The sequence below is a fragment of the Strix uralensis genome, chromosome 5 (genome assembly GCF_047716275.1).
Source record: "Strix uralensis isolate ZFMK-TIS-50842 chromosome 5, bStrUra1, whole genome shotgun sequence".
In the NCBI taxonomy this organism is placed as follows: domain Eukaryota; kingdom Metazoa; phylum Chordata; class Aves; order Strigiformes; family Strigidae; genus Strix; species Strix uralensis.
In genome coordinates this window covers 27702797-27846975 of record NC_133976.1, presented here as the reverse complement: position 1 = coordinate 27846975, position 144179 = coordinate 27702797, and the positions used below count along the sequence as shown (strand labels likewise).

The 144179-nt window shown below is 42.0% G+C and overlaps 2 protein-coding genes and 1 long non-coding RNA gene across 15 annotated transcripts; 1 reads left to right on the top strand and 2 right to left on the bottom strand.

Annotated features, from left to right (window-relative positions):
- Positions 1-20836: 20836 nt before the first annotated feature.
- LOC141944109 (uncharacterized) lies at positions 20837-30355 on the bottom strand. The gene is made up of 3 exons (XR_012629163.1): positions 30315-30355; positions 23852-23933; positions 20837-21821 (listed from the first exon to the last, which is right to left on the bottom strand). It is a non-coding gene; the product is annotated as an uncharacterized LOC141944109 (long non-coding RNA).
- Positions 30356-39269: 8914 nt separating this feature from the next.
- Positions 39270-45227, top strand: LSM8 (LSM8 homolog, U6 small nuclear RNA associated). Its single transcript, XM_074870207.1, has 4 exons — positions 39270-39403; positions 40520-40560; positions 41922-42049; positions 44973-45227. Exons 1-4 carry the CDS (start codon positions 39373-39375, stop codon positions 45061-45063), a joined length of 291 nt encoding a protein of 96 aa, XP_074726308.1. The 5' UTR covers positions 39270-39372; the 3' UTR covers positions 45064-45227.
- A 12883-nt stretch (positions 45228-58110) lies between these two features.
- On the bottom strand, positions 58111-120890 carry ANKRD26 (ankyrin repeat domain containing 26). 13 transcript variants are annotated; one of them, XR_012629161.1, is made up of 41 exons: positions 120501-120890; positions 116356-116470; positions 115940-116113; positions 115722-115828; positions 115060-115197; positions 114135-114283; positions 110117-110167; positions 107273-107306; positions 107121-107193; positions 105789-105849; positions 104404-105434; positions 103539-103680; positions 101311-101372; positions 100097-100208; positions 98508-98536; positions 98340-98406; positions 98204-98248; positions 92909-92994; positions 90501-91496; positions 89419-89657; positions 88426-88575; positions 87462-87495; positions 87093-87231; positions 85458-85671; positions 83170-83353; positions 82547-82693; positions 80358-81311; positions 78454-78606; positions 77345-77520; positions 77051-77144; positions 75894-75968; positions 74635-74760; positions 73466-73578; positions 72911-73052; positions 70885-71166; positions 69935-70170; positions 68925-69171; positions 64029-64082; positions 61208-61253; positions 59300-59720; positions 58111-58965 (listed from the first exon to the last, which is right to left on the bottom strand). XR_012629161.1 is itself a non-coding variant. In XM_074870195.1 (40 exons), exons 1-40 carry the CDS (start codon positions 120701-120703, stop codon positions 59572-59574), a joined length of 7629 nt encoding a protein of 2542 aa, XP_074726296.1. In that variant the 5' UTR covers positions 120704-120890; the 3' UTR covers positions 58111-59571. The 13 variants fall into 13 exon arrangements, 11 of the variants coding, with proteins under 11 accessions (XP_074726296.1, XP_074726297.1, XP_074726299.1 ...); XM_074870195.1 differs by having other exon boundaries at positions 58111-59720; XM_074870196.1 differs by having other exon boundaries at positions 58111-59720; positions 107121-107190.
- Positions 120891-144179: the final 23289 nt, after the last annotated feature.

The window sequence follows — 144179 nt, the reverse complement described above, 5'->3', positions numbered from 1 at the left end:
AGGAAGGCAATGAAGAGTTTACTAACATTTGTGAATCAGAGCAAATCTGCAGAGGTTTTGGTAGTAGAACACATAGCTTTCAGGTGCCCTATCATAGTATAGGTTCCACAACTCCGAATTAGTAGTCTGCAAGACATCAAAAGGTTTTGCATAAAACTGGTGCAAAAACTGAACCCTTTCTCCCACCACATGGATGTATAGAACTTTATACACACAAGCAAACAGACAAGGAGAGTTGAGGAAAGCAAGAGGAATAAACAAATATTTCAGGCTAAACTCCTTGTAGGTATTTGTAAATGAAAACATTTGTGGTAACACTGAAAGACAGACCTCTTTCCAAAAAGTTGGGTGTTTAAAATGCTTGTGAAGCTCTGCCTTCCACACAACATGAGGAAAGAGAGGCATTGCCCAGAGTATCCAGCATGTCAGGTTACCTAACACCAGCATCCAGAACATGCAAATGGTGACTGCTTTCACATTTCTGGGTCTGAGTATGCATCTGTATCCTACTTGGGCAAGGCTGGGTGCTTAGCATTGTACTCAGTTCTGCGCACCCTAGTTTCCACTGAAAGGAAGCCCTAATAATTTTTCATAAATGACCAATATTATTTAAGAGTTCAACTGTTACATGTAGACACAAGCTAACCCAACCAGAAAGATTCAGCAGGGAACAAGCTTGTATCATAAAAACCTACCTATCCCAGCAAGACTGTGGGATGCTTGGGTTAAATTCCTCTTGCCGCCTGAGGGAATCTGACCTGACATCTCCCACCTCGAGGTGAATATGTTGATCACAAAAGGTCAGTTATTTTAAGGCACAAGGATGAGGCGTCCCATTATTTCTGTTCAAACTGTTCCACTTTGCATAGAATGAATATTCATTGGGCTCCTGAGAAAATGAAAGTGCAAAAATGTATCTATAACTGGGTTGTTAGGGTGCTCAGCGGGGAAGGTGGGTGAGAGGAACATACTCTTTTGGAATATGAGAGCATACCTGGCTAAGCAGTAGCAGAGCAAAGGTGTTATTGATCTGTGTTTGGGACTGAGGCACTGGCAATAAAGAATTTTAATGCTTAAATCTGATTGTAGCAGCAGCCCTCAGACACAGTACTGAACAGACTACCTGGAAATTAATAGTTGTCTATTTAGTGCTGGATAATGTGAAGAAAATATAGTGTGAAACCACTCACAGAATGATGAGAATGACTCTCCTACAGCTGTAAGAATAAAATTTCTCCCTCTAAACTACCTTATACATAGATCTAGGAGTAAAAAAGTTCTTGGCAGAGAAGTATTTAAGTAGAATGACTGCAAATAATAGATTGTCCTAAATTCAGCAAAAAGCCCTTCATCTAGATATACTAAAAAGCAGATTAAATAACTATTCACATGAACTCTTCCATGAAAGTATTTTTCCCTTTGGACTGTTGCTTTAATGACTGTGTAATTATTGGAATGAATTGGGTTTGAAGGAACACTAGCATTTTTAATATAGGTTTTGTCAGTCAGTGACAGTATCTTTTGTCTTATCGTAACTTTTTATTTTCACTTTCTGATGCTTTACTATTGGATTAAACTTTTCAGCTGTGAAGTGGGTGATCAATTAATCTCTGCTGAAAGTCTGCTTATACTGGCCTCAGGAATTAACCTGTTCCACAAAGTTTACTGTGAAATTATTTAGAGAGATGTTGATAAAGCTAGACGGTACAGGTAAAGAAATAAATTTCTGTACATTGTCCTGCTACGGAGAAGGGTATTTCGGCATGGCTTCTTTTATGGACAAAATCTATAGGATTTAACAAGAGGCAGCAACACTTAAGATTCAGCAACAAAAATGTTTTATGTGATCTGTATGCATTATCTATTAGATCATTTGGAATTATATTTTTAAAAAATAGAAAAAATTGTATTTCTAGATTATTTTAGTTCTAGTGGGGAACCACACAGCATCCACAAGAATGAGTGGCCGGTTCACACTGACTGAGATCAGTGACAACTCCACTAAGGAGAAGGATCTGCTCACTCTGAGTGCAGCCCTTTCAATTTGAAAGAGAGAGAGATTTTAACTAAGGAACACCAGGGGTGTCTGTGCCTTTTCAGTTTAGCCAAAGTTCATTTCACATTTACTGGCTGCCAAAACCCACCAGTTTTGCTTCTGTTTGCATGTATGTAGCTGGTTTGGCACTGCAACTTCATTTTATGTGGAAGAGCAGCAGCAGCCACTGCCTTCACATGAGTTTTGCTGTATAATTAAGTTTTACTAATAAAGAGTGGATGCACCAGATTAATAACCTCTTCTTACATTGCAGACTGGTAAACTAGAGTTGGGTTTCTGTCTCTCTAAGAAATGTTGCTAGATTCAGACCACTGCTTTGGTACCTTTAATTTACCTACAGAACTTTTATGCCATTCATCTTCCATGAAATGTACCTTGTAGCTGATGGTGATGTGCTGATTTATGCCAGCTGATGATCTGGGGACTGTGTAGGAAGAATTTAGGTTATATTTTTTTCAGGACACTTGAGAAAAAATATTTGGGGCTTGGCATGTTCTCATATTCCATAAGAAAGATTTTTGAGCGCCCAGGGAGAAAACACCTCTAGCAAAAATTATTTAAGAAGAGGCAGAGAGAGAGGATTACATCAGAGGAGGAGATCATCCCAAGCTTTTGGTTTGCTGGCAGAAATCTAGTCTATCCAAGGAGCCCTCTAGGACTGCCTTCAGCACAGCATTGGTTGATTTCATAAACTGCAATTATACACTAGGAAATATTTCTTTTGTTCCTGCTTATAGATCCTTATTCCATCTAGAGACTGCTAAACGTGAACCTTTCCCTCTCCAAGGACACCCCTGTGTTCTGTATAGGAACCAGAATTTACATTTACATACGCTATGAAAAAGGATGCACTTAATTTTCTTTGAGACTTATTGTCCTAAAACCAGACATAGATCTGGGGAGGACAACAGGAGGCTGCCTTGTCCCTCCCCTGTGCTGTCCCCAATAGGTGTTGGTATGAACTGTCCTTAAACACATCCACTAAAAGACATTCAGACATATCCTTGAGAGCTACTTCAGTACTTCAATGGCCAAAGTATTCCTTCTTAAAAGGTTGCACTAATAGTACAATTTAGAGCAGAAAATATTTAGTTGTAATAATTTCTTCTTGTCCTTCCTCACTGGTCTTAAAAAATAGCTAATCATTATTTTTATATAATGATCTTTTTTGCATACTAGAAGACTTATCCTGTCCCCTTTTAATATTCCCTTTTGTAGCCTAAAGGAATGGAGTTACCTTTCTTCACAGAATCACAGAATCATCTAGGTTGGAAAGGACCTTGAAGATCATCTAGTCCAACTGTTAACCTAGCACTGACAGTTCCCAACTACACCATATCCCTCAGCGCTATGTCAACCTGACTCTTGAACACCTCCAGGGATGGGGACTCCACCACTGCCCTGGGCAATCCATTCCACTGCCTAATAACCCGTTCTGTAAAGAAATGCTTCCTAATATCCAGTCTAAACCTTCCCTGGCACAACTTGAAGCCATTACTTCTTGTCCTATGGCTTATTACTTGGTTAAAGAGGCTCATCCCCAGTTCTCTGCAACCTCCTTTCAGGTAGTTGTAGAGGGCGATGAGGTCTCCCCTCAGCCTCCTCTTCTCCAGACTAAACAACCCCAGTTCCCTCAGCCGCTCCTCATAAGACCTGTGCTGCAGACCCTTCACCAGCTTCGTTGCCCTTCTCTGGACATGCTTGAGTAATTCAATGTCCTTTTTGTAGTGAGGGGCCCTTTATAGATTGTGTTTTCTAAACCCTTTAGCATTCTTTGCACTCTCCTCTGGATTTTCTCCAAGTCATCATTTTTTAAAATGTGGTGTCTAAAAGTGGACACAAGTGGTCTGAGATCCAGTTAGCTCCCAAGTAGAGCAGAATAATTACTTCCCCAGGATTGTGTACAATATTCGTATGAATGTATCTTTGACCATGACTTTTTTTTTGTAAAAATATCGTGTTGTTACTCATAGCCATTTGTGAATCACTAAAACCCCCAGATCCTTTTCTGTGTAAAGTCACTCCTGTTACATTTGTCTATTTGCATGTGTCTTTGTTGAATTTCATCTGCTTTTAAGATGATGTCTGATTTTTCAGACTCATTTCCAGTTCTGATCCTGTCACCAAAGTAGGAGAAACTTCACTCTTCATATTGTCTGTAGATTTTCTAAATGTATTAATTGAATTTCATCATTCAAGCATTAATAAAAATACTTAGAAGAAATAGGACTCCATGTGAGGTGCCTCTCCAGCTTCATGTGTTTCACTGAAAATTATTCTTGGCAGTCACTCAATAACAATGACATGCAGAGGAGGGGGGTCAGCACTTACTTTACTTGGGTGTGGGTAAACCACCCCAGTGGCTATGGTAGTGCCTAGCTCTTATCCAGGGAAATGAGATTTTTCTTAGCATTATAGTCTATGACCCCTTCTCCCAACATCCACCTTTCCAGAAAAGTTATGCAATGGAAGGGAGTAAAGAATATGGAGCCAGACTCTTCTCAGTGGTATCCAGTGACAGGCTGAGGAGGCAATGGTCACAAGCTGAAATATAGGAAATTACATTTAAATACAAGAGAAAACATTTTTCTTTTTCCTGTGAGGGTGGCCAAACACCATAACAAGTTTTCCAGAAAGGTTGTGGAGTCTCCGTCTTGGCAACACTCAAATCCTGAATGAGCAACCTACTGTAGTTTACCCTGCTCGAGCAGAGGGCTTGAGCTAGAGACCTTCTGGAGTCTCTTCCAGCCTCAACCATTCTGCAATTCAATTAATTTATGAGACACTTTTATTTATTTCAAACATCCTTGCTTGAATTCAGACAGTGTTTTGCAAGCAGTTTTAACTTTTTAGAATAATAATTTTAAATAGCCTGAAGTCATGGTCTGATCGGCAGTCATTCCATTGAAAAAACCTGAAGGTCAGTCTGGGGATTAGATTAGACATTTTGCCAGTCTCTGCAATACTGTGAATGACACATAACATTTCAAACAGCATTTGAAACTGTAACTGACTCCTCTGGAGACTGAGTGCACATCTTTTTAACCCTAGATCAAAGTCTTTCTCCCAGAGTTTGAGCACTGGTATCAAACAGTTTCCCTGTTACAGACTCCCTCTTCTCACCATTCCACCTTTAAAAAACAGCATGTTATTTTTAAGGAAGCTGAAGCCCAATGCCAGCACTATTAGTAAAGATCTACATTCATATTCATGACTCATATGACCCAGGGTAGGCCTCTGCAGTCAAATGGGAGTATTGGCAAGCATCACTTGTGACCTGGACTCCGTCCCCTGTGTTCCCAGAACCTCACAGTCACTTCATTAGTGCCCACATGGATGAGTAACATGAATAGCATGAGTCACAGTCAGGGACTGGATATGCCTCAACAGTCTTTCCACTGTGCCTAAGGTTTTGGATTAGTCAAGAAGCCCATGTCCCAGTAGGGCGGTCAGACTGGCAGATGGACGTCTCTGGCCCCATTACAAGAGAGTCTCTAATCACAGCCATCCACTGACAAGTTTGTCACTGGAGCAGCACAGCAAATAACAGCATTGTACCTTACTGAAGTGTTGGACCAAAATGTGTTTGTCTTGATGCTGGAAATTTTCAACATTTATCCCTCTTAAAAGAGGTTTACCTTTCTTCCCTGCTGAAGTCAGTGGGGAGCCTCTGGCTTCTGACTTTACTAGGCATAGGACCTGACTCTTAAATGAACCCACAGCTTTTATAGATTACTGACTTGGAAACTGATGAACTGGCCAAAATTCTTTCAGCTAGTCTTGTAACCTGATTTTGATACTTGGCAGAAATTTTAAAAGTATTCATGCTTCTTTTCACTCTCTTATTTACCAAATTGTTTTTCAGCATTTTTCTGCTTTCATACCAGTTTCTGGTTGTGAAATTCTGTAAAACCCATTTAACTATAATGGAGAGTTTTAAATTATCTGTTCAGAGAGGTTACTAAAATGTAATACAAGCACATGTTCCTGAACAGCAGTGCAATAGCAGGGTGTGGAAAAAACAGCATTTAACACAACTCCCTCTATACATTTCTCTTAGTTATACAATTGAAATCCACACTGTCAGCTATGATATAATTCTGTAATAGTGCCTCTTCTTTTTTCTCTCGTATGTTATGAACACCATTGTTTTCTCACTTATTGGTAAACCTGCCTAATAATTTCCTTAAAAATCTAAATCGGGCTTTTCTGTTAAATCTGCCCTTGAAAATTAGATATCTGTGAATGTGTTTCTTCTATTGACAGATCTTTACATTTCCTTGTCCCAAATGAGTGAGTCTCCCCTGAAGATCATTTTATATAAAGACATCAGCACTCCTATCCTACAGGTGAGATACAGATGGGAAGGCCTCGTATGCAAGTCTTGCCAGAGCGTAGGTATGAGACAGACACCAGACGGTTGAGTATCAATTGTTTCTGCAATAAAATAAGAACCTGGGGCATGTTACCACTGGAAACTGAGGTACCAAGGGGTTGTAGCACCTAAAGTAGCTCAGGAGGGTTTTGTGAAACCCTTAATGATATATGATTTAGGCACCCTGAAAGGTAGTTAGGTAACAAGTCCTCCAGTGAATCTGGCCTCTTGTCCTAGGTATTTTATCATACTAGTTAATCTTAAGCTAAATGGGGAAATGGTGAAGCATTAGCCTGACCACTGAGGGGAGGTAGTAACCACACAGTATTTAAACCTACCACTGTTTCTTCTAGAAACAAAGATAATTTTGATTTTATGATCTAACTCAAGTAGACCTCCTATGTTTCCTTACCAAAGGTTATTGAAATGTTGGTTTTAGCAAAAATTGGCTGTCTAGAGCTTTTTTTACTAGCAGTGTGACCCTCTAGTGAGGGTAATTCACATGACTTCTATCTATCTGACTTGAGGTCATATAGATTCACACTTTTAACTAATATCATCCACATAGATAGTTTACCAGGAGCTGGAAAACTCAAACCTGTAAGACAAACAGAAAAGCATATGTGTTTTTCTTCCTTTTCCTGACAAAGCTCATGGTAATTGTGCAGATAGAAGAGTGTGTGTGGGCTAGCAAGAGTAACAGTAATTCCCGGAAATATTTTCCTGCAAAGATGCTTCTGTCTTACTGCAGTAAGCTCTACAGATAGCTCTCCTCCCAGTTCCAAAAAGAGCAAGCAATCTTGCACATTTATAACAGCAAGTCATGATTTCCATGAGGCATGTCAGTTTGAATGCTCATACACTATTGGTTTCTTAGTTAGAAGTTATATTGGGCCAAAGTGTTTGCACATTTCTAAGACAAATCTACTGCTATAGCACTGAAGGCACATCCCCGTTACCATATACCATTTAGCTATTTCAGGAATGAAGAGTTTTAAGAGCTCCCCAAGGTTAAATACAGCATCCTGTGTGCAAGCCGAGTTGCTATGGTGACATTGCTTCATACTTGCATCACTTATTTAATATAGGCCTATGGCCTTCTGTTTTCTAATTGCTGATGAACTATCAGACTGTATTAGATTAACTCTACAAAGGTGATGTGAATCATATTTCAAAACACCAAACGAAATGTGGTACAATTAAACCTGAGGCAAACACATCACCACAAACAAAAACTCTGTTAGGACAGATTTTAGGTTAAAGCAGCACCTTTTAATTTGAAGCAATATTGTTGCAACCTAGTAGACACAAAATATGTTCCAGGAGGTAAAGCTGGAAGTAGGAGTCACAGTTACAAAACAAGCCATTAAATGTCAGGAAACTATATTGTTGTCATTAAAAAACATTAGCACAAGGAACTCTGGATATTTCTAAGGTTCTAGTCTCAGTTCTTTGTGTTGTCTTGGTCTGCACTCACTGGGAGTTAAACCTCACTACCTACTACTTGGAAATGAAAGATTATGTTCCATCAGATCTGTAAATTAATGACATTTTTTATTTATTTTATTATTTATTTTATTTTTATTATATTTTTAATATGTTCAATTTATTTGCATATTGTTTATTTACAATTAGAAAAGTATGATATTGTGTCAGAAAGCTTTCCAAGAAAGCGATGTATGATATCTTGTCTACGGTTCTGATAACGGTCTTGTGAGATAGCAATTGGCTTTAGGCATTAAATAAGTACACAACTTCCTGTTAGGGATCTTAACAGAGATCATAGCTCTTTCTACAGATGTGGGTTTGGTTTTTTTCACCTCTAGCTAGAAATAATCAAAAGATATGTGAGAAGTTAATATTTTCTAAAACTGTTAGGCCTTTTGTTTTAGGGAGAGCACTGTGATATTCATGTTGTGCTGGGGAGGCAGAATGTTCCTAAGGCAGCTGGTGCAATTAAGTAGTCCTGGTGCATCGTTAAGAGGCAAAATATAACCAGAGTAGACATTGCTCAAAGATCTTTTTATCCACAGCAAAAAAAGGCTCTGATTGCATTTTTTACAAGCTCAAGAACATGCTGGAAGTGAAGGCTTCTCTGCTTCCTCTTCTCAGCATTTGGGCTTTTCCCTTACTATTCTGTGTCACTCAGCATCTTTTGCTACCCAGTGACTTCTGGTCAAACACAGCCCAAAAGAGAAAATCTGAGACACATACTTTATTCCCCATCATTTGATGAAAATTATTCTGGGTCAACACTATTTTTTTTTCTTTCGTTTGACATTCAACAGGTTACAGCTCCCTCAGCATGGAAAATCATTTTGTGTATAACTGCATGTTTCACCTGATTAGGTGTATTCAGGCATGTTTTTCATTTGTAGCAACAAGGAAAATGTGCTAAATACTTTCCAAACACTTTATATTTACCTTTCTTCTGAGGAAGTCAGAATTTAGGTCCAGAACAGTAAGTGCTAATCCTTGGAAGAGGAACAAAAATAGATAATTTATACAAAAAAACCCCTTGACTGTTCTGCCAAGCTGATTGAGGTGAAAAGGGGCCTTAAATGTGGATGAGGTCAATATAGTCTTATCTCCAGGATGCTGTTCATTACCTTTGCTGGGAATATTAAACTGAAGGTCACTTTTTTTCTTAATTTCAAAGTTTCTGTATCTAATGCTTATAAAAGAATAACTTAATACTGTCTACTCTGTTGTGCTGTTGAAGAAGTCTCTAATACATTTGCAATGTATTTTTTATTTTTATTTTATTCTTATTTTTTCTTAGTGCAGTAAGTGGGGGGTGGATAGACTGAGATATCTCATTTACAATAGATCAAAAGGCTTATTTTTAGGAAAGGAAATCTTTAAAATACTGAAGATTTCAGCTTTCACAAGAACATCTAGTTTCATCCTTTAATGTATGTTCCTCTGGAGACCTGAGGAGTTTGCAGTTCAAAGACTAACAAAATATTTTCTGTGAAATATGTAGGTATATATCTTAAACAGAAATTAAAAATTATTATTTGAGAAAGGAACAGTAATTATGACTGTTACGACTTCAAGCTCCTCTCTTTAGTGTCTGATGCTTATATGTCACATGCTGCAATCTAATAGCCAGACATCTGAAAGCTTGATTCATACCCTTGGTTGCATGTATCTTGTAGTAGTAAATTGAAAGGGGTTCTTAAGAAAGTTGAGGCTAATTATCAAAGTTTGGCAGGCAGTGAATGGGCTATTTGCAGGGGAGGGAATGAGAACGTGTATGCAAATGTGGTAGTATCTAAGGAGAAGGTTTGAGAATTAGTCATCCCAAACTGATTATCAGACCCTCTAGTCCCAAGAGGGAGCTAGTAATGAGATGCAGCTGTAGTCCCATGGCAGTACACGTCTGCAGTAAATATAAAGTGCCCTGTATAGAAAGGCTTCAGGATGAATTCTGCAAATTGCCAGGGTAGAAAGAGCATTTTACCTCTCACTAAAGATTTGTTAGTAGTTTAGACAAGCCATGATAAACAAGCCATGTTTACCACTCAGAGTGGAGATGACTATAAAAGGGGCATTAACATTTCCATACAAGGGAAAGCAGCATATGAGGATCAACCTCCATCTTGAATAAACTTGGGATCAGTAGTCACAAAGGAGGTAGAAATCTCAATGAAAACCCCAGTCCCTGTCCCTTCCTGCTCCCTTCCAGGGGACTTCAAGGAAGGGATTCAACAGAAATGCATTCACTCTTCCCCAGTCCATAATTACTATTCCATCTGCCATGAATGCAATCTGTTTGCAGATATTGTCCCTGATCATATGGACTAGGTAAATGTGTCTATGGCTTGTTCGCTAAAAGACTTTCAGATAAAAGCTTAGGAACAATTGATGGTTTTCTTTAAATTTTTGTTGGCAGGTTGTTATTAAATATTTACAATAGTTTTTATTGAGCATTTTTTAAATGAGTACTTTTGTTTGCTTTAAATTTGATCTCTTATATTACATATTCAGAATAGCTGGGTAAAATTAAAATATGCCAATTCTATAAGGATGTAAGTATCAGTGTCCTGAGCAACACTCAGAGAAATGCAAATACTTTGCTCTAGAATATTAAAAAATTACCAAGGTGTTCCTCTGCTGAGGTGTTTTGGGAGCTGGAAATGGAAAAATGTATTCTCAAGACCAGCATTATCCATATAACTTTTCTCTTGTACAGATGTTTCCTGGGGAAGAGGACTGCAGCCTTGTGGGCTTAGAATCATAGAATCATTTAGTTTGGAAAAGACCTTTAAGTTCATCAAGTCCAACCTAGCATTGCCAAGTCCCACTAAACCATGTCCTTAAGCATCACTTCTACACATCTTTTAAATACCTCCAGGGATGGGGACTCAACCACTTCCCTGGACAGCCTGTTCCAATGCTTGACAACTCTTTCAGTGAAGAAATTTTTCCTAATATCCAATCTAAACCTCTCCTGGTGCAGCTTGAGGCCGTTTCCTGTCATCCTATTGCTTGTTTCTTGGGAGAAGAGACTGACACCCACCTTGCTACAACCTCCTTTCAGGTAGTTGTAGACAATGCCAAAAAGTAATGCACTGCCAGTACTTGTAGGGAGACTGGTGGGATGAGCTGCAAATCTGCTGTAGGGATACTCAACCTCTGGCAATTTGATGTGGACTGGGGAGTGATACAAGAGATTTGCAGCACCTACCATTAGAGTCCTGCTAGAGTTAATAAGGCAATTATTGGATGCTAGATAAAGATGTAGTTAAAGGATAAGTCATGGGATGGATGTGTACCTGTTCTACATTTTCTGTTTCACAACAATTTTTTAAAATTACATGGACTTAATTGATATCAATGTAAGTTCCTTCTCACTTTCATGAATTATACAGACACATCTTAAAACAAACAAAACCACTATTTAAATCTACAATTAAATAGTAACTAATATATTGCATTAAGATTTTATAGTGGGGGCTGTATTATCATGGAGTCTGAAAGATTCTTCCATGTTTTCTACCTTCTTACTTGCAAGAGCTTAAGTAACAGTGGACCCTTCCAATCTGGTTATGTTGGGGAAAACTCTGAAGACCTGTTACTGGCTCAAAGGCAACAAGAAGCATCTTTGAAGAATACTGTCAGGACAGCAGCACTTTGAAGTCATTTCCATGTAGCCCAGTGATAGTCCTTGCTCAAAATATTTCTGTAGATAAACCAGACACAGGAAAAGAGAATAACAGTATTTACACAGAGATTTGCTAAGGTCCCTGAGGAAGGCTGGTAAAGACCTTGGAACAAGATTTCATTAGTTATTACAGCATCCTTTCTCTCTGATTATAAGTTTCTGCTGATAAATGCTTCTCTAAATTGAATTATGAGTTAATTAGCTTTCAGAATGCTGACTCAGATGGTTCAGAAGCTGCAGCCCACCAATTTGAAATAGAGCTCTTAGACATAGCATATTAATTGTAATAGAAAGAAAGAAAGAAAGAAAGAAAGAAAGAAAGAAAGAAAGAAAGAAAGAAAGAAAGAAAGAAAGAAAGAAAGAAAGAAAGAAAGAAAGAAAGACCCCAGATTATTTTAACTCTCTTTCAAAAAAGAATAGTAATTTAGAAATCAAGGCATGTAACTAGTTTCCAAAGCAACAGTAACTAAGAGAAACCAGTCATGGGTTTTGTTCGCTGTTTGACAACGGGGTTAATAAATGGAGACATGAAATACTCTACCCAAACCCATATCAGGATTGTCATGATTGATATTTAACTATTTTATATTACGAAGGGAATTGCAAGAATATCATTAGCATAAGAAAATGTAAAGAACATCATGCAAACCACTTCTCAATTGAAGTAAGTGTTACAAAAAGATAATGTACACTTTGCAGCATATGTAAATGGTGAATTTGAGGATCAGTGATATTTTAATATTGACAGTACTATCTTGGTAATGTAGCGTAAATAGCTTCTGATTAACTAACAGAGAAATTAGCCAAAAGGAAAATTAAGAGCTGGAAGCAGATCTACCAGGCATTGCCTGGGAGGAAGAACTTTCAGTGAAGTTCAAGGGACTGACATCTTGCATAAAGACAAACTTCTGCTGGAACCTGACTTGTATCTTTAGTATATATGCAAATATCTAAGAATTTATAGTAGTTTTTACAATTCACAGCAAAGCACTATATTCAACCAGTAAGGGGTATTACGCTTTTAACAGCTTGATGAAATTATTCCTACTGAAGCAGTCTTTTTGCAGAAAAACAGGGCCTTGGTTATTTTTCCAAGGTCTGCTTTTCATGCTCCATTTGATTTTTGTATGAAATATGAAGACCTGAAACACAAAACATTTTATTTGGATCTCAAAATTTTATGTTTGAAAATGCAAGCAGGTGTCCTGTGAGTTTCATGATCTCCCTGTCTCCATCATCTCCTTGGGTTGTTCTCCTGAGCACATCTCCCCTGGTGCACTGTTGTCAGGAACTCCAGTGATGATCCTATTTAGCAACAGGTAGATCATCAGATACAGAATAAATAGAGAAACTGGACCAAAAAGAGAATTAACTATTACTTGCAAAATAAAATAGTCACTGAAAACTTTCACAGAATATGTGTGTGCATGTGTCTGTGTATAGGTATTGCTTTTCAACTTTTTTTGAAAAATGCGATTAACTTTACCCAACTAGCTGTAATGCTCATCATTAGTAGCCACCTAATGTACTGGGCACAAATATGCATGACTAACAGTGGTGATGGAAACTTTTATAAAGAATACTTCAAAATCACAGGAACTAAAGAAACACTGTTCCCCAAATCACTTGGAAAATTTCACCCGCTACAGAGCCAAGCCATATAACTGTGCTGCACACTGCCCATTACAGATCTAGCTCCTTAGAAAAATATTAGCGGTGCAACTATCCATCAAATAAATGACTCAGTCCTGCAGAAGCCTCCTGAAAACAATGGGCTCATCTGTGGTGCGTGCTAGCTTATTAAGAGCTGTCTTGTCTCGAATGCCAGTATTACCCCACAATCATCACATGCAGGATTTCATCAGTAACTGAGGGTCTCTCAGGATTTCACAAACAGGAGACTCTTGAGTGGGATCCCCCTTCCCCTTCTTGGATCACAGGCATGATGCTCCCCTCTGCATCCCTTACCTGTACCTCTGATGGCTGCACTGTTACCAGCAGTCAGATTAGCTCAGGGACCAACAGCAAGAGAAAAGACAAACAGAAGAAATAGTATCTCCACAGCCCACCTTGTCCTAAATGAAAGTGTCTGACTTTTCTCCCTCACTTAAACAGCCCATCATTATGTTTTCCGAAGCCCCAGGGATGTCACTTCCATACAAACGGGGCTTCATGAAACCTTCCTGGAAGGTGGTGTCGCTAAATCTGTGCTGTGCGGGAGCTGGCTGGCCCTGAAGGCTCAGTCCTGGAGCTCCTCTGAGACCTGAGTCATGCAGAGGAGGGACAGTCTGCTCAGCTGGGTTTGTGGCCAACAGAATCTGCCCCCAAGGACCTATCAGACACAGAACTCTATGATTTTGGGTCTGACACACCAGATTGGGGATTTAAAGGGTGTTGGTGTAGGGACAGGCTACAGGCCTGCCCTGCCATGCAAGAGCTCAAAGCTTTAGGATGTTCCATCATGATGAAGTCTCCAAATCTTGTGCTGAAAATCAGATTTCGTCTCTATGGACATCTTTAGTAATATGTGTAAGATTGATCTGATACGGGGAAGTACACCAGGACCTAGTCACTCTTGGAAAGTGCATGCTTGAACTTGCTCCGAGGTGCAAGTTGAGCTGAGATTTTCCGCCAAACCCAAGAGTTGGCTCCCCCTCATCATGGTTCCTCGGTCAACCCTGAGGCACAGTCATGTGAAGACATGGCAACTTTGGACTCTCAACAGGCTAGAGAAGTTCAAATTTATTTCAACAGCCAACATACTGTGGCCTTTTCCCTTTGCTCTGTTAACAGAGTCTTATTTTTCCAAGGCTTAATGCCCATTTCTTGCAGGAGGGAACCCTTTTAATGTATCAACATGCTGTATGCCTGATGAAGTGTGTTTAGGGACTTGTAAAACAAAGAATACTGTATAAATGTAACAAAAAGTGCTATCACAGCTATGTGCACTTGTGGGACAAAATTAAAGGGAAACAGTTCCAGGTTGAGGCCACGGTAACTTGGTAATTGAAATGTTATCCACAGCATCCTTTAAACAATGAGCCAAATGCTAAAGACCCTATTTCAAACACTGCTTATTATTTCCTTTGAAGCCGTATGCAAGTAATGTTTAGAATAAAAAATGAGCTGGTAATTTAGGATTTTTCCCACTGTTTGTATACAATTTTCTTTTTAAAATATAAGGAGAAAAGGAAACAAAGGTTTCACAACGAGAACAAACTGAAATACAAGAACTTCTGTGGGAGACTGAAATAGCAGCAGGATTAAAAGCAGAAAATACATGCATCCCACAGACTCCTTTCTTGCCTCTGAGGCCTCTCATTCAAGTACTGACCAGGACCACTGTGGCTTTGTTTATGGCATCTGACAAGCTAAAAGCCTCTGGCTGTAGGACTGCATTAGGTATTTTTTAAAGTGTCTTTTGAAGCTCTAGAGAACAATAAAACAATATTAGAAATCAAATTCAGCTCTTCCACATTTGCTCAGCACTCCATCTATACTGTTAATGTAGAGGTAAATTTTTGTGTATGAGTAGGCATGGACATATGTGTGCGTATATATATATATAAAAGTTGAAATGTTTTATTTAACTATCACAGAATTGGTAAGATCTGCTGTTTATAATGGGGAACTTCAGAAGGACATGTGATGTGGTACTTGTATCTTCTTGTTTTATAAAACTGATTGACTATATATAATTTTTGTTAATTACATTTAACAGTTATTCATAGCATGTTAGCTTAAATTAAATAGCTTCTATTTCATATTTAAGGATTTGGGACAAAATTTTAAGTATTTGTGAAGAGAATGGATTTTTAAGGCATGTTTCAGCACCACTGGAGTCAATAATTTCTCATCAACCTCAACATCTTCAGGAATGAAGTCCCAAAATTCAAATGGCTTACAGCTGTCATCTTGCCCTCTAGTGGTATTTCTTTAAAGCCACCACTGAATAAAAATCATGAACTATTTTAAATTTATGAGAAATATAAATTGACTTATGTTACAGCTGGAGAAACAAATAGGGATAAAAAATGCCTAACTACTACTCTAATTTCCCCTAGGACAGCAAGATAAGGCTATTATAAAAGTTCTGAAAACTTCACAGGAAGGTTTGCAATTGAAGGTCAGACAACTCAGGTAGCTTGATATATTTTGTTTGTAAACAATACCCCCATTTTTTTTCAACTTCTTCCCAGTGTTTCAATGTCCTTCATCCCTGATAAGAATATAGTAACGTTTTGACATTTTATTTCCCATACAGGGGCTATTATGTCAGACTTGTTGGATGTCACCCCGTTTTGCAAGGACTGGGAGCAAATGTTAAAAACCCATCATGACTGCAGAAATTGTTGCCTGTGGTTGTCTGCAGGTGTCTCTGGTTTGTTTATAGGATGCAGAGAGACAATGCTGAGATTCAAAACTTCCAGTAGATTGAAGAAGACAGAGGTCTTCTCATGCTCATAGGGGAAAGAAGTCCAGATACTGTCAAAACACTTCCAGGCAGGCTGTACTGAAGCTGATTCATAGCAGAGAAAAGGGATGCTGCATTGACCTCATCTATTTCATATGATGCTTTTGCAGTATGTTACTGTACTGGGTCTGGCTGAGCTGGAATTGGTTTTCCCCTGTAGCAGCCCTCATGGTGCTGTGTTTTATGTTGGGAGCTGGCAGGGTGTTGATAGCACACTGGTGTTGTGGCTACTGCTGAGTGGTGCTTACACAGCACCAAGGCTCTTTCCGACATTTCCCCCCCCCACAGTGGGACGGGGTGGGCAAGATCTTGGGAGGGGACACAACCAGGACAGCTGACCCAAACTGACCAAAGGGATATTCCATACCATATGACGTCTGCTCAGTATAAAGCTGGGAGAAAGGAGGAAGGGGGTGGGGTCACCCTTGGTCCTCCGAGGCAACCACTACGGGTATCGGAGCCCTGCTTCCTGAGAAGGCCCAACATCGCCTGTTCATGGGAAGTAGAGAATAAATCTGTTTTCTTTTTTTTTGCTTCCATGTGTGGACCCTTGCTTCGCTTTGCTTATATTAAAACTGCTTTTGTTTTACCCACAAGGGTTGGTGTTTTTTTTTTTTTCCCTATCTTATTTTCTTTCCCTTCCTTGCCCTGTTGAGAAAAAAAGGGGAAGGGGGGGAAGTGATAGAGTGACTTGGTGGGTACCTGGCATTTAGCCAAGGTCAAACCACCTCAGTTACATACTTCTTATCTTGCAAAATATTTTGGTATCTACTTGCACTGTCCTGCAGTAAAAACAAAAGAGGCTAGGGGCAAGAGAAAAGCAAGTTGTTCTTCTCAGGCAGAAAAGACACTAAAAACTAGGGGTAACATCCTATAACAACCTAGGATGTAAATCTCTTAAGCCTTGTCACATGTTTCTACCTGTTTTTACACTGGACTAGCACCATCAGGCAGAGGTTTGGGGAGCTGATCTAGCTGTAACCCAACCCAGCACAAGAGGAGATGATGTCTTCTCAGCTAGATCAGCTCTTCTATCCAGTTCACCAGGTAAATCCTAAGACTGGTTCAGGAGAGAGAAGAGCTTCCCAAGAAACCTGGACTTTGATGAGCTTCAGCTGCCAAGGTGCTACCTGAGAAATCTGGCAGATATTTGGGGCAGAAACATGGAGAGAGCACAAGAGCACTGCTGTATAGGACCTCCATGTGGGAGATCCAAGCCTTTTACGTATCCTAGGGATTCATGGAGAAGAATTGCCTAATCTCTCAGAGTCAAAAACAGCTTTCTCCATGGCATGATTTTTGGACAATTCTGTTCAGGAGACAATTCAAGATGTAACCTCCACCAGTTTTCCCCCCATTTTTATTTCCACAGGAAGGAAATCTGAGGGTCTGGCTTTTATGTTTCAGCATTTGTAGTAGTTCATGGAAGAAGACTATGTCAGAGGTACCTCACTGAAAACGTATGATGGGGAACAGACACTGCTTACCTGGCAAGGTAAAAGATATCAGACTTGGGGACACATTTGCCCCAAAGCTTTTCCCTTCTAAATAGCACAATCAGGACTGCAATATTCATACATAAGAAAATTCATAAAGACAATTCATGCTATCACTATTATGCCCTGGAAGAAAGTTACATTGGCTCTCATCTTAAGGGTCACGGCCACTGGAAAAGCCTGTTTGCAAACATTTGTAAAAGCAATAAAAAGAAGTACCTTCTCAATAAGGCTTTCCTTTGTATTGTTGCAAAAGTGTTTCTATTTCACTCTGGAGAAATTACCAGTTAATGATAAATACCCTTCTAAATTTTCCTCTGGGCCTAATCCTGAAGTCCTTAGTTGGTATTTAATCACTCTTTATTCTGGCAAGCACCCTTTTGATTTGAGGGCACAAGTGCAAAGTTTCGTACCAGTAAGGACATTTATCACTTCACTGGGAATTTTGCTGTGCCATGCTTTCTTTGATCATTCAAAACAAAGCAAAACAGCTTACTAGAGATGATTGTGAACCACAAAATTTTGATCTATAAGTAAAATTGGTTTTAAATACATGTTTTGGCTCATTCTGCCATGGAGATGGTCTGGCTAAGAGTTCATAACCTGAAGAAATGCAAGGCAGCTTTAAAGTATACTGATCCCTACACAGAGGTTTCGGTTCAGGCTCCCCTCCAATTCTTCACGGTGAGATCATAATTTACCTGAGTCAACTGTTTACTTTCTTCTTAGTGACTCCATTGCTGATGTCAGCAGTGTCTTGCATACTAAAATTCACATGCTCTTTTTCTGAAAGCAGACTGTTACTTTCGTTTCCTATAAAATAAAAATAATTCTAAATGCAAGTTTTCAGAGAAATGTTGAAAATGTTAAAACTTTAAGCACCTAGATTAAACAGCTAGTCTTCTTTATTTCCCTTTACAGTCCATTAACATTGGTTATATATTCTGAAGGTTTCTTGGATCAAATAATACCTTTGACTCTCACCTGGACTCAACCTTTGGGAAAGTCTATTGCTTTATAGGCTAAGGTTGGAGCTCAGAGACATAGGCCTTCTCATAAAGTACCTCAATCAGATGCTTTTCTACCGAGCAGTAGCTCTAAAGGTAGAGATATTGAATACAAAAACCTACAATGCTTTGGTCAGTACTTTAACTTCCCTAACTGTCTTTAAAAGCCAAGTGAAATAAATCAGTGACCACATTTTAAGCCTGAATTTTTATTGTGATTATTGTCATAAAGATAGTGTATGAATCTAGAGAGATGAATGCAGACAATTCCAGTATTGGAACATCCTACTAAAAAAACTCCCACCAATTCTGGACATTTACATGAAGTGCAGACTGGAGAGAAAAATTTTCCTTTAAGTGAGAAGGAAGTTATTTGGTTAGTTAAGTTGTTCAAAGATTAATAAAAGCAGTTTACCCCAGAAGATGGGAATCAGTCAAGCTACTAAACTGGTAGATGATTTATTGAATGTGAAACTTAACCACTGTATTTCTGTCCCTGACTCAGGAAATAAAAGCTTTGATATAATATTTGATCAAACAGATAATATTCTTAAAATTTTCAATGAACTTTCTATGTCCTACCTCACAAATGTTCACTTCAGAATACAAGTTTAAATAGCTTATTTTTTCAGAATTAAAATCTATGAGACCAAAACTTGCAAAAGTGTCTACTGATGTAGGATATTTCCATTTTTACAGACTGAACTCAAACAGTCTGATTTTTACAGTGTACTAAGCATGCATGCATAAAATGTCTCAAGGCTGGCAACTTAAATCATGAACCACTCCTTAAAATCTTTTAAAAATTTTGTCTGGACAGCAGCTGAAGTACATTTCTGTTGGAGGCAATGCCAGTGTATGCAGTTTATATGTGTATATATACTTATTTTATATATAAGGTATATATGTACATATTATATATGATCTTTTTTATACTCCAGGTGCAAGACAAATGAATCGTGAGAAGGTTTGCGTCCACCTTTCGCTTCCAAGCAATGGTAGGATAGTCAGAACATTTTCATAGACCTGTCCAAATATCACTTCTGCAGTGAAGTTGGGACTAGTAGAATAAATCAAAAAAGATAGTCCCCAGCATAAGCATTTGACCCCTAGCACTGTAGCCATTGACTTGATCACAAAGTTTCTCACTCATACTCTGATATATGCAGCACTAGTACTAATTATGCTAAGAGACCCGAAGCTATCATGCAGTTATCCACAGGTTCTGAATAATATTCTTGGGCAAACAAGTGTGGACATAATTTTATATTAACAAAGAGAGAAAAGAAAGGAATGGTAGTGCTATGTCTAACATGGGAGAGGCAAAAAGGAGATCTGTGAAAGGCTGTGGTTATGCATAACTGACCTCAAGAGGCGCCCTACTGATGGTTGTGTCTTCTAAAGGCTCTGCAATGAGCTGAATCTCACTGAAAGCATTTAACATGTTTGCTTTCACCTGGACTGGTTCTGTAGGCTACCTCAGTTCCAGTATGACCCTGGCAAAGTCGCTGTGGTCAAGTGGAGCTCAAAGCTCCATGGTGAGTTCTGTGGCTCTAAAGGTGAAAGCCTACACAAAAAGAAAGTAATGGTCTTGCATGGTCTGAGCTGTAGGACAGAAAGGGCAGCAGACTGTCTTGCTTACCACCTAGCCTTTGGCTTTGTTTAAAGCTGAGAAGACACCACCAGTCAGTCTCTCATGTTCTGACCTGAGAGGAGGAGACAAATGTAGTCTTTGGCAAACTGAAGCCTTTAAGGACCTTTGTTTCAGTTCTGTGGGCTGTGCTTCTATGAGCAGAGGAAGCCACTATATAGCACAGAAATATAGGACAAGTGATTATCGTGAGCCAGATCTGTGGAGTGCGGGTGGGAAGTGTTAATCTGCATATGCTGTAACAGTTCATTAAATGCAGTAAACTGCCTGCAAAATTGCATAGTGGAAAGAGGGTGTTTCATTTTTCCCTCTCTGTTTGAGAGTGACAAAAACCACTGAATACATCTCAGCAGTCATCATCTTAAGAGGATTCTGTTCACTACAGGGGAAGTACTTGGTAACACTTTAGTGGGGCTAGGCTTTTGCCTTGTGCTCATCAGCTGCCCTTGGGCTCTTAATTACAGAGATCAAGAAAATATATTCCTAGACTAGAAGAAAATTTCCTTCAAGATTTTGTGTAGCAAACCTTCAATGCTACATTGGCTCTACATAATTTAAACATTTGTAGAGTCATGTAAGTACAAGAGAAAATATCAGAACAGAGACCTTCAATGTGGCTGTGAAAGAAATGTTTTAATTGTCAAGATGCAGGATTTCATTGTCAGACAGCATCATAGAATAAAACTTTGCCATCTCATTTGGGTGATCCTAGGTTATCTGTCATTTAACATTTAAACTATGTCAGGAAACTGACAGACATTCATATTTCCACTAAGATACTTCTTCCAAGAGAGTCCTTAAGTGATTTGCCTTCTCTTGCATGTATTTGCAGTATATAATTATTTTAAAGCAGAAAGAACGCTATGCCTTTGTACATCTCCTTTGACAGTAGTCATCTTGGATTTCAGTAGAAATTACTCAGATTGAAAGGGATGTGTTATTGTAATTGACTATTTATATGCCCCAAAATATCATTTGCTGTGGGTGGCGGGGGAATCTCCACCAACACACTGACTCGTTCTGTTACTACATGTTCTTTGAGATTATCAACAGCCTGAAAAAATGAATCTGCCATATGTCTATACTCAGCCATTCTCCATTTGGTTGAATGTACAATTCCTATTTTATAGAGCTCTCGATTTTACTCTCTTGAATCATGCTGAATGGAGAGACTTAGTACCTAAGTAAATCCAAAGATCTAAAGCCAAGCAGGACAATTACAATCATCCATCTGACCTTCTGCACCACATATAATTCAGTCTAGTCAAAGCCCAATCAATTTGTGGTTGAAGCAGGCTATCTATTTTAGAAAGATACCCACAATTTTAGTCAGCTGCAGAGAGCCTGAAAGTATGGGGCAGAGCATCAAACATTTTTCTAAAGAAAATGGAATCAAGCTGCAGACATAGCTAAGCAATCTCACCCATAGAAAATTACACTTTTGAGAATGCTGAGATAAATCAGTTTCTGCAGTGGTGCACCGGGTTTGGAGTGTATCCTTAGATACTGTGCAATGTTGCTGGAGAATTTCAAGTCCTCTCTGTATCCTCTTCTTTTCTCTCTCCTGCAGTCACACGAAGATATAACATTTTCTATAAAGTAAAGGAAATGATGAGTACAAGGAAAGTGTGGCATGTCAACTGAGGGCAGTCAGATCAGCTGCCTGCAGGAATATTTATGGTCCATTCACTAATTTATTGGGGAGGTGAATCCCTATAGTCAGGGCAAATACCTTTTCTGGTTTGACATATTACTTCAAAGCACAAATACAAATTTGACTTCGTTATCAACAACTACAGGATACATCACATTAACTCTATTTCCCACCAGATAAGAAAAGCTATAGCCGAGTAAGATTTGACCAGATTTTAAACACCACCATGGTGGGAAGTCCAGCTTCTGGCACTATTTCTTCAGTTCTAGTTCTGTTCTTTGATAACATAAGGAGGGAATTTCCTTTTCCATTGTTTTTTCTCTCTTTTCTTGTACTCCAGCCTTCATCACATGCTATGCAGAATTAGCTGCTTCTATCAAATCAGGACTTTATCAGTCTTCCACAGATAACTGTTGTTGCTTTGCAATCCCTGCTGCTCACTGTGGTATTCAGAACTGCCTCACTCCAGTCTATATGATCACTAGACCATTTTCAAGGTAAGTAATACTCTTTGTTACAACATCAGCTTCTCTTTGGTTCCACACTCACGAACTTCCCTAGCCTTCAATATTACCTGAACAACAACGCCTGCCCTTGATCCTATAAAGTGCTTTTGTAAGTCACTATGTGCTGCAAAACCTTTCATGAATCTCCACCTACAGTAACAGACACAAAGACCATAGGCTGCACCTTGGTATGGGCCATGGTCTATGAAAACAGTGTCTGCTGTTTAATGGTGCAAAGTTTACCTTCAATTTTCTCCCTGCTCACTGTACAAGAGTGAGCCAACTAGAAGATACAAAGCAGCTTACACCAGCTCCACCACAGAGCTTCCCTCCGGCTGCTGGGAGGATCCAGGAGCAGGGGAAGAGAGAGGTGGTTCTACCGGGCGATGCCAATGCACACACCAAGCCCAGAAGCAGGGCCCCCCCAGGGCAGGCAATGGCACCTGAAGGACAGGGAACTTGTGGGAGGCAGACTGCGGGTGCAAAGAGTCAGTCAGGCAGTGACAGGCATAAGCAAGTGAAAGCCAGGTACACGATTTTGGAGGGAAAAAGTTAGACCTTCCACACCTGAATTGACTGGAGTGTAAGTAATCTGTGGGGGGAAGAGGGAGAGGAAGCATCTTCAAAGGCAAAGAGGTGGAAGACAGAGAATGAAGGCTTGGTGCAGGCCAAGGCATATGTCTGTTTAAACCATCACAGCAAGGTAGGAGTGAGCCCAATCTAAGGAAACTTGGGAACTGCTAGTTTAGTGAAATGATCACAGAGTAAGACCGAGCTCTAATCTTGGCTTAAATATTGATTCAGTGTATTGCCTTGGGCAAGGAATCAGTTAGATGGGATTAATTATGTCTATCTACCTATTTCAAAGGGCTGCAGCAAGGATTAATTAGTTAGTCATTGTTTGCAGATTTCTTTGAAGATGAAAATGTTGAACTGTATAATTAAACAAAATCATTAGACGTAAGGTTATATGACTTTAATGTTTTCCAAAAATGCATAAATTAATACCATAACATCTACTTCCATTTTATTCTTAGGCATATGTGTAATCCTGGATAAGGAATTAATGGTGTCTGTAAATCATTCCCATACAGTGGTTACATGAATGAATGAAATCCATTTTATAAATAAGGCTATATTAAAATTACAAAGGTTAAAGTAATAAAACTTACGTTTATGTATCAAGCTTTCTGTTGATATTCAAAGACTTAGTGAATCTGAGATAGACCACTGCTGTTTTAAAATATTGTTTTATCTATAGAAACCAAATCTCTGGCTGCTTTCCAACACTTAGGAATTGTAGCTGATGCTCCTCAAGGCAGTAGTGAAACTCCACTACTCCACCAGAAAGAAAGGAATGATCAATGCACATGTGATAAGGATTACAGTCTAGCACTGGAGCTGTGCCTGCCAGGGTGACATGGCTTGGGCCACAATACATGGGAAGGGTGATGGATCTTACCTGTCTCCTGCTTAAACAAACTGAAAGATGGTGATATTCTGGTTGGCACACAGCTTCAGAAGCATAAACCGTCAAAGACATACTAAATGAAAAGACATTACACAATTTTATGTCATAATCTCAAGCCAAATGGGTTAATATCTATGACAGAATCATGTCTTTCAAGTTCAGTGTTTTTTTGGTTCTGCACACCTACTCACATGAGTGTAACAGAGGTTCCTGTGTGGTTTTTCACCATGATACAACACTGAGTAACTTTATACCTATGGAAGGAATGGTTTCTGGTGATAATAAATAATTTGTCATCATAAATGACTGAAACCATCATGGAAGGCTGCTGTGGAAAGTTTCTAGACCAGACTTGTTATCATAAACTTTTTTTTTTTTCTTTTTAAAATGAGACTATTAAATGTTTCTGACAGGACACAACAGCTCCACCACCACACAGTTTGCTGCTTTGCAGGTGCTGCTTAGCATTCATAGAATTACACAATAACACAAATGAAGTTTTGGTTTGAATTGGTTGTTTTTCAAACAGCTTTTGTACACTGATTTATTGAACTTGATGGGGAGAGGGGAGAAAGAGTGTTAGATTCCTTCAGGGTCCAATCACCCCACCTAACTTTTCAGAGCTCCTAAGATCCATACCCTGGTAGGACCCATCTGCTGGTAGGAAATGGTGCCTAGGGCACTGTATTTCTCACTTAAAGTTCCTGAATAGAAACAGAAGGTAGCAAAATGGCTGAACAGACATAAAAGATGACTACGTATTTATCTACCTTTAGATCACATGCAGAAAGCTTCCTATACTCTGTCAAACCAGTGCCTTAACCATGGAGGTCAGAACACTGTCCTTATGGAAGTCCATCATATGCTGTAAAAGCAAACCTGAAGAAGACCTCAACCAGGGAATGCATGCTTCCTCCCTCTGTTAGCATCTGTTTGGATTAATTCTTACCTCTACAGCCTCTTTTGCTTTGTCCTTTTCACGTCCACCCTGACTGCTGCTCCCCATCAAGAGACTTATTGGTTCTTAATTTATTCAGGAGACAATATCAATATTCACTCCCCCAAAATCTTCACTGCTTTCAGCTCCTCAAACAGCCCGTACACCTGTTGAGGCCAGGTGCATGCATCCCTCTCCTTCCTGCAAGCAGCGCCTGTTAATGAGGGCCACTCCCCAGACCTCACTATAAATGTTAGCCACACTAGGGCAAAACATTCTCTCTCACTTGGTAAGGGCCTGTTCAGCTCTCATCATGAAGCCTTACCATATATTGAAACTTGTATTACATACAAGCATATACATCTGCCTATATGCTTTGCCACACCTTACACAAATAGATCCATGCATTACTGGGTCTTGCTTGAGGCTGGACTTGGCAGTATAAATTATGTAAAAGTCGTGAGGCTTGGTGTCAAAAGAACCCTGAAGCAATCTTTGAGGGACACTGTGACTGACTTATTATTTGTGAAACATGTAAACAGGAAGCACATATTTCATACAACTCTTTATGAAGCGGATTTTCTTCAGGAGCATGGGGAAGAAACCAGTCAGTACTTCCTCTCCTCATCTGGACTGCTTAGTTACAATTCACACGCCTGTCTGCCTAACGCAGGGCATAACAGACACTCTCAGTCCAGAGATTTCCTGGGTAAACAACTACAGCAAATGAACTGGCTGCAGAACTGAGGTCTATTTTATAAAAAATCTATTGGGTGCTAAGCATTCCAGACACAAAGGGTCTGGTTTTCTACTACTCTGTACCTGTGTAGAGTGAAAACAAATGGCTGCAGGAAGATCAAAATTGTCTACTTATACATCATGTGCAATGTCTGCATCTTGCTCTCTACACCATCAATACAAATACAGAGCACAGAAACTCGCCTCTACAGAGGCAGAGAAGAAAGAAGGGGTGAATTGAAATGCTCTGATTTTATAGAATCAGAATGAGGGCTACCCTGCCAAGAAAAATGTGAATTGGCTTTAGCCATCTCCAGTACCTGGGCTTAGACACTCAGTCCTCCAGTAGCTGGTCCTCAATTGCCTCATGCACAGAGAGAGAGGCACACACACACATCTAATCTCTCAGTCAATCCCAGACCCTACAGTCTCTCTGCCACATGGCTGGGACCCCCACTTCCTCCCACAGCCAGCTCCTCCAGTTGTCTCACTCCCAGAGACACATGCACACACCTGGCTCCCAAGTCACTTCAATTACTTTGCAAGCCCAGGCTGATATTCAGGAGCGATCACACACTGACTTACATACCCTCACCCACTCCAATTGCTAACACCACAGATGGGAGTCCCTGTGATCCCATGGTCCCACTCCAGTTGCTGGCCTCTCAGACCTCCATACACACAGAAGAGAGCTCTGCACACAGGAAAATGGAGTTAAACAAACTGTTCTGATCAAGTGCAGGGCATGGCCAGACAAGCCTACTGACCAGCCACCTGGTTACGTGCAGCTGTGCCCTTTTAGCCCCTTATTCCTCTGTTCTCCCAAGATTTTTCCTCCCCAAACCACCTCTATCCCTCCCTTTCCCTGCTTGTGGTTCCTCCCCTAAACATCCTATGATAAGTTTTGCACAATCCCAAAGTGCTCTTCCCCTGCAACCCGTAATGTGCCCTGTAAAAAGTCTGCAGATGACACCAAGTTAAGCAGGAGTGCCGATCTGCATGAAGATAGGGAGTCTCTACAGAGAGACTTGGATAGATTGTATCGGTGGGCAAACGTTAACGGGATGAGCTTCAACAAGGCCAAGTGCCAGGTCCTGCACTTGGGCCACAAAAACGCCATGCATCACTACAGGCTTGGGGAGGTGTGGCTGGAGAACTGTGTGGAAGAAAGAGATCTGGGTGTTCTAACTGACAAGCAGCTGAACATGAGCCAGCAGTGTGCCCAGGTGGCCAAGAAAGCCAACAGCATCCTGGCTTGTATTGGAAATAGTGTGACCAGCAGAAGTAGGGAGGTGATAGTCCCCCTGTACTCTGCACTGGTGAGGCCACACCTGGAGTATTGTGTCCAGTTTTTGGCACCTCAATACGAGAGAGATATCGAGGTGCTGGAGCAAGTGCAGAGGAGGGCAACGAAGCTGGTGAAGGGCCTGGAGAATAAATCCTGTGAGGAGCGATTGAAGGAGCTGGGACTGTTCAGTTTGAGGAAGAGAAGGCTAAGGGGAGACCTCATCACTCTCTACAACTACCTGAAAGGACATTCTAGAGAGATTGGTGCTGGTCTCTTCTCACAGGTAATTAGCGATAGAACAAGAGGCAATGGCTTTAAACTGCAACAGGGGAGGTTTAGACTGGACATTAGGAAAAAAAATTTCACAGAAAGAGTGGTCAGACAGTGGAATAGGCTGCCCAGGGAGGTGGTGGAGTCACCATCCCTGGATGTGTTTAAGGGTTGTTTAGATGGGATGTTGGGGGATATGGTGTAGGGGAGAACTTTGTAGAGTAGGGCTGATGGTTGGACTTGATGATCCCAAGGGTCTTTTCCAACCTGAATGAATGATTCTGTGAAATGCCGCCCTTCTGTGAAATGCTGTCAAATGCTGTACTCCCATGCAGTGCCCCCCCTCAGTCTGTGAGGTGATACAGAAACACACTCCCATATTACAGACAAACACTTTCTCTCTGTATAACACAGCAGACCTGGATCCTGATAAAACTCAGCAGGAAATGGAAGTCTCTGCCCCTTACAGATTCCTCTGCCAGTATAGCGTCGTCCTGACACCCAAGATGCTGTATGCATGTTCTCAGCTGCTCTAGAGCTCTTAGATCTTGCTTGCATCTGACACACGTGATAGCTTGCTTTGTACTCCTTGGTAACCACGTGAAGGGAAAAAAGGTAAAGACCTGCATGAGAAAAAAATACTCAATATGAAACAATACACCCAGGTTGTAACCCACCCATCCTCTAAATCCAGTGCACTAGCATTGTTCAAAATCTGTTTATAAGAGCATTAGCTGGTGTAATCTTGTTGCCAGCTTCCTCCACGCTCTTTTTATTTCTATGTTCAAACATTTGCCTTTGGAATCCTTGCACTGCATAGAGGCCCCTTGCTGGACAATGTCTAAACCCGGAGCAGCAATTGTACCCTTCTGAACTGAGGCTTTGTTCAGCTGGAACATTGCCAATTGATCACCAATTCAGCACAACAATGCTTTAAACTAAAAAATAGGCCTGCTTCAGAAAACCTGGCATTATACTTGGCATTGTGTGTTCCAATATATACACACATGGTGCTGTGACGTAGGGTTTCTAAAGCTGAGCATTTTCCTGGAAAGATTGTATCCCTGAGATGTGAGGAATACATGTTTCAGGAGTTTTTCCTACCTTGAGACAACTTTCAGCTAGGTATGTATATCCTGGACACAATGCATCCTTAAAAATAACTTCTGTCTATACAGGAGTGGTGCAGCAGGGAAAAAAAAAGCCTGCATTCAATAAGTGTCTAAACAAATTTGCTAGCAGTGACTGGAGATAAGTTACCAGCTTTGCTTCATCTGGAAACAAGATAATTATGTGTCCCTTACCCAACAAATTTTCATAATACAATCATGCCACATTTGTGTTTCAAGATTTTCAGAAAGTCTTGAAATGTTTTAAAAATCACTGCCAGGCAAACTCTTTGAAAGGAATTTTCTTAACCAAGGGTAACGTGGTGCTTTATCATACCAAATGCATTTTGATTATTAACAATATGATGAAGTTTTATAAAAAGATCTCCATTATTTACAATAGTTGCTATTCAAGTGGCATTGCTTATTTCATCTAAGTAATCAGACCTCTTAAGCTGAAATTCACAGAATCACAGAATCATCTAGGTTGGAAAGGACCTTGAAGATCATCTAGTCCAACTGTTAACCGAGCACTGACAGATCCCAACTACACCATATCCCTCAGCGCTATGTCAACCCGACTCTTAAACACCTCCAGGGATGGGGACTCCACCACTGCCCTGGGCAGCCCATTCCAACGCCTAACAACCAGTTCTGTAAAGAAATACTTCCTAATATCTAGTCTAAACCTTCCCTGGTGCAACTTGAGGCCATTACCTCTTGTCCTATGGCTTATTACTTGGTTAAAGAGACTCATCCCCAGCTCTCTGCAACCTCCTTTCAGGTAGTTGTAGAGGGCGATGAGGTCTCCCCTCAGCCTCCTCTTCTCCAGACTAAACAACCCCAGTTCCCTCAGCCGCTCCTCATAAGACCTGTGCTCCAGACCCTTCACCAGCTTCGTTGCCCTTCTCTGGACACGCTCGAGTAATTCAATGTCCTTTTTGTAGTGAGGGGGCCAAAACTGAGCACAGTAATCGAGGTGCGGCCTCACCAGTGCCGAGTACAGGGGTAAGATCCCTTCCCTGTCATCCCTGCTGGCCACGCTATTTCTGATGCAGGCCAGGATGCCATTGGCCTTCTTGGCCACCTGGGCACACTGCTGGCTCATGTTCAGCCGGCTGTCAATCAACACCCCCAGGTCCCTCTCTGACTGGCAGCTCTCCAGCCACTCCTCCCCAAGCCTGTAGCGCTGCTGGGGGTTGTTGTGGCCCAAGTGCAGCACCCGGCATTTGGCCTTATTGAAACTCCTACAGTTGGCCTTAGCCCATCGCTCCAGCCTGTCCAGATCTCTCTGCAGAGCCTCCCTACCCTCGAGCAGATCAACACTCCCACCCAACTTGGTGTCATCTGCAAACTTACTGAGGGTAAGTTTGAGAAGCAGTATTATACAGCAGCTAAAAAAGAAATAGATGAGACTATATATGTAAGAACTTTCCAATTTAATATCATACTTGCATTTCTAACACAATGATAATGCTCTCTAGCTACAGACTAGAAATCAGATTCAAATCACCATGGGTTTGTACATGAACATAATGAATACTGGGTATATTCTTTGAAAAATAATCATAACACCCTCTTGCCAAAAAATAGCAACACTTTTTAAAATTATTTCCTCTATAACACAGCCCCTTTCCCATGTGCAGAACAGATCACCTCCTGTTTAAATACCACAATCGTGACTACAAAATACCAGAGTCAGCCAATACTAAAAACACTTATGTGCTGTATATGTTCATAATAAAGAACAAAAATATGAAAGCACTTGCGAAAACAGATTGTGCACATTAGCTTCAGGGCAGCAGAGACTTGCACAATGACAGTCTTATCTTGATATTGTGCTTCAGTTTGCAGAAGCCTGGTTTCCCTAGGAGACACACCTGCCTCATCACTTGTCTGATATAAAAGAAGACAGACCATTTACAGGCCATTTTTTGAAAGATGTATAAACACCATAATATGTCATGTCAGTGTCATCAGGAATGGCAATTAATAATATTTCCATTCTAATGACCTTCTTTCAGATGCATTTAACTCTATTTTTCTCACTTAAAAAAAAAAATTAATTAAAAGACGGACAAGCAGGTGAGGCAGATGATAATACTGCTTTACCTCATGTGTGGTGTACTACAGTCCATATTCCACTCCGGAACTTCTCCTCCTGTGCCTGAAAGAGAATGAAGGTGATTAGCAAGTACTGGAGTCTCTGGAAAGGGGAAGAGAAGGGGCAAGATGGGGAATGCTCATACATGCTCTGTATCAAATTATGTATTGAGTGGGGAGCAGGGGAACCTTCTCAGGGACCAAAAACGTGGTAAAATAAACTATGAGAAAATGCCTAGAACACAGTTCAGAAATCCAAATTTGGTTTCTGCTGGTGGTACACAGCAGTCTTAGGCAAACCACTTTTCTTTGCATTCTCTCTGGAAAATAGAACAGAATAAAATAGAACAGAATATTTTCAGTTGGAAAGGACCTAAAATGATCATCTAGTCCAAATGTGACCACTTCAGGACTGACCAAAAGTTAAAGCATGTTATTAAGGGCATTAAAATGGAGACATTAACACCTTCTTCCTTCCGCACTTTTTCTTGGCTATTCACTGTGCAAATTCCTTGTAGCCAAGACTTTTTGTCTCTTTTCACACGCTTATGCAGAGACTTTAGCATAACAAGGCCCTAATATTGACTGATGCCTTCTGGTGTCATTGTAATACCAACATTTAAAAATTAACTAACTTCTATTTACAGTTCCACCACTGACTTAAAAAGAAATTCTGCTATTTCAGTGCATGTCTAATGCCATTCAAGTTACAGATTTGGTAAATAATTAGAATAATATTTACCAATCATTCTGAGATATGGTAACACTTAACTAAGATGTACATAATACTTTTATTCCCTACAATAAGTGAAGCATGCAAGTCTCCAGAACATCATTAGCAGCAGCATGTCTATCACGAGTTGAGTAAAATATAAAAAAAAAAATAGTGCTGTATTTGGAAATGTGATGCCTTCAGGATGGTTTCAATATTCAGTGGCATACATGCTTTTGCCAATGACTATAAAGGGAAAGAGTGCTTATGAATGACATTTCACTCATTCCTCTTGCTATTCAATTAGATGTAGCTGATACGTTAAGTGGTTTTCAGTAAGAACATAAGGGACCATCAGGAATGGCTTTCAACAGCATTAATCAATAATGCAATAGCACAGTGGTTGATAATGAAAAGGCAGCAGTTACTAATGGTTAGCACTGTGCTCTCTGAGACACTGCTCTTCTCTCCTGTGAGATATTGTGGAGTGATTGTAACCCTTCTACACCATAGCCAGGTAAGCCTGCACTCCAACAGGACATTTCTCAAGGCCTTTCATCATTTCCTTCTCAACTACCAGAGCACTATAGAGTTGCAAAACTAACTTACACTTTCAGGCATTAGAGGTACCCATCCAAATAGCCCAGAAATTTCAGGGCATGAGTTTATCTGTGCCATTCATCACTCCAGAATGGCAAATAGGCCTTGGACACACAATCATGTTAATCCAAGGAGAACAAATTTTCCCTGAGATTAAAAGGAAAAAAAAACTAAGCACAATTCTTGCTGCAAAGTAGATCTGCCTCAAAAAGCTTTACCCATGGGGATACCTCTTCAAAAAAGGAATACATCTTGTCATGACCCAAAGCCCTGGGTTTACAAAGGCGTTCCCCAGTTTAGACCAACAGTGCAAACAGTAAGTCAACAGAAAGACTTTCTTCTGCTGCCAATCATTCTTACCCCTATTAAACTCTGTAATTGAGATCCCTCCTTCCCCTCCAGATAGTGCAGCATGTACAGTTATCTTCTTCACACCAGAGGCCTCAACACTGAGCCCAGCATTGGTGCCAGCAGCCTGCTCAAGTGAATCATGAGCTACCAAAACTGGGACAAGCAGCTCACTGAAGCTATTTCTTCTCCCCGTAAGTTAACTGACCTCAGTATCTGAACACTCACAACTAAAAAGATTCATCACTAGAAGGAATCTCAAGTGCCAGCAGAAACATTACCCAGAGGATGTGAAGAAAGTACCTGAAAGTACTAAGTGAAAGACTGAGCATGTACTCTGGCAGTGAACAAGCATGCCAATTGTGATTACCAAGGAGATTCTGGGGGTTATAAGAGAAAATATACAGTTGGAGCAGTAGCTTGCAAAATCCTAGGCTAGAAATAATAACAAAACAGACAGCCCTCTTCAAGACTGTGAAGAAAGCATAGTACCTGCCATCCTCATGTGCCACCTCTCTTCACTGCTGTTGGTGAATTTCTGTTTGCTTGTGCTTCAAGTTTTGCCTTCCACAGCGTAGCCTAGTGATAAAATAAAAATGGCCTTCTCCCTGCCCTTTGGTCTTATGCCTTTTATTAGACAAAACACTGTTCAGTGCCTGTTAAAGGAAAGGCAGGTTCTCCTATTTATCTTTCTCTCCTGTTGATAATTTTTCACTGACATGTTTCACATTTCTTCTGGGCAGGACCAAATCCACAGTATATTCTTTCTCCATTTCCGTAATTGGTTTAAAGGTCCTGGTGCCAAAAAACTGCTCTGTGGTACAATGAATAACCTACTTCACAAAATAATGATGCCATATAAGTTACAAAGCAGAATTATATTGATTTTTTAGCACAATCTACATTATATCTGTCAGCAGGCAGTGTGTAAGTCACCTCTGAACAGAGCCCTTTGACCATGTGCTGTTCCTTTTACATGGTGATCATGTGCCACAGAGCAAATGAAACAAGTGGAATGGGGTCAAATGGGCATCCCTGCAGAGTATTAAGATAAAGGACCTTATATTTAAAACTGGAAGATCTAGTCATCTTAACACAGGCTAAAGATGAGGATCAGTGCTTTTACACAAAGATGAATTATACTTTGAGGAGTAGGGAATCTATCAGAATGAAAAGCCTGCTTCATGAGAGCAATTTAGCAAATGCAATTCCGGCTATGACTGTAAAAAATGGTGAACCTGACATCTAGTAAATGTCAGTTACTTGAAGCTTATTATTCATTTTATGTACAACAGAATTGTCTTAATACTCTGCTTAGAGCACCTGAAAAATAAGAATCCAATTTGCTCTGTAATTCTGTAGTTGTAGGTACAAGACTCATTAGCAATGGCATTTTTCCTACCAATAGTTCATAACATCCCCTATCTTTATTATCTAAAAGGACAACTGTAGTGAACTTCTACAGCTGTTTTCAGTTTCTTCTGTTAAAAAAGAAAAAAGGAGGGAAATGGAAAACAGTTTGTTTTCCTGCAAACAGAAACATGCAAAATTATGTTTTATGTTAACACATTAAGTAGGGCTGTAGTCATTAAGATTGCTACCATTCTTTGCACATTTTAGCAAAAATTGCTAGGAAAAATATATACTTTCTCATATAAAGGAGCTCTTTGACTAAAATTAAGTTTTTTGTAATGTTTCCCATGATAGCAGCAGCTGCTATCATAACAAACAAAATTTAGATCAGGTGTTTGTTAACACTGAGTTTCTAAAGATAAATATAAAGCACTTTGGGACTACTCATGCTACAGATTTGTTTCTAATGCATAGTAACTTACATTCAGAATCTACTTGCAATTTTCAGGCTGTTAGCCTTTTACAATATTTTCCAGTTGTTTCATTGCAAACCCATGTCATTTGATATAATAATATATATGAAACACATCTCAACTTAGATTGCAGCTAGTCATGCATGAGGTAAGATCCTTCTACTTTTCTCCAGCTACCAGATAAAATCTGTGTCCTTGCATTGCTGATAATGGACCCTAGAGTGTCTACAGACTCAGAGGAACAGACACGAAGGGATGTGTCTGTTTTTCCTGAACACATAAAGAGAAACCAACCATGTTTAGACAGCTTGGGTGTGTATAAACTAAAGATGAGCTACAGAGCTAGGCTCTTTTTATGGAGTGACATTCTGGAGATGCAGATGAAAATCAGAGTGATTTAAATCTTTGAGTCCCAGAAAGTTGTGAGAAAGGCTGTTAGAAGGATTAAGTAAATGAAATGTGTGGGATTTGGGGGTGCTTAGTTCTCTTCTGGAGTACATACTGTCTGATTATTCTTCTTTGGTACATAACACTCCATTATTCCCTACCTCAGGTGCTATTTTTTCTTGAGCAGCAACCAGGGGATGCAACTCTTGCTGAGAAGGCTGACAGATGTTATCAGTTTTGGGGGTTTTGTTATAGGAAATTTCTTAAATCTCCTGTTCCGACAGTCAGGTGATTATATTAGAGTTTCAGCTTTCAAGGAAGCCTGAGGAGTAGGTCTTGCACCTTTCTCCATCTGATCTAACAGGGACATGGCTAGACATGCCATGGCACAGCAGTGCTGGTCAGGCCTCTCCTCTCACGAGAACTCCACAAAGCCATTTCACCCTTCAGCATGGCTGGGTCTATAAAACCTAGCTACTTCTTAATAACCAAGGAAAGCAAAGCCACCCGAAGCTAGCGTGTTTTGGGAGATGTAAAACTGTATACAGTGACAGCAGCAACAAAACATTCACTCATCCATTCCACCAGCCCTCAGCTAGGTAACAAGTTTACACACAACCACTGCTTGCACATACACCCTACAACTACCATTGCAGGGTTTCCTTGCTGCCCTGGCAGACTATAAGGAAGCAGGAAAGTGTGCAGAGACACTCCAGGGCATGATTAGTTGGTTATATACTCTGCAGAAAGCATAATATACAGCAAACACTTGCCACAGTAACCTTAATGTATGGAGAATCAATTGCAGAAAATTGCAGAAAAACTGATTTTAATTACAGGAGCCAATGTAATTAGCAAGTAAGCTATATCTAGACAATGTAAGAGAAAGGGAAAGCCTTTTTACAAAGATGTTTTGTTTCTTCAATTAGTTGAGAGCTTAATGGGAATTATGCTCATATCCAGTTATTTTATTTAGTGTATGCTCATATTCAGTTATTTTAGTGTATGCTCCTATTCAGTTATTTAGTGTGTCCTCAGGGGCAGCTCTGCAGGAACTGAAGGGAAGAAACAGGCAAGGCGTCGCTAGCTGCGTGTTTCTGATCCTCAAGCCAATGTTATATTGGCAACTAGGGTGACCAGGAATAAAATTTGTCTGGCCTAGTATAAGTGTGAACCTGTGAAATGTCTGTGTCTGAGTTAGTCACCCTGGTCTCACTTTGTATTAGAGTGTACTCACTAAGTACTGGAGAAACACAGACATCTTTAGTGGGAAATGCATCTCATCCTACGGTAAAAAACTCTTTTTCTCTGTAAAGACCAGGGTGACTTGCTCAGACTTAAGATACTGACTTTCTACATCTAAAGGTAGGACTTAAGTGATCTTGACCAGCTACAGAGAATCAAGACTGCTTATCATTTCATCTAAAATGCCACTGGATTTCTCTACTGAGTAAAGAGACCTTGTAATAGCAACCAGAAGCTAAGATTTCCCTCTACTGGACAAGTAGTTTAACCACAGTTTTAGACTCTAGCCTGATGAATCCATGTTTTTTCTGCATGTGGCACAGCTTCGACAAAAGGGCAAATTATGGCCCCAGGTTCTAACTTAGTCTACCAAACCTTGCTACTGAGGGCAAGAGGCAGGCAATATATATATATATTTTTTTTTTTTCCAAAAAGATGCGGGGATTAAATTAGAGTTTTCCACTTTCTACGTGTTTATTTTGTAAAAGGAGAATAATAGTAGTGGTGGCTTCAAACGGAAGGCTGAACCTCTGTTAGGACTGTGAGAAGGGCACAGCTGCTCACCTTCAGGAAAAGGCAGAAAGAGCCTAAGTACATGAAGCCAGGAATTCTCCTTTCAGGGTTCTTTTATACTGAGAGTGCTAACTGCTTGCACCTAGCTTGGCAAAGCCTGGGCACCTGACTTCAGGAGACCAGACCTAAGCCTTACTCTTTCGGTTTTAGTCCTCCTTTATAAAATAAAGAAAAAAAGTCCTTCTCTGCTTTTCAGGGACTCTTTAAAATAAACAGATAGATCAGAGATTCTCAGGGGATCAGATACTGAGGTAATGTCATGGTACAAGTATTTTAAGATTTTATCCTACATCCTTGTATCCTAATGATTTCATATTCTTGGCCCTTGAAAATGTCTCTTTATAGTGAGAAGAAAGAGTACAAAAATCTCAAGCCACACACACACACACAAATCTTCAGTCTCTTACATGGAATATACAATAATTAGTTTGAAACCTGGTATATGGGTTAGTGGCAGTTGTTAAGCTTTTTCTAATAAGAACTTAAGAGGATGGGCATTATGTAATGCCCAATTTCAGAAGTATTTTGTTCTCTGACATTTCTTGTCATGTTTCTGATAAAGGCTGAGCCATTAGACAAATTCCTGAGAGACTACTTTGGTGTAGTTAACTTCAGAGGTGCCAGGAAATGTCTATCAATTTTTTCTGGCTAATTTGCCTTAAAAAACTTCATTTTGCTTTCTCTGTAGTTATGATGGCTAGAATGTGAAAGGAAACAATTAACACACTAGAAGGGGATGAAACAATAGCATTCCACTGTCCTGAAATGGTACTTCCCGCGGGAATTAAACCATGGGCTGGACACCAAGTTCCAGTTTGCACCTCTTGCCAATTTGTCCCTACAGCGTTTATTGAAATAAAAGGAAGTTGGACTAGTACTGACAGCAACGATCTAAACTCTAAGTAGCATGTATATAGTAAAATTAAAAAAAAACCCGCAAAATATTTTTACAGTTTAAAGGTTGACACACAGGAGTCAGAGAATGCAGAACTGGGACATTTTAAGGAACATCAGTTTGGCCTCATTTGTGTCTGCATCTTTTCCTACATAATCTGACACTTCTTTTTATAGGATTCCATCAGTTAGAGCACAAAGGCTGGTACGTCATCCGTGTCGAGTTATTCAGTGTTTTTTCTACAAAAGCGGGAGTAGACAACTTTGAATTTTCAGTTTGTCTTAAATACCCGATTGTACCCTTCAGTTATTAAAAAATGCATTCACATTTGAATGTATGAAGATTTAAGAAATTTACAGGTGAAAGCCCTGGAAATCAAGATAATTAAAAAAAAAAAATCAGAAAGCTAATTTCCTCCCATTTTTTTCAAAGTATTATTTGTGAGAGCTTTCTCCTATGAATATCTGCTCAGTGCTCCAGCAACTCTAACCTCCTGATTATACACAGATCTAATGTTATTTTAGACCATTTTATGAAACCCATCACAATCAGTATCTTCACTGACAGACTGGAAAACTTTACAGAGCTTAAATTTTCTCAGTGTTGTCCAAAAACTGACAAAAAGAGGAATTCCATATTCTAACTGCCAAGCTAATTTTCTGTCCTCTCAAGGTCATGAACTTACAATATTTTTTTAATCCAGAATTTATGTAACATTTCATTTCACAATACGCTGGACTGAAAATGGCCCACTGTATGTTTTTATACTTTGGAGGAGCATTTCCCACACAGTGTTACATCTCAAAAGGTTAGCCAATACTGTCAAAAAAGCAGGTGGAAGAAAATTTATTTTAATGTGTCTCCACGAGGACTATTTGAGCAATGGTGCTGAAACAAAAGCACTGACCTCATGCTTTGAGAAGCTTGGTACATAGACTATTATAAGAGGGCATGCCTGTGTAAAACTCTAGGTATCACCCACAGACTGCTATATTATTAAATACCATTAGAGGGATGCATTCATGACTCTGAATATATTGCAATGCAGAGGATGTCTGTATGTACAACATACCGCAGTATGCTTCTGAAAGCCTGTTGCATACTAACAAAGATTACACTATCTCCCACAGGCAAAGATGGCTAAAGCACCAGGATTAGTTTTGTAGTTTAACTTGGTTCTATTACTGAATATCTGAACTTAAATTTCCCCAAGATATTTCTTTTTGAGAAGTACCAGTCCAGCCTCCTACATAACAGTCTGCCAGTACCACCACTGAATCCAGCAGATTTCATCCACTCCTCTATCTCACAGGACTCTAAGGAGACTGAGGAAACACTGTGTGCATCATGTAGACTGAGCAGAAAGTATGGAAGGCAGTAATAATCAGGGATGCATCAAAAGACATAATGGGCCACCAGAATGGACAGGGAAGAATGTGAGTGACAAGTAAAGTTACACAAAAATGAAAAAGTACAACTCCTTCAGGACATCCTTATTTGCCACTCCCATTTATAGATCACCGTGAGATTCCTGTAAGCATAAGACCCAAACTTTGTTTAAGAATCACCACTTACTTGACACTGCACATCTTTTTAAAAAGATGCATAGTTCTGCTTGGATTGTAGAGCTTGCCCCCTGCATTCCTCTTTAAAGCAGAGGCACAACTCTCCACTTGTGGACCACAGCCTGAGCCCAAGCAGGCGGCTTGGTGCAATGCCCATTACAGCATGGGATCCAGGTACAACAAAACCACCTTCCCAAAGCCTCGCCTTCCCCACACCTCACCGTTCATCATTTCCTACAGAAAGCACCACTGCACGGAGCTTCAATAAACAGCACTGCAAGGTTGGCCTGGGCACCCACCCCACAGCCCTGCCGTGAGGCTCTCCGAATCCGTGCGGAGGAGAGACAACAACCAGGCCTCCTTCCCGCCCACCTCACACCGGCGGCCCACGGGAAACCAAGGGAGGGATACGTGGCTCCCAAGTTAGCGAGAGAAACGCCACACCCAGGCAACGACACCCTGAGGGTCAACCCTTAGGCTGGGCACGGAAACAGCCCCCCCGCCAAACAGTCCCTCCACAGCGATAGCGTCCGAGAGGGTTGTGTGAGGGAAGACGACGGGTCATACAGCGCCTGCGCCTCCCGTCCCCGCCCACCCAGCAGGTGTCCCTACGGACGGTGCCATGTGCCGTGAAGGGGGCAGTGTAACCCCCCCGCGCGGCCCTCGGCGGTAGCTACTTGGTACAGCCCGCTCGCATCTCTTCGCCGCCCTTTGCCTTTCCGTGCATGCGCAGCCCAAGCTCCCCCCCGCTCCGCCGGAAGCCTGCGGCGCTGCTGTCCCGCCTGGCCGCGGCATCGTGCGCCTGCGCGCCGGGCCCGCGTCAGCGGCGCGCGCCGGAGGTCGCGCTGGGAGCGTCGTCACCGCCGTCTCGTGGGAGGTGGCTGCCGGTGTGAGGCGAAGCGCGGGAGCCGTCGCCATGACCTCTGCTTTGGAGAATTACATCAACCGTATCCTTCCGGCGGGCGGAAATGCCCCGGGGCAGCCGTAGGGGCGGCGGGAACGGGCCTTCCCTCGCCTTCGCGCCCGCGGACACGAGGGGAGGCCGGGTGTGGGGGGCCAGGGGGCTCGGCGCTGCTGCGGGCGGGCGGTGCCCGGCCCTGGGGGGCTGGTGGCTGCAGCACGGCGCGGGGTTGGGTGCCAGAGCTGCTGCGGGCATCGGGTGCTTCCGGGGCCGGCAAGGTGTGAGCTGTGGGGAGATCCCCAGCCCTAGGCCGGCCACTGAGGGGCCTGTGGCCTCCTGCATCCCGCTCCCGCGAGCAGTTACGCTGCTTGAGTCTTTTCTGGTTGGCTGTGTCGGGTTTCGCTTTGCATAAGACTGGCTTGGCAGGTAGAACGCAGGTTACAAGAGACCCACAGGATAGCGTCCCACGTAGCCTCCAGTGCTGCAAACCCAATCCTTACTTTATCTCTGACGAGGAACGAGATTCACAAGGGGCTTGGCCCCTTAAAGGATTCTTAACACGTGATTAGTTACCAGCTTTACATGATTTGCTCAAAAGCTGTGAGTTAGTGTTCTTGGAACCCTTTTCGTGTTATCTTTTTGTACTCCTACTAACCTATGGGCACTTTCAGTTTTATTTACAAATTGTAAGATACTGACCCAAAGTCATTCAGGATGATGGATATGTGATCATCAAATTGGGATGGTCAGACCTTCAGAGTGAGGGGGTGTAGAATGCCAGATTCAGGATCCCTACAGCTAAGCTGTTTTTAAGGACTTGCCTTCAAGTGTTTATAAAACTGTTTATGTTGTTTCAATTTTGAGGTAGTGCAGCTAGTAATGGAAAGAGGTAAATTCAAATCTTTACTCTGCTTTTAATGGTGTTCATGTTTGTGTATGACTCTCCACGGTTGGGTAAAGTGAAACTTTAAAACAGATTTTCATAAAGACTACTGTGTTGTCAAATATTATCAACTGTGCTGCTTTTTTTAAAAAAAAAATGCTGATAGGTTTTTCTGTCTCTTAATGGCTCTTAAAACTTATATTGCTTATGAATGTTTCAGAAAATGTTAATGGCTCTATTTCAGATATCTTTATAAACATTTCCTCAATGAACTGTCAGGTACTGTTGCAGTAATTACTTCCGATGGAAGAATGATTGTGGTGAGACTTGTATTTTTTAACATTTTATTTTCCCCCATAAAGAGTTTCCATCATGGCAATTAAGAAACTATGCTAGGATATTATCACTTATGGTCACACCTTTACAATTAATTTTTCTAAAGCTTTGTGGACATTATTTTATACTGTATAATTTAAACACTGGTTCTTGCCTGTCAGCTTTGTCCATTGATAAACTTGTATGTGCAAATGCTTTGACTTTTTGTCATTTCTATAGAAATGCACAAGAAAACGCATTTCTTTTTCTGTTCAGTAATTTGGTTTCCATCTAAAATGTCCTCATAATTCAGTAAGCTCTTCAACTTTCATGCTAAAACATTTTCTTCCATATGGTTATAGAAAAATATCAGCTGACAATTGCTGAAGAATTGTGGGATTCTGTTTAAGCCTGAAAACCTGAGGATTGGCAAGCTTATATATTAGACTGCGAATGTTGTGGGTTTATTGCTTCTGTGTTGTTTTTTTTCTCTTGTATTCCTCTCCACCTTTTATTCTTTCATGTTTTGAGTTTAACTTAATAGTACAGTCGTTCTGTCTGTACTGAGCTTTGTGTGGCCTCTGGAAAGAAAGTACTTTTAGCAGAAAAATACTAGCTTCACCAAATCTGTCTGGTTGGAGTCAGTCTGGTAAACTTTGTGTTGTGGTACAAGATACTTTCTACCAAAAAGACTTGAATGGAATTGATATATATGACTCATTGTTACATGGTTAGATGATATAAAAGGATATTACCATTGTTTGAATGAGGTTGTTTTATGAGTTTAGATTTCTTAATCGGTTACTGATGGTAAATTACACAAATCAAATACCATTTTTCTAAACATATATTGAAGTGGCACAGAAATTCTTCTTTGTGTGTTTTGTATTTTTTTTGAATGCTTTTGTGGAACCAAGCTAATCTCCTTCAAAGAGATACCACTTTAAATTGCATGTTAAGAATGGTTTCAACAGTGTTGACAGCAGGATTCCAGTGTTTCTGTTCTTTGATTTAATTACTTATTTGATTTCTGGAAACTTCCATACAAGGAAGACTAAAATAGTGTAGGAATAGTACAATCTAGTCGTCTAGAGGGCTGTCATTGGTAAAAGAGCAATTTTCATTCTTTTAATTCTAGATTACTGTAGCTTTTAGCATGAACACTCAGTAGTAAATATAGATACTTTTCTTAAATTGAGTATTGCTTTTAAAGTTTCATTCTCCAGCTATTTGTGACAATAAAACCTGAATAGAGCATCTGTTCTCTAATACCTTAGTATTGCCACCTTGTTTAAGATATCCTTGGAAGCAAAGACGATAAATTTAAAAGGTAATTGGAGTGCTTTATTTTTGTGTGTTTTTTCAGGGAACCCTCAAAGGTTTTGATCAGACCATTAACTTGATTTTGGATGAAAGCCATGAACGAGTGTTCAGTTCTTCACAAGGAGTTGAGCAAGTAGTGCTGGGATTATACATTGTAAGAGGTGATAACGTGTAAGTATAGCATATTCTTGTTTAAAACAATTAATAGAGATTTAGTGTGTGTGTATATATACATATATATATAATGTATCTGTATACAACTTGGTAGCCCCAGACGTCTTGTATCTGTGGGCAGCACTGTCAAAGCTGAGGCATATTACATAGCAAATATCTATGCTTCTGTTACAGAATTGATTGCATTGTAATGTTAAGCTATTGTTAGTCTAGCTTTAATGAGCTGTAAATTAACCAGTTGATGTACTGATAGCAATTGAGGAAAGGTCAGTATAAAGCTCAGCATTTTCCTTTCTTGAGTCTAGACATTGTGTAGATGTTCTTTATTCCAGCCTGTGAAAGGCAGGATCAGAGTTAAAAATAGAAGAATGAACAAAAGATGATATAGAACTTGTGTGCAAAAAGTCAGCAATCTGGTATACAAAGTTGACTTTTAACAGGATCTTTAATTTTCTAATTCTAATGGATATTTCTGTACAAAGAAATGTCAAGACTTAGATTTATATCTAGGTGTGTTTATCTAACATCACTGAGAAAGCATATCATTTTGGAAGGCTTTTGTCACTTTTGACTTAAGCTTTTAAACAAAATAAATAAATAGAGAAATGTACAAAGGTAGGGTTAAGCATGCTACTCTACCAGTAACTTTTCATTCAAATAGTACAAATGTATATAAAAAGCCAAACAATTGTTTACTACTTCACTTTTTCACCATAGCAGGCTGACACATTACTCAAATTTATCTTCAAAACATTCTTTTATAGAAACTACTCTATTTTTTGTAACCTTAACAAACTCAGAAATATATTTGTTAGAAGGAATAATTCTGTATTCATGCAACTCTTAACATACTGAAATTCAGCATCCATACAGGAAGAAGAAAAAAGAAACAACAGCTAAGTAACAGTTACTTCTAAAATGGGGACTCTCAGAAAATAGAGAAGCTATTGAAAAATAAAAGAAAAGAAACAGTTGTGGGATAAATGCTTCCAGGCATTCTAGTGTATGTCACTAGAAGCTTGCAGTAAATGTGTGGCATCAGAAAAATTCAGTATGATTCAACAGCAAGTAGAGGTTGTTAGAAGGAAAAGGACAACTTCTGATTTAAAAGTGTGTGATGAATTAGGAAAACCAAAAAAGATATTAATACTAGAAAGTTGTGTGTAAAACTGTAATAAAAATTGTGAAGAAAAGCTGGTTAAAAAAACCCAAACCCCTTAAATATATGTATTTGCTTTGCTGCATGAGAAGCAGAAAGCCTATGAAAGAGACTTCAGGAGTGGCAGATATTCTTTGTTCCTTTTACTTCTAGGAGAATGAGATCCCTGATGAAAACGCTGCATTTCTCAATGTGAACTAAAGAGAAACTTACGCTTTGAGATCATAGACAGTTTTTAATTTAAGAAGATGTTTTAAATTTAAATTAAATTTAAAGTGTCACTTTAAAAAAACTAATAAATGGAATAGTAACAAGCATCCAGGATCAAGTTATTTTCATGCAAGAATTCTGAAGAGGCTCAAATTTGAGATAAGGTTTCATGCTGGTCAGTACTTGAGTATTCAGTTGGCACAAGCAGTTTACATTTGTATTGTGTAAGCTCCTGATATAGGGAAGATTTAGGCAGTAATGGAACTAAGAAAGCTACTCAGCTGCCCAGATTTCTGTTTCAAGGCAAGTTGAATTAGGCCTCTTTAGTTTCCACTGACCATCATGGGAACCTAGACACCTGTATTGGGATGTCTTACTCTTAAGCTCAGTCTCACCCTGGTATCTGGCTATTTTTTTTGTAAATACTTATTCATTGGGAAGAAAGAATATTAGGGATTATTAGGAAGAAAACTAAACCAGCAGATGTTGTCATGTCATTGCATAAACACCTGGTACGCCGCTATCTTTAGAGGGGTGCAGTATGAAAATGCATGAAGAGTGCAAGTGAGAATAACTAGAGGCATGAAATGTTTTGTGTCAGGGAAAGGCTGGATAGGCAAGGCCTCTTAAGTTTGGGAAAAGTACAGCTATAGTGGTTATTGGTTGCTGTGAAATCAGGAGTATTAGAAGGAGATGGGAAGCTAATGGCTTCATTTAAATTCCTCTAGTTTTTCCAGTTACTGAAAATGGAAGATAACTTCTTGTTGGATTACGTATAACAGTATTTCATGGCACTTTGTAAAACTTAATTGTGGAACTTGCTGCTGTAGGATGTAGCAAAGACCAAAATTACAAATTTATTCAGAAAGTTATTGGATGGATTAATATAACATAGTTTCTGGTGGCTGTTAATTCATTTTGTTGATACAGCCACTAACTCATAAGTCTCTGAAGTGGTGAGTAGATGGGTATGCCAGAAGGATTAGACTTTTTGTTCTTATGCTCCCTCTGGGTTAGTTCCCATCCTGACCTAGTATGACTTCTTTTACCTTAATCTTCTTTTCTCTCTAAAGCAGTTTTACTGAGTCCACTAGTGTTTTAGTCCAGATAATCTTAACATAGCATAGGTGAAATACTATATATCCTTTCTTGGATAAATTAATAACATTTAATTAGACTGTATTGAAGGAAATCACCTTGCTTATCTGATGCCACATGCACTTAAAAATTGCTACAGTTAGACATTACTCTTGAAAAGCTATTCTCTCACTAGGTTTCCAATTCTTGTTTCAGAGGCTAACCTTCTGCCTAAAACAGACCAGTAGTATTTGGTTCTTATAACCTGTATCTTTAAAAAAAAAAACCCAAACCCCCTTTCTTTAGACTCTACTTATAGCCATGGTAATCTGAAGATCAAAGGATAGAACTCTACAGTTTTAAAAAAAGAAAAAAAAAAAGGGGGGGGGTGTCTTTACTAGCAAGTGAATTTTGTGGCTTTGCAGATTTGTACTGGGAGATTTCAACAAACGATAACCTGTTTTTTTATTGCAGTGCTGTCATTGGTGAAATTGATGAAGAGACAGATTCAGCTCTTGACTTGGGGAATATTCGAGCAGAACCTTTAAACTCAGTTGTGCACTGAAAAGATGAAAATGTACAGGGACTTTGTAAATCTTTGGTTGTACAGACCTATTTAACAACGTGGATGATTTTTACAAATTGTGTTTAATTTGTTTAGTCACCAGTTTTTTATTATGAATATGTTGTAGTTTTGCATGTAAATTAAAGTTTCTATGTTTTACTAAAGATGCTTTCATTGAATTTCCTTTGGGGTTTCATTCTGCATAATTTCACTGTAAAATATGCACTGGGAAATGCAAGCAATATCAATGATAGTCCTGATATTGTGTATATATACACCTCTTTCTTAAAATAATATCTCATTCCTAAAGGTAAATTGAGGCTTTTTGTGTTAGCTCAGGATTATTTGGAGGTAGGTTGTGTAGCAGTCAGTTTAACCATCCTTAAACGTAGTTCTGTCTGTAAGTAGAAAACTGGGCATTGTGAATATTTTTTTTGTGTGTGTGTGTAGTATAGAAAGCAGGAATGTTAAAAGCTTTCACAGTCAAATTAATGACTTGCATATGTGTTAGGTGTTTTTGTTGTTTATCAAACTTTGTTCTCTAGTCCCCAAGATGATACTGGAGATGCAGGAGTTCTTAGGGCCTTAATGCTTGAAGGCAAGTTAATGGAGAAAGAAAGACTTTTGAGCAGGAACACAGAACTTAAACCAAATATCTATGTTTACTTGAAGCCCATTAAATTCCACACCAACTCATTCTCTTCTCTTCTCGGCAGCTGTCGTGTTGCTCAAAATTTGGGTAAGATCTATAGAAAGAGAATTGCGTGTTTGCTAATATGTAATTAGCACTGTCTTGCTAGAATGTAGTTTAGAAGACACAGAAGTACTTTAGATAGAGAAATTATTTCTTTTGAGTGACATTTGCCTTAACATTGAATATAAGGAACACAGGTAACCATAGTAGACCCTTTCATATACATCAGCAACAGCCAAGTTAAGTGGGACAAGCTGTGTGCAGTATAGTGTGTTTTAGGCCACATCTTACTACTCAGCAGTAATACTGGCATGGTGGCAGTGAGAGGAAGTCAGTACTGTAGGACAAAGCTGTTTTCCTTGTCTTCTAGTGTGCCAGCAGGTCCAATATTTTTCCCTCCTATATATAAATGTACTGTGGAAAAGTCATTTTAATGTGCATATTTGTTTTTTATATTGATTTTTACGATTAAGTGGGATTTGGTACTTTTCATTACAAGTTCACTGTTTGGAAACCAAATACACTGAACTGAAGATATTTGTTCTCTGTGAAATCTGGTTCTCAATTCTTGTAGCTTCCAGCTTGTTTTCCGAGTTGTTCTTGGTGGAGCATGTGAAGCTCAGCAAACCTTTTTTGTCTTTCTCCATCTTGTGACCTAGTAAAGTAGCGTCTTGTAGTTTTCTGTCCATATTTCTGCAGGGAATTGCTGACCAGACATTGAATAAGGCAAATCAGGGTTTTTCTGTGATTCCTGAAAGTCAATGAAGTCTGGCTACAATTCCTTATGTCAAAATAATCTGTTTCATTGAACAGTCAGCAAAATTGTATATAACAAAAAACCCTTTTGCTACTGAAACACTGATACTGGCACAAGAAAGGAAAGTATAGAAAGTGAGTTGTATTGATAAAGGACAAATAAAGCAATGATAGGGCTCAGTAGAAAAAATTGCAAATGCAAAGAGTAGAATCAAGATGAGCTGAGTTTAAATGCAGTACTTAACCTTGGATATATTTGGAGAGTTATAGTTGAAATACATAGGTTGAATACTTGCAGAAGCACTGGAATGACTAAGGAAATCTGTTGCTTTATAGCTGAGGAATTGTGTTTTGAAGCTGAGTTACGGAATGTTAATGTATATGGAGACCATCTGCCTCGAGCACATCATTTGCAATGCAGCTCCTTGGTCCTGTGTTTGGTTGAGGACTTAAAATATGATGAGCTGCTGATGTTAGCTGAAACTACTTTCTTTGTCCTTGAAGTGATGATTTCAGATACAAAGCTGTGGAACCAAGGTGGTGAAGCTGATCAGTATAATCCAGGGACTGTCCAGATAAGAATTCAGAGTAGTTCAGGAATTGCTGAAGCAGGAAAAACATGATCAGGAAAATAATAGTTTCACACAGTCAGGTGTTTAAAACACAGATTGCAAACCACATCCTCTTCCCTTTAGGTGAGTGACCTCAGCTCTTGCATGCACTCTTTCTGGACCTGTGAAATTGTGTGTGTGGCAGGGAGGTTACAGCTTAAAGAAATTAAGATGTTTCTCTACTCACAGGCCGTCCTAAATTTATGGCATTCTCCAAGGGATTGAGAGAGATAAGTTAAACTCCCTTTCAGAAGGGAATCTAGTGAAAACTAGCTGCACAAAGCCCAAAGGGGTTGATATGCAGTGCATTGTCAAATTGATTCTTCTGCAGTGAGACAGGTGAAGGATGACCCTCTCACAGGCCTGACTGGGACAGTGGGCAGTAACAGCCCTGCCAAGACGGAGCCTGCTCAGAAGCAAAGTTCTGTCTAAAACCTTAAAACTGGCAGCTGTGGAGTTCGCTTACTTTCATGCTTAGACAGCAGAAATATAAAGCTTTTCAGAGTTGTGATTTTTGTCTTGCACTCAAATTTTTCAATTTCTGCAGGAAATTTTGCTTCAATTTAATGTCATTGGTTTTGGTCCATATTTGACCAAAGCCTCTTCTGGGTATACTGGTGAAGGGATCAAAGCCAGGAGACCTAGTCAGAAGGTGTTTCTTGCAATCAAATCTAGGGCCCAATATGCTTCTAAAAATTACAAGATGAAATTATAGCCTTGTGAATCTATAGTGGATAAGTAGGTCCCATCCCTCCCTATAGGGTGGAGAGAAAGCACTCGGGAAAACAGTATTTGGTGCTGGAAGTTGAATTGTAACCGGTCTGAAATGGTATTTTTATTGAATCAAACCTGTAATGCAGTCTAGCTAAAAAATAGGTCACCAATGGAAGTTAATTATTTTTATATCACTAATTTACTTTCATAAAATGAATCAAAGTAGGAGAAATAAATGGGATTGAAACCAGAAAGTGGACATAAAGTGATGGCCTTGTATTAGTCACTCTAAAAAAGAAAGCTAGAGAATGTTAGTCTGAGGAGGAGGAGGGAGAGTTTAGGATGGAAGCTCAGCAAGTGTGAAGGCTCTGTATGTGTCTTGACTCTAGGTGAACCCACACTGCAGTCAGCGTAGCAAAAGTTTTGAAAGTAGTAAAGAGGTAAAACATAGAGGAAATGAAGCAGACCTGAATTTTTGAGAGGAAAAGTTATCTCAGATGCTGAGGAGTGTGAAGGAGGACTGAAATGGGGAAGGCACACCACAGATCATAACTCTGTGTGGAGCCTATCGGTGTGTGCCAGCTGGCTGGGGCGAAGGTTCTGCTTGCCGTTTCCCACTGATTGCAGAGATGTAGTAAAGCACATGTCTCCTAGGAGATGAGTTGTATTGTCTGCAAAGAGTCTTTGCTTTATTCTTGCTGGAGGGAAAAGTACTCTCAACAAAAAAAAGAGTAACTCCTTTTTCAGACTTGAAGGCACTCCCAGTGAGTTTTGGCCACTGTGGCTGTATGACTGTCAGCTGGTTCCTTGGGGTACATGAAGAGCCCTGCTGAGATAGGAAAAAGGGGTCATAGTCCATAGTGTTCTTGGAAACTGTCTTTTCCTGCAAAGAGCCGAGATTAAAGATCCAATAAATAACAGGCGATCTTCAGTAAGAGCAAATGAGTCCTTGCAGAGTAATAAACCAATTTTACAAAAACGAGTAGGGCAGAGAAAGGTGATGCTAAGGACAAAAGGAAGTAACGCTGAATTGGAGGTAATTGTCATATTCCATTAAGTTTCCTGCATTGCTCTAGGTTGGTCACTTCCTCCTTTTGTTTGTTTAATAGAGATCTTGGAGTGGAAAGACAAGTCTTGACGAGTACTGGAAAAGGATGCCCCCAGTGAACTGACTGAGCTGGCTTATAAAGAAATTAATTAAATTCATTTGGTGTGCATGAAGCAACACAGAAGCCATCTTCTGTGATCCAAGGGCAACTCCCCTAATTGCAATCCATGTGAAGTGTCTCCACGTCCACTTCACGTATTTGCAGTCAAAGTTCTTCAAATATTATGTGGCCTACAGGCAGATTACTGAATTAAAAGAACAAAAGTAAGTTTTGAGGACTTACTCTGACAGTGGAGAATTTCTGTGCGACTCAACATTTGCTATCAACTTTGGCCTGTTTTCTTTAGTTCCTGGAGTTAGTGTTTATTCTTTGATCCATTTTATAAGTACAGCAGCTGAGAGACATACCTAACACACTGCACTGGAGCTGAAGATGAAAAACAAGTGGTTTGTACGATAGATTTATCTTATGGCCATCCCCATACTACTTTCGTAGCAAATGTACTGGATCTGTATGCTTGAGTAGGTGCTTTGTACCTGTGGTAACATAAGTCCACCTCAGCCTCTGCTGCATGAAGCTGCACTCTTAAGAATCTTATTCTGCACATTCATACAGAAATGATCCTAAATACCAGGGTGTGTTCTCCGTGCACTGGTTAGGAAGGTTTAAATTTATTTCACAATTAATGTGACAAATACAAAGCTGGGAGCTGTTGTTCCTTTAGGAATTAAATGACAATGACCATGAAGGCACTTCTCAAGAAGGTAGAAGCCTCAGTTGAAGAGACTTGGAAACTGTGAATGTGAGTCATGGCAGTGAAACATCAAGATGGTTTGTTCTTGGTAGTTATATTTGGTCTGTGTTACATTTTGGCACCTGTGTATGCAACTCTCCTAATTTTTACTAATTATGTTCTTATTTCTGCTTTCCAGTTGGGGAAGCTGCAGTTTATTGATTCGAATCATGTTATTTTTTTTTTAAGTGGAAGAGTTCTTCAGTTGCAGTTCTTCAGTAAGGATCCAGAAAAGCTGCGTCATATCAGTCTTAGCTTCCCTTAGCTTAAATAATAAGGCATACTTCATGTATCAGCTATTCACAGACAAAAACCCACGAAACCACGTGGCACCATGATGTGCCAGAAGGTGGTATCTGTACAGAACAAGCCTTGAGGTGAGGGAGGGAAAACTTGTACCAGGCTTAGGTTAAAAACGTATGACAGATAGTAAAGAGCCAGGTGTTTGTCCTAGAAATCCTGTTCCTGATAGCCTCTTCCAGTGTGCCCTATTCTGTCTAAGGGTCATTTTCAGGGGCCTTTTTTTACAGTAATTTTTATAGTTAACGGCAGAAATGCTGGCATTTCTTCCAGTAGCAGCATTTTCCTTGAAGAAAATAAAAGCCTCACTGACGAAGGTGGAAATCAAAAGCTGAAAACACAATAGTATTCAGACTTTTGCCAAGAACTACTTGCTAGCACTAAAAGCCTGACCTTATCTAAGCAGTAATATCTTCCTTCCTGGAGCCTTGCAGCACGTTCCAGGAACTCTGGAACTTGCGTTGAACAACCTGTTGCTGCCGTTCAGTCTTACATCAGTAACGGTGCCAGCGAATGCCAAGAAATTTCACTCAATGCTGAACTTCTTGCCTGCTACTTGCGCTTTTAGATGAGAGGTGTTTGTTACTCAAGGGAGCACAAGGGCATGTGCATGTCCTGCTTTTGTCCACTAAAACATCTTTAATGGTTGTCCAACCATCATCTTTTTGTTTTATACTCTAGATTCATCTTTAATTTAGTGTTGATTTTTCCAGCAGTGATGGTTATGGTGCTCTGCATAGAAACTGGAACAGAAATGGTGCAGGTGGAGAAATCAAAGAAGTTGGATTTAAAGTAGTGACATTCCTAAAACATGGAAGCAAGCAGGATAGAAACCTGTTGAACATGAACAAAGTTAGGTTTTACAGCAGTGCTCATTATAGCGAAGTTCTCGTTAACACATACAATTATTGTGCGTGTCATTCTTATTAAGAGAAATACTGCAAAATTGTGAGAAAACATTCTCTACTCAGAAATATTTTAAGGCACTAGAATTTCATATGGAAGCTTCCTATCCTAAAATGTTATTTTTAAATTATTGTTCATGCTTTGGATTCTTATGCTTAAATCTTCTGGAATTATCACTTGTATAATTTCAGATTTCTACTCTGCTTATGATGCAGTTGGGAACCTGTATGCAGATGAATACTGTGACATTTCTGCAAACTGGCCACAGTTGCTGGTGGTGTATGGCAAGGATCTGCACTATTTGCACTGATAGAATATGCAGGTGACGTAGTGTCCTCAGATACAGGGGATAGATTGTCAAAATTGTATTCAAAGCCACATGCATACAAAAAAAGAAGAAAAAAACATGCAGCAATGAAAACTCTAGATATTTACAACCTTTTCAAACTTGGTTTATAGCATTTCCAATGAATAAAAACAGTTCTTACCAACTGCCACCTGAATATCACTTCATCTATACCATTTCATGTATATAGACCGGATTTACGGGAGTTCTGTTTTGCAGCGAGTTGCAGTGCTGAACAGAAGCCAAGGCAGGAAGTGATTAGGGCTAAGGAGCTGATGCTGATTGAAAACGTGTGATGCTGCGGAGGAAATATAACACAATAGAACCTCAGGTAGTTTGGAAATAGATTTCAAAACCAGGGCACATTAAGATGTAAACAGTCAATAGGTCTGGGGCCCACCTTTCTCCTAACAATCAGATCATTAGCAGTAGGAGTGTGCAGAATGATTTCCATGATTAAATTGCAAGTGCAAAGTGCATGAAAGTGTGTGCTCATCAACTCTGAACGGAAGCAGCCTTCTTGCTTTTTGCCATGTTTCTTCTACTGCTTGCCCTCACCAGAGTCAGGCCTAAATTCAGCTTAAATCTAAGAGGTGCAAATGTTCTAGGTCTTTGAAAAGCCAGGCTTAAGATTCTTTTGTGTAACTATAAGGTGGTAGGATTCCTCTCTGGAATTGGACTTCTGATTTTCAAGACTGCTTCCCTGAAAAGTTGTCAGTCATATTCAGTTAAAATTGTCAGGATCTGAGTGGAAACAGTCTCTGATGAGAAATAAAACAGAGTGAAAATATTTGGTAGAGTAAGCTATTGTTATAATTTAAGTGATGATTATTATGTGGGTGAACAGGACAGTTCCCTATTTTATCTAGAGACTACTTTAACATCTTGCAAAGTTTATAACATCCATCAAGTAATTTTGAGTTTTATGCTCTAACTTCTGATTCCACCATTTTTCAGAAGTCCAGCCAGTGCAGAAAGCAATAAGAAAGACAAACTTCAATCTGGGAGTCATAACATTTTATTTGTGGATAAAACATGTATGATGCTCTACAACCACATTGTGTATGTCAGTAGTTTTGGGTTTGGTTCTAATTATGCTTTTTCCGAGTTTCAACAGCAAAGCACAGATGCTAGCAGAATTGCCCTTAGCTGAAAGAGAATTGCCAGGCTACCCTACTGTAAATGCCATGCTTCCACTCACACATGTACCCAGAGTAATGCCCTTCATCATTGTGGGCCTTTAAGCAGTTCAGCATTATTTATGAAAGCACTGAAGTTTCCATGCACTCTGCCATGTGCCTCCTGAGCCTTAGTAATTTAATGAAGCAAGAAACTTCTAAGATGACAGAGATTCTACTGCAGCACCAAGAAAGGCTTAATGAGTGAAGATAACCTAGACATAAGGAAGTATAGATAAGTTGTAAAAGCCAGTGATGCATCATTTTCCCCTGCACTTCTGGTACATATTTTTCTCTGTTTTGCTGCATGCCCAGAATATCTAGACATCTTGTCTTCCATGTCTAAAATGAAAGCTGATTTTTCTCACAGTGACTTGGGACCCTCATATGACAGATGGCAAAACGCAAGTGCAGGATTTTGTTTTAGGCATAAAGTTGGAAAGTAATACAGCCAGTCATTTATAGAAAGATTAAATTCAGCCCATGTTCAAAGTAACTTCTCCCTTGCCCCAAAATAGATGGGGGGAAAAAAAACCCAGATATGTCCTTTTCTTGATGGAAGTTGGCTCAGCTCCATTGTGGATGCCAAGAAACAAACCAGGTTTTGAAGCCCAGCTTCTCCAAAATATCGGTGCGTTTCCAGGACACAGCCCTGCAACTCTTGAAAATTAGAGGTATGTATAAAGCAACTTGAGTTTATGAACAGTAAATACCAAGACACATTATTGATTAGGCTGGTCTGAAGAATTCAGTAGGAAAGCTACAGAGATGGAATGGGCCTGTGTGTGTGTGATTCAGGATTCCTTGGTAAATAATTTCTGGTGTGGCCACCTAGCTGCTGTGTAAGGACTGTTAGCTTTGTACTGGATTACTTTTGCCTTGATGCTCTAGAAATAGGTAAACATTATCCTGTTTCATGAAAAGTCATTAAAGAGGAGCATTTGTGTTGAATAATAATGTCTTCATTCTTGCAACAAGTTGTATGCACAGGATTTTGGTACTACAAGTAGAGATAAAAAGTGACTTTTCTCTAAGGCTGTGGCAACTGGTAGTTCACCAGTAAGAAAGTGACTGGCAGTGGTGTTCATGTAGATGCCACAAGTGTTTAGAAATGTGAAGGAGGCATTTTTGTTGTTGTTGTTTATAAAGATGCCTAGAGCTCTATTCTACATAGAGGCACTGCTATAGATGTCTGGGGGTGGGCCTCTGAGGTGGGAGCAGAACTTGTATTCCATTTCTACAGTTAAAACAGAAACGTCAAGAGAATATAAAAAGTGAAAATTGCCCTTGTCATTTGCGGTACACAGCTGTGCTCATAAGCCTAACTAGTATGTGGTCCACATTATCCTGAATAAAACATGGACTATGCTGCTTGCCTGTGTAACAGTCACTGTCCTTGTGCTTATAGCTTGTGGCAGTGATTAAATTAATAGTAATAATTAATAATTCATTATAGTTAATAGGTAGTAGAATGGTCAGCTATTACAGTAACCTCAGCTAACGTGGTGCTTAAGTTCAGGGAAAGTTGGTGCTATCAGAGAAAATTTGCATATTCAAGATTGACAGTGTCAAGAAATACAGTTATCAACTTGATTTCCAGGTGAAACAGTGCATGCCATCTACTCTTGGCAACTTGTAACCAAAGGGTGAGAGGAGGCATAAGTCAAGCTGATGGTACAGTAAAACCTGGTTAACCGGTTTTCAACCCCTTGTCCTAAGGGCTTTTTCTAGGTATCCTGATACCTCCCAGCACCTGCACATTGTGCTGGCATGCTTCTGACTGTCATTTAGAAGAGGTCTATTGTAATGGTGATTTCCATAGTCTTCTCAAACTAGCTGTACCAGGAAGAGGCATGCAAAGACATTACAATTATAAGCAGTTTAAGTCCTTCACACTGCTATTTCTTTAAGTATCCCTACACTGTTAATCTTTGTTGTGGTTTAACCCAGCCCACAACTAAGCACCACCCAGCCACTTGCTCACTGCCCCCTGCCCCCTCCCCGTGGGATGGGGGAGATAAGCAGAAGAGTAGAAGTGAGAAAACTCATGGGTTGAGATAGACAGTTTCATAGGTAAAGCAAAAGCCACACACAGAAGCAAAGCAAAACAAGGAATTCATTCACCATGTCCCATCAGCAGGCAGGTGTTCAGACAACTTTAGGAAAGCAGGGCTCCAGCATGCTTAACAGTTACTTGGGAAGACAAACACTATCACTCAATGTTCCCCCAGTCATCTGTCCTGGCTGTGTCCCCTTCCAAGTTCTTGTGCACCCCCAGCCTCCTCGCTGGTGGGGTGGGGTAAGAGGCAGAAAAGGCCTTGACTCTGTGTAAGCACTGCTCAGCTGTACTGAAAACATCCCTGTGTTATCAACACCGTTTTCAGCACAAATCCAAAACATAGCCCCATACTAGTTACTGTGAAGAAAATTAACTCTACCCCAGCCAAAACCAGCACATTCTGTTTTAGAAATTAAATCAGTGAGCAAACAGCAATGTTAACAGACACTGGTATAAGGAAATATTGGGACAGCCACAAAGAGTGTAACTTGACACCAGACAAAGGTCTTCTTGCCGATTACTTGGGGTTTTATGAGTAAATAATGGGTCCAAGTCACACTGTGGTGAAAAACCTGACCCATGTGCATGCTGGAGGCACTGAGGAGTTAAGTGTTGGGTTATGTGATAAAAGCTCTTCTGCTTGCCCCCCACAAAGGAGGCAGACACCGTGGTGGTGGTGGCAGTGGTGGTGCAGATGGACACTGGAGTAATACCCTGCTGCAGCTGCACCCAGGCCCCTTACAGGAGCCATCAGCCCATCAAAGGTACATCTGCACCAGCCCAGGGGAGCAGAGAGGGCCAAGGGCAGGCAGGAACCCAAATTAGGGCCTCAGAGGAAGGGATTTGCAGTCCAGGTCCCTCCCAAGGCTGCCCCAGTAGAGCCACAGCCTCATGGTTGAGGTGTGAAACCATCAAAATGAGTTAACAGCTCAGCTGCAGGGCAGACTGAGTGTCTGTGCTCGGCTGCTGAAGGGATCTACACTGTACACGACTATATCTAGATATCTGTGTCTACAGACATATCTATACGCATAACTGTATCTTTGTGTCTGTAGCTATACATATCTTTGTACCATCCCATCCCCATTAGGCCACTGAATTTGGCAACTTACTCACAGTAAGTACTGGGATTGCCCCATTAGGATAAACTGTAAACAACTAAATTATCTTCCAGATTAAAGGACAAGAGCCTCTAACAGGTCTGCTGCTGTGCTTGATCTTCTTGTAGGACAGTATACCTAAATCAAGAGTTCAAGGCAGTAAGAAATGAGGTTTGTGACAGGAATCCTGGGTGACTGGATGAGATGGTGTGGCTGAAGAGAGAAGCTGATTGACTCTCACTGTTGGTTTGGCATTGTATCTGTGCCTCATGAGCACTGAGGACCCGAGGCTGATGTCCCAGCCTGGCCCATCCCCATGGCCCTGGGGCCATGTCTGACCCTGGTCACCCTCACATGGCCTGATCTCAATGCTGACCTTGACCTGAGGACAGACTTCCCACTAGACTTGTTACTAGGAACTTGCCTGGTAATCTGCACTCCTGGTTGGACCTGGCGACAATCTTCAGGTCCACCCTGCTTCCCTTGCTCCAGAGTGGTGGGACTGAGCTCCAGCTGGCAATGCCCCTGCTCCCACAGCTCCATCACGGCTCATGGCTGCGGCTGCAGCTCAGTGCTTGGGAGGTACCTCCAGGCCAGACCTGAGTGTTCCCAGTCCCAGAAGCCACCATCAAGTACATCTTCCAGGCCTCCAGAGCTAAAGCTGTGGCTGCAACAGGGCTTCTTTTGCTTCACAAGATTCACTCTAGGTGCACAACTGCACATTCAAAGGAATTGGCACCTATGCCAAGGTGACAGATATGCAGACCTACATTTCAGCTTTGTGTGCAAAACAGATTATGTCTGCACAGACCCCTTCAGCAGACAGAGGCTGCCTCATGGAGGGATGGCCAGCCTTCAGCAAGAAAGTACCCCAAAGATCCCCATGTGTAGCTGGTTTTTCAATTGACATCTTATCTTTGGCTTCCTATTGATAGTGTACCACCACTGAAAACTGGCAAGGACTTCAGCATGCCATTATAATCACACCTCTCCATTCTGTTTTCAAGTATCCACTTAGTTGATTTCTCCATGAAAAACTTGAAGACACCAAAGCTATTGAGACCACAGCAGGGGCTGGCTGGCTGCAAGACATACAAATATCATTCTGCCTCTATATAAACTGAATAATATAGCATGAACAATAGCTTGCTATAAAAAACCCCACCATATTATCTGTTACTGAAATAAGATCCCTAGTTTTAATATCATTGGAGGGTGCTGAAGGCTACACAGACATGTACCAGTGCATTCAGGGCTTTACAGAATGCACTTTTCACGTGGTCTTTCCCTTTTTTTGTAGCTGTGATGCTCCAGAGCAGCTGGAGCGGTATAAAACACAGAACTAGGATTCACTGCTGTTATGAAACCTCATGCTGCAATTCCAGTATATAGGCCGTAACTGCTCAGCATTGAGGCTTTCTCTGGTGATGGCAGACTAAGAAAGGAAAGATTTTTTTTCCCCTGTGTATCTAACTGGAATGGCCTCAGACTCCAATTTCACCAACAATGTAATTTGACCATTCAGGACTGTTAATCTCTTTTTACTAATACCATGTAAGACATCAGGAATGTGAAAGAAATTGCTTCATTTAGAGAGGTGAGAAGACAGGAACAATAATATGAATAAAATTATATAATATGCTGAAAAGCAGACAATGGCTGCAGCCAAAAGGGTGGGAGAGAAGCAACTGGTGACTACGTTTTGCATTACAAAGGAGAATGTTGAAAGGAAATGACTGCCATGGCCTCACCAAGATCATGTCCCCACAGTGACACTGGAGATGGGACTTTAAAGTGAAGGAATTGACTGGACTTCTCTTTACCTTCTCAGCCCCCACCCCATTGTACTGCTATCAACTTCTGTTATGCCAGATGCCAACACTGAATTTCTGTTCTGCTGCTCCACCAGCCAAGAGCTTTCCTCTCTCACTGACAACCAGCAGCACAGAGCAGGTTAGGAACAAACTTGAAAACAGGTCATGTCTGAGTTTATCACAATGACAACACAAAGTGAAGGCCAAGACGTTCCGCACCTGCTTTCTCTGTGGAGAGACACTAGAAAGTACCAAAAGCTGAACTTCTCTTTGGCCGTTCTGGTGCAGGCCAGAGAAATTTCTTAACACCTTTTCTTTTGTGGGCTACAAATCAGTCAACTTCCCATGGGAACCAAACCTGTGGGATTTGCCAGCGTTTCATGGCTACCAGAAGCTCACCCACTACCTTCTGCCCAGACCACAAGAAGGATTGCTCTAAAATACAGGAAGAGTCTGGGAACTATTAGCAATACCTCAAGTCCAGTCCACAATCCTAACACAATTGTGCTTCAAGCCTCCCCGGAGGAAAAGGACACAGACTCATGCTGGCCCTTTGCCTGGCCTCCAGGACAGGCTGAAGATGTAGCCATGAACAGAGCTGAAGGGCACAGAGGAGAGCTCTGGAGAGTTATAAGGGCAGGGAAGGGAAACAATAAAACTAAAGACATGTACTAAATTACAAAGTTTATTAAATATCAAACTGAAATGGAATATCCAGAATACAGTGTATTAGCTTCACAAAAATGTATTCATATAAAAAAGAACAGTGTCACAGCAGCATTCATTGCTTTCCTCACTGCCGGTTAACTCAAGTCCTTGAGTTAGTGGGTAGAACCCCCCAAATTTTCCAGTCTTAATTAATCTCACTACAACCATTCTTACTTTTCCAGAATTGGGACTTTGTTCTACCATCTTCTGGTTGCTAGTGACTTTTGCAGTTTGGAAGTGACAAAGGCAGATAGATCTTCATTAACAACAAGTAACTCCCTGCCATAAGTAAAACTGCTTGCTTTATTGACACAACTGTGTCACACAACACTGGCTAACACCTGGGCTACAGCCACCATATCAGCTGCATCAGCTGCCAGCAGCAACAAAAGGATTAGGTCTCCTGTCAGACAAGTTCTGGAAAGTACTGAGGAGACTAAAAGTTGATAAATTAACATTCTTTTCTTCCCCCCCTGTGAAGTGTTTCAGGTGCACCACAGGTGTTGATGTAGGAACTGCAAATGTCTAAAGCCACAGCAATTTGGAATAGAAGAATCAACATGAAATCCATGAGAGGCAACGGGCACAAACTAAAACACAGAAGGTTCTGTCTGAACATCAAGAAACACATTTTTACTGTGAGGGTGACCGAGTACTGGCAAGGTTGCCCATGGAGGCCGTGGAGTCTCCATCCTTGGAGACACTCAAAAGCCAACACGGTCCTGGGCAAGCAGCTCTGGGTGGTCCTCCTCAGGCAGGGGGGCTGGACCAGATGACCTCCAGAAGTCCCTTCCAACCTCACTATCCTGTAGTTCTGTGACACAAAACAAACATACCAAAAAGACCACATAACAACTTTCTTGGCACTACTACACACTCACAGTAATTTTCGACCTAAGATGCATAAAGTGACAGCAACATAAAGTGCCCTATTCTCCAGCTTGAACAGTGGTAAAACTTTCACTTCATCAGCAGAAATATTCACTGCATCAGGACTGAAGCAGCAGGCTCAAAGCACATCAAATAATTTGCTAAGCATTAAAAGAACACTGGAAACATTAAAAATACAGAGTGAAAAGATTAAACAAAACAAAGGGAATGCTTTTGTTAAAACACAGAAGGTGAGTGGAGCAAAATAATGCATCTACCTTAATAAGCGGCATTGGGGCACTTCCGTCAAGCTCAAGAATCAAGATTAGTTAATCTGCTAGTCAGAAAAAATAGATATGGTTCTTACTGTGAGTATCAAATAAAACAACTATGCATCAATAAACCAATAGGCAGGTGCAATGTGCTTGACATCCATTTAATAGACTTAGAATTTATATTCAGACCGCAACGAACCCGTTTTCACACCTGAACCGTGGATGGGAAACCACAGGCGTACTACGGGAAAAAAATAAGTTCCAGAGCATTTGGTTCAAATCAGGTAATTTTTGGTTAAAACATCACGGTACTCCTGTATTGCCCTGCTAAGGGGATCCTGGTCAACGAGGAAATTTTTTGAAGATCCATCAGTGGATACCATGGGAGAAGCTCCAGCAGATCCAGTTTCAAGTTCAGCAGTGGCTAGGGAGAAAAGACACAAGATTCCTGGTGTTACTGTTACAGTAGACAGGCCCAGATAAGTCCCTGTAAAAACATCACGGGTGGCTGGAGAGACAACAGTCCAGAAAGAGACTGAAAAACTTCCAGGGGAACAGAACAATGAAGGGGCTAGGCACAAAGGAAGAAGCACATTTTTGCACATTTGCTTATCAGTCAACGGTATTTCTAAAGCTAGTGAAAGACATTCCAGAGGCTACCCACTGAACATCTCCAGGGAACCCACAAATGACTCCTGCATACGCCAGTGCCAAATCTAGCCCCCTGCAGACCTCTTCAACCTCAAGTGTCTGTTTTCCTGAAGTGTTCAAACCAGGGATGTGCTGGAACACCACTCCCTCCTAAAAACCAGCTTCTGCGTTTGCTGTGACAAACTTTGAAAGAATCTGCCTGTGAAAAGGCAAACCCCCTTTGCACTGCAGTCAGGGCAGGACAAGTCTCCCAGCCCGGCACCTTCTCTCACCCTGGCAAAACCCTTTTACCTCCGTGAAAATACATATTGAGTGAAAGGAAACCCACCTTTGCCATCTTTCTCCAGCCACCCTTTTTCAGACAAGGTCCCCAAACCAACCAGACTCTACGACTCCTCGCAGATGCGCACTTATGTTCAAAATGCACATGGATGCAGGGCAGTGGCCTTGTGTCCATTCGGACACGTGGAAAGAGCTATGAAGCTACAGCTGAACACTCTCTGTACGATTAAAAGCATACGGGAGCAGAAGGAAATGCTCACAGGGGCTACCTGCTTTGAAATAGCACCAGTCCCTGGCACAGCAGTGACTATGGATGAACAATGATCACGAAACAGGTGGAATTCCTCTTTGGACACCTGGCCCCATATTCTAGAACACGCTTTAAGCTGTGTATTACAAGCATTCGACTCATCTTATGTTTGCCTAAACACTACCGAATGCTCTTTTCCTAAAGAAGGGATATCTTTTGTCACCGACTCTATTCTTCCTGCTTATTCAAAGAAGACTGCAACACATAATATACAAATACAAGCGATGAATAAGAGACACAGCAAAAAGCAAGATCCAGCAATAGAGGAGGTGTGTGGTATGGTCTAGTGTGGAATGCAGTCGATGCAGATGGAAGGAGAAGCAATGGCTGAAGTCTATAAAAATCTTATCTCAGGGCTTCTTTTATGTTTGATGTTTGTGCCTGAGGATCAACTCTCATGAGAGGTGACTTCAGCTTAAGCCAAGTGTATCTGTGTGGGGGAAATGGGTTAGTTTTCTTTGCGCCTGGCTATTTCCAGGCAACTGCATAACATGCTCCACAAAGTTTTGGTAAGCGGGAAGTTTTCACTTTCGAGTCTAAACTGGAAAGCTAGTAGAAAAAACCCTGCGCTTAGCACAGGAACCTGACGGCTTTCAAGTCAATATTTTCAAGAGTTAGGAACAGTCATCTTTTTCCTTCAAAACGCTCCTAACATCATGCCACATTACCCTGTTCAAGTTCTTTCGTGATTTTTTCATCCAGTTCCTGCCGTATCTAGAATTACAGAGAAAATACACAGTTAACATTTTAACAGTTATATTTTTGTCATATTAAACGTCTAAAACAGTCTTAAAACCCACACATAGCATGTGACAAAATCTAAAGGCATCATCCCAAATAGAGACATCTTGGTTTGGGGTTTGATTTTTATTGAAGAGGAACTCTTGGTCAGCCAGGCTGTAACATTCTTATGGCTGAGCAACACTAGCTGTAGCCCAAAACTCTCTGTAACTCACCAGCTGGATTATAACTGGGCATTTAAAACTACACAGGAAGAAAGCACAGTGGAGTTATTACAGTGAAGGTATGGCTAAAGTCCATCACCAAATACATGAGCAGAATGTCAGCTACGTGCTGAGAGATGCACAAGCGCCATCCATAGGGACAAATCCACTTGAGACTGCCTTCTGCAGCTTCCTAAGAGAAGAGGTACACAAGTAGCTACTGCAGGACTGACATACGCCATTGTATAGAAAAAAGCCTGCGCCAGTATTTTTATCTCCAGTTTAAGATGGAAAATTGAAAGAGCTCCTACAGATCACGCCAAGATTCTGCTTTCTTGTTATTGCAAATACCATGACCCATGTATATAAAAATATAAAATCACACACAGTATTTTCTTGCAACCTTTGTACTACGAAGAGATAGCAACAGCTACAGCTTCTACCCAGCAAGTGCTGTGGGTTTTATTACATAACTGAAATCAGCTTAGATTACTAGCAAGTCCAAGCGCTATATGCTGCTGTTCACATTTGGTGATACTTGTGACTCCTACATTTTTTTCCATCAAGTCTGTGACCCACAGAAGTGAATTTCAAAATAGATGCTACACATCTTCCAGGCCTGTGATGGCCATGAAGATGCTGAAGGGCTTGGAGCCCGTGAGCTATGTGGAAAGGCTGAGAGAGCTGCGACTGTTTCTTTACTGGAGTAGAAAAAGCTCAGGGAGGCCTTATGTACGTGTATAAATGCATGGTGGGGGGAGTAAAGATGGTGGAGCCAGAGTCTTATCAGTGGTGCCAAGTAAAAGAACAAGAGTAATGGGCACAGACTGAAATAGAGGACATTTCATTTTAACATAAGAATTTATTTTTTTTTTAAATTACAGGTGTGGTCAAACACTGGTACAAGTTGCCCAGGAAACGTTGTGGAGTGTCCATCACTGGAGATGTACAAAACCTGACTGGACATAACCCTGAGCAACCTGCTACAGCTGACCCTGCTTTCAGCAGGGTTGGAGTTGGACTTGATGATCTTCAGAGGCCCCTTCCACCCTCACCTGTTCTTTGATTTTTAGTACTGAATCCCTGGGGAATAAGTATTTATTTTCTGCAATGAGCAGGTTCACCTAGCAACATACCAAAAAAAAAGAAAAAAAAAAAAAAAACTGAAACACTGTACAATGTACTCAACAGGCCAGAGAAAACCAAAGCATTAGGAAGGGAAGCACTCTGCATACCCTCACAAGAGGAACAGTAACAGGCAGTGACTGCAAGGGCCAAAGAAGTGGAGCCATAAACCAGCAAAGTGGAGGGAAGGGCCCTCTCTCCAGGACTACAGGGATAGCTGTGACCAAATTTACCAGCTCCTCCAGGAAAACCACCACCCAGGGGTACTTCAATGCTATAGCCTGTGCCTTCACAGCTAGGTGAGGTCAGTACAGAGCTGAAAGGACAATGAAAAAAGGACCCCCCAAATCTCCAATTTTTTTCAAGCAGGTACAAGCAGCAGAAAAATCCAGGGGAGAAGGGACCCCCTAACACATGAAATGAGACATAGGTAACAAAAAACAAAAACAAACAAAAAAAAGGAAAACTATATGCTTGGATAAAAAGATGACCCAAAACCAGGACCAATCCTAAGCAAAGCAGTAGTAGTTGAGGTGTTAGAGGAAACCACTTTCCCTGGTTTCTGGAGCCTTCACAATGACCAGAACGTCCACAGGACCCTCTGCAACATCTGTGGATGAATCAAGAGAAGAAAAATATCTTCTCTTCCTCTTAGTCATTGCATTAACATCTTAGTGATTCTCATCCATGCCTGAGGAAAGAAAAATAGGTGGAAATAAAGCCAACACACTGATTTCTAAAAAGGGAATGAAGAGCCAGGCAAAATACACCTTTGAGGACTATAACTTGCCTCCAGTGTTCTTCTCCCCAACCCCCTGGAAAAGGCATTGCAGCTGACTATCCCAATCCTCCTGAGCAGGTATTTCTCATCTCACTGGACATCTCTTTAGGCAGTAACATACTGGGTTCCCTTGCAGCAATCACCTTCTCAATAATTCTTTTTCAGAAAGCAGTGTTGACTTGCTACTTACCCACACGGGTTGTCTGAGCACAGAGTAAGTTGGAACCTGTAAGACTCCATGAGATGATACTTAAAGAGTCTAGGAACTCAACTTCAGAACAGCACTGGTACTCCAGACACAACTGCTGTTACTACCAAGAACTTTTTGAGTATCAGAACTGGCAAGAGGGTAAACTGGCTTACTTCTAAAGAAGTTCCATTGTAGCAGATGAAATCCATACACTGTCATCTTACAGACAGTTAGATACCACAGAAGCCACACTATTACAAATACATAAAGCATGGAAGTACTCTGCAGCAGTCATTCTTTCACTTGGACAAGCTAAAAAGTTCAAAATATTTGCAGTATCAGGAAAACATGAATGCATCAGTAAGTGTTAATCAAACCTAACAGCATAAATAGACAAAACATCTCCAGTATAAAATACCACCCAACATTAAACAATACTGGCTACAAACCTTGTCATGTATCTGGCTGCAGGGAAGAGAGAGAACAGATTTGTGATTAAGGAGCTGAAGAAGAGAGAAAAACAGCCTTAAGTTCAAAGGTCTTCAGTGAGAAATAAGAACATGGCCTACGTCTAAGTGAAGCAAGTAAAAAAATCTAACAAACGAAAGACTGCTACAATACAAGAGTGCAGATGGAAAATTAAATCAGAAAAGGAACAGAAATTGAGAGATAGAGTAGGAAGCAGACATTCTCTTTTTCACATTATGTAGGAAAACTGGTTTCATAAATCCACTAATTCACACTGGTTGCAGCTAGCAGAGTTCACTATTATTTTTTATGTCAAGACACTTACATTCATTTTGACCAGCCTTTAGCACAGCTGTTGGGATTTCAGCTTGACATTTGTTAAACCTAACAACAGGACTCCAGTCCCAAAATCTCCTTGCAGCACTTGCAGTAGACATTCCTTGCCTTAGTCTATGGACTAAGACAACTAACAGTAGTAAGAGGTATTAAGACACCACTAATGGTACCTCATGTTTGTGTTTCAACTGCTTGATTCAGTTTAGTTCTGGGTAGTGACATGCCAATTCATGAGCAGTTTGGGAGTCAGTAGACCAGATTATAAAAAGAAAGACCCCATCCAAGATCTTTTTACTCCTGTAAAGGACAGGCAATACACACGTACGTCCTTCTTATGACACAAGTCCTACTATGAAACAAATTTCAGCCAACCTCCTTCCTCCTTAATGAACTGCTAGTTGCTACAGTCACTGTAATTAGATGCACAGAATTTTTCAAGCACTTGTAATTTATTCCTCATTACTGGAGCTCTAATGAAAATAAAAACTACCAAAAAACCCCAAAGGCATTTGCAGGTGATTGGGATTTTACTGACTAATGAGCTTGTGTCAGTATGAACTTTTTTTGTTTTTTTCAAGATACTTCTGCACTTCCGTTTCAAGGTTATTAATTTCTGTAGCATATATATATTTGATAAGGGGGAAGAGTCTATACCATAATGGATCACATTTCTTTGGTTTTTTTTTTAAGAATAAAATGCTCATTTTTTTCTGAGCTTGCAACATGACCATCTTCAAAATATGCATAATCATTGACATTCATGCCTTGCGTTAAGCAGTGGTTTAGGAAAACTGCGAAACCTTTCAAGCCTTTCAACTCCAAATTCCTTCACTATGTCTAAAAGAAGCAACTGTGTCCACTTACCAAAGGAGCACTTCTTCCTCTTGTTTGCAATCAGCATCATTTACCAATTTTTTTCCAACAGTTGCACAAAGAATTAATACCAACATTTTGAATAATAGCAGTGTCAAGTTATTTTCACTTCCTTGCCCCTGAAGCTCCTCCAAAGCTTTTGCACAAACCAAATTTTACATAAACATCTTCCTCTTAAGAATGGCATGTCCTCTACTTCAAATAGCCCTTCTCACCTTGAGGAAGCTACTGTGAGAAACACCAGATCTGCACAGAGAGTTTTGACTAAAAAAGAACTGCAAGACGACTACCTGAGGCACACTGCAACTTAAGCTCTTTAACTCCCTGTCATTATGAGCTTTAGTGGCAGGAGCATTTGTAATCTCCAGTCAAGAAGGCACTGCTCAGCTTGAATTTAAAAGCAAGACAAATTCTGCAGATGGGAACCAGGTTACTGGAAAAAAGTCTGAGGCATAACTGAAGCAAACAGTGAAGAAAAGGCTTAGAGTCACAGAAGCTCTTCTGTCTTTAAATAAACTGGTGAACAGGCAGAGTAGTGAGCAGGACAGAGTACTGAGCAGGACAACCGACAAAGCACTTCAAAAGAGACTAAAACTGTCATCTCTGAATTCTTTCCTCATGCTCTAACTTGTCTCTGGAATGGCACCGGACTCCTGCAGAAATGACAGCACAGACTGTGCATCTGGTAATTCTGCATTTGGAAACAGATTGCGATTCACCACCCACTGTTGTATGCAAAGGGATACATGCATTTTTTCCCTTTTGTTACTTCCTAACTTAAAGCCCTATTTTCCAATTCAATCCTCTTTTTTTTTTTTTTTTTTTTTAACACCCATGTCAAGAATCCTTTACTTTCAGTTCCTCAGAGATACAGTATGGCTTCAAACACTGTTAATAGCATACTGCACTCAGCTGAGGAAACTTAAGCCAGCAGTTCTGAGTGAAATACCCGCTTAGATGCATGTCCTCCAGGAACTACTGCACCTCTGAGGATTCTCTCTCTTTCTACTGAAGGACTCTGAAAGAGAAGACCAGGTTTTAGACTTTCCTGAATACACTGAACACTGAGTGACTGAGGCTACAGACAGTGCCATTACAATTAGTCTCAGTTGTTCCCTAACTGGTGATTACCAGGAGGAAGCAGTATCAAAGAAGGATGTGCAGCTGCATTTACGAACAGGAAGGATAAATTCAAACCAGTAATTCTGAGTCCCAGAGACCAGCCTTCAACTTTGATTGAGGGAAAACAGGCATGCTGAGATTGACAGCTTTTTCTTAAGAGAACCTGGTAGAAATGCTAAGAAATTGGTAAATTCTCTGAGGATTTAGCATTAGTTTTATTCACCTTCATTCCAGGAAGAAAATATGAGAATATCTAATACTGTATTAGACTTAAAAGCTAATCCCGAGAAGACGATCTGTGTAAAGCAAGAGCGAATTATCCTCTGCTTCTCTGTCGACAACAAACTAAAAGTCTCTGTTGGTTGTAAACAAGACCAGAGAGGACTTCAGGGGACTAAGTCCTACTGACAAAACTGCACGAGGAAGGAGAAATGTGGGTATATAAGAACGCCCCCAAACTACAAACAAAACCCCACCTGACATCCGCAATTGGAGACTGGGGAAATGTCATACGTAATTGTTCTTCAACTTCCTCGAGAGTCTGCTCAAGGCTGAGGGGTATTTTTTGGTTCTGTTTTTTCAGATCTTCAAAGTGAGGCCTCGAAAAACAGCACCGAAACCTAAAAGCATTGCCCAGCACAGCGATCCATCACAAAATGTGAGACATACGCTCTGAAAAGAAACTTTATGGCTTCTGTGGAAGTCGGGGCACTGAGCGAGAACAGTAACACCGCTCTCAGATCCAAGGCAAGCTTTTCCTGCAATCGGCTCAAATGTTTTTCACAAGTCGATTTGGGAGCCATTTTTCACAAAATGTTGAAGCAGCCTATATAAGGATTTGAAATATATATCTGAATACATTAGCAACTGGATAAAAACAATGAGCTATGAAATAGCTTTTTAAAATCTTGAATTTCTGTAATATACTTTAGGGAAGCTAGTAAATTAGTAAAGGTATCTCTCTTGATACTGGGCATCTCAAAGTTTTGTCAGAGAGTTCCAATTTCTTCTGGAAAATTAAAATGGAAAGTACCCAAAGAATGTTGCTGCAATTCAGTTAAGAAGCACCGAGTACTCCCGCTTTCTTTCCCTTCACGATCTTTCTTCCTGCTTCTTCTTCAAAAGAGGCACACCTGTTAACCCTTTTCTTTGAAACTAGGGCAGCTTTTTTTCCTAGAGGTGGGTTGGTTTCCTCCTTTGCCTTTTCCTTCTTTTAACACCTTGCTCCCGCCTCTCTGTCCTTCCTTTTCCTCACTTCTTCCCTGCTCCCTACCCGTCTCGTGGCCTTGTCCTGGCCTTCTCCTTATTTCACTTTTGCAGCGGGTCCCTGAGTTTTGCCTCCTTTCTACCGCCTGCATGCAGAATAGCCCCTGCAGATGGTACAGTACTAATTGCCTCCCGAGCTCTTTCTGTAATACATGTCCACCCCTCTGACCTGAAAAGCACATTCACGGTGATACAGAAAAGTTAATCTCTCTAACTGCCACCGCTACGCATTGCCTACCCTGCTTTGTCTGGTTTTGTTGTGGTTTTTTTCCTTAAACCAGGTGCAGTATGCAGACACATTGTTGAAATGGGTTCTTTCCGATGTGGGTGGGACCACTGAACCGAGAGGGACTTAGAAGTGAACAAATACTTCTCCCATTCGTTCAAACAGCAGAACACGTGAGGGATAGAACGCTGACTGAATAGGGAAGCTCGTCCATGCCTCAGGCCTATGCTAGGTGGGAAACTGATCACAACTATCGACATCTGGTTTCCAAATCTCATGATACAACGTTACAATGTTCACCATTCGGTGAGGGATGGGCTATCACACCGACTGCTAATTGCAGGGCATACTTTGACCAGAGGAAATGCAGAGGTTGCAGCACTGCTGTGGAACTGAAAGCTGTGAAGAGTTCCTGAGGAGTAGTTAACCTTAGCTTTTCACGTAATAACACACAGCAGGAACTGCAAAACCAAATGCCCCCTACGCATAGTATATGTCCCGCACTGAAGTATAAAGTGAGAAGTTACGTGATGCCGTTCACATCATCCTATTTTTGAAGCATCCCTTTGTTGGTATGAATGTACTAAAACAAGTCCCAGTGAAGAAACTGCTAAAATGAAGAACAGTGAAGAAGGAAAAAGTGTCTCCAAGAAAGATGCCTGATGGAGCTTTGCACTCATCATAAAGTTAGCCCTTTTAAATAGGCCAGACGTACTATAGATTAAAATGTAAGGAAGACCTTAGCTGGGAACAGTGTTCTTTTGCAAAGAACAGTTTCTCTTGTAAAAGAATGTAGTTACCCAGTTCATTGTTTAGATGTCAGTATTTTTTGGTCTTTGAGCACTCCTGGAAATTTGTACAACCCCGATGACCAGCAGCCTTCACCCCCACCACAGGTAGTTGTGTACTGGTTTGATGATTAGCAATTGTTTTGACCTGTTAGACCATACGGTTTGGAACGATGAATGGATTCTCACTTTAGGCTAAAAAGAGCACAACCTTCCCTATGGATACCCTTTAGCAGCAGTTGAGAACGGGATTTCAAAACGCTTACCTTAGCCACATAGGCTTCAACCCTTTTTCTTGATGATAAAGCATTCCCGGCTGGGCTTAGGAAGCTTCCTCCTAGGCTCAGACTTCTGTTCAGGGCCAAATTGTTGCCAAGCTGTCCCAGTTCAGCTGGATGCAGAACTGGACTTGCAGACAGGCCTCCACTGACAATGCTGGTGGTGATTAAAGATTTGCTTCTACGGCGCTCCTGCAGGAGCTTAGCGTTGGCTTCTGCTAGTCTCTCATTAGCTCTGAAACATTCAGAAGCATACAGAGAATTACCTTTGGTAGTAGCACTTTCGCAAAGTTACCCTGCAGGTCTTTGACTGTTACCTGACTTGTGAAAGTGGAAGGGATTAAGGGCATCCAAAATAAGAACAGAATTTGGTCTGAGGTTTTTTGGAGAGCCTCTTTCTAAGAAGTCACCCTACCTGCAAGGAGCAGCAAGAGTTACTTAGGACTTCTCAGCATTAGGGCTTCAAAGCAATCCGTGAATGCCATGTGTTTACCTAGCCTCTTCTGAAAGGTACGTCACCTGCGTAAGACCTCTGGGCTACCCTCCCTTTCCCAAGGAAAGCGCAAACCTCAGGCACACCGCTACAATGGAAGCCAACGCAGATTTTTTTTTTTTGGCTTCACTGAATCCAGTTCTGTTCTCTGAAGGGCCTACCCTTATTCAAGGAGAAAAGGACATGAAATTTACCTTTTCTGCCATACACAGAACAAGAGGAGGAGATTATTAGAGATGGGCAAAAAGGCTGCCTGTTAAAACACCAGCAACTTTAAAAATACCCTATGAATGCCATGATCAGTGCTGCTGCTGCTGCTGGAACACTAAAGAGAAATGAAGAGAGTTCTAAGGAAGGGAAAGAGTCTTAAGGTACTTTCCTCACAAATATGCCATTTTATGCTTACACACATAATGCTGACCGGATGTAGAAGAGGGATTTTAGGAGGAAAATGCATGAGGAAAAAGTAGTATCTAATGACCAGTCCAAAAAAGCACGGACTTACCTTTCCAGTTTATTTGCTAGGCATCTTCTAATTTTCACTTCCTCCAGATACAGCTCTTTGTACCTTTCCGCTTCTGCCTGCGTGGATTCTTTTTGAAAAATACTGTCTTGTTGGGTGTTTTTTATCCTGTCCAATTCACATTCGAGATCTCGAATTCTGTGTTTTAGCTGGTTTCTCAGAGAAGCATGATGACTGGCTCTGATTTGTTCCAGTCTGTCCTGGGAGGCTGCCTGTGCCTGAAGCAGATAATGCACTTTCAACCACCGCAGAGAAAAAGAGAACTCTCCGGGGCCAGTCACTTTCACGTACCCAATTGCAAGGGCCCGGCTTTACTCAGCGAGGCAACTGTGCCTCCTCACTACCATCAGCAATCAAGGCCGAACCCTGGAAGTACCGTGTTAAATAAGTCTCTTCATGCAGAAGGAACCCCCCTCTTAGCACTATTGTTCATCAGAGCTACTAATGAAAGAACACTGTGTCTGTGGGACAGGGCATATAGAAAAGGAGTCCTCAAAGAAATGATGAGGATTCCTCACCTCCACCCACCCTCCAGCTCCCCCGCCGCAGCTTGAGTGACTTTGTTCCTGAGCGCTTTCCCCTGTACCATGACAAAGCAGGACTGTATGTCTGGCCATGACAACCGTTAAGTTGCAGCACCCACGCAAGGATGAACAGCGAGAACAAGACCAGCGGGCAGCGATACCTCCCAAGAACTGCAAAAGGAAATCTACCTCGGGCAAGCTTTTGATTCGGGGACCTGCAGGCACATTACACACGCAGAGGAAAGCACTCCTGCCCAACCACATTCGCTTCTCCCACTGCCCTTCAGGAAAGACAGAGGCACGGCACTAACACACACAGTCAGGCACCAAAACCAAAATACGAAAAAATGACGACGACAACAAAAGGATATGATAGAGACTACAGACACAAGTGAGAAATCCACTTACCTGCAAAAATAGATTGACTTCTTGCAGTTTTTGTCTTATTTCTTGACCAGCTCGTTCTTCTATGTCTTTTTTATATTGTTCTATTTGGCTATGATCCACCATGTTAGTGTCCAAATGATGTTTGAGATTAGCCAGCTCTTCTTTCAGCTGGCATTTGCTCTTCTCCAGTTTTTCATGGTTCCCACGCATAGTGGACAACTCTTCTCGCAAATCCTGATTTTGTGCTTCCAGCTCCATGCATTTTTTAGACTCTATCTCCAGCTGCTGGGAAAGTTCACCAACCTGTAGACAGAAAAAAAAAAAATAAAAAGGAACTCAGAGGCATCTAAAATCAGTCAATTCTGTGAAAATCCTTCAAGGGGTTGGCCATGGAGACCGTATTTGTCATCTGCTGACTCAGTATTAAAACCAAAGTGAAACCAGGCTCTTCTTTTAAAACAAGAACAGCTTGGACATCATTTCTGATAGGATTCCTCAGGCTCCCATCCTTGCTCAGTTCTTTCGCAGCAGGTCACAGACCAAGAGGTACCAAACTAGCAGCATTTCACCCGTGGAGCTCGGCTGAAAAGCACTAGGGCTATTCCTCCGTGAGATGCTCTTACGGTCACGGGAAATCAAACACGCCCGTACCCAGCCACCTTCTGGTTTCACCCAAAACCACATGTATCACGCTTGATGGGATTTTGTACATGCTGTCAACACAGTCAAAGCTTCATTACAGAACTGACAAGACAAGAAACAGATGCCCTTGTTTTCCATTACACCGAAAGATTTGTAAATAGTGCTTCAGAACACAGCATTTACAGCAGTGGTGGAGGAAGACTTATTTTCTCTAGGTCAAAACTGCGGTTTATTTTCAAAATTTTGCAGGGAATAGCAGACTTTCATTAGGCCCCAGTGGTCAACTACAGCTCTGTCCTCCTCTTCCCCCTCCAGAAAGACACCTTTTCTATACCTGTTGAACATAAAACACCACGTCCTGTCTTGTATTAAAAAAAAAAAATGGAGGAACCCAGCATCATAACACTTGAAAAAGTCTCTAACAGCAAGTAGAAACTTTAGACTGATTTAAAATCACCTGAACGTAATGCGCTTCCCCGTCATTCAGAATAACTCTTCCAACAGAAACACAAAACCGCTACTAACTTTTGGACTGAAGATGAGCCACTGCAAAGGCAGCTGACTCATTCTACAGTACCTTCTAAATACGAACCTAGCTCTGAAACACAGCTGCTTTGGCAGCAAAGCTGAGTAACGAGCAGAGGAGTAGATAAAAGGTTACGTGCTACTGAACAGCCAGAGCAACCTCAAAAGCACTGCTGGGAACTCTCCTTCTGGGTCCCCATGACAAGGGCAAGATGGGCTGAGACAGCTACTAGTCCACCATAAGTTACAGCAATTTTTCCGCATCACCTCACCGCATCGTGCCCTGGGAAGAAACGACACCATTTAGAAAAGCAAAACCTGAAGTGCCTCCTGCTCATCTCACGCTCAAGGTGGGGCTCAAGGGGTGATCTTGGGCAAAGCCAACTTCATACAGTTGTTCTGAGTTACGGCGGTGTTACGTCCCTCTCTTCCAGAGAAGGGATTCATCTGTCGGCCCTAGAAGATGCTGCCACAGCCTCAGGCTGCAGCCAGGCCTGTGCCAGGCCACATTGCTCTCAGCCCTGGCCCTCACCGCATGGCCACAATGTCCTGGTTGGACTGCAGACCTGCGCATCCCTACGGACTGGCCTGGTGATCTGCACTCTTGGCTGACCCCGCTCACCGTCACTGGACCTGTTCTGCTCTTCTTGCTGAGGGCCTGTGGGACCGCCAGCCTTGCCCATAAGGATATGCCCACCAGTACGAGTTATAGTCATCTACTATGGTTAACAGCAGAAGGAGCATCCAGAAAGTCAGTCAATTCCAAAATACAGCCAAGAAAAAAAATCAGCAGCAGGAAAAGAAGTATAAGGAAAGAGTAACACAGGTTTCAAAAGAAAAAGCGCCACCACCACCAAACCTCAAACAAAGCAGTGCTCACCTTTGTTCTTAATCTACCAATTTCATTGACCGTTTCAGAATATCTGTTCTTCATCTCTCCCTGCAAATGAAGCTGGGACTCTGTCTCTCTCTCCTCATACACTCTCAGTTTCTTCATAGCTCTGTCCAGAAGCCTCTTCAACCTGCACAGCAAATCAGTCAAGAAAACAATGAAGCAAAGGAACAACGGGCCTGTTTCACATATTCTCAAGTACACAGCACAGACGTGCCTTGCTCCATCTTTAATGTGATTGACACACCAGGAATTACTGAGAAAAACCAGCATTCCCATGCCACAAGTCACTTGGAGGGTCCAAATGTCACCTGAAAAGGGGAGTAAAAGGCTTCCTTCCCTCCCAGGAAAGCCACAGGGCAATCTGCATTTGCAGTTCTTTTGTCAACTACTGACAACTACAGGCGTGTACAGAAGCACCTTGCAAGAACTAACAGGGGGCTTGAATTTGCTCAGGGTTACGTGCACCTATTTTTACACTGAGGTGCAATAAAGCTTGACTTCGACTCGGGGATACCTCTTCACCATTCTAAAAAGCCATACCTCTTGCAGTCTTTCTGCAGTTCGATGTTTCTTTTCATTTCTTGATCCAGGCGCAGTTCGACTGGGCGTTTCAACTCTACCAGCTTCTTCACTTTCTTTCTTTCACTCTCACACTTTCAAAACAGAAAAGATACATGACACACAGAGCATAGGAACAGGATCTCCATGCAGTATGTGCATCTAGTGTTCTCCACAGAGAAAGCTGCAGTACGTCTCTATCTGTTAGCCAAGTTCCACAGAACGCCAATTGACAGAATTCCTGAGAACATGTAATCACTTCATGTTTCACATCAAACAGGCCAATACCTAAAAACAGAAACAGATTCTCCTGATGAAGCAAAGCCCACACACTTCTAATGCTTCAAGGCAAAAAGTTGCAAAAGATGCTGGAGAACCATTTTGGCAGCTATTCTGCTCATAACAGGGATTACATAGGTGTGCACATCATGGGAGAGCATATGTCAGTTTAAAGCTTTCCTGTGATCTTCAACGACCAGCAGGCAGAGGTTTGCGGAGGAATGTGATCTTTTGGAATCCTTCAATGTTTTATTCCCCCCTGTCATACTTCCATCCCTTCTTTTGGGGTGTATATTCATATGCTGTTCTTCCTCTTGGTGTTTTCTCAGCCAAGCCAGAGGAGAGACGGCAGTTGGTTTGACTTTGTACTTCCACTTTTCCTCTATGAAAAAGGAGAAAAAGGAAAGACTGCCCCTTGGAAACTGGCAGCCATTTCTTGCTTCCCAAGCACTAGTTCATTTGGCCAGAGTTTCTGCAACGCTTTTAATCTCCTGCTACCCTGAAAACATGCAGTATCTTCTCCATACACTGCACTGGAAAGAGGAAGCATTTTAACCCTGACGAGAAACCACAACATCAGAAGATGACCAAAAGGAATCCAAGGAAAGAACTAGGGAACTGCAGCCCTGTTCTATGTGCTCAACTGATAGCAAACCACACTGGGAACTCTTCCCAACAGAACCACTGCAGAGTTTACACAAAGATACTCAGCTAGCTTTTATTTGCTTCGTGGATGATCCCCAAATGACAAGAGACTCAGAACCTGAACGGCAGGGAACACAGAAAAAGCCCAGTATGTAAGAACTCGACAAAAAGGTGGACATGGTTCTCCTGGGTATTGGCTAGGTGCCTGGAGAGTTTTCTGGGCTCACCTGTTCCAAGAGTTCAGCCTTTTCCCTGGCAAGCTGAGCAACACGCTCCTCAAGGTGGGATCTCGACTTCAGCTGCTCTTCCCACATGCTGTGCAAATCCTTGGATGTCAGAGCCTGCTTCTGCATCTGTGAGAGCAACAGTGGCAAAAGAAAAAGCTAAGGTGACCGGAAAGACAGCACTGCAGTAGAAAGCAGTAACTGAAATGGAAACAAGCCTGAGCTCTCCTCTCCCCATCCAAGACCTACAGATGAGGCTAATGCGAGTGTAAAACACACCTCAGGAAACACAGCCAAGAACAGCAGTTGAAGCTGGTGGAAAGAATGAACACTCTAGAAGCAACAAGAGGAGGTTGCAGCTTTGGGGGATAAGAAGACACGCACACACACAGCCACCCTACCGCTTTCTTCCAAAGGTCCTCTGAAGTTCATAATGATACGTACTTCATAATATAAAAATTCCTCTAGTGCCCAGCACAGACGATACCCTCCCCTCACGGCCTCTGTAACAGCTGTACATCTCCTGAGAGCAAGGCAATGTTTTCAAATCGGCGATACTATTTATGCTTCTACCCAAAGGGACAAAGACTTGCCTAACACATGGATCTGAGCGGAACGGAACTTGCTGATTTTGTTCAAGTACAAAGAATGCAAGATGACTAGATGCTTTTAGTGGCACTCTGTACAGATCTACAGAAAGTCATGAAAACCTCAGGACAAAGGCTTAGACGAAAAATCCTCACCTCGGGCTATACAACCTTCCCCAGTGTCCTTACAGAGTAGGTGTAACGCTGGGTCTTACAACAGAAGCTAACACGGTCTCAAGGGCAAGCTGTGACAAAGCTGCAAAGGTAACACGGATCTCCCAAGTCCAGTCTCCTCTCTCAGCTTTCAGCCACAGACCTCCCTCCTGCCCACAACATCCATCCTATCCATCGTGTGCTATGGTTTAACTCCAGTAGACAGCTAAGCACCACACAGCCACTTGCTCACTCCTTCCCGGTGGGATGCGGGAGAGAAACCGTCAGACAAATCATGCTGATGAGCTCGAGTATCTTGTACACCACCACACAGATACAAAACACAGCAGCAGGGAACAAGGAGATTTACAGCCTTTTCCCCTGAGGGTGCCTTGCCCTAAAACCAGAAAGGTATTTGTCAGCTGAACTGTGCCTACGCAGCCCACCTGATCTTTTCAGCAGTTACCTGCACACAAAAAATGCAAAGACTACAACAGTCTTTCACAGGAGCCAGTTATGTACCTGCTGCTGGTGGTCCTCTGCAGCTGCTTGTGTTGTTCGTAAGCCAGTTATCAAGTCTTCCAGGCGGTTATGAACCTACAGAAGCATTGAGAAAAGCAGGGAGACACACTGTGACTTGCCAGACTGCAGTTTACACCTCAATACAAAAAGTAAGTATTACACACGCTTCTTCACCTCTTCCTTCCTGTAGTACTTACACCCGGCACCAACGATCAAAACAGCCTTAGTTTGATGCCACTGCAAAACTGTTAGCAATCATCCCCTCTGCCATTTGCTTCAGGGAGAGAGAGCACTGTGCGGGATACAAAGCATCTCCAATGAAAACAGGAAGGAGCAGCTTTTCACAGTACATCTGAAAACCATGCCCTGTTAACCAAAGGGGAAGGACCAGCACTGTGACTGCCTTCCCTCTTCTCTTGTCAGTGTCAGTACATCAAAGTTCAACTTTCATATGTAGTTATTTTCAAATTCTCTTCAGTAATAATTAACAACTGCAGTCATAACAAGAACCCTAGTTTACTGGTTACAACACAAAAATCATTTGCTTCATACAGGTCACAGTTGAACACCTCACCTGAGCCAAAATTAACCACTGCGCAGAGGCAGTGGCAATTCCAAGGCTCACGCTTAGTTCTGCAAATGATACCACATACATTCCTGTTCACTGTTTCACCAAAACAAGCACACAGCAAGTGGCCAAAGGAAAAGCAATTCTGCACAGCTAAAGCTCTGTGGAGTTTTTACTCCAGCCTGATGATGCCAGTCCGGCCTCCAACGCGAAGTGCTCGGCATCAATATCCCCTGCGGATTTTCCACAAGTTAACCCGATGAATACCTTTAATGACACACATTGCGACAAGTGTCTGAAGTAGCATCTGATGTCACGACGGGTCTAAAGCAGACAATAGTTACACCAGCGTATTAGTGTCAGATCCCTACCTTTTAGAGCATTAAGTAGGACCTGCTATAGGAGCATGGGAAAACGCTCAAGCCCAGAAAGGCGGGGAACGGGCCAGGAAAGCAGCCTGCTTCAGCCTATGTTCAGGAGAACGCAGGAACCGAGTTCCCCTAGGCTCTCCCGGAAAACCTCATCTTAAAATTTCCCCACAGAAACAGGTAACTGGGCTGACAAAAAGGGAAGCTTGTGGTCAGCTTACTGAGGCAGAGGCTTGCAGGTCTCTCTGAAGGGCTTCAATCCTATTGCTCTCTTGCTGGACTGTGGCTTCCAACCTGGCATTTTCAATTTCAAGGCTTAAAAAGAAATACAGGTCTTAATATGGAAATCTACCAGAGCACCAGTTCTGAAAAAACAGTGTGAAATAACATAATCTAAGACAAAAGCATCCTTCAAAGTCGTGTATCAACTTGCTGTGAGGCAACAAGGCTACCTGTCGCTCTCACACAATCCCAGAAAGCGACAGACACCTTGCTTCACGGCGCTACTCTCTTACCGTTGCACGTGCTCTTCCAGTTGTTTTATAGTAGCGTTAGTCCCAGAAGATGCCGACAGGAGGTCCTGCAGTTTCTGGGAAGAAGCGATGACTTCTCTTTCCTTATTATCCAAGGCCGTCTTCAAATCGCAAATACAATGCTCAGACTGCAGGTGCTGTTCTTCCAACTCCCGCAACTGTAAAATCACAGCAGGAATCTGCAGTCGTGAGGTGAGCTTTTCTAGAGAGGAGTCACCTGCTGCTGCAGAATTCAAGCTGCTACCCAAAGAACTGTAACCATTTCAAGTACGTTCAAACCTTCACTCCTGCTAGCAAACGAAGACAAATGGTGTTACTACTTTATACTGGCCTCTGCCATCCCTGCCCTGGGCACTAGAGCACGGTTCTAAGCACCGACACTGCCCCTCCTAGCCTTTCAGTGACTCGTGACACTCCTTGTATCCACCTGTTTGCTCCTCCATGAAAACACAAATTAAAAAGTTCATCCTGCTCCTAAGGTGACTTCCCGACTCCCTCATAAGGAGGTGAGGATGATTTCTCTTTCAGAGCTCTGAGGCCTCTATACTTCAGTTGTTGTAAGAACACTGCAAAAGGTGGTCCCCGCCTCAGGAAGTAGCTTACAGGTCACTTGCAAGAAAGCTGCTTAAGGATGGCAAAGAACTGCAGGGCCAAGGAAGGGGGAAAAAAGAAAGAGAAGAGTTATATGCAGAATAAGTTGCAAAAGCATTCAGAATTGAGAAGATGTTACCTGATGGCAGGGGGGTAGGAGTGGGGCAGGGGAAGCACAGACAGCATTAAAAAGCCCAAAGGCAGCAGTCCAGTTCTTCAGAACTGAGACAACCTGCTTGGCCAAACCAAATGCAGTAAGCTATAGACACATCAGTTTATTTTGCAAAGGAGCTTTGCAAACAGAAACCTTTGTTTAAGTAAGGACATAGTGTCATCATGTCACAGACCTTCTCATCATGGACATCAGCTTTATAAAACAGTGAAATTAATTCACACAGCATTAAATCTATCCTGCTGAAGTTTCTTCTAGGGTTTTAGGACAACATTCGCTCCTACTTTCAACAGCTATCCTCAGATTTATTGATATAGACGTTATGTACCTTGGTTTTAACCTTTTCCAATTCTTTTTGCAAGCGCAATTTGTCTTCCTCCAGGTCACTGCGGTAGCGCGTAGTAACTTCAAGTGAAGCTTCCGACATAGATTGCTTTTTAAGAGCATCGGCAAGCTCCTGCTGCAGCTGTCTGACCATGCCCTAATGAAACAGTTAAATTAGCATGAAGAAAACTGTATGAACATGAAATATGCTTTTATTTTAAACTTATTTGATTAACAGAACTGTCTTTGGATTGAACTCAAAGGTATGAAATTTTGCCTGCCACTAGCAGGTATCTGCACAGATGATGTCCTCTCTTCATCTTGCTCAGCTGAGCACCTCCAAACTATCAGCAGCTCTTCATGAGGATTTCTCTTTCCTAATACATAAAAAAAGGCTCAAGTACTATTCTTCTCAGAACAATACAGAAGCACACACTGCAATCGTGTTTTTTTTCTAACAAAATCCAAAGAAATCTGTGGCGATATAAGAGCCCTAGTTCGACTACAGATATTACTCTGATGACAAAACCCAAGACTTCATATTAAGAGTGTTCTTTGTTCTATTCCTCCATTATACAAATATAATTAAATGAATACATATATCTGAAAGCTCTTCTGAGATACACTTTATGTTGATTTATGTTGAATCACATCCTCTTGGAGACTTCTTACTAAGTTCATTTTAGAATAACAACTGCCTTTATACTGACAGATTAGTTTTACAAAAAATCGGGATAGTTCATATCTATCTATCTATCTATCTAGTGTCTTCAAAAGGAACCTGTTATTTTGGTAGTAAGAATACAAAGCAATTCACATTACAGTGATTGACAGCACTGCTGGAGTTCTCCCCCCCTCCTTTAAAGTAACTCACAAATGAAGACTAAGGTGGTTATCTGACACATGGAGATATTTACCTCACTCAAAGATTCTGGATTTGTTACGTTAAAGGAAATGTAATTTTAAATCACTATTCAAGTCATTAAGGGAGACAAACCTTACACCAGAGTGTCTAAATACCGAATGTGATTACTTCCTATTTTCCCAAAAGTCAAGGAAGATTAAACAAAATGAATAAGTCAACTTTTAAATCATTGCTCTACCTGGAACTGGTAAAATACTTTATCAATAGAGAAGACCCTACCTTCTCCAATTACCTATAGCTTTTTCAACTGTCTACTTATTCCTCACTCCTACCCCCACCTTTTTTTTTCTTGACGCTGTTTTCTTGACAAAAACCATCTACAGGCTGAAATGGAAGCAACACTTGCTTCATGCATGTTTGAGCAATATAGAAGTTATGCTAATGCTCTGCATAGGAGCATATTTCATACTCATATACTGTGTCAATTTGCAGGCAGGCCCCTCAGAACCCCCACAACACATACATAAGCTAACACCTGGACACTACTATAATACTCTTCAATTCTGATAGCAACTTATGGAGAAGCAATTTTTTTTTCTCTGTACGAGCTTAATATAAATCCATCCCCCATCACTTCACTTGTTTGCACCTTCATTTCTCAACCCTTGCATATTGCATGGTTCTGCCTTTTATACTACTCTTGTTTGTGTCATCAGTGCAATACATATATAAAAACCATCAAATACATAAAAGCATTCTATATGGCATAAAACAGTCTAAGGAAAAGAGACGAAGAAAATACTAGAGAAGAATCACTTTTCTTGATCAAAGCTTAGACTAGGATAACTTTTTTCTGTTCTCTGCTCAGATCTCAGCAGTAACACCCTGTTTGCCACAAGTCCCAAGAGAAACACGACAAACCAGAAAAAAATCAACATTAATTGGTCCCATGCATGTAACTTATACCTGGTACATTTTAGAAACATAAAATAATTTCAAGAACTGACAAACTTTAAATTGTTCTTTCCAAGTGTGTACTTTACCTCTCTTTCTACTTTGTCAGTTTCATATTTAAAGACTTGTTCTCTTAAATCAGTACACTTGGCATTTAATTCTTTGTTTCTCTCTTCCACTAGGTAAACTTGCTTTTCAGTATCAGCTCTAAGTTTGTTGAAAATATCATTAAACCGGTCCTGCACATCATTCACTACTTTTTCTTTGATGATCCCCTTGTTCTGCATATCTTCCATTTGCTGACGGAGTAAAAGGTTTTCACTCTGAAGCTGGGCCAGTCGCTCCTGCATGGATTCCTGCTTTATTATAAACTTGCTTACTTGATCTTTCTCAAGTTGTCGAGCATGATCGCATTCCTTTGCCTGACACTGGGCTTGACTTAATTCTTTTTGTGTCATTTCTAAAAGCAATGTTTTTTCTCTAAGCGTTTGTTTCAACTGGTGAAGCTCATTTTCTAGACTATTAGCTTTGCTTTCAGCTTTACTCAGCTGCTGAGACAAGCTCTTGTTGGTTTCTCGCACATCAGAGAGATCATGATGGAGCTTGTCTTGCAAGCGAAGCCATTCATCACGTTCTCTCTGAAATGATCGTTCAGCATCACTTTTTGATGACTGATGACGCTCAAGTTCTTGAACAGTAGTGTTCAGGCGGCAACGAAATGATTCAATTTCTGTTTCTAGTTTGTCTTTGCTTTCTTTTGTCTGCTCAAGTTTGGAAGTTAACACTGCAGATTCTGTCTTCAATAAGTTCAGCTGTCCGTTGTACTGAAAAACTGTTTCTGTTAAGGCTTCCTCATTCAGTTTAAGTTCCTTTTTGAGATCTTCATTTTTTTCTTTCAAGGTCTCATTTTCCTCTAAGTACTTTCCTTCTTCCTCTTGGTGCCTAAGTCTTACTTGATCAAGTTCTAGTCTTAGCATAGCAATCTCATCTTGTAGTAGCTGATTTTTGTACAACAGATCCTTTTCTCTCTCTGTGTTGGATTCCTGAATGACAGAGAACACGAATAAATAGCCAGTTGGGAAACGAGTCTACAAAAACACTTCAGCATCAAACTGCATTTTATACATTTCTAATACTGAAGCAAGATTTCAAAGATAAGAGTGAAATTTCAGGTAATACTTAAGCTACTCTGTGAACCCATGCATGAGTACAATGTATGCACACACTGGAAGTGTAACATACCCTTAAAACCTAAATGAAAATCCCAAATATATAATGTCTTTTTTTTTTTTTTTCTTAAGCCAGCAACCAAATAATAAAATTACTGAAAATATCTCAAGTATAAAGCTTTTAAAATGACAGTGCTTTGTTGTATGGGCATGCCTTTAAAATACTCCTGTTAGTTTAGCTGTGTTACAAATCTGGTAAAAAACAAGGCTAAAAAGGGTATTTTCCTTCTTGTGTTACCTTACATCTTGCATCAGTTGTCAAATGTCTTCTTAACACTTATTCTTTTGTATTACTGAAAGTTAGCTATACAACTTAATCAGCCCTAGAATGCAATAGTCTTGTATATTTCCTGTTTGTTATCTAACTTTTTTTTCCACATAAACATATTCACCCTACATTTATTGGGCAGCACAGCCAAGAACAAATAGTTCTTCCAAGCACTAGACATTCTTAGTAAATTCATAAACCTTTTTCAAGATTTATTTTTTTTTATACAGTGTTTATGATTGCTTTTTCTCCTCCAGTTATTCCAACTCCTACAGAGAGTTTAACTCATTGCTGATATTCCTTCATAAAATTTTAGTATGCGTTAGGTGGAAAAGAAAGGTACACCTGAAATAAGTAAGTTTGATAAAGGAATAAGTAATTTAAAAAGACCAAGTAATTGGAACACAACAAGTAAGCGTCAAACAACTTTCTTCCTGGTTAACCTTTGACATAGCTAGGTGTTTCACTGATAGAAGCCTTAAAAAGTGATGACAAAATGTTTATGAAATGAAAAATAACATCACTTAAGAAAGAGGGTAAATAGTATCTTCTTTTAGTTTCCTACTTGCATATGCAATTCAGGTACATATAGGACTCATGCTGCTTTCCAGAACATTTAAAGACATAAGGGAAAACAGAAAAGATATTTACAGAGTTAAGTTATGTTGGCAAACTGTAAAGAATGCATCAAGAAGCACAAAAAATTATGTAAGATTTAGTACGACTTTAGAATGAACATGGTGAAATTTAATTAATTAGAAAAAAAAAAAGATCTACTTACCTCTGAATTTTTTTCTATAGTTCTTCTTGTCTCTTCTTCTAGTTCCTTCTGTCTCCAGAGGTGGTTGTTCAAAATTCCTTCTTGCAGGGCTCTGGCACTCTTTTCCTGAGAGAGCTGTCTTTGTGTTTCATCACGCTCTTCTTCAACCTACAGTAATATATAATTAAACTACTTGCATCTTGAGAAAAATCAAGAGCTAGCAATATCTTCCCATTCTCCTTTGTATTCTTTCAAATATTTTTGCTTCCCCACAGTTATGATAATCCATCTATAAATAACAGATTTTAATTTTCTCCTGAAAAATTAAGAACAAATACAGAATGTTTTGTAGTATTTTAGAAAAATAACTCAAAGTCAGGCTTTGCCTGAAATACAAATGAAATCTAAATTTTGGAAAAGTGAAAAAGGAATCATGAACTTGCAAATTAAAAGAAAAAACCAAAAGCAAACCCAGACCACTTGTGAACCAACTGTTCTCAGCTGTCCTCAAAAATTTGACAATAGTTACCCAACACCTCTTCCATGAAGAAAGTACTTCCTTCTTTAGACATACTGGAATACAATGTCAATTAAAAAGAATCAGAAAATAAGAAGAAAAGTGTTTAACTCATTTTTTAATATACCTGTTTCAATAGCTTTTTCAGTGTTATTAACTCCATTTCTGAATTCCTTGAGTGTAACTCAAGTTGCTGTTTCTCCTCCATCTCTTTACAATATTGATCTTCTTTCCTCCTTAGTTTTTCTCTTGTTTTCTCGTATAGCATTTCTACTCTGAGCCTCTTTTCCTCTTCTTGTTTCAAAGTAAATCTGGGATTTAACAGAGTATTTGAGAAACTAAAGCACTGATATAAAAAGTAGATATTCCACATTATGAACTTGCAGAGACAACTTATACCATAAAAATGTTAAATGTTTTCAGATTTCATTTTTTACTTTAACTTTTTAAAGAATTCTAACTTCATTCCATTATCTATGGTATCAGTTATACAAGATGCAGAAATAAACCACTGAGTGATTTATCATTTATTTCTAAGTTTACATAGATAAATATACAGTAGTATGCGCATTTCTATAATTGTTTAAAAATAATCTTCATATTATAGACATTTCATTCAAAAGCAGTTTGTTGTCTTATCAAAGCATCATAAACTTGTACTGTGATTAATATATATTTTCTTATTATGCTGAGCATTGCCTACATATTACGGATTAGTGATTGCAAGTAATACTGATGAAGCAGCACAACACTTATCTATGACAGAAGACCCACCAATTGTTCAGCAAGCCTTCTGTAAGTCTAAACCAACTGCTGACTGTAGGAAGAGCAAGCAGTTTCTACTTACTCCAGAATGAGGTCAAGTGTTCAAAAACAGATTTACTAATGCATAGGGTTTAAGCTTAATATGATTAAAAATAGTTTTAAAACTCAGTGGATCTGCATCTGGGAGAAACAACGGTAATTTAGTTTTGAAGGTAACTTATAGTGAAAACCTTAGGGAATGTCAACTTAACTAACTGAAACAATCAGCAGTAAGCACCAACATGGTAAAACTGGTCTGTGGTGTGTCCACGGTACCCAAACAAGAAAGCAGTTTCATGTTTTACAATTATTTTGAATATTTTTTCTGATATCTTGGCAATGGTCAACAAGAAAAAAAAAATAAATCAAGTGTTAACATAAGAACTGGCAGTTGAACATTTGCTTTTGAAATTTTGCAAAACAAGTATGAGCAACCACTAATAAATTATTCAAAAGACTGACACTAACATTTGTATTTTAACGGTTTATATTGCAAGGAAAAAGCTTTACATATAATTTTTTGTGTAATTTCACAAGAAGTATAGCTTTTATAAGTGTAAAGTTAACGTTGCTTTGAGAATTTATTTGGAATGAAAATATTAATTCTTTGTAATCGATAGATTATTAGAGAATTTTGAAAAACAGTGGACTGTCGTGACTGGCTTTGTCTTCCTCATAATCTCCTTCCACATACCAGAAAGCACAACTCCTTGAAGCTCAGTTCCCTCAGCCTCTCCTCACAGGTCTAGTGCTCCTGCTCCCTGACTAGCTCTCTGCTGAACTCACACATACCGATTAAGATCTCTCTTGTACTGGGAGGCCAAAAATTGGACTCAGTGCTCTAGACACAGTTCAGCAAGTGCTGAGTAGGGGCAGACAATCACTCCCCTCAATCTCCTGGCTCTGCTGCTTTTAATACACACCAGGATGCCGTTGGCCTTTTCAGCTACCATGCTGGCTCACGTTGAGCTTGCTCTCTGCTAAGACCACGAGGGCCTTCTTGGCAAGTTCCCCAAGCCAGAACATCCCATGGTACATAATTTCCAGGAATCCTCCTTCCCAAGTGCAGGGCTTTGCATTTATTCTTGCTGAGTTTCTTTTGGTGCCTGCTAGCCATTCTTGTTTGAAGTGATGTGAAAAGTGAGTAAAAAACTCACACAATCCAGATTTAGCTCAGGAGTATGGGGAAAGAGGCAATCCCAAATTTGACTTTCTTTCAAATAGACAAACAAACAAACGCTCTAAGCTCTGTTTTGAGTTGCATTCCGTGGAGTTACCAGGATTCCTAATATTATACAGAAGCTTCAAAGACAAAATCCACAAAATCCAAGTCTTACGAATTCTTATAAATCTCATTTTCCCCATACCTACTCTTTGTTCTCTTCTCTTGCTATTGAAAAAAAGGAGTTAAAACAACATCTACGGAGCTAGTATGCAGGCATATTTTTCCCCCTTTGACATTATGTCCTTTAGAGCATGGCTTGCCCACAGGATTCAAAAAACCCAAACCCAAAAGTCTAGAAACTTATCCTATCACCTGTACCATCAGCATCTTCTGCAGCATGAAAACCTACAGGATAGCATACATTACCAGAACGCAAGGTTACATACTTAAGGCTTTGAATATCACTTTTCCACTCCACTTCTTGGTGAGCCAATATGGATTTCAAATCTTGAGTCTCTTCCGCTATTAATTGTGACTCCTCCTTTTCACTTTCCAATTTTCTTACTTCTTTCCAGAGAGCTGTATACCGATTTTTTTCACGTTCTATTATCTGTTCATATTCAAGAAGTATGTTTTGAATTTTCAACAAAATAGCAGAACCTATTTTGAAATAGGAAAGACACAAAGCGACATATATGCACAAACACTTTCCAATGTACAAATTATTTAATGCTTTGCTGTACTGAGTATAGGTGTGGCAAGGTTCTGATAGTGGGAAGACTGCAGATACTGGGGAGGTCTGTGTGAGAAGAGGCCAGGGCTGCCCATGACAGACACAGCCGGTTCCAACGGACCCACTGCAGGGTAGAGCTGAGCCTCTCAGCCACGCTGGTGGCACCTCAGGGAAAACTATTTAGAAAAAAGGGCAAAAGAAGAGGAGGAAGGGAAAAAAGTGTGAGAAACAGCCCTGCGAACATCATGGTTAGTGAAGAAGGAGAGGGAGGAGGTGCTCCAGGTGCTAGAGCAGAGATACCCCTGCAGCCCATGGAGACGCCACGGTGGAGCAGGTATTTCCCTGCAGAAGACCATGCCAGAGCAGATATCCTCAATGCAGTGCTGTGGAGGACCCCATAACAGAGCAGGTGGCTATTTCCTGAAGGACCTCTGACCCACAGAGATCCCAGGCTGGAGCATATTTTCCCTGAAGGACTGCAGTCCATGGAAGAACTCATGCTGGAGCAAAGGAAAGGTGTGAGGAAGAAGGAACGGCAGAGAGAAACTGCTGTGTCCTGACTGCAGACCCCGTCCTCCCTGCGCTGCCTGGGAAGTCAGGAGTGAAGTTGAGCCTGGGATGGGGGTGGTGGGGAGGTGTTCTTTTCATTTTTTGTCTTTGTTTCTCAGTATCTGAATCTATTTTAATTGGTAACAAATTAAGTTAAGGTTCCTCAAGTGCAGTCTGTTTTGCCTGTGGCAGTAACTGGCAAGTGACAGCCCTGTTTTTATATTGATCCTCAAGCTTTTTCATCCTATTTTGTCCTGTTGAGGAGGGGCAGTGAGAGGGCAGCTGGGTGGGAGGTTGGCCTTAGTCCAGGTTAACCCAAATTTGCCTAATGAAATTTTAGCATAGTTTAATAGACATAGTAAGTATGTTTATATAATGTTATGTGCCTCTATGCGAGCATCTTATGACAATTGATTAGATATCTATTTTTAAGCAAAGCTGTTATTCTGCTGTACTATTTGTCATTACCTAGTGAGGGGATACAAAGAGGAAAAAGAAGATCTATCTTACTAACTTTTGATGACTACATTAGAAGGAGCTGAACTGTACTTTGCAAGAACCTACTTCTCCAGCTGTGACTAGACAGAGAAACAATGATAAAGTAAAGCATGTTTGCTGAGAATACAGATGGATATCTGAGGTTAGGTGAGAGGAATTTTACATCTTGAGGGGGATCTCTGATCATAAAGAAATATTAGATCAAAATAGAAAACTAAAATAGCTAGGAGTGCACACAAAGAAATCATGTTTTAAAAGAGGAACTTGTAACAGCTGAAGTCAAAGTGACTTGAAAACTTACCTGTATGATCCACACTAAGCTGTTCTAATAGCAACATAGCCTCTTTGTAGGTTGAAGTTGGCAATTCGACATCCTCTGAAGTTGTGTCAGATGACTGAGTTAAGTCAAGGTCATCAGTTACATCCATCTGTATACTGACCTACAAACAATGCAGTATTTTCTGTATACAGCTACACAGTATTACAGACCATTACAAATGCATGAATGATTCATTCTCTCAGTCACAGCCAACAGATCTGGCTCAAATATGATAAAGTTGCATACTAGCAGCAATTTGTGCATCTGGCTGATCACTATATAAATGCTATTCCCATCTAAGTGATTAAAAGCCGATACAAACTATTTATCAAGAAACAAATTTTATAGTACCTTGTTCTTTTCACTGCCTGTTTTTGTTGCAGGTCTGGAAAACAGAAATATATTTCAGTACTGGAATGCTTCTATTGCATTATGAACAACATCTAAAAGTTGCTCTGAAAACTTAATTTCAGAAATGAATTAAACTAGAAATTTAATATAACGATTGTTAGGCATAGTTGAAAACTGAAAAAAATGTGTGTACTAATATGTCTATTGGAAAGCTGCTTTTTCCACAAGATATTAAACAAATAGTTGAAATAACTGTTCTCTGCACTTGACTCAAAATGACAGGAATCTTACAGTGACAGATATGTGGATATACAGATATATAATTATGTGCATTCTCTGTTTAATACTAGAGTTTTAGCTCTCTTCAGTATAGACAATCCTTCTCTTAAAAATCAAAGAACCATAATTTTGAATTCTCTAGTGTACTGTGTCTGGCTAGGATGGAGTTAACTTTCTTCACAGCAGCCCACAGGGTGCTGTGTGTTAGATTTCTGACCAAAAAAACATCAATAACACACCAATGGTTTAGTTATTGCTGAACAGTGCTTGTACAAGTAAGTACAGGGTGGGCAAGAAGTTGGGAGGGGACAGAGCTGGGGGGCGGTGGGGGGGGGGGAAGGTGTGTGGAAAGCAAGCAGAAAAAGCTGAGATGCCTTCAGTGAAATTTTGCCCTTTTGTAAGTTTTTCCTCTCCCTTTTTAAAAAATATATGTATTTACATGCACGCACACACACTGGTAATTCAGAATTTGTGCATATCTGACCTCATCATTAACTTTACCAGTATGTTCAAAGCACTCTAAGCAAAAATAAAGTGGTTTGAACCCAAAGGGCATCAGGTAGTATTTTCACGTGAAAGAGTAAGAATCATTGTACACATCAGGTATACAAAACTTACCTTTAGCCTTCAGATCAATTTTTATCATTAAGTAAATTTTATTTATAACATTCCTTATATTCAGTACCTTCCTTCATCTTCAGATGTTTCACTGAAAGTGCCATCATCCAGTACTTGAAAATTATTTCCACTGGAAGAGCTCATCTGCTGATTAGCATTTTGCTTTGAAGTCCGTCTTTTATTTTTCTTTGCAACTTTGGTATTCAGTGCAAATTTACTACATTAAACAGAAAGGAAAAAACAAAAAAACAACCCAGACCACCAATTGAGTAGCTTCACATAAAATATTTCTGTGAAACAAACATACCTAAGATGATGTCCAGAAACAACAGAGACAAAAAAAATATCTATTACAAAACACAGACTCAACTCCAAAGACCCTGGAAGATACCTAAGTATTTAAAAACCTTTCCCTAGGAATGGGGGGGGGGGGGAACATGGAATCTGAGGTAGATTGAGGTAAACTGGAACACATCCAATATCCCCATTAGAGGAAATATCTAGAGCAGAGATTTCCCTGAATGAGACAGGGAAAAACTCCTGCTTAGGGTTACAGAAAAATATCTGTCGTCTTCAAACTTCTGAGATTGGTTTGGTAGTATCATCCTTCCCTTTTTCCTCACAAAGAGCATGTGAACTTAAGGAAAACACCAACTGCATGGAAATTGCTAAAACCACCTAGAAAAGGGAGGAAGCAAAGTAAACTTCAAGTTTCTACTTTTCTAAATGGCCATTTCCTACAAAAATAGCTGTTTTTTGCAGTCTTCAACTTTGGTTTTGAAGATGCATTTTGCCTCAGTATGGATGAGGAAATCCACAGGGATTTGGTTTCTGTCTCCCCCCCCCCCCCCCTTTTTTTTTTAATAAGTGGGCAATAAATTTTAACCTGCATTATGAGCTTAGTTTTTTCTAAAAAAAAAATTCTTTTCTTAAATGTTTGAGAAGCAGTGGACTACTCACAGCACGTAGGAAACTACTGCAACTACTACAATATCAGAAAACCTAAAAGATACTTAAGTAGTACTACAAATAAGAAATAGAGATCATTTCCTTAGTTTACCCTTTCATCGGCAATTTAATCAACGTCGATCTCTCCTCAGACAAAAAATTCTTTTTGTCTTTTTCTTCTGTAGTGTTTTCATTCTCTACTTTCAAATGGTCATTCTTCTTTAGGGTAACCTTTTGTTTCATTTGCTGATCAGTAACGTTGCCTGCCGGTGTGTGTAATTTATCAAGATCTTCCTGTTTTGCCACCACCTGCGTTTTGGAACATCTTTGCTTGCCTTTTTCATTCTCAACCTACAAAAAGAAAAGTTAAGCTTCATATATTTCTCAGTCTTTATAGAAGAGAGAAACACCATATCCAAGATCGAATAATTCAGGGTTTACTTCTGAAAGCATAAAAAAAAAATCATACAGAGAAGCATTTTCACAAAATTACACTACAAAGTGTATCAAGCCATTGAAAGTACTTTGAATTCACTCATGATTAAAGATGTAACAAAACCACTGCCCTTAGAAAGAAGACAATAATGTATCTTAGAACATGAACAACAAAAAAGTGACAACATTAGTGATGGACAAAGAGTTAGGATGGCACAATGTTAGTTGTAAAAACAGAAAAAAAAATCAAGTAGAAGTGTGCTGGGTTATTGCTTCCTTAACGGGGGGGTGGAGGGGGTGGGGGGAGGAAGATCCCAAACCCACAAGCAGAAATGGTTTCACAGCAAACAGGAATTTTAGTGAAGGGCAATGAAGACACACCATGCAGAAATCACAGCAAATGGATAATTAGTCAAGACCCTGTTCAGAAGCTATTTTCATTCTTTGAGTCAGAATCAGAACTGATGTAATTGTGTGCATTTCTTTTTATGGCAATGAGGTGATAACTACTTACACTGGAACTGAGTGCCACCTATTGTTAAACTGGAACAATAATGCATTCTGTTTTCCAAAAAACTAATTACATAATTGGGAAAGGACAAGACTCCACCGCTCTCTTTATTCATAGGTAATGGATTTCCATTAAAACAAAAACCAATTTGCATAAAGCATCTTCCCTTAATGATGAATAGCTACAGTGAACAGGACCATTGATATGGAGAAAGACTAAAGAATAAGAAGTAGCAGGTGAACTTCTACCTCTTTTTGCAGCTGTACCTTCTCTTTCTCCAAAGCCAGGAATGCTATTCGCAGCATTCCTACCTTACTCTTAAATCTTTCCATATCTTGTTTTAGTTCTTCATCAAGATTCCTTTTCAGCATGCCACATGATTGCTGAGCATTTGCAAAAAGATGGTCAATTTCTGTTTCTCCTATTTTGTTATTGTCGATAAGGCAGTCCCTGGGAACACCACCATTAAATCCAGAGTCTTTTCCAAGTTTCCTTTCTGTTACAAAAAGTGCATTTTCATCACTTGTAGAAACAGGTCTTATTTTAGGAAGAGTATTAGAAACATCATTCAAAATACTTGTTTTTAAGCTATGTCTCGGGGAATATTCAGGACTTCCCTCTCCATTTCTACTAATTCCATTTTCATTCTCTTCCATTTCCATAGTAGGCATTTTCTTTTCCTCTCGTTTTGCTAAAGGCATCTTTGTATTATCGGTACCATCTCTGCTATCTTCTTCATGTGTACTCCAGGTATCTTCCATGTTTGCATTTAAGTTATTTTGATCAGGAAAAACACCAAGACTTGGAACTACAATTTTCATTGTGGGTTCTTTTCCACCTAGCATAAGTTTAATATCTTCAAATTCACCTTTACTTTCCAACTTATTACTTGATTCAGTCACACATGACGAAACAACACAAGAACTCTTCAATTCTTCACTGAAGCCATCTTTTGACATTTCTTCCACAAGGGAAGTAGTTTTCCCAGTTTCATTAATTTCACCAAACAGCTGCTTCAGCTCTGCTGTAATGTTTTTAAAATTCGTTTTCAATTCCCTTTTCTCATTTTCAACCCACATTCTTTCATATCTTTCTTCCCAAGGTTTAGGGCTTAACTGCTTGTCAGCAGTGTGCGATTCCTTGTTTTCTGCTAGGGCTTCCTGATGTGAAATTTCTGCTTTGTCAGTCTGATTTTCATGTGCTGTTTTTTCTATCAAGTTGGTAGTTTCTAAAATATATTTATCCTTAAGTGAACAGGTACAGACAGAAAGTTTACCAAGAAAAAGGAAGTTACAGTTAATCTAGGTAGTTTCTGTTGCAAACTCATTCTATCATATAACAGAAATAATAGAAATATGACATTTTGAAAGCAATTCTTTATAATAAAAATCAAGGGATATTAAATTAAAGGTTCACTGAATCATCATTTTCTTAAAAACAGAAGGACCTACTTGAGGAACAAGTTTTTCTTGGATTAGATTTGTCTGAACATTAGGGTTGCTTTTACCTTTTAGCCTGCCTGCTTTCTGTAACTAGTGGCATTTGTCACAAAGCAATTTGTTTTTTCACATTTTATTGCTTTAATACCTTTTTTCATTAAAACTGTATGTGTTCTTCCACTCTCCTTCCTCCACCATTCTCTGCTGTCAGGCATTTTACAGTCCACTACCAGCTGAGCTAATACAACATGAATGAACATGACAAGCTTTTACTGTCTACCATAAGGAGAATTGGCCATGGTAGGATTATTTCTTCACCCAAGACTCAGAAATATTAAATTCCACTCCAAGCTCTGAAGAAAAGCACTTATTAGGGAAACCTGTCCATTCCTTCCCTTATCCCCAAAAAGTCAGGAGTCCAGGCTTGTATGAAAACCATATCATGCCTCAACTGCACCCACTCTCCTCATGTCCCTCATCCCATGCTCTGTTCCACAGTTCTGACTGCTCCTGTCACATGTCATACTCCTCCCAACATGCTCCCTCAGCTCATGGTCCCTTCTAAATAGGGCCTGCAGCCTTGGTGTCCCAGGGGGCTATGACAACCCAACTCCTCGCAATCCTTTCTCATTAGTCAAGCCCTTTTCTCCCTCTGCAAAAATTCCTCCTTTCAGAACAGGGAAGAAGCACATCAGTCAGCCACCATCTGTCTCAGCCTCTCCATTCCCAAGTTCATTGCCCAACTACTACCACCTTCCAATAGGCTTACGTTCTGTGGTCTGTCTGTTAAAATTAAGCCTGTCCCTCTTTCATGGTGACTGGGTGTTAGGTGGAAATAATTTGCGACACTGTCCTGTAAGGTGTTATGGAAGACTCCAGACCCCTCTATCCAGCCCTGTCCTGTGTGCCCAACACAAACATGATGGCTGCCTTATTCCCCTCTAGAACACCCTCTGAGAAAAAAAAAAAAACAAAAAACAAAACAACCTTTTCAAACACTGATTAACATGGCCAAACAAGCACACATTTTGCAGAGGCAGGGAAAGCATCAGAAAGGTCACTAAACTTCAGGGTTTTTTGTTTGATCTTTCTCTTACAAAGAGCAAGACCAGGCATGTTTAATCAAACAGATCACCACATTACAGACAAATCTGCCTCTTCACTTGAATGTGCATTTTACCAATTCAGACTAATTTAAAATATTTGGGATTACGTACCTGCACCCCACAGTTTTCAATGTCATCCTTGGTGTCTTCTTTTTCAGCTGATGATGACATATGAAAGGTAGATCCTGAATATTCACCTACGGTGAAAAGCACATTTTTATAACCAGCATGACTTAATATCACTTATTTACACCTAGACTGCATCTTGAATCATATTTGTGACAAAAATCTTAACACAAAATAACACATCCCCTCACATTTGTGAGCTCCTAGGGAGAAAATTATAATACAGATTTAAGATCCATCTGTGTGAATTCCTTTCTTCCAGGGCATTTTACTTTTTAATGTACAAAGGAAATTTGCTGAAAATCACTGTAAATGGTCACAAATAAAACATTCCTGTTTCCTAAAGGTGCGCGATCTCTCTCTGAGACACTGTGTGCCATGCAGTAACTAGCTACATTGCTCCAGCAATTTTAATTTCCTTATGTGCTGTGCACAGAAAATCATGAATAACAAAATCACAGGCTTAAAATCTTTAAGGCCCCAGCTTTAATCCATGCATGAAACAGATCTGCCTCTAGACATGGATCTGGATGGAGTATTTCAGTCAAATTGCTGCCTCATCTGTTGCAGAAGACACGGAGGGGTCACTGAATGAGACAGGCTTGTGAAATGTTGAGAAATAGCCCATGGTCTGGACATTTCAGTTTGTACTGTCAAAAACTAGATTCCACCCTTTCCTCTCTCAGAATTTCTAAGTCATATTGGACAGGTCACAAATTCCTCAGAAGCAGTCACTCAGTCTGGGCTCCCCATTACGGGGTGCCTACCTTTAATCTGTTACATCTGAGAATTGGACTCCAAATAGTCCCAGATACAATTTAGAAGCAGCAACTCACTGTCATAGTTTGTGTGGAAAGCATACTGAACACTCTGAAGTATCAAGTATTCAGAAAGAAACAAGTCCCAGCAGCTCAGGTGTGTCATCTAAAGAGAGAGATGGAGGCTTTTCACCTTCATCACTCTGCACCTCCTTTCCTGCTCCATAATTCTATGGTTTCTACACAATCCTCTTTCTATACACACAAAAAGGCTAAAGAGGGACACAGTATTCTTCTCTGCTGAAGAGGGACACAATATTCTTCCTACAAGAAAAAGTGAGCACAACAGGAATAAAATAGGTATCATCATAAAAATACAAAAGGGTCCAATATTAATAAGTCACAGGGCCAACCTAATTTCTGGCATTTTCTGATTTAGGCAGCTCCTTTTGCAAGCTTTCATTTCTTGAAGGGGATTACATTAGATACAAGCTTAGAGTTACAACTTGTACATCTGAACTGGGAACCTAAGCTCCTCAGTCAGTCATACAGGTCTCCAGAGGTCGAGTTTAACCTTACACAGTGTGAAATAACAAACTTCTTCTCCCACTTCAATCACTGGTGGGTGAAATTTCTTAGATTTTTTGTAAATTTGTTTTTTGGGTATTTCAGCACAAGGCATTTCCCAACACACATTAGTCATTAGTGGGTTGACAGCACTTATTTCACAGGGTTATGTTGATCTATTGATGATTATGACACATTTCAGACATTAAAGATAGTAATAACAACAATAATTAATGATTATCCAAGAATAATGCTCTATAAGAAAACCAGGCATTTTTCCCTTTTTCTTGTTTTTCAAGATCACAGAGTAGACTTGGCCTTTACTGATGCTTGTAGATATCTTAATACCAAGCTGTCTGCTGGTGCAAATGAAAGCTCCAACCAGCATTAGAAATAGAGGACAGATGTGCTGGTGGTCAAAGAACATCTGTAGATAGCACCACAGAAGGTACTGTAGAGAGTGTCATAAATTATCAGTACCAAGATGCCTGAAACAGGTAACACTTAGCTCCTATACAAATAACCTCCACAATTTGGAGATCAACATCTTCCTTTCCTCCAACAGTTATGCATAGCTTTTGTAGATGGGTTCTTGTCCTTCTTGTCATACAGCTGGATAATTTGAACCAGCAAGTCCCTCCCCTGCTGGCTGTACAGTTCTAGAACTGCCAAGTGGAAGTGGTGGCCAGAAACACTGGAGCCTGATTAAATCCAAGAGAAGTAACCGCACAGACGTTACACTGATTTGTAGGATCCTTTCAGAAAACAAAAGGAAAACAACTCAAGAGAGTACAACTAGGCACAGACAGGCACCCAGTATGCTGATAATTTGCACATAAGCCTTTTGGACAGTAACAGTACTGCCTAGAATGAGAAGAGTCTAGACACACCAGTGTGCTCAGAGTTTCTACTACTCCTAGAAGAATCTCCACCTCAAGTACAGCAGGGGGTGGTCAACCTGTGGACAGATGGGACAGCTCCTACACCATTTCCATAAAGGTACGCTTACCAGATTTCTTCTGTCACTTCATCAATGTTCATTCAGGTCGAACTGCAACACGCATGCAGCTTCCTACCATACAACTTCATATGTGTGATCACTCCCACCATGCAACATGGGCACCACAATTTTCCTTAAAAGACATACTATTTTGTGGATGCAGGAGAGCTGTGACACCTTTCCTGAAGAATACTGCACAACCCAGACTGAATAGGCTTTTCTGGTCAACTGCATGTGCCTGAAAGCTGGATAAAAGCAGACCTGCCAGCACCCAGAGTTTTGTACTGGCCTTCTAAACATGCAATTTACATTCTCTGTTCAGAGTATGTAGGTGTCTTAATGTTTTGGTTCTGTTTCAGAGTCCAGACACTTTAAAATTAGGTGCCATACTGCTATAATCAAAAGCAACCTGAACTACTGATCAGTCTTGTCCATCATGGTAAACAGTAAAGTCTTCAGTAGCAGCTACTTGAGTGTGAAGTCTCAGTCTTTAGATAAGATTTTAGGAACTTTGGAGCCCATAAGATTTCTTTTCCATACAGTTTAATCAATCTTGACATTTGTGTACCATGGGCACAGAACAAGGAAAAAGGCCAGAGAATGAAAGGCAGCAATGTTCTTCCATCTGCAAAATTCCAGTTCTTATGGTGTCCGAAATTCTAGTCAAAAACATAAACTAAAAAAATAAGGTCCTCTCCCATTAGCTGTGCAAGTTTCTTTTCTTCTTGGAGCAGTAATTCATAAGGCTATTTTCTGTATTATTGGCTTCTCTTAGCGTTGTGAAAGAGGGATGACTCCTTATCATCAAGACTTTTTCACTTTTAGCACAGGGAAAATTTTTTAGTTAAAACACTGACAGAACCCTAGTCTGGAGCTTCTGAAGAGCCTGCCATTTAAAAAAATGTATATAGAAAATTCAAGAGTAAATTAAATTCCAGTATTTTTGCCAGTCATTTATTACTAGCATGTATTTTTATTAATGGATACCTGCAGCGGGGTTAGATGAATCTGGCTTTGTGCCTAATATATAAATCCCTGCATGTGCAGAAGATGCAAATCCCCCACCTTTTACTCTGCCAGTTCTCTAGCTGGCATCAAAAGATGACTTTTAGTGTTCTTTGCAATTAGCCTTTACCTCTCCTCTCTCTTCCAAAACTTCCCTCCTCATAAATTGTCTTACATATTGACTTTTTGCAGATTACAGTGCAAAGCAGCTACTATTCTATACAGAAAACATGAGAACACCACTACTTAATTTTGACCTAAAAAAACAGATTTTAAGAAGTTATTACTATGAGTCCATAACAGAGTAAAAAGAATGGGAAATTTCATCTCCAATTCAACATTTAATTGGGCAAGATACTATACCTGTCTTCTAGATTTGTGAAATAAACTTGTGAAGGATGGCATTCAACCCTTTTAGAGTTAGAAATACTTGTGCTGCAGGAATCACAATGCTTTGCTGAAGCAATCTAAATTGCTTAAACCCAAATCCAAACAAAAGTCTGAAAGAAATTTTCACATGTACTTCTTAACACCTGATCTTCAAGATAACACATGGATAAAAACCAACATGACACAAATGAATACAGGCACACAGGAAAAATAGCTGATAAGAAATGAGTTATGAAAAAGCAGTCTTTCCTTTCTGTGTTTGTAATATTGTAACATACTGGTCCACTATGGGTCTACACTTCACATTACTGTGTGACACAGACAAAACCAAAACTCATGTTTTAACCGAGCAACTTTTAACAAACCTCTATGCATCTTACAAAAACACTACCATCACAAAATAAAGGGCAAAAGAGGACCTGTTGTTGCTTACCCACTGCAAATACACAAAAGAGGAGATGAGCGAGAGGAGGAAGAGGACAAGGAGATGAGCGAGAGGAGGAAGAGGACAAGGAGATGAGCGAGAGGAGGAAGAGGACAAGGAGATGAGCGAGAGGAGGAAGAGGACAAGGAGATGAGCGAGAGGAGGAAAGAGATATTTTTTTCCTAGAGAGAAATTTAATCACTATTACTGTCAGAAGAACAACAGTACTTTTTTTCCCCCCCTAGAACAAGGATGCCGAATTACCTGGAGCTATTTGTATTCTATACTTAGAAGTTACAAGTTCACTCAATTGCCTATGTATCTGTTCACCTGTCTCTGGTTTATATTTTTGGTAGTTGATTGTAGAAACTCTAAAACCTGAATGGGGAATTGTTTCTCATCTCATTAACAAATAGGCAAATCAATAAATGTTAGAACAAAGAAACTAAAAAAACATTATCATATATCCTCTCTCCAATATATAGTGGATCAGCTGGTGGCTTCACTTTTAGCCTTGTTTCCAAAGAAAAAAGAATTCCTAACAACATGCTGACACTGTCATTCCCTCCCACCTTGTCTCTCTTCCTCACTTCCTTCCCCTACCTCTAAACCTGCTGGTCAGTTTCCATGAAGTAAGAGAGGGAAGCCTCAGAGGAATGTATTTGATAAGTGTTTCAAAACAACTGCCAGACAGGTAGAGAAAAGCCAGGCAAGTAATAATTCCTGCTAAGTACAGCTACAGCACAAGCCCAAAAATTATCCTGTCTCACCTGCAGCTCCTGGACAGCTTAGCTTGCAGATCCCTAGCCTGGAATCAGACACAGCACATGCTCAGAGAACCAGGAATATCAGGAAGGGTTTTTCTGAGAAACTGGAAGGAAAGCAAACTTCAGGACTGCCTGAAAAGGGGAGATGATGGCAGGTATGGTGGAGGAAGCCTACATCATGGAAGGGTACTTAGTGTTGTATGGCAGACTAGAAGAGGGAGCACACACATGCATAGAGAGGCCCATTTCAGTAGACCTTCTGCTCCCAGAACACCTTGCTAGAACCATCAATTTATCATTAGGAAAAAATTTGCAAGTACAATGTGTTTGTCCATAAAAAGAACACTACAACGAGACTGTTATGAATACCTTCAATATCCTCTGCATCTCCTAAACCAAATTCCTCCAATAGATCTGCAAAACAAATAAATCAGATGCTTTATTAAATACTCCTATCCAGAAAGATTATGAAGCTAAACCCAGAAACACATGAAGTGAACATTACCTGATTTCTGCTGCCTTTTTTTAGGAGAGGTTTCATTCATTTCCAAAACAGATTCAGGAGTCTTCAGCTATGAAAGAAAATTCAATGATAAAAAAACAAATTCTAAAGTAACTACATACTATTTAATGAGCAGAACAAGTAGTCAGTCTGACATGAACAAATACTTACCTGGGAATTGTTGGGTTTCTCTGAAAAGCCTGGAGACAAAAAATGTTTTGGGAAGTGTTATTTTATTTAATTGAAGGTATCTTTTACTCCAACATCGGTAGTTTCTACAACTATTAGTTGCAAGCATTATTTCATCAAGAGTATGCTAACTAACATTCAATTTACCTCATCATACAGCATTTGTATTAGTATACAAGAAATGGACAATGCATACTTCCCATTGTGCACCTTGGCTTTAAAAAATAATCATCACAGAACTAGGATAATTTGTGTGAAGCAATAGGTCATGCTTGTTAACAGAACAAGATCAAAGTATCTAGTCCTTTTGAAGAGCTGAATCCTTCTTTCTAAAAGGATTATTTCAAAATCCAAAGCTGGTCTGCTGTAGTGAATGATCATAAAGCAGTCCAACAGCACTATGACTGTGATTATCCTACAAATGTTTAATGTTATTTTCCTTTCCATTGATGGGACGGAAAGCACAGGTGCAGACACAGAAAACTCATACACATCTTACTCAATGAAGTAAAAATCAAGCTAGTTCTCATCAGATTGTTTTGGTTTAGCTTGCAAGGAAACAAAAGAAACAAATGTTGTTTGGTTATAATCTATTGCATTTATAGCATAGTTCCAAATACTTTTTTTTTTTTAAATTTTTGTCTAACATAAATCATTTCCAAACCTACACAATCTACCAGCCCACCTACATTTCTCAAATCTTCTGCTTTAGTCATCTTACAGTTTGAGTCCTCTCATGCAAGAAGACGACAAATTGTTGCTAAAAATGGCTCCACAGCAAAATTTATTTCAGTAAACTTGGTGGTCTAGCAATATGGAAATACCTTAGATTACCATAACCACCTTTCACACCAATTCTAAAATTTCTTGTAGAATCATACAAAGCAGACTTCCATGACAGCTACTCAACAAGTAGATTTACAAGATTCAAAGAGCTTGTAAAGTTTTGCTTCCATTTTACTAATCTAAAACTGGATTAGCTTCTTCAGCTATTCTATTGTACCTATACTACAAGCAGGACTGACAAACCATTTGTTGAAGGAGAAATGCTTCAGAAAAGAGTTCTACCCCAATAGCAAAACTTCCCTGCCATCCTATGCCCAAGAGACAGTGTCACAAACTACAGGCAGAAACCCTTAGCAAGAAAACCCAAACTTTTAGTCACATTTTAGCTCCTAGGCAAAGCATAACAGAAAGCTATCAAAAAATTAAGCTGGGGAAAAAAATGCTTAGCCAGATCATAGCTTTCTTCTGCTATGCTATCATCCAAGAATGTTTAAATGTTCAGACAGATCAGTCCTAAACCACATACACTTTCATCACTACGCAACAAGAACCCAAATCCAAAAAAATACACACACATCCAAAGGAAACGTATAATGTAAACAAAACAACTTCCTTTACAAACTGGCTAGCAAGCGCTGTGATAACTGCTATTAATTAACAAATACTAAGCACTTTATGGCTATAGCGCACACCCACATAACAGCATTCCTAAGACAGATGCTGATATAAATTCACTTTAGCCTATAAATGCTTACAGACAAACATTTAGTCCACCAGGAAGTTACCATTGTTGCGTTCCCCTGAAACAATCTGTGAGCATGCTCCATATCTGTCTGCAGCTGGAAGCAACACACTGGACGATACTTTTCTCAGACTTTCAGAATCCGTCTGTATAATCTAAAACACATGCATGAGAATTGGTACAAATACATTTTCAACTAATTTCTATGCAAAAAGTTCCTGCTAAGCCAACTTGCATAGCATGGTATCAAGTATATTAGAGATACAAGACATAGTGTATTGGAAAATCAGAGTTGTGTGTGTTTTCAGATCTTAGGCATAAACCTCACAATTCATCTAAACTATTCTGCCACGCTGATAAACCTTGACAAACTAGACAGCCACAAAAGAGAATTAACATAGTAACTCAAGATGCAGGTTGTGAACCAGTAACTGCAGGTCTGCGGCAATCCAGCTTTTGTGTTGAACTAGTACTTCACATTCAAGTTTGTGCTTGTGTTCTCTAGTCATGTATCCTGCAGTGGTGAGTGAACACATCACTACTTTCAATAACAAGGGCGATTCGGGTTGAACAAAGACTAGCAAGGCAAAGCTTACAGAAACTAAGGCTACCAAAAAAAAACCCTAATATTTTATTCTCAAATTCTTAAGAAGAGGGTGGGGAAGAGTTTGTTTTTCCTCACAAAAAAAAACAGAGGGGGTTAGCTACAGACCCTGCTCATTTTCTTCTGGCCCATTACTACAGACAGAAAGAACTAAAAAGGGCAAACACAGCCAGCGTGTGTGGTATCTCTACTGAACATGACTTTCAAAAAGGGCCAAAGTACACCTACAAAAGGTGGAGAGGATCTATTCAAAAGCAGCTAACCGTCTAGGTTGTAGACCCTAAGGGCAACCAGGTCAGCAGAATACAGCTGTATGGTGAAAAGGCAACAACACTGCCAGCCCCTGTGAAAAGCTCAGAGTATTGTAAGCAGCAAGAAACTTAACAGCTTCAATACTGTATTAGAAACCAAACTTAATGGCCAGTTGTTATGAGACCCAAGTCATTAGCTTGGCCTAACTTCATCCCAATCCCAACTGAACAGCTGGCCTAGAGCAGAACTATTTCAAGGGCCCCCAGTTACAAACATGGCAGAAGCATGAAAAGAGTAAGTAAGCCTCAACGGTAGGGCCCAAGTCAAAAGCGAGCTCTCCATTGCTTCTGGATCTTACTCCTACTCGTGCCATGCTCCCCTGTGTCCTTCACAGAAGGTACCTCAGAATCCCAGGGAGATTCAGCATCGTCCCCTTCCTCTGCTCCCACTGCTGGTAGGGCACCTACAAACAAGGTAAGAAGTGAGACACTGAGTGTTTATATTTCACTCTGCTTTTCCCCCATCAATCAAGCCCTGCATCCAAAAGATGCACAGTGGTTCTATTGCTGAGGACAAACTAAGTAGTGTTATTCAAGTGTTTCTTCACACCCAGCCACATCATATTAATTCCTTTACATTGCCACCTCCTCTTGCCTCCTTTCCAGGAGGAGATGGCTATGCACAACAGCTGACACAGCTACAAGCAACACCCAATGCATCTGGGTAACATTCAGGAAGAGACTCCAGCATGCTGCAGTTCTGTGGTACACAGAGTTTAGGCCACCTGCTCTCCAGCCTACAGCTTCAGAATTTGGCATTTACTACCACCTTCCACTGTACTGGAGGTACCATAGAAACACTATCCAAAACATCCTCACACTAACATCACTAAAATTATCAAGAAACAATGCTCCTTTTGTAGAGCTACCAGGAAAGATCTTCATCGGCACAGAGCTGTTACTCTGCACCTTCCCAGAAACTAGACACCTAAGCATTGCCATTTAAAAATGCAGCAGAGGCTCACAGCTCAAACACCCGAAACAGCAAAAGCCATTCCTATCTCAGAGGGTTAACATCCAAATCTCTTCTCTACCAGATGAACATAAGGCTCAGTCTCAGTGGATTCCTGGTCAGATTAGACTAACTTAATTTCTCTGTTTTAAGCTACTCCATTAGGTAAAACTGATTCAGGATTCACTCGTGCGGAGACATGCACACAAAGAAGGGGGAAGGAGCTAGAGACCAGTAGGGCATTGAAGTGCTAAGGCTTGGACAACAGGCCCAAGCCAGAGTTGACATATAGATAAATCCTGTATATTTTGTAAGTTTCTCTTAGCTTCCTCCTTGCGCCCTGGCCAGGCTCTGGGGGAATCTAATGTGAGATTGAAGCCAGATATTTCCGCTTAAAGCAAAGGTGCCAGCTATTCTGGCTTGCTGATTTTTGGGTAGATAAGGCTGGACCCACTCGCAGTGACTTTGGATGCCTCACCTATGGGTGGACACACCATGTAGGATTTCCCACTTGCCAGGACAGGCTCTCCAAATCCTCGCTGTAACCGGGGCTCCCCAGCGACTGCGGATCTGGATGATGGTAACGTATGCAAGTGGTGATGGATCCTTCTTAACCACAATTCTCTCTCATGTAGTAATGATTTGATGCATTACCCTGTATTTTCCCATTTGTTTGCTTTAAGTGCATTATTCTGCCTTTTCTTACTGTATGTTTTCTGTATTACTCTGTTACATTATTTACTTATCCACAGTAAAGCCTGCTCTTTTCACTCTGGTGTGCTGAGTTTAATTGGTATCCTTAATCAGCAAAACAGGCATCTACCCCAGAAGAGGGCAGCTGCTGATTCCAGCCTCAGCTCCATTTACCCTATGCTAAATGCATACTTATGGTAACGTGCATAGAAACAGAAGACCATGTATAGGCACAACACTTCAATACAGCAGGTTCTGCCAGGCCCCTCTGTGTAGCATTTGATCAGCAGCTACACATGCTCTGGTAACATCTACCACGCCAAGCTACTCTCTGGAGACAGACAGTAGAAACAGTGCCCTCTCCTCCTGCTCTGAGACCTGCGGTGAGTACCAATGTTTTCAACTCTGAACTGGTAATGCTTTCAAGCACACACATGTGTGGCATCAGATAGACCTTCTACACTTAAAAACTGGACAAGGTGAGGCACTAGGACAGAAGACCTTTCTCTCAGCTTGACTCAAAATTTTTCCAGGTTTCAGCCAAGAGCAATCACAGCTTTTCAATCCAACAGTGTGGGCCAGAAAGGGGAATACTACTGTCACACCCAAGACACTCTAATCCTCCTTCTCTTTTTCATCTGCACATTTTGTTTAGATCGCTTCAGGGAGAACACAGCAACAAAAGCAAGACTGACACTTGCTTCATATAGCATAGTTTGGAATCCAACGCCACAATTTCAGTTCTTCAAGAATGGATGAAAAGGAACAGAAGTTGCTTTCCTTCTTTGTCAGTGCCCACTAGGGTTCACAGGCAAGGGAAAAATTTCTTATCTCGGAAGTCAATCACCATTTTGGTTCATTTACTATGCATTAATATTTATAGAGGAAGAACTTGGATCAGTATTTACTAACTCATTTCTCTCACCAGCATTGTCTTTTGAAGCATTGTGGACTTGATGGCTGTCACTACAAACAGAATTTTTCACACCCTCAACAACTGCAGTTTGTAGGTCTTCACCAGTGTCTCCCTTCTCCTGCTCCTCCTCTTCCCATTCAGGTGATTCTTCCTAAAAGAGATTGACCAAAACAGCTGGAAAGAGCAGAAACAAGCACTTTCTTCGCCATCTATCGACAACTCGAAAAATACTTTTCTTGTATAAGAAAAAGTGGAAACTTTTTTGAGCTTTGTTTTACACGGCCTTCAGTTTTTCCATGGGAATCTGTACAATTAGACGGCAATGCCTAATGTTCTAAGTCTCACCCCTGGTTCTCCAAAGCCCCTAAGCAGCATCTCCTCATGTCAGTCTAAGTCTAGCTTCATTTAAATTACATCATTCTGAAACATTTCTTCTTTTCCCCTACTTTTCTCCAACAAAAATCACTATCTTTTTTCAATCTTATTCAAACTTCTTTGATTGTGAGGAAACACCGCTTTCAGCCATCACCCCGTGAATTTTACTAACTGGCAGTAAATCTTCACAGACAAAATCTGTACATACGACTGAGAAAAATTTAATTGATTCCAGAAGAAGTCTAACGCCTATTCTTTCTCCTGCAAAACCACTGTAACCAATAGAAAAAAATTATTGAAAATACTGCCTGATGCTATTCTTATACCTAAGAAACGGCTTTGGCTAGAAGACAGACATTTTCTAATATCAAAAAAGGATGATCAAAAGACAGATATATGTGAAGAATAAGTGTTAACAGAAATCCAGTTTCCCATTTGTTTCTTATCTATATTACCCTTAGAAAATACCCTTGTGATTCAATCATCCCTATATACTTACTTTGGTGCTTGAGCAAGATGCTGTCCTTAAATTTTCTTCATGCCTATTTAAGTGCAAGTTTTCATATTCTTGTTTCGGTGTTTCACAGACTTTATCATCTACTTCTTCATATTGCTCTTCTTCAGTATCTTCATCACTCACACATTCAAGAACAACAGAGTTTGGTCTTTGACTCTCAAGCCTCGGGTTTTTTGTAGCTGACCAAGAATTGTTACCACTTCCAAAGCCATCACCGAGGCTTGACTTTTTCTCCTTAAGACCACAACTATCTGCGAAAGGCTGAGGTGTCTCTTCTTTCCAGTCTGTCATTTCAGAGTCTGCAAAACAGGAGTCAGCATTTTTGTGAAACTTCTCCTGAATCATGCTTTTCCTGTTCCGACTTTCTTGTGTACCTTGCAAATTATTTAGATTTTGAAAAACAGCTTGTTTTGGTACTGACTTGCAAGATACTTCATTATTCATTATCTTTGGAGACATGGCAGTTATATTTTCTTGCACCCTTTCATAACACCCAGCTATAAAAGATACAGGAGTATCAACAGATTCTGCCACCTTTTCATCAAGTTCTTTACTTATTTTATCATCATCACAGACATCTCCAGTTCCACACTGAGCTTCCCCTTCATATTTAGTGTTACTAAAATACTCCAGTTTCGGATTAATTTCCCCTTTAGGTTCTGTTTTCTTCCCCTGCTCCTCCTCCAGTATGTCATTAGACTGATTTTCTTCATCTTCCAGATCTTCCTCCTCCTTTTCATCTTGAGTAAGATCTTCATCCTCCTCTTCCTCTCCCTCTTCCTCCTCTCCCTCCTCTTCCTCTTCCTCCTCTTCCTCCTCATCTCCATTGTCATTTTCATCATCTTCCTCCTCCTCCTCTGATTCTTCTTCCTCCAGGTTGCTTGCATCCGAGACATCTTGATTCAACAATTCTTCACATTCTCCTTTGTTCAGATTTGCATCCGACGGGGTTCTTTGTTTGAGGCTTTTCTTTGGGGACTTAGGACTTTCAGTTCTAGAACCATCACCATCATCTTAAAGCACAAGAAAAGGAAAAATGCATGTAAACAAAAGGAGTTATGTAAATAGTAATACACATGCTACCAGATTAATGCACAGGAGAGAAGTCATCTGGGAATGTCTGGAAAAGGAACCAGGTAAGGAATGGGCAGGATGGAGAAAGGACTTGAGCAGGGACAGAAGCTTACAAGGGGATTAATATCTCTATTTTAATGATATGACTTATTTTTTTTCTGAAATGACTAAGTGTTGTGTTTTCAAAATGCTACTTTTCTTATTTACTATAGAAAAAAAATTATAAAAAAAACTATTTAGCAAGTCTACTTTTATGTATCAGCATATCATGCAATCTTTTCCAAATAGCTTACTGTTTTTCCTGAACTGCTGTGAAGCATTCATTAACAGTGTCAAGTTTGGCTTCTGCAGCTTCTGTAAATAAAGATTTATTTAAGCAAAAAAAATATATTTTTTTAAAAACAACAACAACAACAAATCCTTTGTTCACATCAAATCTTGAACAGTAAATACACCCAGGCTGTCCTTTTGATAGTGCTCAGGTGCTGGCTCCATCCTATACTTCTAACCACACAAACACTCTTCACATATGCAATTCAGTGAGTATTTCACCTCAAAACCCTGTAAAGGCATCCTTCTGCAAATTGTTTCCAAGACTACATCTACATGCATAATAGTTCCAAAAATCTGGTTTTAAAATTTGTAACACTTAAGCAAAATTCACCTATACTTAAGATCACAGTTTCAGGATGCTTACTTGCAAATGTGCACAACACGAGTAACTTAAGATCCCTAGACTTAATGCATAAATTAGTCCCTGCAAATACACTTACCAAAATATCCCTACTTTTCAAAGTCATTCCAGAAAAATGCATCATTTCTATTTAAATCAGTGCAAGAAAAGGAGATCATGTTAAAACTAAACATGATTGCACCTCCAGCATTAGAGAGTGGATTGAACTACCACACTCAGGTTCCTCATCACTACAGAATCCCAGTGCAACAGAACAGATGCTCCAGACATCACTGCAGAAGTCGATAATTCTTCAGAATATTAGTAAAACCAGTAGATGTGAGAGCTCATAGCTGACAAAAAGAATACTACTGGAGCATTCAAAAAAAAAAGAGGGAAAACATGCAGCGTGAGATTACATGCAAGCACAGAATGTCATCTCATAGAAGAAAAAAGACAACCTATTTGAGTAACTCATCCATTGAGCGCTCTCGAGGAACCTGATGAGGAGAAAAGGAGAACTAGGTGATGAAGGATTTCAGTAGATCTTGATAAATGAAGGCCCTTTTTCTTTATCAGTTAGGATTCTATCACCAAATTTACAGGAAACAATAACAGTGTTTGGAAAAGAACAGAATAGGTTATAATAGTAAATTACAAACTTTCAGGGTCTGCAAATCTGACTCAAATGAACAAGAACAAACAAAACAATGTGGTTATTTATCTCATCACCTATTGCTCTTTTGCCCCAAACCACAAATCTACTGCATGCTCTGCCACAGCTACAGGTCTTTTAGGAAAAACTCACAGCAGAAGAAAGGCTGGCAGGACAGAGACTGCTTCTAAGGAGAAAACAATATTGGCTGGAACTGCGGTTTCTTTCAATCCCACAGAAAACTTGCCTTCAAATCACTTATTTTTACAGGACATTTTTCCTGTAAATGCACCATACCTTGGGGGTAAAATCAAGTTCTTCTTCCTCAGAAGTATGCCAACTGTCATCGCTCCCCTCCTTCTCAGAGCTTCTTAAAAAGCAAAGCAAAATGAGTACTGTATCTCTCAAATCATTCCTCAAGTAAGTATTAAATATTTTTTAAGTCTCACCTTATCGAGTCTCCTTGGGAAAAGTCATCTATTGCTGTTCAAACATCAATTGACATGTTGAAATTAGATTTGGCATGCTAAAAATGAACCAGTACATATTTAACACGGACAGCTCTACAGGTCATAACAGAATGAAACTTTGGGTAGTCAATTCAACACAAGACAGCATGAATGAACGCATTTCCAAAACTGCTTTTGCAATCTACATTGAATTAAAAAAAAAGAAAACAAAAAAGGATCAGAGTAACATCTCCTTTGGACTCTTATACCTAGAATTTTAAGAAAAAAATCTCTAAACTAAAAAAATACCATAGTATGAATATGCTATGATAGTAAACAGTTAACAAAATGGTGGTGGTTTAGCAAGACAGTAAGTAAATATGAGTACTCCGGAGTACTCATATTACACACACGAGTACCCATCACATGCAGAGATTTTACTATTTTATGTAACTTTCTGTATAACATTATGCTATATATTACACTATCTGCTGTTCTACCCAGTTTCAGATTATTCTGAAAAGGTAAAGAAAAATCAAAAAGCATAATCAAGATCTAAAGCTTGTCCTCAGGTAGAAGAATCACCAGCAGTTCTCTACACTGCACCAAAAAAGGGTATTCAACAGACAAAAGGGGCATAACCAGGGCATTCTATACTACACTTCCAGCTTCAATCAGTGTTATGAAGGCAACTTGCACGTAGGTTCGTAGGGTAAATCAGGTCAGAAGGGACCTCAGGAAGTCTCTTATCAAACTGCCTCCTCAAAGCAGGCTCAGCTATGAGGTCAGATAAGGCTGCTTAGGGCTTTATCCAGTCTGGTCTTGAATACCTCCAAGGAGGGAGGCTGTACAACCTCTCTGTTCTACTGTCCTTATTGTGGTGAAGCTTCTCACATCCAATTAGAAACTCCAGGTTCCATTTATGCCTCTTGTATCTTTGCACCACTAGCAAGCACCTGGCTTTGTCTTCTCCTCAATATGTACTGGAAGCTGCTGCTAGGTCCCCTTCAAAGTCATGTCTTCTCTAGGCTGAACAAGCGCAGTTTCCTCAGTCTCTTCTCAAAAGGCAGGTGCTTCTGACCCTGATGAGTTTGATGGTCCTCCACAGAACCTGCTCCCTGTTGAAAGACCAATCTCTCTTGCACTAGGGGCTTAAAATTATACCCAGGGGGCTGGACACAATCCACTGAGTGCCAAGCAGGGGTGGACAATCACTTTCCTCAATCTCTTGGCTATGCTGCTCTTAATACAGCCCACCATACTGTTGACCTTCTCAGCTGCCAGGGCACTGTGCTGGCTCACTCTCAGCTCACTCTCTGCCAAGACCCTTTGGGCCTTCTCAACAAAGCAGCTCTCCAGCCAGGCAGTCTCAGCATGCTTCGCAGCAAGTGGTTGCTCCTTTCCATGTGCATGACTTGGCATTTGCCCTTGCTGAGTTTCATAAAACAGGCCTGACAGTCCATTTACTCAGCTTGTCAAGGTCCTTCTGAATGGCAGCACTGCCCTGAAGCATATCTACTGATCTCCCCAGTTTGGGGCTATTTGCAAACTTGATGAGAGTGCACTCTAGCACATCACTTATATACTACAGAAATCTGAACTCTAGGAATCCAGCTTCAAAAGTGCTAAAACCTCTCAACTATCAACAACTAAGATGAAATAAAAGGGCTCTCCAATTCCCAAGAGAGAAGGAAAAAACCAAACAAATATAACCTCCACATAGTAGCTATTTCAGCATTCTTCAAGTTCTCGATAACTAATTCTTGTTAACTATCATAACAAAATGAAGATGCTTACGAACAGGAGGTTGGTGACCTTCCATAAAGTTGCATGATGACAACCAAACAGAGGTCTTGGACAAAATCATTAAAGGGAAAAGAAAACAAAGGCATATCATGCCTGAAGACATCTCCTCTACTACCAGTAAACCACAAACGAGCACGGAAATTTTGTCTATCCTAAAGACAGGGTTGATGTGGGAACTTTGATGAGTACATCTCCTGACCTGAACTGGGCTTTCAGACAATGAAATACAGTGTACATGTTCAGTGTAGACATGTCATGTAGACAAAACCTAGACGCTTGAAGATACCAGTGTGAGGACAAGCTAAAACAGTTAAAATACCAACACAGTCACTGATTTTTAATGTTTCTTATTACAAACACATAATATTTAAAAATATTAATTAGCTTTACATACCACAGTATTCTGTTAACTCGCTCAGTACCAGCAGTCTAATCTACCTGCTAACCTCCCAAGCTGAATAAAAATTTGTCTCTTCGAACTGGGTGGATAGCGTAGAGCAGTCAGTTATAAACTTTTGACAGGTGACTTCAGTTATATTTTCAATTAGTACAGTTATAATTAATCAAACCAGCTGAGTAAGTTATCTGAACTTTTGCTTTCAATGTATAGTAACTTTAAGCAATGATCAAAACCAGGTCACACTGTCCTTTAGAAGGCAAAAGAGAAAGTTCATGAGCTAGCTTTCAGACAGACATCGATGCCCTACCATAGAAATAGGATTTAGAAAAGCAGTCTCTGGAGATTGTTTGTTTCCATTTTAATTGAAGTGCATTTCCATTTTGGAGTAACAGAAGAGCATATTAAAAAAAAAAATTTTAAAAAATTATTTACTATCACTAATGGCACGAAGCAAACACTCAATCCAATAATAAAGGACACATGAAAAACATGCAAACAAAAAGTGCCCACAGCCTGCTCTCTAATTTATAAAACCAAAACAATCCAAATGGGGACCTCCAGAATTATAAACATCATAGATGTGTTAATATTTGTACATTGTACAACATATCTCATATTTGAAATGCTATATAGAATACCTTTCCTTGATTTTCCTGTTCTTGATGTCTGGTTAGGAGATTGTTGCATTCCTATATCCATTTAGGAAAAGGCATGGAAAGGACAGACGAAACAATGACATCAGAATAAATTTCAATTCCCAGAAATTTGGAAAACATAAGCAGTACACCAACAAAGTTATAACAATGAGGGAATGTACTATCAGCCTACTCTACAGTTATAAGTGCTAGAAACAAAACCAATCACAATCTGCAGAACTCTACACTCAAGGGACAGTGTCAAACAGTGTAACTTAATCTACTTGCTCCATGTAAAATACCCATATTCCACTATTGTGAAATACTGAAACAGATTATCAGGAATTTACTCTACTGCCAACTTTATATTTCCCTCAACTGGACTAGTCCTCATCTAGCAGAGACTGCAAATGCAATTCCTTCATATTTTTAGAGTGCTTTATACATACAGCACACTTAAAAACCCTCCCTCTAAGCATCCCAAAAATTCTTAGCTGCCAACAACTAAACTTTGGAGATACGCTATCCAGAAATTTTGCAGGAAGTCTTCGTTCTCACTGCTCACACCTCCATGCAACTTGAGCCACTATGTTATTTACACTCGCCCATCTCAAGTTACAGTTTTAGCATGTTTGTTATCACTTACTAAAAAAGCAACTCAGAAACTTGTTGCCTTAAACCAGCTCACCTTAAAAGTTGTGTCAGTTGGTGCCAGATACAAACACAGGCCCCTTCCACCTCAGTCTGAAGATAAGGGAGTCCTGCTTATACTGATTTGACTATGCTGAACTGTTCACATACAGAAGCTATGCCACCAGTCAGAACACAGATGGGACAAGCAGTCAGAATGACTACCCTGTTCCCCCAGGGCTACAGGGCAGGCCACAACTGGACCAAAATGGGTGCATTGACTCGTGTGAGAGTCATGCATGTGTGTTTGGGTGCATATGCACATCTGTTGTGGAACAGAAGTTTTAGAATATAAATCACTATCCACCTGCTCTGCCCATCCTACTTAGTAAAATTTTATATTTTAAGTCTATGAATGGTGTGGTTCTGTTACTGCAGCTACCAGACACCAATTTTCTTTGTGACAAGGCCATAACATTTGTCTCAGAGCAGAAGGGAGTCCTGCTTATATTGATTTTACCACAAATACATGGAATACATGTGGCAAAAGGACTCCTATCAAAAACATACATTTACAGAGTTAAGAAAGGACCTCAAGATGGTTTCTCATCCCTTCTCTATTTCCCAGGTTTCTTAAAAGGTGATACATGACAACTTTTCCTGACCTCAGGAGATGTAAATCACACTGAAGCACTTAGAAAAGAAATTATTTTCTAAGAGCTTTACAATGAAAAACCAACAGTTTCTGTAAGGACTCAGGGAAACACTGAAGGAACAATACACTAATATGCAGTGCAGTAGCTAAAAAAAAGCTGCCACTGCAGACATACTAGAAATCTGAATCCTTGCCTTTAGAAAAATTGCATAATTATTATTTTTTGCCAAAGAAATTCCAACTTCAAATCTAAAGTCTGTCATTCAATATGCTAGGGCTGGAAGCCATTCCTTTGGAGGTTTTGCAGACTTGTTTGTGATTAATAAAAAGGTTCATGTTCTGACAAATAGTAAACATTCAAACAAGCACAAGCCAACTTCCTTACATATGCTGACTTGCTCATTAGAGAAGAATATTTTGAAGAAATGTTCAACAAATGCAAAAGCAGCAAAAAGAATAAGGACAACATTGAAGATCACAGAAAAATAGTACAGAAGAGCAAAAGAGAAAAAGACTTCGTGGTGAGTGTTTCTCTGGTCTCTCAAGATCATCCCAGCTTCTCCTCTACCAGAGGCTTCAAAGCCTGTTACTGCACCATATCAAAGGGACTCTCATGATGCCAGACCTGTGCTTTGTGGGTGCAAGTCAGAGACTGCAGAATTAATGCCAATAAGTGTTCCCTGTATGCTACTAATCTCTCTTGCTCAACATGCTGGGGTCATCTTTTAAGAGATTGAGCACAAGGAGAAAGGGATTCATACTACTGAGAAGAAACACAAGCCCTCCTAGAAACAGACTGAAAACAGAGTATACCCTTTCTTCTCCCAAGTCCTTAAGCCACATAACATTCTCTTCACACTTACTTTTCAAATGAAGAGAAGTAAAAATTTCCCATAACATTTGGGATTTACATTAGCACTAGTATAGTTTTCAAGGAATGGGGCAAATTATTTGGTTCTAGAACTCATGTTTCCCTGAGGGTATGTCAGTTTTGGAATCACACAACAGTATTATTCTTCAAGCCATATGTTTTGAAGTAACTCATTATAATCTAGTACCACAGCAATTCTCTACACGCACAGGAGGCTACTGCTGTTTGGATGAAAGCAACATTTTGCTGATTAAACTATCTGTACCAACCCCTTTCAAACAAAAGAAAAAAAAAAAAAAAGAAAAAGAAATCTCTTCCTTCGATCTATCAAGAAACTTTACAAATCTCCGACTAGACCAAAGTAACTGTTCCCAAGTCAAAGGAAGAAAGTTTGGCTCTAAATTAAATTCCCATGTGTGGGAAAAGTCAATGAGGAAAAATATCCCACGTTTTGATCATATTCTTAACATATTTAAAAAAGAAGTAATGAACTGTGTTTGAACAATGTCTGCTGCCCATTTGCCACATGGTGTTCTGAGAACACCCTTAAGAAACCAGAAAGAATAAAACCTCCCACTGTAGGGCCTGAGATATAACGTACAAGACAAACAATTTCATTTATATTAAAATATTAATTTTCTAAGATTCCTCTGGTGCTATGCGAGCTCATAAGCATAGATTGGATTTTAAAAACTCACTGAAGGAGTTAATTTTTTGATCACAAGGCAATTTAATTGTTTTTCCGGATCACAAGATAAAATGGATTTTTTTTAAAGTTTATTTCATAAAATTACTGGAAGTGGAAGAAAACCATTTTTTTATTGTAAATCAAACTATGTCCAAGAAGATACAGTATACACAGACACTGCATTGTTGTTATTAACAAAGTTACTTTTCCAAGACAGTTTTTCCTAAATATGTCTCTATAGCACTGTCCTGGTTTAGCCAGGATAGGGTTAAGTTTCCCCAGCAGTGGGGGGAAGCTCTAGCCGGCTTATTCATATACCATGCTGACATCAGGTCCAGAGCACAGCAGCGTGAGAGAGTCAGTTAACACGTGTGTTATGCCATCGCTCTTCTCACTGCTGTATCGGTAGATATCTTGCTCTGTTCATTGTTATTACTGTTATTGTTGTTGTTGTTGTTTGTTGTGTTGCTGTTGCACTGTTGTATTAAACCTTGCCTTATCTCAGCCCCGGGGTTTGTATTTCACTCCCTTGTGGGGGAGGGGCAACGGCCGCGTGGTCTCAGACACCGGCAGGGACTAAACCACCACAAGCACGTGCACAGAAGGAATTGTAACTGATGCTGAGAAACAAGATGACTCACTACAAAGAGCTTAGTGCAGGTGAAACTATTGATATTAAACAAAGACACACAAACTCGGTGGAAATCAACAAGACATGCATCTTCATGCTAACTCATCTGTTGCTCCTCAAATACAGAAAGATGAAAAGCTACTCAGGATGAACCTACTGGTTTTGCAATTGGATTTTCACAATCTGAATGGCCATCTATAGGTAAAAGCACACACCTGAAGAACAAAAACACTCTCCTCTAATTCCTTCTCTGTTCCCCTTATCTCTCTCTATAGGAAAACTTACATAGATGGGCAATCTGACAGGCAGAAGGCAACAACCCTATAAGTGGGCATGTAGCACACAAATCCCAACTGCCTTCACAGCCTGAGAAGAAGAACCTCCAACTAGCAACAAACAAGTACGTTCACAAAACTTCTTGTGCTACTCCATCTGATGCCTCCCACTAAAGTCAATGGTGAACATAGGAAGCATCAACAATGCAAACCACCTAAAGAAAAGGCCACTAATTTTCCTCATGACCTCCTCCACAGTTAAGGATCCTACCTCCTCTGTCCACAGCAGGTGCACCCAGTGTAAAGCCAGCAGCTCCTGCCCGGTGAGGAGTGCTAAGTACTGTGACGCCTTGTGGACCACCTGCAGAAGCTTCTCCTGTGTTTTCCCAGTCTGCATATTCTGCCAGTTGTTTACTAAGACTATACCGAGAAAGAGGAAATATATTTAGTAAAAATAACCACATACTTGCCTATACCATTTAACAGAATAGTTAACAGCCACTTATTATCCATCCTACACATATTCATAGCCATATGAATTCATATACTCATATCTATTCACAAAGGGTAATACACACAGAACTTACTGCATGACTGTTACACACTTCAATATTCACTACAGTCATGTTCATTCTATAGATGCACATTCATACCTACAAAGTTATTAATTCCTGCTTGGTACATTTTTTCCAACCTAGCTTTTAAGCACACATAACCCCTTAGAGAAGGAACACCTACAGGTACAAAGCTATGTATAAGACGAGTAATACTGCTGAAGATTTTAACAAAAGGGATATCAGTTAGATCTCCTCTGAAACAAAAGGCTGGCAGTTCCTGGTCATTGTAGTGGAGGCCAGTAAGGACAATGGTGCTGGTCTGGGGAGAGGGTTTAAATACGTTTCAGTTTGCCAAATTGCACCTCTGGATAACTGTAGGATTCAGACACTTTTTAGAGTTTATATTGGGCAGATGTGAGCTTGGCAACAAAACTTGAAATCCAACAGAGAAATCTGAGTGAAAATTTTCCTCAACATCCAAATTAACAATAGACACAGGAACAATACATATCAGGAGATGTCAGTACAGCTTCAATACAGGGCTCAACACACCATTAAACCTTGGTACCGTTACCAAAAATGTGCAAAAGCCACAACGATAACTGACAACTTATTCTAACGATAAAGTTAGAAATTTACCTAGAATATCCATGAATAACAGCATAATCCTCAGCTGTCCAACCGTTAGTGTCTTTATGGGAAACATCAGCACCATAGCGAAGAAGAACTTTTATCAAATTAAGCTCCCCGCCAGAAGCAGCAGTCATAAGTGGCGTTCTGAAACATCCAAAATTTGATATGAAACAGATCATTTCACACAGACCCTGTCATTATTTTTATGCCTACTTGCTCTCCAAAAAAAGTATTTCCCCATTACTTTAAAATGAAAGAAAGAAAAAGCAGTTTTCATTAAGAGCAACAATAAAATGGGAAAGGTAATCAAAACAATCGAACGTCCAGTCTTCAGACAAAGCTTGCGCATCGACAACACTTACATACAAACTATGCTGCCATGCGGGAGATGGTTTTTCGAGTTGAGGCAGTGCTGCTGAGCTAAGGGCACGTTTCCTGCCAGAAGGGCCATCGCAGACAGCGCCTTCTTGCAATCCTCAATGCAGGAAGCATCCACTGAGCTGAGACAGCAGCCACGTGCAGACCTGCTTTCACAAGTCACACAGAAATAGCTCCTTCTGTGAGGATTCCTGTTTGTTTTTTTTTTTCAGAGCTGATTCCCATGCCCCTCATCAATGCAACCTAAAGAATACTGAAGATCCCATGTAGAGATTTCACAAACTCCTCACCTTTCACACTGATCTCGAGCATGTACATCAGCTCCTTTTTTAAGGAGAAACTCTACTATCTCCTCATGATGTTCAGAGACAGCAAGAAGAAGCGGGGTATATCCCTCCTGAAAGGGCAGATAAATAAATCAAGTTAAAAATCAAAGTGAAAAAACCCTTCAAGAGGAGTTTCAGTAAAACTTTTTGAAAGAACTTCCTTAACAAGTATAAAAATTTACCTTATTCTGGGCATCAATACTGGCATTATGCTCAAGTAACAGCCCCGCTACAGCTGTATTAGCAGACAGGACAGCCAGGTGAAGGGCAGTGTTGCCGTCAGCGTCTGCCAGATTTGGGTCAGCACCATGCTCCAGCAGAATAGCCACACATTTTTCTTGCTGGCACTGTGCTGCCTGGGAACAACACAGAAAATGGAAATACTTCCAGCTTTTACATTTCACTCTGTTACAATTCCACCAGCTTCTCAATGCTGGAAAATAAGAGCATCTTCAAAGATTAGCTAACATATGTCTATGCCATGCCAATGACAATATGCATGTTTCTACACAGATCTATGTAAAGAATCCTGCGAGATACATAATTAAGTGCATAATCAATAAGCCCCACTTACGAGAACATAACACATTCCACATACCTTCATCAGTGGCGATCTGTTATCATTGTCAAAAAGATTCAGCTTACACTTGTTTTCTACTAGATATGTAACGACATCCACGTGACCGTTTGCACAAGCGAGATGCAGAGGTGTCCTAAAAATTATATACATTAAATTAGCACAGACAGACAACTAAAGAAATCATTTCAGGCTGTGATACACGATCACAAGTTTCACTTTGCGAAAAGCAAGGTTAAGAAAAGGTTTCCCATTCCATTACCAGTAACAGCAGTTGCACACCAAATGCCTGAGGTTGGCCAGCAAAACCCCTCCATAACCTCTGCTTAGCAAGGTGACATTTCCTTCAACTGTAGAACTGAATCTGCACAAACAGTTTACCGTGCCTGGGCACTGGTCACTGTCTCCAGCAGGACTACATACATGGCACAGCAACAGAGACCAAAGCTTGGGAATCTGAGGACTATGGCAGGCAAATCCTTAAGTTCTTCTGTGATCATTCACGTGCCAGAAGTGTATCAGAGATGTGGGAGATGGGTTTTATAGTAAGAATATTAGTGTTTCCCAGTACTTTGAGAATTTCTGCTTTTTCTCTAGCTTGCTTACTACTGCAGCAAAAGCAAGAACACAACTGCACCAAGGTGCCACTGATAACATGTAGCAAATCAGACAGCAGAACACTGTAATCCTGGCTACAGGAAAGTAATATTTGACCTTCCTGACATGTATAACTACCATTGTCATAAAAAACCTACTACAGAGGAAGTCCCCTCTGAGGAAGGAATATTGTATTTCCACAATACATGACCAGCATAAGAAAATAAAACATTTTCTTCAAGTTAAAGCCTTGCCAGAATGAAAAGGGCTCCTTCAAACCACAGAACATCACAGATCTGATGTGAATTAACCAGCCTTCTTACACCCGAAGACACAATCACCCAGAAAGTCCTCGCATGTGTTTCCCCCTAAATCACAGGCACAAAGCAACACAAGCTTCACTTTGTGCACAAGGCAAAGTGCCCACTGCTCTGCAGGACATCTGTCCCAACAGAGCAGGAGACAGGCTAGAAAACAGCCGGGACCTTCCCCCCTTGAAGGTGACGCAATAAAAATCTTGCAGTTCCTCAAGAGCCGAGGGGAATGCTAGCACTAGTTTTGAACCAAATCACTGTGGGTAGGTCCTTCTCTGTGTTTAGGAAAGCTCAACTAACCTTGCAATTGTTTTGGTACCTTGCTGAGAGACGGGGAGCAGAAGGGCTCATTGGATGGTGGGAAGGGAAAGGTACACAAATGCAGTGGCATGTGATGCAGAAACACAGCAATTTGTAATGCAAACACTTCTTGTTACAGGGCAGCTGATGAGCCTCCTCCAGGGTAACAAGGATGAGGACAAGAAAAACACACAAAATTTCAAAGAACTTGTAACGTCTTGCTACAGACAGGGAACAGACTGAAGCACCAACAGAAGAGTCCCTCAGGAGCAACTACCGTCACTTTTTGAGAAATTCCCATATAAGTATGCAGGATCCTTCATCTCTGAAGAAGTGACTGACTGAGATTCTCTGAAAGCTGACCAGGACTGGTTATGAAAGACTCCACAATCTCCTAAAAGGTGCGACTACCAACCACTCAGAAACGTGACAAAGCTGAAGGAGTCACTACCAACTTTGCAAACAGTTTTCAGCCTTCAAAAAACCCGCAGACTCATTGCTGCCCTCCTCAACCAAGCCTCTCAGTCTGCCAACAGAAAAGGAGCTGGCTCTGCTTGTAGCATGGCCTGCTGATCCACAGAAGATCCACTTCAGGCAACAGGCTGGCAGAGAACATCAGAGTGTTCACAGTTGCCTGTCCCCACAAGAGGCCTCCAGTAATACTAAAGCCGTTCTGCCACCCAGCCCTGGGGACCCTAACCAGACTCTGCTCCTCCTGCTGCTGCCGCAATCCCACCCTGATCCACCATGGGGTAGAAAAGAACTGCTGATGCCTGAGCAGCTGCAGAACAACCCCACTGGGAGACCACAGGGAAACAGCAGGTTGGCGGCAACCACTTTCAACAGCACTTGAGCTGACAACCCAGCAGCTATAAGCTAATCCATGAAAAGCTCTAGAGTTCATTCTGACAGGCAGCTGATGGGGTAAATCTCTCTCAGTGATTAGCTTTGACCCAGGATTCATGACTAGTCAGCATCACGCCTACAGTGCTTCCAACTCTGTGCTGAGTTTTGCCGATCTCTTCCAGCAAGGCTGAAGGCTTTGCTAGGCCACCTCTGAAAAACTGTATGTTCCCAACTGATGCTGCTCCAAGTGCATTTTGGGGAGGTCCTATCAGCCTCGGGACCCACTTTATGGAAGGAGCCTGTAGGTATGATACTTGCCATGTCCCTGGTGCAGGATCTTTCTTCTGGAAATCCTGAGGAGCAGGACTCAGATATTCATACGAACAATGCACACACTTTAACCATTACTTCCCACATTTCCTGTTCTGCACTTCTATTTCCAACGGTGTCAACTTTTCCAGTCCCTGGAGGACACAATGAAGCTCTGAAACACAATTGCATCTGGTGGTCACTCAGGACAACATCAATGCCACAGGCACTAAGAGGGCAGAGATGGGCCTGCAACCCTGATGGCTGGTATAGTGTACAGAGGCTGCAGCAAGCAGGCAGACTCTGTCCACTGAGTACCTCTCAGGAAAGCTTTACAGCATGGGCACTATCATGCCAAAGCCATCGTAGTGCACTATTGTACGTACACTGCCTCGTCTCTTGGTTTATTTTTTTTACAGTCTGTTACTTTATTTGCCCAGTTACAACACTGATAATAGCATAACACACAGAAGGACGCCTTTCCAGAGAAAACAAAGCTTTCTAGACAAGATGAACTTAAAATGCAAACTCTAGACAAATTTCATACCAGGGTCTGCTAAGACCTGAAGACTGACTGAATCAGCCACAGTAAAAGATCAAGGAGTAAGAAGAAAAAATTAGAAACATTCAGCAGCTATTTCCATAAATGCCATTGAGCACCTTGACCCAGGCAGCTGCAGCATGCACAAAATGCCCTCAACCCACCTTAAACTGCATCCCCCATCTCCAGCTACAGAAACAAACACTGACTGGTTACACTCAGGCACACAGCCCACATTACTAAAGTGCATGCTTACTGTGCTCTTCCTTGCTTCTCTTACAAATGTTGGTGGTCTTAGGTGTTTTTAGGGCAATAAGCTAGCTGGCTGGCAGAAGTCCAGTCTTCAGGATAGACAGCCTAGGAAGCCGAGCTACTCTGAGAAAACCAGCATCTCTTCAGAATACCATGAAGGTTTTGACTCCAAGTCTTCCTGGAAAAGGCACTGAAATGTTGACACACACAAGACCCAAAAACTTCAGCTGATTCACTTACGCTTATGATGCATCACTAGGAGCTACGCTGCAGCCCAAGGCTGCTTCTTCAGACATAGTTGCCATATACTTGCTGTGCTTGACTCAAAAACCCGCACAAGAACACCTCCCAGAAGCAGCAGCTTCTCCTGAACGTCACTGCCCAGATCTTACAATCCAAAGTACTGATTAGTAGTACCAAAGCCTCAGAGCAAGCAACTAAGTAACGGCCACCTAAGAGCAGAGCGTTGCTTTGGCTGCCACAGTCCCAAAAGGCACATAAGGCAACACCGCGCTTATTCTGTGCTGTAACTCTTTCCTAACTGCAGGGTTTACCTCTCCTTCAGTTACTCCCAGCTGAGGCAGTGCAGCTTTCCCAGCTCAGCTACTAAGCCTGCACACTGAGCCCTCAGAGATGCCCGAGATACAGGCGACTGCGCTGTGACTTCAAAGCGTGGCTGGAGAATGGCCGTGAGGCCCCTTCCGCAGCCCACCTTTGTCAGGCTGCGGCCACCTCCCTTCCACTCCTGCGCCCCAGGCAAGGAGATGCGACTCCAGGCGCTGAGGAGGCCGGAGCCAAAAGGGTAAGGCGACAGCTGGATGCCAGGCCGAACTCAAGGGTCTCTGCCAGCACAAGCCCGACTCCCGCACCCAGCCGAGGGCGGAGCGCGGCTGCGGAGCCAGCCCTCCCGCCCCCCGCAGCGAGGCGGCCGCTGAGCCGCCGGGGGCTGCAGCCGGGACCACCCCCCCCGCGCCTCCGCGCCCGCCCGGCGCTGCTCCCCCGCCTACCGCTCCGCCTTGTCCCGCCCGTCGACGCCGTATTTCTTCAGTCCCTGCCGCACCTGGGCCAGGTCGCCGCTGGCGGCCGCACGGTGCAGCTTGCCCAGGTCCTTCTGCCGGAGCTCGTAGGCACCGGCCGGGCAGGGCAGGGAGGCGCTGCCGGAGAGCGGCTGCCCCTTCCTCTTCCTCCCGAACCCGAAGATCCTCTTCATCCTGCGGCAGGGACGCGGGCATGGCCCCGCCTCGGGGCAGCGACGGCGAGAAAAACCCGGCGGGCTATGTCGGGCCGCGGGCAGCGGCCTCAGCGCGGTACGGCTGCTGCGGAGCGAACCGCCGGCGGGCCCGGAGCCCGAGGGCAGCGGCTTGCTGCCCTGGTGACGGCGGCAGCCCGTAGGGTCACAACGGCGGCGGGACGGCGACAGGCAGGGAAAGACCCGCCCCGTCCGGGGAGCGGGGGCGGGCCCGCGCATGCGCGGTCATGGAAGGGCGGGGGGCGCCAGCGGGGCGCGGTCGCGCGTGTGCTTGGGGGTCTGGTCCTGGTCGGCCCGTGTGAGCGTTTGGCAGGTGCGAGCTGTGTCGGGTGTGAGCGAGGTCGCTTTCTGCCCCTCAGGCGCTTGGTTGCGGCTCCGCGGAGCACGGTGGGAGCAGCGACAGCCCCGGCGGGTGACGAGGGAAACAGCGCACCCCCCAGAGCGCCCGCGGATGGCCGTGGGAGGCTCGTGGGGCACTCATGAACCTGGCAGCAGCACTGCCGCGCTGCGAGAGCGTGGGGCGGCTCGGCATAGTTTGCTCTGAAAGCAGATTGCGCAGACCCAGTGCGTTTAGTGCAGAACGAGAAAATGTCATCAGAGAGTTACGGATAAAATAATTCTCCCATGAAATTTGTGTCCCGGTTTGTTTAGCAGTGCTGCTTGAGTGCTCTTATTCGGCTTGGGTGAATGGATGCCAAAGGAGCAAAGAGCAAGGGTCTGTGTAGTAGGAAACGGGATGGGGGGGACACCTCAGACATCGCCTAGTTAAGTGCCTTACTGTGGTGGTTTGACCTTGGCTAAATGCCAGGTACCCACCAAGTCACTCTATCACTTTCCCCCCCTTTCCCCTTTTTTTCTCAATAGGGCAAAGAAGGGAAAGAAAATAAGATAGGAAAACAAAACAACCCTTGTGGGTAAAACAACAGCAGTTTTAATATAAGCAAAGCGAAGCAAAGGTCCGCGCGCGGAAGCAAAAAAAAGAAAACAGATTTATTCTCTACTTCCCATGAACAGGCGATGTTGGGCCTTCTCAGGAAGCAGGGCTCCAATACGCGTAGTGGTTGCCTCGGAGGACCAAGGGTGACCCCACCCCCTTCCTCCTTTCTCCCAGCTTTATACTGAGCAGACGTCATATGGTATGGAATATCCCTTTGGTCAGTTCGGGTCAGCTGTCCTGGTTGTGTCCCCTCCCAAGATCTTGCCCACCCCGTCCCACTGTGGGGGGGGAAATGTCAGAAAGAGCCTTGGTGCTGTGTAAGCACCACTCAGCAGTAGCCACAACACCAGTGTGCTATCAACACCCTGCCAGCTCCCAGCATAAAACACAGCACCATGAGGGCTGCTACAGGGGAAAACCAATTCCGGCTCAGCCAGACCCGATACAGTCTCCACCCCTTATTCCATACCATTTACGTCATGCCCAGGTCCCACATAACACTCATTTATTCATTCCGTAAGCTTTCTTCACTCCTCCAGATGTTCAGTGACTTGGCTGCCATCTGTCAAGATGGATGTTCAGGACAGGAGCAGTATGTTTGACTGTTGGACTCCAGCACCGGCTAGGTTTGGGTCATCATCGCATGTATCTGGTTCACTCTTCGTCGTTCCTACTTCCTCCATCACTTCCTGCAACATACAACTCAGCCCACAGATTATTTTCCCCCCAAGGTTAAATCTCCTTGAGGCACACACTGAGTAGCCCCATTCTCCCGCATTACCCACCAAGTACATCCAGGTCCCTGAGCAAAAACAATCCCACGAGTGGGCTTGCCTTTTCCCAAGGGAGGAGCAATCCATACTGCCTTCCCCAGCCATTTCCCTGTGTGTACTACAGGGACCTTATCTCCTCCCACAGTATGAAGGGGTTTTGTTTGGGCAGGACCAGGACGGTTAACAGATCCTCTGGTATTAATTAGCCAAGTGGCTTCTGCTAAATTTATATCCCAGTGTTTCCATCCCCCATTGTCCAATGCTCTCAACATAGTCTTCAACAGTCCATTGTATCTTTCAATCTTTCCAGACGCTTGTGGGTAATAAGGGATGTGATACACCCACTCAATGCCATGTTTCTTTGCCCAGGAGTTTATGAGATTATTTCGAAAATGGGTTCCATTGTCTGATTCGATTCTTTCAGGAGTACCATGTCGCCATAAAATTTGCCTTTCAAGACCTAAGATGGTATTTTGGGCAGTGGCATGATTTACAGGGTACGTCTCAAGCCAACCAGTAGTTGCTTCCACCATGGTGAGTATGTAGCGCTTGCCTTGGCATGTTCGTGGCAATGGTCCAATATAGTCAATTTGCCAGGCCTCACCATATCGAAAACTCAGCCATCGCCCTCTGTTCCAGGGAGACTTTACTCGTGTGGCTCGCTTGATTGCAGCACATGTTTCGCATTCATGAGTGACCTGTGAGATGGCCTCCATGGTCAGGTCCACCCCTCGATCACGAGCCCATCTGTACGTTGCATCTCTCCCGAGATGCCCGGATGTTTCATGGGCCCATCGAGCTACAAATAGCTCACCCTTGCGCTCCCAGTCCAGGTCCAGCTGAGCTACTTCAATTTTAGCAGCCTTGTCTACTTGCTCATTGTTTTGATGTTCTTCGGTGGCACGGCTTTTGGGCACGTGGGCATCTACATGACGTACCTTTAGAGCCACGTTTTCCACTCGGGCAGCGATGTCCTGCCACAGTGCAGCAGCCCAGATGGGTTTACCTCTGCGCTGCCAATTGGTCTTCTTCCACTCCTGTAGCCACCCCCACAGGGCATTAGCCACCATCCAGGAGTCAGTGTAGAGATATAGTACTGGCCACTTTTCTCGTTCAGCAATCTTTAGGGCTAGTTGGATCGCTTTTACTTCTGCAAACTGACTTGACTCGCCCTCTCCTTCAGTGGCCTCAACGACTTGTCTTGTGGGGCTCCACACAGCAGCTTTCCACTTTCGATGGTTTCCTACCACACGACAGGATCCATCAGTAAACAGAGCATACCGCCTTTCATCTTCTGGTAATTCGTTATATGGTGGTGCTTCTTGGGCACGAGCCACCTCCTCAGGCAGTGCTCCAAAATCTCTACCTTCTGGCCAGTCCATGATCTCTTCCAGGATTCCTGGACGGTTGGGTTTTCCCAGTCGAGCTCGTTGCGTGATTAACGCTACCCATTTACTCCAGGTAGCACTGGTTGCATGGTGTGTAGAAGGGATGTTTCCTTTGAACATCCAATGTAGTACAGGCAATCGCGGTGCCAAGAGGAGCTGTGCTTCTGTACCAACAACTTCGGAAGCGGCTCGAATCCCCTCATATGCTGCCAGTATCTCCTTTTCAGTTGGAGTGTAGTGGGCTTCTGATCCTCGATATCCCTGGCTCCAAAATCCTAATGGTCGACCCCGAGTTTCACCTGCTGTCTTCTGCCAGAGGCTCCATGTGAGGCCATGCTCCCCAGTTGATGTGTAAAGTACATTTTGCACATCTGGTCCTGTCCGAACAGGCCCAAGAGCTACCGCCTGAGCTATCTCCTGTTTGATGTGCTCAAAGGCTTGTTGTTGCTCAAGACCCCACTCAAAATTGTTCTTCTTTCGGGTTACTTGATAGAGAGGGCTCACCAGCTGACTGTAACCTGGAATGTGCATCCTCCAAAATCCCACAAGTCCTAAGAAAGCTTGTGTTTCCTTCTTGTTGGTCGGTGGAGACATAGCTGCTATCTTGTTGACAACCTCCATAGGCACATGGCGGCATCCATCTTGCCATTTTATTCCCAAGAACTGAATCTCCTGTGCTGGTCCCTTGACCTTGCTTTTCTTTATGGCAAACCCAGCTCTCAGAAGAATCTCAATTACTTTTTGTCCTTTCCTGAACACTTCTTCTGCCTTGTTGCCCCACACAATGATGTCATCGATGTACTGTAGATGTTCAGGGGCATCACCCTTTTCCAGTGCAGTTTGCATTAGTCCATGACAAATAGTGGGGCTGTGCTTCCACCCCTGGGGTAGTCGATTCCAGGTATATTGGACACCCCTCCACGTGAAAGCAAACTGTGGCCTGCACTCTTCTGCCAAAGGAATTGAAAAGAATGCATTGGCGATGTCGATTGTGGCGTACCACTTGGCTGCCTTTGACTCTAGTTCATACTGGAGCTCTAACATATCTGGTACAGCAGCACTCAGTGGTGGCGTCACTTCGTTCAGGCCACGATAGTCTACTGTCAACCTCCACCCTCCGTCAGACTTTCGCACTGGCCATATTGGGCTATTAAAAGGCGAATGTGTCTTACTGATGACACCTTGGGTCTCCAGTTGACGGATCAGTTCTTGGATGGGAGCCAGAGAGTCTCGGTTCGTGCGATACTGCCGTCGGTGCACGGTCCTCATAGCAATTGGCACCTGTTGTTCTTTAACTCGCAACAGTCCTACAACAAAAGGATCTCCTGAGAGGCCAGGCAGATTAGACAACTGTTTGACCTTCTCTGTGTTCACACTGGCCACACCAAAAGCCCATCGGTATCCTTTTGGGTCTTTGAAATACCCCCTCTTGAGGTAGTCAATGCCCAAGATACAAGGGGCTTCTGGGCCAGTTACAATGGGATGTTTTTCCCACTTATCCCCGGTCAAGCTAACCTCGGCCTCCAGTACTGACAGTTCTTGACATCCGCCTGTCACTCCTGAGATCCAGATAGGTTCTGCCCCTCTATAACTTGATGGCATTAATGTACACTGTGCCCCGGTATCGATTAAAGCCTGGTACTTCTGTGGATTTGATGTGCCAGGCCATCGAATCCACACTGTCCAATACACCCGATCATCCCTTTCCTCCTCCTGGCTGGAGGCAGGGGCCCTCTATTCCTGTTCTTGGTCAGAGTATTCACTGTCTGACCCTTGCTGTGCCAGGCCGGAAACTCCTTCATCAGGGCCAAGGGAGGTGATCTCAGTCTTCCTGTATCTGGGAGATCGCTGATTACTTTCTTGCGGTTTCACGCCAGCTACATTAACAACCTTCTTGGATGTCTTCTTCTTGGCAGGTGTCTTTCCTCGCAATTCATGTACACGAGCTTCCAATTTGAAGGTGGGTTGACCATCCCACTTCCTCATGTCCTCCCCCTGGTCACGCAGGAAGAACCAAAGTTCGCCACGTGTCATGCGCCTAGGTTTCCCTTTCCCTCTGACTGGGGTGGAAGAGAACCGATTTCTTGGGGTGCTCCTGACATCTAAGGCACTCGCCCGTAGAGATGAGGAGGTTCCAAGACTCTCTTCAAAGTTCTGAAGCCAGGAAGAGACTGCCTCCACAGTTGGCGTACATCTTAGTCCTTCTCCCATATCCATTTCTGGATAGTACATCGCAGCCAAGCCCGCAGAATACGAGGATGGTGCACCTTTAATCACCTTCCTCCACATGGCCCGTGTGCACAGGACATCCTCTGGATTTTTAGGGGCTTCATCATTATCTGGATCACTATAGATGACTTCCAGCACTGCTAGTTCTCTCAGGTACTGGACACCTTCATCCGCAGTAGCCCACTTCCCTGGGGAGTTGTCCGTAAGATCTTCCTTGAAAGGATATCTTGCTTTAACACTTGAAAGGAGCCGTCTCCACAGACTGCAAATTCCTGTTTCTTTTCCAATTCCCCTTTCAATTCCTCGATCTCTAGCAAGGGAACCCAGCTGTTGGGCTTCCTTACCTTCCAGCTGCTGAGCATCAGCCCCATTATCCCAGCATCGAAGCAGCCAGGCAGCAATCCGCTCACCCGGCTGGCGGCTATAGTCTTTCCGTAGATCTCGCAGTTCTGATGATGTCAGGGACCGGGTAGTTTCTGCCTCCTGTTTGAGTTCTGTTATTCCCTCTTCTGACCCCTTTGCTGAAGGACCCGCTTCTTCCTCCTCTTTTTCGTCCCTTATTAATCGAGGGTATGGACCTGTTGTTCTCCTTGTCCACTGTTTCTTTTTTACTACTGGGGCAATCTCTGCTGTTATTGTTTTTGTTTGAGTTCCTGTTTCCACCACAGTCCTTTGAGAGCACTGAACTGCAGCTCGATAAGCATAGGCCAGGCCCCAGTACAGCGCTAGGAGTTGCTGATTTTCATCGGGATAGACAAGGCACCCTTCTATCAGGTGTTGTGTCAGTTTTGCGGGGTTGCTTGCCTGTTCAGGGGTAAGATCCCAGGCTACAGGAGGTGATAACCGTCCTAGGAATCTGCCCAAATCCTTCCACTCCCCCTGCCACCCAGGGACAGGCCGCCTCAGGGCACATTTTGGTATTCTCTCACCCAAAATTTGCTTTCTCTTACACCAAAAACCTAACGAGCTCCACACAGCCCACAATAGGCGAATAGCATTAATGAACAGTATCAAAGAGCTAACATAAGGATTAATAAGTACTTCGGGAGCTTGCAGAATAAAACCACTCATGATGTTCCCAATTTCTTCCAGCATGTTCCCGAGCTTAGCAAAATAAAGATAAGCAGAGCAATAAACAAACCCGTGACCAGCACAAGAGCTTGTCGCTTACTAACTGCTATAGCTATAGCACAATTAATATAAAACTGCCGTTGTCCCGCCCCACGTTGGGCGCCAAAATAGACTGTGGTGGTTTGACCTTGGCTAAATGCCAGGTACCCACCAAGTCGCTCTATCACTTTCCCCCCCTTTCCCCTTTTTTTCTCAATAGGGCAAAGAAGGGAAAGAAAATAAGATAGGAAAACAAAACAACCCTTGTGGGTAAAACAACAGCAGTTTTAATATAAGCAAAGCGAAGCAAAGGTCCGCGCGCGGAAGCAAAAAAAAGAAAACAGATTTATTCTCTACTTCCCATGAACAGGCGATGTTGGGCCTTCTCAGGAAGCAGGGCTCCAATACGCGTAGTGGTTGCCTCGGAGGACCAAGGGTGACCCCACCCCCTTCCTCCTTTCTCCCAGCTTTATACTGAGCAGACGTCATATGGTATGGAATATCCCTTTGGTCAGTTCGGGTCAGCTGTCCTGGTTGTGTCCCCTCCCAAGATCTTGCCCACCCCGTCCCACTGTGGGGGGGGAAATGTCAGAAAGAGCCTTGGTGCTGTGTAAGCACTACTCAGCAGTAGCCACAACACCAGTGTGCTATCAACACCCTGCCAGCTCCCAGCATAAAACACAGCACCATGAGGGCTGCTACAGGGGAAAACCAATCCTGGCTCAGCCAGACCCGATACACTTACCCATGACAGAATCAGAAAGTTACTTTCCGGTAAATGTGGCGGAGCTGGCACCGCCACGAAAGAGTACAAACGCGCGCACGCTGACTGTACGGAAACATGGTACAGAAGTCAAAAGACAGGTCACAGCTTTGGGATAGATATTGTTACATAGATACAGTTGGGAATCGTTCTCAATATTGTCCTGCTGCAGCGTTGAAGTGCTAGGCCTGGACAACAGGCCCAAGCCAGAGTTGACCTATGGATGAATCCTGTATGTTTTATAACCCATAACCATTGTGCCAGTAGGTATTGTGCTAGGTTATAACAAACCACCTATGCTGATGTAAAAAGCGCTAAGGTATTGAAGTACTGACGCCTGAACAACAGGCCCCGAGCCGAAGCTGCTAACTTAGTACGTGACCGTGTGCCATTTTAGGTGCCTGCTCGATTCAGGCAGAGGATTATTTTGTAGTAGTGGAGAAAGATAACTTAGAGGAGCGGTTGGAAATTGATTATTTGAAGACAGAAGTGTTACGAGAAAGATAGTGAAGGCGGTTATTAGAAAATAAAATATTGAAATTATGTTGGCACGAGCAAAATAGCCTCCTAGTGTTGTTCAGATTCAAAAGTTAATTACAAGTGTAGATCTTGAGGAGTGGCACGGAGATATTTGGGGTGAGTCTGATGAAAGTGGCTTGGAGGAAACAGAGGAATTGGGGGAAAGAAATGTGCGACCTCTCATGAAAACAGAAAGGCATACATGTCCACAAGGTGGGAACCCCCGAACCACCGTCCCTACAACCCCCTGGACAGGACCTGAGCTTAGTGACCTTCAGGTTAAATGTTCGGGTAAGCCGGGTGAAACTGAAACCGACTATTTGTGGAGCGTTTCTTTAACGGGGGGGGGGGGGTTGGGGGGGGGGGTGTGGGTGGGTGTTGAATTCTGTTGAGTGATGGCAAGGCGGGAGGTTCCTGGGGTCCCGGAGTGTTTTTAAGTGACGGACCAGCGGGTAACCAGTCGGTAACATCTCGAGTGGCTTACTGGGCTGGGGGTGTGGACCCTAAGGAGAGGGGGGAAGCTGTTACCTTTAAGGTGAAGGATCTGTCGAACTGGCGGAGGGAGTACAAAAGGCGGCTTGCATTCAGGCGATGGGCGAGAGGGGGCGGTGCGGAATCTCGATTGCCGCGCCGCTGGATCCCAGCCACCTTAGAGCTCTTATTAGAGCCGGAGGGTTGGGCAAGACCGTGGGAAACTCCCCCCCGAGGGCAGAACTCCAGAACAAAGGAAAAATCTTAAGGTTTGATGTTTTGGCAGGTCAACAGTGAGTGTTCACCAGACGGCAGTGGGGAGTTTTGGAGTTAGGGGGACACAAGGTACCTGTGTCTCTCAATAGCCATTGCCAGCTGCTGCCAAACAGGGTCTTTTTGAGGTGATTAACGATGTTGAAAAAAGATAATAAATCGTACACATTCCCCTTATGATTCTCCGGTGTGGCCAGTCTGCAAACCAAACAAAAGGTGGCAATTAACAGCCGATGATGGGCGGCTGAATGCCCATCCAGGCCCTTTGTCAGCTGCAGGGCCTGGCTGGGCTGGCTGCGGGCCTGCAGGAGTGCGCCCGCCAGGGCTGGGACGGGCCCTTTGCGGTGCCTTTGTCGGAAGCAAACAGCGATGGCTTTGCTCCCACGGGGGAAGGCGACACTCGTCGACAATTGCCTACTATGCACTGGCTCAAGGCTCGCTAAAACCATGCCCACAGAAGGGCTTAAGATCTCTGGAAACACCCCCCACCCCTCCTCCTGTCGGAGTCGGGCAGTGAGAAACTGCGAGGAAGCGCTATGTGCAGTTAGATCATTGTGGCCACACAGGGCAGATAGAGAAGGAAACACCCAATTCAATTTAATTGGGTAACAGGAGCCACTTCACTGCCGGGGTGGTCCAGGAGTGGGCACACAAGGAATACAGTGGGTTTGCACACCCCGTACTAGTCTCAGGCTAATGGGCCTGAGACTTGAGGCAATTGTTGCTATATTAAGTATGAATTAGTTAATTGGATATGTTTGAATCTTCCTTGTTAGAATGGTCAATCAGCTTCCTTCAGTTTTGATTGTAATACATTGTCTGGTTGGAAGGGTTCTTTTTAAGGTTGGATTGTATAATCATCTCGATGTATAATGACAGTCCACAACGAGTATGGAGACTCACCGGGACCGCACTCCCTTGTAACCTTGGAGGCAAGAGGTGACTGCACCACCACTTCAAGGAAACCAGCCGAATCATGACTGTAGTCACGGGGTGGATTGTGTGGCAGGTGCACCCGCCCAATGAAAACAGGGCTTCTTGGCTGCTGAAGCGTAGCAGCTCCTGATTGCCTTTTGGGTTGTCGTTAAACCCTAGGAAGTTGTTCTGTTCTCATCTCACAGACATTCGAACCTGTAAGTTATGGAGAGCTACTTAATTGTGTTAATAATAAATTTTTAATTTTTGGTGGTTGGTTGTTTATGTGAGAGCCTCCGTAACAGGTTCTCACTGCGAGTACCAAACAAAGCAACTATGCATCAATAAACCAACAGGCAGGTGCAATGTGCTTGACATCCATTTAATAGACTTAGAATTTATATTCAGACCGCAACGAACCCGTTTTCACACCTGAACCGTGGATGGGAAACCACAGGCGTACTATGGTGTCCTGGTTTAACCAGGATAGGGTTAGGTTTCCCCAGCAGTGGGGGGGGAGCTCTAGCCGGGTTATTCAGATACCATGAGGACGTCACATCCTGGCAGGTCACATTTTTCTGGCGCGGGAGCGCGGTGCACTCGTCGTTTTGTACATCGTGCTTCTCACTGCTGTATTTGGTAGCTATTTTGCTCTGTTCATTGCTATCACTATTACTGTTATTGTTATTGCTGTTGTTTGTTGTGTTGCTATTGCACTGTTGTATTAAACCTTTCCTTATTTCAGTCTTGGGGCTTTGTATTTCACTCCCTTTGTGGGGGAGGGGCAGCGGCCGCGTGGTCTCAGACCCCGGCAGGGGCTAAACCACCACAACTTAATAATCCACCCCTTTATTGTATACCATGTGCGTCACATCCAGCTGCCAGTTAGCAATTAGCATTGACAAAGAAAAATTAACAAAAGCACAGTATAACCCACGGTGTATTTTCACCCACAATCAAGTCCCCTTGTGGCACGCATCGGACCTCTCCATCCTTCTGCATCACCCACCAGGTGCACCCAGGTCCTGGGAGCAAAAACAATCCCGTGGATGGGTTTGCCTTTGCCCGGCGCAGGACTAACCCAGACCATTTTTCCCAGCAGGTCCCTCATGTGCACCACAGGGACTCTATCCCTGTCCACAACACGTGGGAGTTTTGACTGAGCCGGGCCAGCTCGATTGGCAGATCCTCTTGTGTTCACTAACCAAGTGGCCTTTGTCAGATGTGTGTCCCAGTGTTTGAAGGTTCCACCCCCCATTGCTCTCAATGTAGTTTTTAACAGTCCATTGTAGCGCTCGATCTTCCCAGAGGCTGGTGCGTGGTAGGGGATGTGGTAGACCCACTCGATGCCATGTTCTTCTGCCCAGGCATCTATGAGGTTATTTCGGAAGTGAGTCCCGTTGTCCGACTCAATCCTCTCTGGGGTGCCGTGTCGCCACAGGACTCGCTCTTCAAGGCCCAGGATGGTATTTTGGGCGGTGGCGTGGGACACTGGATAAGTTTCGAGCCACCCAGTGCTTGCTTCCACCATTGTGAGCACGTGGTGCTTGCCTCGGCGGGTCTGTGGCAGTGTGATGTAGTCGATCTGCCAGGCCTCTCCATATTTATATTTCATCCATCGATCTTCATTCCGCTGGGGCTTCACCCGTTTGGCTTGTTTGACTGCAGCACATATCTCACATCCGTGGATGATCTCTGCGATCGTGTCAATGGTGAGGTCCGCCCCTCGATCTCGAGCCCACCTATATGTTGCATGTCTGCCTTGGTGGCCCGAGGTCTCATGGGCCCACCGGGCTATGAACAGTTCACCTTTATGCTGCCAGTCCAAGTCCACCTGAGCCACCTCGATCTTAGCAGCCTGGTCCGCCTGCTGGTTATGCTGATGTTCATCAGTGGCTCGACTCTTGGGTATATGGGCGTCCACATGGCGCACCTTCACAACGAGGTTCTCCACCCGGGCTGCAATGTCCTGCCATACTTCAGCGGCCCAGATGGGTTTGCCCTTGCGTTGCCAGTTGTTCTGTTTCCATTGCTGCAACCACATCCACAGGGCACTTGCCATCACCCATGAGTCAGTGTAGATATAGAGCCTCAGCCACTTTTCTCGCTCAGCAATCTTCAAAGCCAATTGGATGGCTTTCACCTCTGCGAACTGGCTCGATTCACCTTGTCCCTCAACAGCTTCAGTGGTTTCTTGTGTGGGATGCCACACTGCAGCCTTCCATCGTCGATGTTTTCCCACAATGCGGCAAGACCCATCAGTGAACAGGGCATATTGTTTTTCTTCCTCTGGCAGCTCGTTATATGGTGGGGCCTCCTCAGCACGTTTCACCTCTTGTTCTGGTGACATCCCAGCATCTTTGCTCTCTGGCCAGTTCATGATCATTTCCACTAATCCTGGGGGGTCGCGGTTCCCTATTCGAGCCCGTTGTGTTATCAACGCAACCCATTTACTCCACGTGGCATCTGTTGCATGATGTGTGGAGGGAGCCTTTCCTTTGAACATGCATCCCAGCACCAGCAGTCGAGGTGCCAGGAGGAGCTGTGTCTCAGTGCCGACCACTTCTGAGGCAGCTTGAATTCCTTCGTACGCTGCCAGTATCTCCTTCTCAGTCAGGGTATAGTTAGCTTCAGAGCCTTTGTATCCCCGGCTCCAAAAGCCTAGAGGTCGGCCTCGGGATTCCCCATCTGCTCTCTGCCAAAGGCTCCAGGAAGGGCCATTCTCCCCGACTGCAGTGTAGAGCACGTTCTTAATCTCCTGCCCTGTCCGGACTGGCCCGAGAGCCACTGCCTGGGTAATCTCCTGCTTAATTTGTTCAAAGGCTTGTTGTTGCTCTGGGCCCCATTTAAAATCGTTTTTCTTGCGGGTTACGTGGTAGAGAGGGCTCACAATCAGGCTGTAGTTTGGGATGTGCATCCTCCAGAACCCCACAGTGCCCAGGAAAGATTGAGTCTCTTTTTTTTGGTGGTTGGTGGGGCCATGGCTGTTATCTTATCACCTCCATTGGGATGTGGCGACGCCCATCTTGCTATTTTATTCCTAGGAACTGAATCTCCCTTCCAGGCCCCTTAAATTTCTGTCGCTTGATGGCAAAACCAGCCTTCAGAAGGATTTCAATTACCTTCTTTCCTTTCTCAAAGACCTCCTCAGCTGTGTCCCCCCATACAATGATATCATCAATAAACTGCAGGTGTTCTGGAGCCCCACCTTTCTCCAGTGCAGTATGGACCAGTCTATGGCAAATGGTAGAGCTGTGTTTCCACTCCTGGGGCAATCGATTCCAGGTGTACTGGATACCCCTCCAAGTGAACGCAAACTGCGGCCTGCACTCTGGTGCTATTGGAATGGAGAAAAACGCATTAGCGATGTCAATCGTGGCGTACCACTTGGCTGCCTTCGACTCCAGCTCATACTGGAGCTCTAGCATGTCTGGCACTGCAGCACTCATCGCTGGCGTAACTTCATTCAGGCCACGGTAGTCCACGGTCAGTCTCCATTCGCCATTACGTTTTCTCACTGGCCATATAGGGCTGTTGAAAGGTGAGTGAGTCTTGCTGATCACCTTCTGGCTTTCTAGTCGATGGATCAGCTGATGGATGGGGACCAGGGAGTCTCGGTTAGTACGGTACTGCCGCCGGTGCACCGTCTTGGTAGCAATTGGCACTCGCTGCTCTTCAACCTTAAGCGACCCCACCCCCAAGGGGTCCTCTGAGAGGCCGGGTAAGGTGGACAATTGCTCAACCTCCTCCAGGGCAGCTATACCAAAGGCCCACCGGTACCCTTTTGGGTCTTTAAAGTACCCTCTCCTGAGATAGTCTATACTTAGGATGCACGGGGCATCTGGGCCAGTCACAATGGGGTGCTTATGCCAGTCCTTCCCAGTTAAGCTTACTTCAGCTTCTAATAGGGTCAGCTGTTGGGACCCCCCTGTCACTCCAGAGATGCAGATGGATTCAACCCCACTGTGGCTTGATGGTATCAAGATGCACTGTGCGCCAGTGTCTACCAAGGCCTTATATTCTTGTGGTTCTGATGTGCCAGGCCATCGGATCCACACCTTCCAGTAAATCCGATTATCCCTTTCCTCCACCTGGCTGGAGGCAGGGCCCCTCTAATCCTGCTCACCATCACTCACTTGATCTAAGAGTGACTCCTGCAGGAATGACTTCCTGGTCCCCTCAAGAGGGTCAAGCACACTGTTGGCCATTCTATTCTGTCTGGGGGATTTCTGACTAGACACTGGAGCTGCATCTCTCTTGGAAGACTCCCCTTTCATGGTGGTCTTCCCTTTCAGTTGCTGTACTCGTGCAGCTAGGGCGGAAGTGGGCTGCCCATGCCACCTTCTCATGTTTTCCCCATTGTTGTGGAGGAAAAACCACAGGGTGCCCCGTGGCGTGTACCTTCTACTGCCCTTCTCTTGGGTGGGGAAATGCCTGCTTCTAATAGCTGAGACATCGGCTCGTGCAGGGGGAACATAGGACATGTCCTGTTCCACTTTCTGGAGCCTCTGAGACAGTTCCTCTACGGCTGAAACCAAAGCATGTTGGGAGGAAGGGAGACTTCCCTCATAGTGCCAGAGCTGCATAGTCACTTCATCCACTGTCTGAGTGTCTTGCCACCAGGATGCTGCTGCTAATGCTTTGGAATGTCCCTCTGGTCCACTTTGCAGGAACTTCTGCCACATCAGCTGTGTACAAGGGACTTGATCTGGATCCATTGGTGACTGCTCATCATTCAGATCACCATAGATCATGTCAAACACAGCCATTTCCCTGAGGTTTTGGATGCCTTTCTCCATGTCGGTCCACTTGCCTAACCGACATAGAGCATCATCCTTGTAGGGGTACCTCTCCCTCACAGCGAGCAGGAGTCGCTTCCAAAGGCTGAGGGTTTGAGCCTGTTTCCCTATTGCCTTGTCAATACCAGCCTGCTTGGCTAAAGGTCCCACCTGCTTGGCCTCTCTCCCCTCCAATTCCAAACCAGCAGCTCCAGTATCCCAGCACCGGAGCAACCAGGTGCAAATTTGCTCGCCTGCAATGCGGCTGAAATCCTTCCGCAAATCTCGCAACTCACTGAGGGATAGAGATCGGATGATTACCTCCGGCTCTTCCTCCTGCTCTCGTGATGGGCCTGGTTCATTATCACCCTGTGCACTGCGAGGGGATTTTTTGGTATATTTGGTTTTCCGTATCGGGGCAACTGATACTGGCACTGCTTGTCCCTCCGGCTCAGCTGCTGTGCTGGTGGAGGCGACCGGTACTGGCGCTGCCTGTCCCCCTGGCCCAGCTGCTGTACCAGCAGGCTCACTTTCAGATCCTGCAGCTCTTTCGCCCCCTTGAGGGCAGTGATCAGTGTTAAGGGCGATGCGGTAAGCATGGGCAAGCCCCCAGCACATCACAAGGATTTGTGTTTCCCGGGGTTTGTCAGATTGGCAGCACACCTTTTCCAAACACTCCACCAGTTTATCAGGACTCTGCACTTGTTCGGCAGTGAGATCCCAAAGCATTGGGGGTGACCACTGACTCAGGCACTTGCCCATCTTTTCCCACACACCCTGCCATTTATAACTATCTGCCCCCGGGGCAGGTTTCCAGGTGCTGCTATTGTTGGAGAAGTACCGCATGGCCCAAAACAAGATCTGGCAGACATTTAGAAAGCATTGTGCCGCAAACACACTGGCCTGGATGCTCCAGGGATAGCTGAAACTCTCAAAAACCGAGAGAATCTCCTCCCCTGGCTCACCCATAGAGGGGGTGAGACCCCAAACAAAAGACCAGGCAGCAAACAGGTAGCGGTGCACCCCCACAAGCAGCGAAACGAGCCCATTATAAGCAGACAGTAACCAGTAGAGCAAAATAAAGCCCTTGACACATTTTCCACCGACAATAAATGCCAGTACTAGGAGCACAGAGTGGACATGAGGATTAATCCAGCCCCACCACACAAGCAAATTGCCCAGCATTGCAAACATTTCTTATCAGACAGTACAAGTAAAACCAGAAAAAATTACACTTAACAGATTGCTCTAACACACTTCTCCTTTTGTCCTTATTTCAGTCTTCTCCAGCCTCACGTTGGAGCGCCAAAGTTGTGGTGGTTTAGCCTCTGCCGGGGTCTGAGACCACGCGGCCACTGCCCCTCCCCCACAAAGGGAGTGAAATGCAAAGCCCCAAGACTGAAATAAGGAAAGGTTTAATACAACAGTGCAATAGCAACACAACCAACAACAACAATAACAATAACAGTAATAGTGATAGCAATGAACAGAGCAAAATAGCTACCAAATACAGCAGTGGGAAGCACGATGTACAAAACCAGCAGTGCACCGCGCTTTCCTGCCAGGATGTGAAGTCCGCATGGTATCTGAATAACCCGGCTAGAGCTCCCCCCCACTGCTGGGGAAACTTAACCCTATCCTGGTTAAACCAGGACAGATGGGAACAAAATAAGTTCCAGAGCATTTTGTTCAAATCAGGTAATTTTTGGTTAAAGCATCACGGTACTCCTGTATTGCCCTGCTAAGGGGATCCCGGTCAACGAGGAAATTTTTTGAAGATCCACCAGTGGATACCACGGGAGAAGCTCCGGCAGCTCAGGTTTCAAGTTCAGCAGTGGCTAGGGAGAAAAGACACAAGATTCCTGGTGTTACTGTTACAGTAGACAGGCCCAGATAAGTCCCTGTAAAAACATCACGGGTGGCTGGAGAGACAACAGTCCAGAAAGAGACTGAAAAACTTCCAGGGGAACAGAACAATGAAGGGGCTAGGCACAAAGGAAGAAGCACATTTTTGCACGTTTGCTTATCAGTCAACGGTATTTCTAAAGCTAGTGAAAGACATTCCAGAGGCTACCCACTGAACATCTCCAGGGAACCCACAAATGACTCCTGCATACGCCAGTGCCAAATCTAGCCCCCTGCAGACCTCTTCAACCTCAAGTGTCTGTTTTCCTGAAGTGTTCAAACCAGGGATGTGCTGGAACACCACTCCCTCCTAAAAACCAGCTTCTGCGTTTGCTGTGACAAACTTTGAAAGAATCTGCCTGTGAAAAGGCAAAGCCCCTTTGCACTGCAGTCAGGGCAGGACATGTCTCCCAGCCCGGCACCTTCTCTCACCCTGGCAAAACCCTTTTACCTCCGTGAAAATACATATTGAGTGAAAGGAAACCCACCTTTGCCATCTTTCTCCAGCCACCCTTTTTCAGACAAGGTCCCCAAACCAACCAGACTCTACGACTCCTCGCAGATGCGCACTTATGTTCAAAATGCACATGGATGCAGGGCAGTGGCCTTGTGTCCATTCGGACACGTGGAAAGAGCTATGAGGCTACAGCTGAACACTCTCTGTACGATTAAAAGCATACGGGAGCAGAAGGAAATGCTCACAGGGGCTACCTGCTTTGAAATAGCACCAGTCCCTGGCACAGCAGTGACTATGGATGAACAATGATCATGAAACAGGTGGAATTCCTCTTTGGACACCTGGCCCCATATTCTAGAACACGCTTTAAGCTGTGTATTACAAGCATTCGACTCATCTTATGTTTGCCTAAACGCTACCGAATGCTCTTTTCCTAAAGAAGGGATATCTTTTGTCACCGACTCTATTCTTCCTGCTTATTCAAAGAAGACTGCAACACATAATATACAAATACAAGCGATGAATAAGAGACACAGCAAAAAGCAAGATCCAGCAATAGAGGAGGTGTGTGGTATAGTCTAGTGTGGAATGCAGTCGATGCAGATGGAAGGAGAAGCAATGGCTGAAGTCTATAAAAATCTTATCTCAGGGCTTCTTTTATGTTTGATGTTTGTGCCTGAGGATCAACTCTCATGAGAGGTGACTTCAGCTTAAGCCAAGTGTATCTGTGTGGGGGAAATGGGTTAGTTTTCTTTGCGCCTGGCTATTTCCAGGCAACTGCATAACATGCTCCACAAAGTTTTGGTAAGCGGGAAGTTTTCACTTTCGAGTCTAAACTGGAAAGCTAGTAGAAAAAACCCTGCGCTTAGCACAGGAACCTGACGGCTTTCAAGTCAATATTTTCAAGAGTTAGGAACAGTCATCTTTTTCCTTCAAAACGCTCCTAACATCATGCCACATTACCCTGTTCAAGTTCTTCCGTGATTTTTTCATCCAGTTCCCGCTGTATCTAGAATTACAGAGAAAATACACAGTTAACATTTTAACAGTTATATTTTTGTCATATTAAACGTCTAAAACAGTCTTAAAACCCACACATAGCATGTGACAAAATCTAAAGGCATCATCCCAAATAGAGACATCTTGGTTTGGGGTTTGATTTTTATTGAAGAGGAACTCTTGGTCAGCCAGGCTGTAACATTCTTATGGCTGAGCAACACTAGCTGTAGCCCAAAACTCTCTGTAACTCACCAGCTGGATTATAACTGGGCATTTAAAACTACACAGGAAGAAAGCACAGTGGAGTTATTACAGTGAAGGTATGGCTAAAGTCCATCACCAAATACATGAGCAGAATGTCAGCTACGTGCTGAGAGATGCACAAGCGCCATCCATAGGGACAAATCCACTTGAGACTGCCTTCTGCAGCTTCCTAAGAGAAGAGGTACACAAGTAGCTACTGCAGGACTGACATACGCCATTGTATAGAAAAAAGCCTGCGCCAGTATTTTTTCCTCCAGTTTAAGATGGAAAATTGAAAGAGCTCCTACAGATCACGCCAAGATTCTGCTTTCTTGTTATTGCAAATACCATGACCCATGTATATAAAAATATAAAATCACACACAGTATTTTCTTGCAACCTTTGTACTACGAAGAGATAGCAACAGCTACAGCTTCTACCCAGCAAGTGCTGTGGGTTTTATTACATAACTGAAATCAGCTTAGATTACTAGCAAGTCCAAGCGCTATATGCTGCTGTTCACATTTGGTGATACTTGTGACTCCTACATTTTTTTCCATCAAGTCTGTGACCCACAGAAGTGAATTTCAAAATAGATGCTACACATCTTCCAGGCCTGTGATGGCCATGAAGATGCTGAAGGGCTTGGAGCCCGTGAGCTATGTGGAAAGGCTGAGAGAGCTGCGACTGTTTCTTTACTGCAGTAGAGAGTAGAGTCGAGTCTGCCAGCCTGGCACCTTCTCTCACCCTGGCAAAATCCATGAGAAAGAGTGAATTATCCTCTGCTTCTCTGTCGACAATAAACTAAAAGTCTCTGTTGGTTGTAAACAAGACCAGAGAGGACTTCAGGGGACTAAGTCCTACTGACAAAACTGCACTAGGAAGGAGAAATGTAGGTAGATAAGAACGCCCCCAAACTACAAACAAAACCCCGCCTGACATCCGCAATTGGAGACTGGGGAAATGTCATATGTAATTGTTCTTCAACTTCCTCAAGAGTCTGCTCAAGGCTGAGGGGTATTTTTTGGTTCTGTTTTTTCAGATCTTCAAAGTGAGGCCTCAAAAAACAGCACCGAAACCTAAAAGCATTGCCCAGCACAGCGATCCATCACAAAATGTGAGACATATGCTCTGAAAAGAAACTTTATGACTTCTGTGGAAGTCGGGGCACTGAGCGAGAACAGTAACACCACTCTCAGATCCAAGGCAAGCTTTTCCTGCAATCGGCTCAAATGTTTTTCACAAGTCGATTTGGGAGCCATTTTTCACAAAATGTTGAAGCAGCCTATATAAGGATTTGAAATATATATCTGAATACATTAGCAACTGGATAAAAACAATGAGCTATGAAATAGCCTTTTAAAATCTTGAATTTCTGTAATATACTTTAGGGAAGCTAGTAAATTAGTAAAGGTATCTCTCTTGATACTGGGCATCTCAAAGTTTTGTCAGAGAGTTCCAATTTCTTCTGGAAAATTAAAATGGAAAGTACCCAAAGAATGTTGCTGCAATTCAGTTAAGAAGCACCGAGTACTCCCGCTTTCTTTCCCTTCACGATCTTTCTTCCTGCTTCTTCTTCAAAAGAGGCACACCTGTTAACCCTTTTCTTTGAAACTAGGGCAGCTTTTTTTCCTAGAGGTGGGTTGGTTTCCTCCTTTGCCTTTTCCTTCTTTTAACACCTTGCTCCCGCCTCTCTGTCCTTCCTTTTCCTCACTTCTTCCCTGCTCCCTACCCGTCTCGTGGCCTTGCCCTGGCCTTCTCCTTATTTCACTTTTGCAGCGGGTCCCTGAGTTTTGCCTCCTTTCTACCGCCTGCATGCAGAATAGCCCCTGCAGATGGTACAGTACTAATTGCCTCCCGAGCTCTTTCTGTAATACATGTCCACCCCTCTGACCTGAAAAGCACATTCACGGTGATACAGAAAAGTTAATCTCTCTAACTGCCACCGCTACGCATTGCCTACCCTGCTTTGTCTGGTTTTGTTGTGGTTTTTTTCCTTAAACCAGGTGCAGTATGCAGACACATTGTTGAAATGGGTTCTTTCCGATGTGGGTGGGACCACTGAACCGAGAGGGACTTAGAAGTGAACAAATACTTCTCCCATTCGTTCAAACAGCAGAACACGTGAGGGATAGAACGCTGACTGAATAGGGAAGCTCGTCCATGCCTCAGGCCTATGCTAGGTGGGAAACTGATCACAACTATCGACATCTGGTTTCCAAATCTCATGATACAACGTTACAATGTTCACCATTCGGTGAGGGATGGGCTATCACACCGACTGCTAATTGCAGGGCATACTTTGACCAGAGGAAATGCAGAGGTTGCAGCACTGCTGTGGAACTGAAAGCTGTGAAGAGTTCCTGAGGAGTAGTTAACCTTAGCTTTTCACGTAATAACACACAGCAGGAACTGCAAAACCAAATGCCCCCTACGCATAGTATATGTCCCGCACTGAAGTATAAAGTGAGAAGTTACGTGATGCCGTTCACATCATCCTATTTTTGAAGCATCCCTTTGTTGGTATGAATGTACTAAAACAAGTCCCAGTGAAGAAACTGCTAAAATGAAGAACAGTGAAGAAGGAAAAAGTGTCTCCAAGAAAGATGCCTGATGGAGCTTTGCACTCATCATAAAGTTAGCCCTTTTAAATAGGCCAGACGTACTATAGATTAAAATGTAAGGAAGACCTTAGCTGGGAACAGTGTTCTTTTGCAAAGAACAGTTTCTCTTGTAAAAGAATGTAGTTACCCAGTTCATTGTTTAGATGTCAGTATTTTTTGGTCTTTGAGCACTCCTCGAAATTTGTACAACCCCGATGACCAGCAGCCTTCACCCCCACCACAGGTAGTTGTGTACTGGTTTGATGATTAGCAATTGTTTTGACCTGTTAGACCATACGGTTTGGAACGATGAATGGATTCTCACTTTAGGCTAAAAAGAGCACAACCTTCCCTATGGATACCCTTTAGCAGCAGTTGAGAACGGGATTTCAAAACGCTTACCTTAGCCACATAGGCTTCAACCCTTTTTCTTGATGATAGAGCATTCCTGGCTGGGCTTAGGAAGCTTCCTCCTAGGCTCAGACTTCTGTTCAGGGCCAAATTGTTGCCAAGCTGTCCCAGTTCAGTTGGATGCAGAACTGGACTTGCAGACAGGCCTCCACTGACAATGCTGGTGGTGATTAAAGATTTGCTTCTACGGCGCTCCTGCAGGAGCTTAGCGTTGGCTTCTGCTAGTCTCTCATTAGCTCTGAAACATTCAGAAGCATACAGAGAATTACCTTTGGTAGTAGCACTTTCGCAAAGTTACCCTGCAGGTCTTTGACTGTTACCTGACTTGTGAAAGTGGAAGGGATTAAGGGCATCCAAAATAAGAACAGAATTTGGTCTGAGGTTTTTTGGAGAGCCTGTTTCTAAGAAGTCACCCTACCTGCAAGGAGCAGCAAGAGTTACTTAGGACTTCTCAGCATTAGGGCTTCAAAGCAATCCGTGAATGCCATGTGTTTACCTAGCCTCTTCTGAAAGGTACGTCACCTGCGTAAGACCTCTGGGCTACCCTCCCTTTCCCAAGGAAAGCGCAAACCTCAGGCACACCGCTACAATGGAAGCCAACGCAGATTTTTTTTTTTTTGGCTTCACTGAATCCAGTTCTGTTCTCTGAAGGGCCTACCCTTATTCAAGCAGCAAAGGACATGAAATTTATCTTTTCTGCCATACACAGAACAAGAGGAGGAGATTATTAGAGATGGGCAAAAAGGCTGCCTGTTAAAACACCAGCAACTTTAAAAATACCCTATGAATGCCATGATCAGTGCTGCTGCTGGAACACTAAAGAGAAATGAAGAGAGTTCTAAGGAAGGGGAAGAGTCTTAAGGTACTTTCCTCACAAATATGCCATTTTATGCTTACACACATAATGCTGACCGGATGTAGAAGAGGGATTTTAGGAGGAAAATGCATGAGGAAAAAGTAGTATCTAATGACCAGTCCAAAAAAGCACGGACTTACCTTTCCAGTTTATTTGCTAGGCATCTTCTAATTTTTACTTCCTCCAGATACAGCTCTTTGTACCTTTCCGCTTCTGCCTGCATGGAGTCTTTCTGAAAAATACTGTCTTGCTGGGGGTTTTTTATCCTGTCCAATTCACATTCGAGATCTCGAATTCTTTGGTTTAGCTGGTTTGTCAGGGAAGCATGATGACTGGCTCTGATTTGTTCCTGTCTGTCCTGGGAGGCTGCCTGTGCCTGAAGCAGATAATGCACTTTCAACCACCGCAGAGAAAAAGAGAACTCTCCGGGGCCAGTCACTTGCACGTACCCAATTGCAAGGGCCCGGCTTTACTCAGCGAGGCAACTGTGCCTCCTCACTACCATCAGCAATCAAGGCCGAACCCTGGAAGTACCGTGTTAAATAAGTCTCTTCATGCAGAAGGAACCCCCCTCTTAGCACTATTGTTCATCAGAGCTACTAATGAAAGAACACTGTGTCTGTGGGACAGGGCATATAGAAAAGGAGTCCTCAAAGAAATGATGAGGATTCCTCACCTCCACCCACCCTCCAGCTCCCCCGCCGCAGCTTGAGTGACTTTGTTCCTGAGCGCTTTCCCCTGTACCATGACAAAGCAGGACTGTATGTCTGGCCATGACAACCGTTAAGTTGCAGCACCCACGCAAGGATGAACAGCGAGAACAAGACCAGCGGGCAGCGATACCTCCCAAGAACTGCAAAAGGAAATCTACCTCGGGCAAGCTTTTGATTCGGGGACCTGCAGGCACATTACACACGCAGAGGAAAGCACTCCTGCCCAACCACATTCGCTTCTCCCACTGCCCTTCAGGAAAGACAGAGGCACGGCACTAACACACACAGTCAGGCACCAAAACCAAAATACGAAAAAATGACGACGACAACAAAAGGATATGATAGAGACTACAGACACAAGTGAGAAATCCACTTACCTGCAAAAATAGATTGACTTCTTGCAGTTTTTGTCTTATTTCTTGGGCAGCTCGTTCTTCTATGTCTTTTTTATATTGTTCTATTTGGCTATGATCCACCATGTTACTGTCCAAATGATGTTTGAGATTAGCCAGCTCTTCTTTCAGCTGGCATTTGCTCTTCTCCAGTTTTTCGTGGTTCCCACGCATAGTGGACAACTCTCCTCTCAGATCCTGATTTTGTGCTTCCAGCTCCATGCATATTTTAGACTCTATCTCCAGCTGCTGGGAAAGTTCACCAACCTGTAGACAGAAAAAAAAAAAAATAAAAAGGAACTCAGAGGCATCTAAAATCAGTCAATTCTGTGAAAATCTTTCAAGGGGTTGGCCATGGAGACCGTATTTGTCATCTGCTGACTCAGTATTAAAACCAAAGTGAAACCAGGCTCTTCTTTTAAAACAAGAACAGCTTGGACATCATTTCTGATAGGATTCCTCAGGTTCCCATCCTTGCTCAGTTCTTCCGCAGCAGGTCACAGACCAAGAGGTACCAAACTAGCAGCATTTCACCCGTGGAGCTCGGCTGAAAAGCACTAGGGCTATTCCTCCCTGAGATGCTCTTATGGTCTCAGGAAATCAAATTTTTATTTAGAAAAGCAAAACCTGAAGTGCCTCCTGCTCATCTCACGCTCAAGGTGGGGCTTCAGGGATGATCTTGGGCAAAGCCAACTTCATACA

Bases quoted from the DNA above. Each gene is read 5' to 3' on its own strand.
- LSM8 (XM_074870207.1), top strand. From the start codon at position 39,373: ATGACCTCTGCTTTGGAGAATTACATCAACC. The intron at 39,404-40,519 runs GTATCCTTCCGG...ATGAACTGTCAG, and splicing joins TTTGGAGAATTACATCAACC to GTACTGTTGCAGTAATTACT. The intron at 42,050-44,972 runs GTAAGTATAGCA...TTTTTATTGCAG, and splicing joins ATTGTAAGAGGTGATAACGT to TGCTGTCATTGGTGAAATTG.
- ANKRD26 (XM_074870195.1), bottom strand. From the start codon at position 120,703: ATGAAGAGGATCTTCGGGTTCGGGAGGAAGAGGAAGGGGCAGCCGCTC. The intron at 103,681-104,403 runs GTAAGTATATAG...AATCTCTTTTAG, and splicing joins CATCTTGCTCAAGCACCAAA to GAAGAATCACCTGAATGGGA. The intron at 98,407-98,507 runs GTAAGTATTTGT...TTTCTTTCATAG, and splicing joins AGAAACCCAACAATTCCCAG to CTGAAGACTCCTGAATCTGT.